Below are 144,179 nucleotides of genomic sequence, written 5' to 3'. Positions count from 1 at the left end.
TTGATGTTTTTCATAAATAATTGTCGGCTTTTTTTCATTATTTATAAAATAAAAAATAAAATTTAATGATAGTTTGAAGATTTAATAAGTAATTTAATGTAAAAATATTCTCTTTCGAGCAAAAAGTACGTTCTGATTGCTTTCAAAAGTAATTTATTATCGTTTGTTTTATAATTGAAAAGCCAAACTACTGTAGTATTTCACAATTATCCTGGAAAAGTTATCTAGCAATTATTTTTGCATCATTTATCCTATTTTTAACGACAAAATCAACCGAATAAGAAAAATGACTGTAAAAAATCGTTCCAAATCTACGCGCTCCGAATTCTTCTGCCCCCAATCTCCCCTCTCCAAACTCGCCGGGGTCCAAGGCCCCTGGTGGGGTCGAGGGGGCCAAGCCCCCCATAAGAAAAAAAAATAATAATAAAATAAAACTAAAATAATCCTCACGCAAAAAAAATTTTTTAGACAATATTGGCTGTAAAAAATTCACGATTTTTGAACTTTTTTCACTCATAGTGCATCACGAGAAGGTTAGGTTAGGTTAGGTTAGATCAGATTAAATAAGGTTGATATATACAAATATTAAATGAAAATAAATTTTTCCAACTTCAAGTGTCGATATCTCGAAAGCGAAGCGAGATATCAAAAAATTTTATTCTTCATTTTCGATTTATTTTGAGTCAATTTACAAAATGGTATAGTCAAATCTAGGCGCCACGGAAATCGTACTCGTGCCAGTATTTTAAATAAATAATTACAATTTATGATGATTTTCTTCAGAATGTCTCTTTATGGCGACAGGTTTCCTTGACATGTACAACGATCTAAAAAAATTTCACAGCTTTATTTTCACTTAATCTACTCACTTTTAGTTATTTTGACCAAAGGACGCCGCTGAAGACGGCAGGATTCTTGGTTAATTTTTACTTTGACCTTATTATTCACTTCTTCAAGTAACTTCTTTAATATATTTTTATCGCCAAAATTACGTTATTTAATTAAGATTCTCCAAACTTCAAAGCTCAGTCAATTATTTTGTAGCTCATTGCTAATAACCTTCAAATATGAATAAACAATTTTGTAGATAAAAAGTTATTTATCATTATTTATAAATCAAACATCTCCACTAATAAATCAAATTTTGTTTTTCTACAAATACCTAAACAAACACTTATTTATCTCTTTTGATCAATTTATCTTAAAACTAATGAGTATCACAACGTTTAAGCGTGTTAAATATTTTTGAAAAAGAAAAATTGTTGTTTGAAGTAAGCTGCACCTTCCATTATTATACATTTGAATACCCTCTATCATCTTTACAGTTACAGCCGCCCATCGTCGACCCCTATTGCTATAAGCAATAATGTCCAATAATGAATTCACTCATAGCATGGATGCCCCCTTCCGTTATAAATATAATCAACCTAACACAAAAATAGGTAAGAGAACGCGTGTGGAAGTGTGCGTGTGACAATCCAAATCGGAAATTCCCATACACTCCATAATCCACCATGGTGCAACAGGTGCACCACAACAAACCCCATGTTTATACAAAACAGAACCGGATTTAGGCAGATATTGTTTGGAAATGATGTGAACGAAATTTGAAAATTATTTTTACACTTTATGCGTTGTTGGATAGTTTAGAACTTAATACGAGGGTCGGTCAATAAATAGTCTTTAATAAAACACAGATTTTATTGTAAAAAATTTCATTTAAAATATTCCCAACGCAGCTGTACTTTCAAAATTAAATATTGTGTAATGACAAATGAAGTATCGGAAAGATGAACCACTCGAAATTGATGAAATTTTTGCCAAAGTTTTTCCTTTATTAAAGAAGATAATTCCTAAGATTTTTACCAACAAATCTTTGTTTAAAACCCAGCCATCTTTGAATTTATAACAATTTTACTAAATATTTTTGTAAATATTGGTAAAAAAGTATCAAACAAAATATGGAGCTCATAAGAAGCTTTACAAAAAAGATTATTGAATATTTTTTTCGTCGGCTACACAGGGGTAGATAATGCTCGCCTACAGAAGATTAGTTTAGAATAGTTAGGTTAGGATTATTAGGTTACATTAGTATATTTAGATCAGTCAATTTGACTAACAGCAGAATCGGAGGGTTCATCTTTTCGGATGATTTAATGTTGTTAACACAATATTACATTGAATCTAAATATATACAACATAAACACGAAATTTGAATAATTCACTTGAAATAAGAATGAAATTACAGAAAGTGTTCTAAACCACCCTCCTGGAGTATGACATACCTCAGCAAATTTCAAATATGCCGAGTTATACATAAAGCGATCGCAATGGAAAAACGTCGTGGAGATGTTTCCATCGAGTGTTTCACAGAAATAAAAAAAAACAAAAGAACAATTAAACAATGGATTGAAAAGGAAGAACCGGCTCCAAAGAAGGCAAAGACTGTTCCATCTGCAGACAAGGTCATGGTATCGATTTTTTGGGATGAACGTGGGATAATTTGCATTGACTATCTTAAAAAAGGAGAAACTATCGACAGCGAGTATTATACGAACTTATTGCAAACTTTGAGCGTAGAAAACAAGCAAATCGGCCGCATTTTGATTAAAAGAAAGTGTTGTTTCATCAAGACAATGCAGCAGCTCACACATCCGTTATTGATATTGCCAAAATTAATGAACCAAAACAGAAATTGCTACCTCGTACATCCTACTCGCCAGATGTAGCCTCCTTGGATTATTTTTTGTTCCCAGACTTGAAAAAATGACACGGTGGTCAAAGATCTTGATTTACTAGAAATAATAATAAAATTACACAAAATGTTCTAAGCATGACTTCAACCCTCCTGGAGTATGACATACTTCAGCAAATTTCAAATATGCCGCGCTTTTTCATAACATTCACCACCGCTTGTGGTGTCTCTAAAATTATGAAGCCCGCTGTTCTTTGGTCACCTGCAGATGTCATCGAGCACAATGTAAAATTCCAAAATAACTTGGGATATCTTATTCCCCACCACAGGGATAAGCTATAAAATTTTTTGATTCGCTTTTTCTGAATTTCGTTGAAAGTTTTATCATTGTTTGTTCAGTTTTTTTCAGAAGTTGTCTTAAGGCATTGTGCGAGAAGAAACAAAGGAAAAGTTGTGAGGTAGACGAAGTGCAATTTATTCGGAAAAAGCGAGAATGAATTATAATCATTTATGTGAAAGTGTTGATACAATAAAAAAAAGTTAGTACGCTTGGTGTTGGCAATTCTAGGATTTACGAAGGTAGTAAAAAATAGAAATGTGGCGTAAAGCCCTAGGAAAACTAAATTCTAAAGTAGAAACTTATTTGAAAGAATAACTTATTTCTAAGGATCAAAGATCTGCTATAGAAAACAATTTCTGGCAGTAGACAAAATTCTTGCCCACGGCTCGAGATCATAATAAGAAATATATTTTATCTAGATCAGAAATGACAAACTCAATTTTGCGGAGGGCCATATATTAAATTTTGAATTCGTAGGTGGGCCAGAGAGAAAATAAAAAAAATAAAATGAATTATTTTAACATTTTATTCATTAAATTATATAAATATACAGGGTCTTTGGGGGAACGATGTTTTCGAAAACAAATTAGTTTTCGATTCGGCTAACTTCGGCCAATGATTTTCGTCTTTTTGTGAAGATAAAAGTACAAGGAGGTTTTTAAAGTATTTTGGATAAAAATAGCATTGGTATTTTTCTTGTTTAAAAGCTACGAAAACTAATTTTTTTCAAAAAAAATACATTTCTGATATTTTTAAAGTCATAACTTAATAATAAATATGTTTTTAAATGTATTGTAGCTTTTATTTAATTGACTAGAGACTCCTTATACGCATTAATGGACAATAAACTCCTTAAAACTTGTTGTTTTAGTTTTATTTTATACAAACAGCAGTAAAATACTCATAAAATACAAAAACACAAAATTGACCATATCTCAAAATCCAACAAACGTTGCATAAAGACATGTATTGTTAAAAACACTTTAAATGAGTTCCTTCATCACCTCCTTAAATGCCTACATCGTTCCCCCAAAGACCCTGTATAATATACGGTTGTTAAAAATCATATCAAAGTTATAAAATATTGTAGGCAATTATGTTGAGCTTGAGGATTCAGATACCTGACTTCTTTTGTTTTCGACATGTCAGGTATCATATTCGTTGTTGTTATTTTACGAATTGATTGGAGTTGTTAATTCGTAAGTCTTGTGCGATGTTTGTTCTTATTTATTTTAATGACGGAAAACATCTGCTCACATAAAAAGGTGCTACCAAACATGCAGAGAATGCGTGGCGCAAGAGCGTTAATCTCAATAAATTTTCTTTCAAAAGATTGAAGATCTTTTAACTCCATTTGCAAATGAGCTGGTGTCTCTGAAGCTTCAATTTCATTTATTTTGTGAAAGTTGAATTCCGTAATCAAATTTTGCATAAGTTAAGAATATTCAACATTTTTTTTGGGTTCACTGTGCCAAATGAGTTTAAATAAGAGAAATGGTCTAAAGTTTGATGTTTTAGCTGATTTTCCGACAGCCTCAACTTTGTTGTAATTAACTGAAACTAACTAACTATTCAGATCAGTCAAGTGTTTTTATCTACCAAAGAGGCACAATCAATCCACCAGCCATTGTCATAATCAATTGTTTTGCCTTTTTCTAACATGAAAGCTTGAATAGGGTCACGTAATGCAAAAAATCTGAAAACTTTTCGTCCAAATCTTGAAAAAATTGCCTAAACTGTTGGTGATTTAATCCCCCACTCCTTATAAATTTACAATTTTAATTATAGGTTGCATGACATGGTCCATTTTTAAATGTTTGGATGCCAATGATTCCTGATTAGTTATACAGTGAAATCCCACAAAATTGCCTGATGTTTTCTGTTTTATCATTGAATAAGAACCAACTTCATAGTTAAATGATTCCAAGTTCCATGAACGTATCAAACTACTTACTTTTATTTTATATTGATGTGACTCTAAACGACCATAAATATCCAATCTTCTAATTATAGCCTTTGTATACGATAAGATTTAGTATTTAAGACTGCTTGTACACGTATACTGGGTTCTTAATAATTTGACATTCGTCGAGTACTCTAGTTGGATAATTGAAACTATATTAAATTAATTATTTTTATTTTCTTAATAAATAGTTTTTTCAAAGTAGTGAATTGCATTGAACTAACTCGTAAAATAATGTATATATACATAAATGTGCTTTCGGTGCTTTTACAAAGGATGCCTCAGAAGTAATGTCAGTTTTCAAATGTGAAAATTTCTATGCCTTTACTAAACATCGTCGTGAATTATTAAGACTGGTTTTTAATTCTAGGAAGAGTACTTACATACAATTGCTTAACTTTCTTACAATCGTTTTCTCTTGACGACGAAGTACATTTTATAGAGTATAGAGTATTTTATAAAATATAGAGTGCGATGGTAAAAAAATTATCGAATACTACCACTTGAATTAACCGCGAATCAAGCGAAACCTCGAGTAGTGGATTTTCGATGCCAGTGCCCTCGATGGTATGTGGCAGGACTAATCAATTTTCGCGGTTCATTTAAATTTACAGCATTTCCAACTCGGACACGTTCATTTACAAAATAATATTCACATGCATTTTCAACTAAACCAAGTATATCTATATATAGCTATAGAATTTTAAATTGAAAACTAACAAATTACAGATTTTTCTAATAAAGTTATAAATACCAAGCAGAAATAAAATAAATTCAGATTTATAGATAAATTCATTTGAACAGATTTCACATCATTACAATGTTATAGATATTTTGGGATTTAACAAAAAAATATTGGTATGAATACAAGTGAGCCAAAGAACATAGAAATTTGTAAAATGAGCAATAATGATACCAGATATACCTAAAATATCACAGCATTTTAGTAGTAAAATGACTAAACTACAACAATTTATCACTGTTGAAATAAATTGTTGTGGAGACATGTTTTGTATATAGAAAGAACAATATCCTTTATAATCCATCGTTTTGCTGTACCTTGTCTATGAACTTTCTTAACTGTGAATTGATGAATTCTTTCGTTAAATAATCTAAATTTTCTTTCACATTCATACGTTCCAATTTCATCAATGTCTTTAACTGATCTTTATTATTCTTCAAACTGTTTTTCAATTTTGATATTTTGACTGTTGTATTCCGATGAACTTGATTCATTACCATTTTCCTAGATGTTCTTAATAGTTCCAGCTACAGTCAAAAAATCCCATTTTTGTTTATGAAAACTACTAATTTCCAATAGAACCAGGAAATTCGCTTGAAAACTGCAATGGCGTTTCTATATCAGTATTTACTATACCTGTTTTTACAGCATATGAAAGTTCTTGGTTTACTATATAGTCATGAAGGCAGATGAGAGGTAGGAATAGATGTGACAACTTTATAGTTCAAACGTTTTCTATAGAAATCACTTTCTCAAAAAATGATTTTCACCCAAGCGATAATTTGATGTTTATATGATGATGTTTATATATCTTGACAACTGACATTGACAGTAATGACACATTTTTATTACGCTTGCGCAACAATTGTGGCAAAACTAAATTTATGTTGCCGAAATTTACATGCAAATTGACCTTCTTATTGGGCATGTTTTGTGATATCTGGTGAAGTTATGATGATTTATTTTACTTCCACATCATTCAAGATGGTTGAGCTATCAATGCCGAGGTATATAGTGGACAGCTGATGTATGTATGAAGTTTTATCGGAGACATAACCAGGTTTAATTATGAAAATAACATCGAAGAACTTAGTGGTATTGTACTCTTATCAACATCATTTAGTTCGGATCTTTTTTTGTCATAGTACTATATATTTAAATTTAAAGAAGATGTTGAAACTACAATATGACAATATTTTGCATACGAGCCCAAAAAAAATATCATTATACATTTGTTACATTTTTACTTCAATATCTTCTTCAAAATTCTTCTCATTATTATTATCTTGAGTTTCACTTGCTGTGAAATTTCGAAAAAATGTTTTTATAACTAATTTTCTTTGAAGGTTACAAAGTTCTCGATATTTTTTAATATCTACACATTTAGCGGCATTCATAATGACTATCGGAAAGGGCAAGTTCATATATACCTTCGTTAGCTTTCCACCCCTTCACCGGCATGAGAACAAATATACTAACAAGTTCTCACAAAATAAAAAGTGGCCAGTGAGAAAAGGTGAAACGGTACCACCCCACGTATCGGAACCACAGTCGGAACTAACAGAGGAGCGTGTGTTACAGTGTTGCCAAATATGTTGAAAAATATTCATACGAATTCCATGTGATCCATGACTGTAAAAATTTACAGCTTCCACTTCTTAATTCTGCGCAGTGTTTCGGAAAATTGTAGGAAATTACAAAATGTAGAATTTTTTAAAAATTTCGTCTACCGAAAACAAAGAAAAATAGTGTCCCCTGCACATTATTGTATGAAGAAGAAAACACATCAAATATGAAATGAATAAACATGATTAATCAAATATAAACCACCCTTTTGTATAATAGTATATTCCTCACAAGGGTATAATGAAGGTTATAAGCGCTTGCGAGTAGAATACTATATTTTATCCACTACTACTAAATATTTTTGTTCAAGTTTTTTTATTGGAACATTTTGTAACATTATTAGAACACTATTATTTTATTTCAACGAATATTTGATACAATATATCATTTTTCGATTAAAAATAGTACATAGATATAGAAAATTATAACAATTGTATGATATCTCAATAACAATCAATGCAAAAATCTATACAGGATGGTCCAACGAAAAGTTTGCATCTAGCTTTTCTCTTTTTTTTTGTTATTAAATCCAAAAATGCTCGGACACGACGATTTTGCTTTTGATGGGGACACATTTTAAACATATTATTCGATCTGCGTCTTTAACCCACTAGCGGAGGTAAATAACAACTCTAAAATTTTAAATGATGTTATATCATTTGAAAGGGCACAAAATTGTCTTTCTACTGATGCCCTATTTGTTGAATTATACAAAAAGAGTTAATGCAAAAACGGCATTAAAGACATTAAGCCGAAAATTTTGGTATTAATGAAAAATACAAATAAGTTTTAAGTATTACGAGTGAAAACAATCGTTAGTACATTCCAATGTTTGTTATTTTTAACATGTTTTGTAAAAAAAAGTAAACTAGCCGTTAAATTGATTTATTAAAACCTTTCATTAACAAATGTTGAAAATGTGACCCATTTGATTCCATAAAATAATCCAGATTTTGTTCAAATCTATTTCTAACTGTAATCCGTTGGCGAAGATCTTCTACAGACTCGAGCTTCGTGGCAAATCATTTATTTTTTAAGTGTCCCCAAAGAAAAAAGTCCAAAGGTGATCAGCAGTATGATTTTGGTTAGCTTCAATTATTTGTGTTATTAAAGGATCAATTGTATCTTCAAGCATGTTTAGTTAGACTTCACCAGTTAAATTTTCATGAATAAAAAGTGGTCCTATGGTATGATTTCCTAATATGCCACACCAGATGTTTATTTTTTGAGGATATTGGATATAAACCTCACGGAATAAATGTGGGTTACTATCATCCCAGTAACGGCAATTGTGCCTATTTACAGCTCCATTCAAATAAAATGTGCATTCGTCGGAAAAACAAATGTTAAATAATAATTGCGGATCTTCAATTGAACGCTGGCTCATTGTTTCACAAAATTGCAGCCTTCTATCAGGATCATCCTCGTTTAGTTCCTGTACAAGTTTGATTTTGTATGGATGAAATTTGTACGCTTTTAAAATTCGTATTATGGACAAACGGGACACACCTGAAATGGAATAAATCATTTTGTACCGTGAAATTAAAATTACTTGAAAAGCAACCAAACTGAATCAATGAAAAGACTAAAATAAACTGTGTAAATTATTTTCCTACACATATCTGCAGTTTTTATGGAATGTTTTGGAATTTAATTACAAAAAAAAGAGAGATAGGTATAAACTTTTCGTTGGACCACCCTGTATATTAGTTTCTCAAGTATTAGGTATCAAATGTTAAAAGAGGATGGCATTTATACATAGTTATCAATAATCGCTGTTGACAGTTCGAAATTTAAATGCTTATTATATACTTGTCCTGACTTTTATGGAAATAAATTTAATGAGGCAACTTCATCAGCTTCTCTTATTTCTGGTGGTGTTAAAGGAAAGTAACTTTCATTTTCTATATCCATTTTCAATTGGTTTTTCACTACAGAATTCAACATAAAATATCAAAACTCTGAGAAATCGACTTCAATTGATATTATTTCAAAAGGTACTTCAATTTATAAATTTTTCCAAAAACAATGGTACGTTAAAAAACAGAAATTCAATGTCGCTGATGCTCAGTGTTAATGCTCCGTGACTTTAAACTGCAGGTGCCAGATTCGAATCTAGTCTAAGAAAATTTACTTTTTCAATTTTCTTTATGTGAACAGAATTAAATTAAAAATATTTAGTACTGTTATACATAATAAAATTATAAGAAACGATTTTTTTCATAAAACAATATAATATAGCTAAATCAAAAAAGCATTTGACAACAGTGATTAATGATTCATTGAGCAATCATATAATGAGTACATTATACAACAGTCGTGGATAAACAAAATTTATTTTATATAAAAAGAACCGCATTTCAATAAATTATTTCTCCTTGTTGTATTATACATTCTTACCAACGTTGTATGTCCTATACCAAAATTCAAAAAATGACAGTACGAATCTTTTTTTTTTATTATGAGTTTAATTTAATTTAACCTAATCTACTATGTTTCCACTGTCCTTATAAGGAAGCTAATAATGCTTTCTCGTGCTAAATTCACATGGAGTCTTATCTCTGAATCCTGGAGAGTCAGCTTCATCCTATCTTTCTATTAGTCTATCTTTGTGAAAAGTATGGATTTCTGCATCAGAGCGTAACTGCTTACAAAGGTCTCTCTACATGGAAATCACTTTTCACAACAAAATGGTAAGTCGACTGTCTCTGCCCTATATAATCTAACCAAGAAATTAGTAAAAGCTTTATAGTATAAAGAGATAGCACTATGTGCCTTTATATATATTGAAGGTGCCTTCTCCAGCACGACATTCCATCCATCAGGCACGAGGAGTCGAACAAAGCATGGTGTCTTGAATTAAGGCAACCTTGGATCTAAATATAGAAAATAATCAATAACTGCCAAACCACGAGACGGATGTCCTCAAAGCGACTACCTATTGCTACTACTATGATCATCTGCACATAAATCATACCAACGTAGGATGTGGACACTCCGATGGTCTAGCAGTAATTGTACGGGGTAGGCATTATGGTATCGTATGGAAACAAATGCAATCTGCCTTAACAATCACTCAGAGATGGTGTGTCAATGAAGGTCTGAGTATAAACCACTCAAAGACCACCCTAGTTCCATTCACTAGAAGAAACAAATACTTCCCAAAAACTAACTAGCATTGAGACAACATCATCAAGAAATAAACCATAAGGCACGTAGTACTTTATACTACTGCTGCAGAATGGTCGGAAGAACATGAGGCCCAATATGATGAACTGGAGGTACAAATCCATTGTGCAACCTATTAGAGGCCATACAGCTTTCGTATGGTACCCAAGAACAAAGACCAAAATTGGGAAAATAACCCTAGATAAGGTGCGATGAGCGATAACAAGCGCGACACCGTCATGTTCCACGGCAGCATTACAAGTCATTTTAGACTGGCTCCCTTTGAAGACCTTCATAGAAAGTGCAGCAATGAAGTGGAGAATTAAAGCATTCAAGGAGCAGAACTTGAAGCCGGGCGTCCTGACTGGGCATATTAGCATTCTAAGGGAATTTGAGGTACCCATAGATATGGTCACAACCACCAAGTTTTCCAAACTATGCTTTAGCAGGAGCTATGAAATTATAATAACAAATCGACAATAATGGATAAATGCAGAGCTTGTGTTCCCTCGAAGCTCATAATAGCTTATAGAATTGAGTCAAAGCTAGTATAGAACTGCATCGAATCTTTAAAGTTACTGGTAGCAAATAATACACCGAAGTACAATGAACAAGGCGATTATCTAGCGAAATAAGGACCACAAACTTGCAGAGGTTTCCCAAAAAACCATCAAGTTATGGTAATGAAGAAGTGGAAAAACGAGAAGAAATCAGAAATATGGAATAAGACCCCATATACAATAGATCAATAGGTTAAAGTATGCGCGAGGAAAATTCACGACGTAATAAGTCATCTAATCTAAATATTTCTCAGGGAACGGGCTAGAGCGCCATGATCCTTTAAAACACATTTTCTAAACCTGTCCTCAAATGGATTACAATTGATTACCTAATCATAAATTGCCATATCTTGAAGTAATCGAGGTTTTTATTTTCAGAAACAAATTATACCGTGCCATCCCATAACGTTGTCTCTCAAGGAAATAGAAAGCAAGTTTTCCAAATTATGGAAAAATACATTCAATTGAAATTTTCTGAACGAGAAAAAAATTATTTAATGCTTAGATGTGAAAACTGAAGATATTCAGTTATTCTAACTTCTTACCAAAAAAAATGGTTGGGCTACGAAATCACAGTTCGTGCAAAAAATAAGTCCTTACCAAGCTTTTGAAATCTCAAGTTAAAATCTACGAAAAACAAAAAAAGTTGTAATTGATGAACATTCATTGGTTGAAATTGTTTTTGCTACTCAGAGTAAGTTTAAGGAATTTCTAGTTTGCGCAGTTTTTTTCGTCATTTCCAATTACATTTTGTGTATAATAAGGAAAACAAAAATTCGTCGATTTTCTTTAAGCAGTCTTATATTTATCTATATTCGCGGCTTCCGGTGCCTATCCAGTACTCTGTAGAAATACATCCAGCATAACTAATTTTTCGCATTTTTCGGAATTTTCGAGCAAATAAGCTTCGCCAACAACGCCCCTTCAAGCCTTGCTCCTACCCTAATGCAGCTACTGGTGATAATTGAAGTCGGGCGACAAGAAGAAACAACTGACAGCAACAAAAGTAACATTTAGTAGATACTCTTCGAAACAAACAGCAAGAAATAGAAACACAAAATTTTTTCTATTAAAAATGTTTTTTTTAGATCTTTGTACTCCCTGTAGAAAATCAAACAATTATCAACTACTGACTAATCAACTAAATTGAATAAACTGATTTTTTCTTAGTGAAACAATCTACGTTTTGTGTTGTTTTGTTAGAATCTGAATAAATGTAAAAATTAATGAAGTAGATGGAAATTTCGACATACTTGACAACACTGTACATAATATACTTATTGCAGACATATGTCACACGACCAGACGGCTTCAACATCCGGTCGGTCTTCCTTTCCATCCTCACTTTCCGTTTTCTTTGGTAGTTGGAATACTTGTTGCTCCTTTTACCTGTTATCTGATTTATTTTATCAGGTAGAAATTAATGTTTAAAAAAAAACAAGTTATTATTCAGGAACTTACTAACATGACAGGATGTTGGTAAACCCTTGAAGAACAGTAATCGTATTCGAGCTCTGCTACAGAGACGTACTTAAAACTTTTCATTGAAAAGTAATTAGCTATTTCATGTTTTGAAACATGAACATTGTTTCAAATGCTGGTTATTCTTATTATTTTATGCTTTATGCATTGTGTTTTGTGAAATAAAGATGTTTTTTACAGTAGTTTGGCCCCCTTGGAGGAAATTTCTATATACGCCCTTGCTTTTCAAATTAAAAGAGATCATTCTTTTCAAATATACAGGGTGAAATGTATAACCTCAAATATTTCTCAAATTATACTCATTTTTAACAGAGGTCACAAACAAGAACTATAGTTCTTCCAATATCAATTGTAGATTATAAAAACCCTTGCCGACAATTTTGTTTTATCTACCATACTCATTTTATAAATACTTTTAAAAATATGTTTATCTTATGCAAAGGCGTAGCTACCGCCGTATCAGCCGTACAGAGGCCCCTAACTTGTGTAAACAAAAATTACTGGAATGTTATCCCCAATGTCACGTAATCTCGTGTTTTCCGGGAAAAAAACTGTCTATAGAGTTTTTTACTTCAGAAATGATAGAATTCAAAAAAGCAATTTCTTTTTTTCCCAGGTTAAACACTGCGAATCCAAGTGTGTTATTCTTGTAATACTTTTAACAAGCAAAGCTTCTTCAATGTCAAATGTCGTACACAAATTATAGATTTTTCACACACTATGAAACGTATACAAAGTGTCTACAAATCATTTATAGTTTGTTTATGGGTATTTTACATTAAACGTATTTTACCTACTACCAATATGTAATATCAAAAATTATGATACTAATATGAGTTTCGTAATGAGATACTTTACCGCACTAGTGGAATGAACTCATGAATAAAAAATTAAACCTCATTTATTATAATAATTAACCACCTGTACAATTAGTGATGTTTATTCTAGATGATGTAGAGGCAATTGAAGAATTGTAGTTTTCAATTTTAAATGAATTTTTTGTAGAAACAATTTCTTCTCCCATTATTTTGGTAGCTATATTTTTTTTTGTTTTCTAAGGATGTTTCTACATATCCTTTAGCCACATTACTGGATTTCCATTCACCATGTCTCTTCAAAATGTGCATATCAACACCAGCAACAGCAAGTAGGGATGCTGATGATCTTATAAAACCGTGAGCTATATATTGAGATGGATTTGGTATTTCCATAAACGTTACTACTTTTTTTGGAATGCGCCCAAAAGTATTGATACCAATTGGTTGAGAAAAACATTTTCCATTTTTATATAAAATAAAAAACCGGTCATGGACTATATTTTGAAGTCGAAACCGAACATATTTCCGGACGTTATTCAAGCAGCCAATACCTGCGATGTTTCCTCTACTAATAGCAAATTCTCTTTAAATTTTAGTTTTAGTATTCGGTATTTTGATCGTTATGAACGTTACTTCGTCAACTACATCACCAATTTTTAACTTCATCAATTCTTCTCTTCGGCAGGCGCCAAACACACCCACGATTAAGGAAACCTATAAAAATAATATGCTACATGGAAATGTCACCATATTTATGTATAATCTTACCTTCATCATCAAGAATTGATCATCATTGACTTCTTTCAAAAATCTGTGTATATTTTCCTTTCAAAATATACTGGATTTTTTCGACTTGTGACCTTCACTTTTCCGCTCCAAAAAAGCCAATAGCTGTGAATATTTACTTATGTCCACATTTTTCTTCACAGATATCCATAATGACGATGCCTTTTCTTTTTCAATTTTCCCAGCAAAATAAGCTAATAAAATTTTCTCCGATATATCACGACTTTTTTTGAACTGTACCAGTCTTCGAATCGCTTATATTCTTTTTCGTATCTATTACGAAATTTAGCGGGTACTAGGGTTTGTGTTGCATTATTTGCAACAAGTTCTATATATCAGAATCCACACTTTCATAGTCGGAACTCATGTCGATACAATTAGCTAGTTCACAAAATTTCACCCCAAATATATATTATTTTAAGAAAAATAGGTTTTTTACGTTAGTATTTTGAGTTTTTGGAAATGGTCTTGAAATTGACCGCGAAAAAAGCCAAAACTGTCATGGCGTCTTGAATAACGTCACACCTCGCGAAACAGCTGTGTTTGTTTATGACAGTCAATTGTGTTTTTCAATAAATAATGCATATCTCGTATTATAAATACTGTATAGTGCCCCAATGTGAAAGTACAACGATAAAAACTCCAGACAAATTATTCATATACGTTCCAAACAAAAGAGAAATACGAAGAAAATGGTTAAAAATGGCAAGGAGACACTTTTACTTTATCAACTAATTCCACAAATTATTTCTGTGAAGATCATTTTGATGTAAGTACCAAAAAAAACTTGATGTATCTATTTATAAATGTACAAAATCTACCATAATATACCACACATAACATATAAACTTTGTATCCCCTAACCTCAAAATCAGTTAAGAATTTTCATTCCACAGTGGGTAAATGCGACTCTCTGACTGGTAACTGCTAATTAAATTGTTTGTTTTTCACATAATACTTACATACACAGTTTTAACATTGCGGACTTTCGATGAACAAAAGTATGTGTTCAATGCAAAAAAATTGTCAAGCATAACTGCGTCAATTTTGGGCAAATTACTGCAGTTTGTTTTGTTAAATCCTGATTCCGTGGCAAATTATACCTGTCTTTCAGGATTAAACTAAAAACTAACTTTATTAATTTAACAATAATTGCTGAAAACTCGAAATAACCTGGTTAGTTTATACGAAAATGACAGCTACAACATAGCGTTTCGCGAGATGTGACGTCACGCTTTTCTAATTGGTGTTTAATGTCACGTGATTAAACGCCTCATTTTGTCGACTTTATTTTCCAAATATATTATCGATCTTTTATTATTTTTGTAGACAAGTTATTTTTTTATTTACTAATTATCATGGTTAATCATCAGAAACTCAAAGCCATCCGATTTATTCTTAGGGGCCATCCATAAAGTACGTCACACGTTAATGGGGAGGGAGGGTATCACCGAAATGTGACATCGTGTGACAAGGGGCATGAGGTGGGTCAATAGTTTTGTGACGTCACATGTTAAAATTTAAAATACTAAAATTAAAAATTGAAAATTTTAAAAATTTTATGAAATGTTGGACTTTATGTTGATTTTATTAGATTATTATTTAATAAAAATAAGTAAAAAATGAAAATAGCTGTTTTCTCTCGATTATTTTTAAATACATACATAAATTTAAAAAATGTGTGACGTTACATCAGAAGGGGGGGTTATAAAAATGTGACAACCTTTGACAAGGACGGGGGGAGGGGATCAAAAGCCCTAAAATTCGTGTGACGTACTTTATGGATGGCCCCCATTATACCAAACTATTCGCAAAATAAATCAACAATGAGCGCAACGCTTGCTTGTTACATGATTCTAATATCATTAATTTAAGGAATATATTGACTAATTTTGAGTAAATAATTAACAGTATTGGTAGTAGGTAAAATAATGTAGGTACTATATTCGTATCGTAAATTCATATTACGATATTCAATGGGTTATCAAATCTCCCATCTTATTTCGTATTATGAATCTTTACGACACTAATATCGTATGTATCTATTATGCGTGTTATTTTTATACTTTTGTGAAATCTTGGAATTTGCAGTGAGCGTGCGCCCAAAAGTTGGCAACATCTTACATCGGTTATTGCGGGATTTCCCCGTTTAAGTCAAACCACGGGGAGCAATATTTACGCTTTTTATTTCATTTTGGTATAACTGTTATTACATTTTAATACAATACAATCTCGTTCTTCTGATTATTTATTGGTTAATTAGTTTGATTTGTGAAAAGAATGAGTGAAAGGAAAAGAGAATATTCCAGTGAAGCTATGAAAAGAAAAAGTAAACAGAAAAAGATGCCCAACGGCTATCAAACTTGTCACTATTGTCTGTAGAGGCAGAAATGTTAGAAAAAATGAAATCGTCTTCAGCTATAGATGATTTAATAAATCAATTTGCCGAAAAAAAGGTAAGAAAAGTGTACATTTAATTTGAATTGTTTGGCTAGCTCAATTTCTAGGAGGAAGCGATAACTTATAATCAATAAATATTTATTTTAATTTAATGCAAACATTTTTGTTTCTTTTGGGAGAAAATTTTACCCTTCATTTGGGCCCCCCAACTAATTTTGATACTGGACCCCTCCAAAGCACGCTACACCACTGATCTTATGCGAGAAAGTATTCGTTACAAGTCAATGGAATCATTATAAATAAACTTCGAAAAAAAATCATTATCATACCTCGTTATCTTGCTACAACTAAATATTAAATTATAAAACGTAAATAGGCTAGTAAAATGAACCTGCCTGTAAGGGAGTTTGGTTTAAACAGGATACCAGACGTGATATGAGCACTTTTTGTACCGTATGTCTAGAAAACAAAATTTCAAAGCAAAAACCATAAATGGGAATGAATTCTTTGCAAAAGAAAAAAAAGAATCTATAAATAATAATGATAGTCAGAATCGCCTGAACTAGAGTTTCATTTGATTGAATTATGAAGGGTTGTAAATCATCGTCTTTTTTGATAACATGTTCAACTCAGTTTTTCCAAAGCTCTTGGCGGTCGGCTACTGGAACTTTCTCTACGAGTTCTACAACCTTTTGTGGGTTGTAGTAGGGGGTAGTCTGAGAAGACTATGACCCCGTTCTTTGCAAAGCTTATCAATACAATAGATTTTTTCTAATTTTAGACCTTTAATAATAGAAATAGGATAATTTATTTCAGACATAAATGATAAAATTTGAGCTTTCGCTACTATTTGTTATCTTAAGGAATTGCCGCGATTGGTTACTGATTGTGGTGAAATGTCAAATAAAAGCTGTTCACTAAATCATTTTTCAAATAATTCTGCTGTCATATCTCCATGATAATCAGCTGCACAGTTTTTAATTTTTTTAACAGATATTAATAAAGCATTAGACACGAAACCGTCTTTGCTTCCTGCGTGTACTATTAAAATGAGTTTCCCTTTAGAACCCTGGTCGTCAAAGTGCAGTTTCAGAGCCCTTTGTGGCTCTTTGGCTCCTTAAGTGCGGCCCTGTCTCAAATATTTATGGAAGGCGCTATCATAATGTCACAAACCAAAAGTACGACCAACGAAAAAGAAAGGGTTTGTTGTAATTTTAAAAAAAATCGTTTTCTAATTTTCATTTTCTTTATTTTTTGTCGTTTGTTTTGGCTGATTTTGTTGTTATTTTCCATTTCGTTCGGTTCCGGTATTTCGACCTCCAGTGCTTTTATGTCCTCCTCTATTTCGTTTCTCCAAGTCTTTCTCCACATGCCTCTTCTCCTTGGCCACATTGAGGTACATTGCGTTATTCTTTTGATAATATCAGTTGGTTTTCTTCTCATAATATGCCCAACTCAGTTAAGTATTTTAGGCTTTTATGTATCTCAATTCCTTCTCCAGCTCTTTTTCTATTTCTTTACTCTCCTTTTTTCCCCCTTTCTATCGGTTCTTTCAAGTTCTTCTTCTTCCCTTTTTTTGATTATTGTTGTTTCTATTGTATACGTGATTTGTAAATTTTAATTTTGTTTTGTTTGGTTAAGTTTTTAATAAGTTTTTATTTCTTCCATACCTTTTTTGTATCCTCGTACAGGAAATTGAATCTGAAGTAAATTAATTTTTACTACGTCGATTATTTTTTATTATTAATTGTTTATAAAAAAAATCGAATCGAGATAACGGTTTATGTTTATGCAAATAAAATTTATACAGGAAACGAACACAAACGTATTAGTTATCGGTAAATTAAAAGCAAAATATACTGAATATCAACTATTTTATTACGTAAGAAATACACAGAAAATAAAAACTAAAATTATTACCTAACCCTAAAAGATGATAGTGTATTATTCAAGAATAAAATGAAACCTAACCTAAAACAATACAAACTCGTGTTTTTTTTTCAAATTTTTTAATCATTTTCAAATTTTTTTTAAATTTTTTCGTAATATATAGGGGCGTAATAAACTTTCCACACTAAATGATTATTTTTCGTCTAGTTTTGTTCACATTCCAGTTAAAACTACGTAAGCATATAGATATAGCATTTAAAAATTTCAATCAAATCTTAACCTAAATGTAAATTGATGTAGAAACACAGCACCTGAAAGTTAACATAACATACGAACATAGAAAATAAAAATTCAATTGAAAATTTTTGATTAAAAACTGTAAATTGATTACGATAAAGAGAAATTTCATTCTAGGAGCTGTGCTTACCGTAAACCTGCTAATTTACCTCACAACTAATTTAAGAAAAAATTTATCCGATGATGAAGTGCAAAGAAAATTTTATATATTTATTGAAAAAATTATGATAAATATTTTCCCCTTGAATGAGGAATTAGTTAAAATTGCAAAACATCATCGAATCTAATTACAATATCTAATTTAAATAATGAAAACGTGAACAAAACTCGGTGACGTCCGAGGCTTATTTATAGCAACTGTTTCATTCGATATTGTAGAGCATGCACACGTTGCCGTTAGCCATAGATGGCGGTACTAACGGAGACGTTGGAGCCAACACCGCGAAGCCCAAGAACATAAAAGTCCGGACTAATACGGCCCTGTCTGGTCTGTCGGCGGCAAAAACCTGTCGATAATGAAAAAAAACATTAATTTTATTAAAAGATACACATGCGCGCTGTTGAGAAAACACGTCCCGTTATCCTCAAAGGTAAGCTCCGGTGGCTAAACACAAATATCCCGTATTTTTATGTAAATACCGCCTGTTTCGAAACCGGAGATACACTTCCCATTAAAAGTTTTTGTCCATTCTATAATTTAGGTGATAGATACATAATAATTAAAAAATATACGATCCATTTTGATATTTTTATTTTCAAAACATACATTACATATTCAAAACCTGATTTTCAGCATAAAAAACTGTATAACAGACTAGAATTTCAAAGAAATCGGGCGTATGCAACCTAAATTACTCTAATTACCGTCTGTTTATTTATTTGTTTTGTTTGTTAACTTCCTAGAATTCTAGAAATTCCATTCTGATATATATTCGAGCTTATTTAGCAGCGAGATTCAGTTTATGATTAAAAGTCATAATGAATAATTGATAATAATTATTATATAAGTTAGTTAAGTCTAGTATAAGTGTTTGAAAACAGTTTAAATAATTTAGGAATAAGAAAAACATTACGGTATAGTTGTTTTATCTTCTAAAGTCATTTTATGTTAATATCTAAAACACACCAAGCGTGTGGTTATTATTAAATATTAAAACCGTCGAGTTGGAATGGAGTGGGAAAATAGAAAGGTTTATTTACATAAATGAGAATCGCTTAAATCACAGACAATAAAAATATTATGAAACTTTCTCGTACCACGAATGTAGGATTCTGGCCAAACACCAACTTTTTTTAAATGCTTAATCATTTACTGATATGTAACAACAACTGATATTTTATTGCGCAGTTTATAATACCTGCAATAATAATTCAGAATGTAGTAATGGATTCGTAAAAATATATTATAATTTGTTATCTCGCGATTAACATAAAAATGTGTATTGCATCATCAGCACTCTAGGCGTAGTCCAATAAAATTCAAATAGACAACCAAAAGACAACGTCAAATTCAAGTTGATTATAGTGAAAGATGATCCAACTTTAATGATTATTGGGTTGGCGACCAAGTAATTTCGGTTTTGTAATATAAAATAAAACAAAAAATAGTTTTTCATCAATTATATATTTTCCATTTTGCTCAATAACCTTTTGCCATCTTTCTTTCAGCTTCATGATTCCGCGCTCAAAAAATTTCTGGTCCTTATCAGCACCAGGTCATAGTCATTTGTGAAAGTTTCAAAATTCTATAATCTTCGAAATAAATTGTAATCAGATGGTGCCAGATCAGGGTTGTATGGAGGATATGGCATCACTTCCCAACCACTCTCCAATAGTTGCCAAATATGTGTGTAGCCTTGCATTATCACCTTCCGATTTGACAATTCTGGCCGTTTATTTATGGATTCATCCAGTTTTAAAAATTGTTGACAGTAAACATCAGAATCGATCTTTTGGTTACGTTTTTGTTCAGAATAATCGACCAAATGCGCCCAAAATCGGAAGAACTATACGCGAATTTCGGCAAACTCGGTCTGCAGGAGATTTGGAAATACCTACGCATGTTCGCCCACTTCTTTTTGCCAAACAATGTTGCTGCAGATCGCGATAGTGTGGCCAGAAACCTGTCAACATCGACTTGCCATCGTGATCATTAGTTCAACATCAAAACAACGACAAAAGACTCGAATTTACAAGGTTGCAAAGTTTAATGGAATGAAAAGTTGAAGTCTACTAACCATTTCAAGCGTCGTCAAGACGCTGAATAGTTGGATAACATACATAAGTGAAGAAAAAGAGCTATTTGTGGGCTAAAGGTATCATCGGATACTTCTTCGAAAATGAGTTCTACCGAGTAGTTACCACGAAAAATTCGATGGCCGTGTGTATTGTATTATGTCGTGCTACTGTCTATTGACCACCATGATCACGTGATTTGATACCTTTGACTTATTTTTTTGGGAATATTTGAAATAAAACGTTTACTTCTATTGGATAAGAACATCATTATTGAAAATATGCAGATACACAATTAACATCGTGGTCTATGGTTGAACCACTCTTTACTTTTTTGAAAATATGAGCTCGGAAAAAAAATGTGATTAAATTATTTTAATTAAATTTTGAGGTACTCGTATAGAGAAACAGAGAAACGATAAGTATGGTCTTTAAGTAGCGATCTATAGTATAAAGCAGAAGAAGTATTAATTCTAATACAAATGTAGTGCCTTTCACTAATGAAAATAAATCAGTACAGCCGTAGCCACAAAGTAGTACAGCCGTAGCTACGAATCAGTACAGCCGTAGCCTTCGTATTATAGAAAATTTCTAGCTTAACAGCAGATCAACGAATTATTGTGATATTTCACGTAAAACCATAATTTATTGAAATAGGTGAATTTTTATCGCATTATAACATGTTCTTGTGTTACATAAGGGTTTATAAGGTATCTGAAAGGTCCTTTTGGATGATTTCCGACCAGGCCCTATAATTTTATCAAAAATAGCTTTTCCAGATTTTATTTGAACATAAAATGTATATTCTAGATTTTTTTGTCAGAAAATATGTTGTCCAAAATTGATTTGAACTAAAAATAACATACAAATTTCATTTCAACACAAAATTAATTTTCCAAAGTCAATTTTGTCAAAAAGTAGCTTTCCCGAATTTGGACTAAAAATGGCTTTTCTCGTCCAAATTCTGTCGAAAAATTTATTTTGCAAAGATAATTTGTACAAAAATGGCTTATTATTTTTATTTGGGCGGAAAATGGCTTCTTCGGACTTAAAATCGCATTTTTCATTCAAATTCTGTCGAAAATTGATTTTTAGAAAGATAATTTGTACAAAAATGGCTGCTTCTTATTTAATTTGGCAGAAAATGGTTTCTACGGACTTAAAATCGCGTTTTAATTCTAATTTTATAGAAAAATGATTTTTCAAACATAGTTTGTATAAATATGGCTCTCCTTTTACAATTTGGGCGGAAAATGGGTTCTTGGGACTAAAAATCGCGCTTCTCATCCAAATTTTGTCGAAAATTTTTTTTCAAATATAATTTGTATAAAAATGGCTCTTTCTTATCCAATTTGGTCGAAAAATGGGTTCTTGGGTCTAAAAATCGCGTTTTTCATCCAAATTTTGTCGAAAAAGTATTTTTTCAAAGATAATTTGTACAAACATGGCTCTCCTTTTTAATTTGGACGAAAAATAACTTCTTAGGACTAATAATCGCGCTTCTCATCCAAATTTTGTCGAAAAATTCATCTTTAAAAGATAATTTGCACAAAAATGGCTCTCCTTCTTCAATTCGAACAAAAAAAGGCTTCTTCGGACTGAAAATCGCGTTTCTCATCCAATTTTTGTCGAAAACTTACGTATATTTTATACCATAGCATATTTTCCATGAAGAATTTTCATTTAAAAAAAAAATTAATGTATAGGAGAAAAAGAATCAATATTTGAAATTGTTACTACATACCACGACTACATGCTCGCATTTGAGTTGCTCTTCGGCAGCCTCGAGAAGCCCGACGAACGCCTCGCGGGAACCCTCGGGTAGTACTTGCGGAGGTAGCGCTATGTAGAGCGTGCGTCCTTTAAGTACTGCCTCCCAGGGTTGGCGGGCGGTGCGGAAAGTTAGCCGCAAAGGAGGCGGCGACGAACCCCTGGCTTCCCCAGGGGCATCAGGACCACCACAGAGGCCCGGCGCCCAGAGACATGTTATAGCAATCGGCCTCGGACACGCTACTGGCGGAACGTTTACTACTTAATAATGAATTCCTGAAAAAATAAAATCAATCGCCTTTACATAAATTATAAATATGATACGAAGGTCGCTACATAAGTTTTGAGATAGACAAAAACAAATATTTATAATTGGATATAAGTTTATTCTTTACATTTCAATTGAGATGATTTGAACGCATCAACCGCTTCTTCAGGTGTAGAAAAACCTTGACCTTGCAATTTATTTTTGATCTGCGGAAATAAGAAGAAACAATTGGGGGCCAAACAAGGATTGTACGTCGAATGACCCATCAATTCGTTTTGACTGTTCAAAAACAGACGTATTGTCGTGGTGGAGAATAATTCGTCTTCTGCGATTGATTTCCCTGGTTTTTTTGAACACTTCTGACAAACAAATGCTGATGTACCATTCAGAATAGAATTGACCCTTCGACGTTGCTCTAATGGAACTGTGGCGGTATGCCCGTTTATGCCATAAAAAAAAACCATCCGCTTCGAAGTGCTTCGTGTGCGGACAACTTTGGTTTGATTTGGCTCTTATTGAAGGATCCATACAGTCGATTGGTATTTACATTCGATTTCATATGCATCGATCCATGATTTGTGACCTAGTATAGGCAAATTATGGGATTCTCACCTAAAGCCTTAAATTAAATTGGGCGGTTTTGATTTTCTAGATTCTGAATAAGTCTAGCATCTCTTAACAAAATTACGTCCACGGATTTTCGCGAATAACTCGAAAACTACGTAGAATTCGAAAAAAAGTACCGGGGTCAAAACTGTACCACATTTTTGTGAATGAGAAAGAAGTCTTTGAATATTAAAATAATAATCAACCGAGAACGAATATATGATCGCGTTTTTTAAAAATTAGTTCATTTGAAACCAAGAAATATTTTGATAAAGACTGAAAGACAAATCGAAACGTAAATTTTTATCTATCTTTTAAAAATTATTTTAAAAACTGGTCATTTTATACTTTTAGCTGTAGAATATCGAAAAATCATCCAAGTTCCATGAATTTTTTTTAAAATATTAGTTTATATGGCGGATCTACGAAAAAAAATATGGGGATAAACTATGAAAACTTAGATTCGGGGGGCTTTAAATGTTCATGAAAATGCACTAATTCACGTAAAATTGTTGATAAATTTCTTCCAAATAATCAAATGAAGTTGTTATATTTTTTTTCAAAATCTACACAAAAAAAAGAACAAATTTTAAAAAAAAGTCTATACAAAAATGTTGATTTATCATGTTTTTACAATTAAAAATAATAACAATTTCTCTTAAAATTGACCTTTTCTCACATATAATAGTTTGTACCTATTTTATTAACACGTTGACTGCCAAGGCAATTTCCACAATTCCATTTAATCATTAAAAATAATAAGTTGAATAAAAAGTTATCACTGAAAGGTATCGAAAATGTAGGATTTTAAAAAAAACTTAGTTGAATTATGTAAAAAAAATTCTTCGGGGGAGGTGCATTATGAGTTATTTTGTAGTTGACAGTCAATGCGTTGAGTAATCAGTAAAATTTTATGATCAAAAACATTTTTAAAATCACTTATAGTAATCAAGTGTACAATATTAAAAGTTAACTTTGAAAAATTGAAAATTTTCACCATTAAAAAAATGGTATCTTACTAACGTTAACTGTTAGAGATAAAAAATGGATAAACAGACATTTTCCAATTTTTTTCCCAAAATATTCGTTTTTTAGGTTAACAAAAAATATATATGAATTGCGTTTGATGCCTTGTAAAAAAGTTATGAACGATTATATGCAAAGAAGTGCGTTTATGATCACATTTAAAGTCATAAAACAATATTTTTTTTCATAAATCCGCCGTAAAAACAAAATTTTTTTAAAAATTCCTCGAAATCGGATGATTTTTCGATTTTCTAGAGTCAAGAAACGAGGGGACCGCGAAAGTATAAAATTACCAAAAAACTAATTTTGAAACAAAAGAGACTTAAAATCAAGAACATTTAGAAACATAAATACATGAAAATATTGATATTTTGAAAACGAGGTAGTTTTCAAAAAGCAGTTTCCATATGCGGGTACTCCGGCTTTCGGCGTTGAGAGAGATTTACGTAAAAAAAATGACTGAAGTCCTTTTTTGTAGAAAACTATATGCTGCACATTTTTTGTTTGGGTAATTTTTTCGAATCGCTTTTAGTTTTCGAGTTATTTGCGTTTCAAATTTTTTTTTTCAGCTATAAGTTCCAAAATTTCAAAATTTTGTTAAGAGTTGCCAGGCTTAATTCAGTAACCGAAAACCTCTAAGAATCTAGAAAAACAGAAGCGCCCAATTTAATTTCGGGTTTAATCCTATTTTACCTGTTCTAACCTGTTACGATCTTATAGTCAGACGTCTTTGCAGCAATCAACACGAGCTTTTATTGATAGATTGTCAAATTAAAGGACAGCGTTTAGCGTTTTCGTTGTAGAATCCATTTATCTAGAGAATTCTCACCTACAGTTTTGCTAATAAATGGATTAGTTGACTTATATATATAATTGTTGTTCAACTTTTACTTGCATTCGAATTGAGAACTGACTCTTGATGTTGTAAAATAGACTAAGGAACATTTCCATTTTCCGGTTAGGTTAGGTTTACTTTAATCAAGGTTAAGTTATATTAATTGAACTTTAGCTCGAAAAAAAGATATAAGGGTCGTAGGTGAATTGCGCCCCGAAGACTTGCACCAAATACTTCTGTAAACTAATTATACTACATTGGATGAGGATAAAAATGAAGTAAATGGTTGAATTTTACGACCTAACCTAACCTTAGCCTGAGGTTACACCGGGCTAAGTATAGACCTTTACAGGTCCGGTTGACCGCGGGACGCAGTGCAGTGGGTAAGGTAAGTCATAACATGTAATTAATACCTTTCTCCTTCGGCCATTAAAACGATTATTTTCACACCACAATACACAAAAAAAAATTATTTGAAATTTTAGTGAGAAATCAAATTAGAACCGGACGCGAACGTCTTTGAAATCAAACTAGGAACTGGTTGAAGGACGCTTGTTGATAAAAGGAAAATTAACAGCGCCACATTCCGTATAATTGATTATTTAGTATAAAAAAAAACAACTCGAAACTAACAGTACTTGGAGAGAATCTAGTCGTGATAGTGTGTAGAATACGAGTTTAAATATCAACGGTATATTATGGTGACAACGTAAACTATACCTTTGCTTAAGCGACATAATTAGTAACGTATTAAATACAAGGTGTGATCAAAAAATACGGTGAATTATTTTATTATAAGAAAGTAAAATAAACAATTCGAAATTTTTTATGTTAAAATACTGTGCTTGGATATGAAGGATCGCGGGGAAGAACGGTCACAGTCCTGAAAACAAAAATTTTCAACATTACGTTTTTCAAGTTTGAAGTCGAATAAAAAGCTTAAAAATGGAGGTAATTAAATTTTTAAAAGTCTTGATGCTGTAATACATCATTTAGTACATTGTAACAAAATAAGAAATGCATTTAGTACATTGAACCTAAACAAATTATTTAAAAACTAAAAATGAATATGAACCCTGATCGTTTTTGCCACATAGCCACTGAGGAGGTTCATCAATTGGTAGGTCATCTACAAACTCGATGTCATCTTCTTCTTCAACTCTTCAACAAGGGCAGTGACCAGTGAGTCGTCGAATCTTTGTGCACCTGAATTGGTTAAGAACTACTTTAAATGAAGGGGATCCTTTAATTTACCCGTTTTAATGACCAGTTTTCCATTGTACAGATTTTCAAGTTGGCCTAAGTCTCGTACAAAACTTTCTTAACTTTTTCCTTGTACCCTGATTTTCTACCGAATTCGCTTCAACGTTGTTCCCAACGTAATTTGATTTGTGTGACAAAAAATTTGGTTCTTTCTGGTTGACTTTCAGCACTCGAATTGTGGACAAATGCTTATATAGACGGACCCCGCTCGTCTCTCACCAAACAACTGCTCCAGCTAAATAGACGACCTCATACTAATGATCGGACTTCTAACCGAACACTGCTATCTAAGACATACACCATGGGCATCACGGATTATCCGGAGTGCCGCTGGTGCATGGAGGAGGTCGAAACTGCAGATCACGTTATCTGTAAGTGCCCTGCAGTCACACGGGCGCGTTTTAAACCCCATAACCTGCCTAACGACATCAGAGGGTTCAAGCCAAAGCGCCTGATCAGCTTCTCAAAGGACATCGGATTTTGGTATCGTCAAGTGGAGCATTACAGGTCTATCTGAAGGTCTAAGTGCTCAACGGCTTCACGGTTGCCCACACCTACGAACTATAAATGTAGACACAAGACACAAAATCAATCCAAGTTTCAAATTTTACCACATTGCCGCAGTTAATTACTGTGAACGATGAAGGTTTGATTCTGTTGGTTTCTGGGTACATCCCTCCAGTCATCGGGTGTCTCAGTGTACGATTTCTGGTTCACAAGGTTCATGTCCTTATCTTCCTCCATATAAGAGTGATCTCTTATGGAAAAGACCACTTCAACAGTTTGAAATCGTTTCATTGTACTGTGTAGTGAAGAAAACGTATAAACGTAAAGTTCTTGTTTTGTCTGTCCCAGAACACAGTAACGAGAGAAGACTCAGTTGATATATTAGTGGAGGGGAGAGAAATGGACTTTAATCGCCTTTGATCGTCAGAACATGGACTATGATCGTTCTTTCCCGGTGGTACCAATCTTTTGACTGTTATAACTCAGTGAATATGATCCCGTGGTAACCTGAATTTGGCAAAAAATTGGACTTTGATCGTTTTCCCCGTGGCCTTATACTATCAATGATATTCGACATCTATAAAATTAGTTCGCCCGAGTAAAAAAAATGAACTAAAAAGTTATCGCGTGTGGGGGCCTTTTTAGGTGCGTAAATCAAATATTAGGTGCATTTATAGATTTTGAAGAATTAAAAAAAAAGATCTGCCAGACATTTAAAACTTGACGATCCCTAATTATTAAAAAATAATTTTGTGCCTTTTGTTTCACATAGAAATTGACTGCTTTTTAAGATTCTTTTCAAAAAGTATACCATATTCACCATTTAACCATCAAAAATTCTTTGATTAACTTATGTTGCAAGTATTTTTTATAACGTCAAAAAAAGTGTATAAAGTTTACGTTTTAGCGCTGACGTTCGTTTTAATATCGAACCCCCAAAATTTTTTCAAATTTCATTCAACTAATTCAAAGGATATTCAATAAGGAAGATATTAATAATAATTTGTAATGTTAGTATTTTTTATAACGTCAAAAAAGGTTCATAAAGTTTACGTTAGAGCGCCGACGCGCATCGTTCGTTTTAATATCGAACGCTTAAAGTTTTTTCAAATTTTATTTAAATATTGCAAATGACAGTCAATAAGGAACATATTAACAAAAATTTGTGATATTAGTATTTTTTATAATATCAAAAATAGTTCATAAAGTTTACTTGGAGCGCTGGTGCGCATCGTTCGTTTTAATATTAAAAGGAACGATGCGCGTCAACGCTCAAACGTAAACTTTATACACTTTTTTTGTCGTTATAAAAAAATATTAACATCACAATTTTTTGTTAATACGTTCCTAATTGAGTGTCCTTTGAATTAGTTGAATGAAATTTGAAACAATTTTGGGGGTTCGATATTAAAACGAACGATGCGGCGACAGCGCTCAAACGTAAACTTTATGAACTTTTTTTGACAAACAGAACATACAGACATAATATGCTTTACTACTCTGCGAAACTAGAGCTGCAGAAATGAAAATTCTTCTGCTTTCCATGAAGGGTTGATACGCCATCTATCTATAATAATATCCCTTTAAAAAAAAATTTATTCTGGTATCCTCCTATTAATTCCATAACTCGTGGTTAATTTCTATTTTATTATTTAATATAAAATTTAATTAAATGATTAAGTAAATTTATTATCAGTGTATATCCTTAAGAAATAAACACTGGTATATGTTTATATATACATATTTCTGCAAATCACTGTTTTCCCATTTTTATTGAGATATCATTCGAAATATAAATATTTTCAATTAGATAATAATTGCCTTATAAACTTTTATATGTAATATTAGCAAATGATGATAAAATAATCCTAAAATATTCTTACTAAGCAATTAACTATCCAAACATTTAGTTTATCACAAATATAAAAAAAATCCTGAAAAAGCTGTTGAATAAAACCAATGGTGACAGTTTTTAAATGAGTTTATTATACCAGTTCTTTTGTGTGAAAGAATACTGGTATTCCTGTTATGATCGTAAATAATATCATGTATTGGTCATAAATAATCTCAATTCTCTAGTAAACATCATAATTATTGTCTTTAACATGTAAACACTCAACATTTTATTCTTTTCAATGATGAGTTCAGATCGCAATGACCTTTGATTTAAATGGAAATATAACCAACGATACACACATTAACATTCTATAAGTATTAGTGATAAATTCGAAACCATAGTTTAGATTATAAATATAAAAAATTACAATGCATCAATAACAATGTTTAAAAAATATTCATCGTGCCTTTAAAACAGTCATTAAGATATAAATAACACTATCATTTAAACAAAGATAAATATAACATAAATTAAACTTGGGAGATAATGCATTCAACATATAAGCAGTGGAAAGTTCCCAAATAATAATGGTTACATCCGTCAAAACCAATCGACCAATAACTATCAATTTAAAAACAATGTATAATAATAAAAATGATAAGTTCTTTCACGTATAGTAAATACCTATCCCTTTAGTTAATTGTATTTTTAAAATTTCGTACGATGTGTTAGAACGCTTTAAAAAGAAAAGTATGTAGTGGTTAAAAACGTGACCAATATTACGTTTATAAAAACCTAAAACTAATTTTAGAAATTTATCGAGCAATAAGTATGTTGACTTACGTTGTATTGCTCATTATAGCTGGCATATCTTCTTCACTATATATTTCAGTACTTTGATCAAAACTAAAAGCCTGAAGGGCACTAATTAACATAATTAAAAACACAAAACTTCTTAGGCAAAGACTTGCTTATAAATGTCGAAATATCTTGATGTTCGTGTATTCTTTCATTACCACCACCAAATACAACAGATAATTTTTGACAGTTGTAATTTTTACGTAAAGCACGGAACAGAAAGATTCAAATTTTTAGTTCTGTGGTGACTTGTTTAGAATTTTATATATTTTAATGATTTATAAACTTGAAAAGTAACTACCAGGGATGTGTAAATTATTTATTTTGAATTCAATTTTCTATTTTGGTATGATATGCAACAAGTATTACATAGTACTACACCTAGAATAACCATATTCTGCCAATAGGATGTGGAACAACCAAATGGAATGTTATTTGGAGCAACGTGACAACAGATCATTTTTGACAGTTACAATTTTTACGTAAAGCACGGAACAGACAGATTAAAATTTTTAGTTCTGTGGTAACTTCAGGCATATATTCATAATTTTCACATTATTGAGAAAAGAAACTAGAATTTTATATAATTTAGAATTTTAAAATGTAACTACAAGGGATGTGTTGATGATTAATTTTAAATTCACTTTTCTATTTTGGTATATGCAACAAGCATTACATAGTACGACACCTAGCATAACTATATTCTGTCTATACGGTGTGAAACAGCCAAATGGATTGTTATAACTTTTTCATCATTTTTGTATAGAAAAATGATTGTGTCGTTCACTTTTCTCATTGAAACGAATATCTTTGGGGGAAACATAATAATAAAACACGCCTATTAATAATAATTTTAATGTAAATAAGTAATGTTTCTCCTCCAAACCAATATGGCAGCTGTGACGTGTGAAGAAATAAGAAAATAACGTGCTTTAGGAAAATATATATATTCTTCTGGCAGACAAATTGGAGATTTTGATTAAATCAAGAAGTAAATAGCTTATTTCTGCGCATGTGCAGCAGAAAATTAAATCAATTTGAAAACTTCGCAGGAGATACGACCATTACAGCAGTTGATTCGCCCTTAAAAAATATCCTCGATTTAATCTAAAGCTTGCGGCTTTTCATTATGAAATGTTGGCGATCCTGTTAATGACATTTTTAAGTGCTGTCATGTTTACTTTTATTTAACTCATAGACATATTACCAAAAGAGTAGGCATGCCTACAAGTGAGAGCGTCTTGCGATTGAAAAGAGAGTCATTTATGTATTCCTATCTCTTTCTTTTGTTGCGTACTACACATGCGTGTCTCTGATTCAACGAGCAACGGTAAAGTGTCACACGAAATCTAATCAACGCGCATGCGCCATTAGACAGAGACAACAATACCTGAATTATTCTCTCTCTCTTTCTATCGGCCAGACGCTCCCACTTGTATGGGCGCCTATAGCATGCCTACTCTAACTGTAATATCTCTATGATTTAACTTCATGTATTTAAGTTCACTTGTAATTTGACTTTATTTTGTCAGGTAATTAAAACTTTATGAAACCATAAATCGCGTCGATTTGAGTTTTTTCAGAAATTGTATTGTATTGGCCAGAAAAGAGAGTTCTAGTGAGTAAAAACGGTTCTTCTCGGTTTTTGAACCTGTTTACCAGGTTACAGGGAAACCTCAGAAAACCTGCAGCTCCAACGAGCGACGAAGTGATGAGAAGAAAGGATTTCATCTTATGAATATGGGAGAGCTATCCAGGAAGTTGAGGTAGATTCCAGCAGCCAGAGGGACGGATATGGGACTTTCCTCTTAAGCTTTTGTTCCGAGGGGCTGTTGTTGAGCCAGAGGGTAAGAAGGGAATTGTTTGATTCAGTGGTATGAATTACATAGCAGGCATAGATAACCAGGGATGGGGATTGCTATGGCTGAATCTACACTTGTATTGGCAGTACCTGAGAATGGACTGGTCACAGTGACAGAAAGAACATGAATATATCAATCTTTATTTCTATCTAATTATTCTGATTGGATCGAAATGACGTTGAAGTTTCAAGTGATAAGAATGGCAAATAATAAGTTTTGAATTCATTGGCGAGAAGAGGGAGATAGAGAGTGGTACACAGATGGTCGTGGTCTTTTGTCGGATAATAAAATTAATTTTGATTCCAAAGAAAAAGAAAAAGTTTTTGCTGTTTAGTAAATATATTATGGTAACAAATGTTATTTTTTTGTACCCAGATCTATTAAATCCTCTAGAAAATTAGAAAATAGGGAAAAAAGATCGCGGCCAAACGCAAAATTGCATTTTATAATGTTATCTACAATACCTTTACTTCTAAATTAAACGTAATTATTTTTTTTATATTAAGATCTATTATTATGATTTTCTGCAACAGATTTTAGAATGGCCCCTATAATAACATCCACAAAACTACAAGAACACTATAATCGAAGTAGAAGAATGGCTGAAAAGGTGGAAACTAAACTTTAAAATTAAGAAATATATAACTTTTACACTAAGAAAAGAAAGTTTCACAATCAACTTGCATTATATACCTAGGAATGCACTAGGAAAAAATCAAAATGGAATCTTTTTGTACAAAACTGTCATTCCAATCTAAAGAGATAGACTAGAACTGTGCAGTTGTACCAGCAAATCGAGTATAACCATCTGAGATTCTTGTTAAAACTTGTTTCTATTTTGATTTTAATATTCATACATTTGTAAAGCTAGAAAAGTCAAGTCGACAGAATCACTCATCCTATAGATCAAAATTTAGTGCTGTGATAGGTACACCAAAAACACTGTCAACTTTCAGTGACCGCGCTATGATACAGTTGCAGCAAAAGACACATCAGTTAATAATTTAGTACTATCTCAATCTAAGATTCTGTAAGCTATTATCGATGTTTCAAACCAGATGATACACGAAGACTTTCTAATTGCAACGGTAAAAGAAACAATACAACAGAGAAGCCAAATGCATCACCATATGCTGGAATCACATATTGATATCCTACTCAAATAATTGATGCAAGACGAACGAAGACTAAAGATGGTCAATAGAATCAAAATGAAATGTGGGGGAGTCTCATCTAGGACATATGCGAGGTTTTTCTTTCACCAAGTTAACAAAATAACCTACAGAACCTAAATTCTGATTGTTATTAAATAAACATTGAAAAAATCCGCTTCACTAACCAGATTTAGCACTTCTAGTTTTTTTTCAGAAATAGAAAATGTGCTAAAAGGAAAATATTTCTTAACAGAGCCTCTGAAAGGGGCATCTGGATTCAATAAACTATTATTTAATCACACCACCTATAATATGTTAAATGAAAAAGAAAATATTTATTTTTTATTATACTTGGGTTAATGAACAAAAGAAATTTCAACTAATTACATTATATATTAGTTACTGTGATATTAATTGACAATTAAATTAATTGGTAGTAAATGCAAATGAAAAAAAGTCAAACCGTACAGTACAAAAACTTTTTCTGCAAAAATGTCGCTAACCAAATAATTTGTGATATAAAAGGTGTAGGTCATGAATATTGAACCCAAGTTAATACCAAACAAACATTCAATACATTCAATCAGTTTCCTGATTATAAACATCCATAATTTTTTCCATTATTTCCCAATGTTTCTCCTTGGGAAGGTCCTTAATAAAAACATTGTACCAAGCTTCATCGTCGGAGTCTTCTATAAGAGGAAGTTGAACTCCATAACATTGGAGAGCGAGTGATATACATGCGATGGCTACGTGGCGAGGGTTGTAATCAAGAATACTTGGATCGTGATGGTAATCTTGTAGGAAAGCCGCAGATGCTCTAGCTACCGGAATAGTTTCCCATTGGTCCTTTCCCAACCATCTAGACACAACAAAAAGAATATTTTTAATAATTAAAAATTAGATTAAGAATGTTTGTTTTCTTTACTTACCCTTCCATAGATCTGAGATAGTGCAACATGAATTTATGGGGATGTGTAGTGTTAACTTCAAATTTTAATATCCTCATAATTAACAATTCTGCTTGAATGATTGCATCCCTCATATTCCAGTATTCATCTCCGATTTCAAGGGGGCTGCTACCTCTATGAAGAGTATTGTGTGCTACGTTTATTATGTCTCTAATTTTCAACGGATCATCTTTAACTTTACCGGCCAAGTATAAAGAAGAAGAAGCTATCAACTGAAAGTAGAAAATAAGTTTCAGCTAAATACATTAAAGAACCTGCTATAACAAAAAAAATGTTTTTAATGTCGATTATATCAAATTTTGAAGCTGCCAAAGAGACATGTGAAGTATCAGAAATAACTAATAAAAACATAAAGAGTACAAAGTGAGATAAGAAAGTTAACGAAAGATAAAAAAGGCAAAATATGAAAAATATAAAGCAATTAGAAAATAAGTATCAATTGAAGTAATAAAAGACAAAGAACTTGAGAATGAATAAACTTAGAATACAAAATGACAGAAAGCTATAGGGAAAATAAAAAATTATTCTATGTAACACTAAAGCAGTTAAAAAATAAAAAGTGTGAGAATATTGAATGCAAAAATCCCTAGATTTGTTCTTGGTAGCTGCACTGAGACTACTGAACTGGACCTATGCAGGCCAGTTCATGAGTGTATTAACAATAATGGAAAACGATTTGGTACTTTTTGATATTTTACATTCGTCCGATGTCCAAGATGTAGTGCCACCGTTTCCAGAAATTTTATTTGAGGATAATAATGGTAAGAAAAAATATATAAATGTAGAATAGTTGATAAAATACGACATATATATTAAAACCTTACTTTTTTGCACTATATTGATTACACTTATTGCACTGTCTTGCACTACACTGGCTGAACTGACTCTAGACCCAGTGCAAGCAGTACTCTGAACTGGATGAACTAGTTCACTTGCACTGCTATTAAGAACACCGACAGTAGCGCTGGTTCTGCTACAAAGAACGCTTTAGTGTATACTTCCTGAACTAGTTCTGCCAGTGCAGCTACCAAGAACAAACCTCTTCTCTTTTAAAACATTGTACTTTTATAATATTAATTTTAATATAATTTTGGAGGTGGAGTTTTCTATTTTAAAACTTTTAAATCTGTTAAACACATTTTTATACCTTGTTAAATAATATATTTTGGTATTTCTAAATATAAAAAAAAGGTTTTGAGCTTCAGGTCATAAAACCAGGTATAAATATAAAATCCAATACAAGCCCAAAAAACATCAAGTTCAGGTAGTTAATTCTCTTAATTTAACATTTTAAGGACATACCTTGGAAACTCTAATAGAAATACAATAATCTTCAAATTATTAATGTATTTAGTTTTTTTCATAAATTTACCGTTACCTAATCCATAAACCCACCAAAAAGGAATATAATAAATAGGATTGATATAAAAGACAAATAAGGAAATAAAAGAAAGATCAATTGATAGTTATATTGTGGGCTGCAGATAGGCCTGTCGTGCCCTACTTGACGTTACCCAAAGGACGATATCCTTTGAGAAACTGATTAGTGGCTTTGGTTTGAACCTTTTGGGCTTGCCTAAGTGCAGGGCACTCACAGATGACATGGTCTGAAGTTTTGTCTTCCTCCATACACCAATGGTACTCCGGCTCATCTGTAATAGTGTGGAGATAGCATCTTAGATGGCAGTATCCAGTTAGAAGTCTGGTCACTAGTCGGATTTCACGACTGTTTAGTTGGAGCAGTTGTTTAAGAGTGAGATGCATGAGGTTCAGCTATATGTGCCTTCGTTTGTCTCATGTCAGATGTCTCTATCCATCTCTGACGAATCCGTCTTGTGATTAGATCGTTGATAGACGCGATAGCAATACTTTTAACTACACTAACGATGGGTTTTGGGTTCATCGGTGAGTTTACCGATCCCAGTCTGGCGACTGAATCTGCCTCGTCGTTACCTTTGTTGCCCGAGTGAAAGATCAACTAATGGAGAGATATTTCATTGGATGAACTTAAGAATGCTAGAGATCATACACCAACCTGTAAGCTTTTATTCTTTTTATTTTTAATATTTTGATATTTTTTCTTCATAAAAAAAATAACTCAATAACAACATAGAACACTCATGGTGAAGCTAAGACTAATAGCTTTGAGTTGCTAAAATCAGAAAAAGAATGAAAGCTACAGATTTTTTACTAGAGAGATTTAACCACGAGCCTGCGACTTATGTAAATTTTTTTCACAAGTGTTAACAGAATTGATATTCTCAGATGGTTCAGTATCGGATCAGAAGAAAATCTACGATGTAATGTCAAAATATTAAATATGAAAATGAATATGAACAAAACAAAGAGCAAGTTAATAGCAATAGAAGATAAAGTACATAAAGTATTTGCATACTAGATCAGGAAATAAAAGAAAAGATGTGAAAAGTGGATAAATTATTTAATACAATGAAAGCATCATTGTTTGGAAAAAAAATACAAAAAAAACATTAGAATAGAAAATGTGAAAAAACGTGCTTTACAGCTGTGAAACATGGACACTAAATCAAAATCAAGTAGACCTTATAAATGCAATGGAAATGAGATACCTTTGGAGAATACCAAAAAAAACGTTCGAATCTAGAATAGCAGGTAAAAATTATAGAAGACAACTAAGAAAAATATGGATTGAAAATGTAGAAGAAGCTGCCAAGATAATGGGAATAAAATGAGAAGAAATAGAAAAATAAACAAAAGATAGAAGATCATGACCCCAATCAAACAGCCACACAACACTTGGTATGATGGCTTAGGATTAAAAAAAATATAATTACGACGATTTAACTGATTTTGATTGTTCAATAACAATAATTTCTAATGCTCAGAAGATTTTGTTGCAAAAAGGTAAAACAAACATTTTATTATCATATTTTGAGATAAACAAATATTGAATTTAGCATTTATTCAATCACAATTTTTATTTTATTGAAAACAGATATCAAAATATTGTCTAGAACAAAAATTAATTCACAGTGAGTCAACAAACTATTGATAAAATGCGACAAACACATCTATTTTCATCAACAAGTTTATTTGTCCTACTTTCACAGATAAACAAGTAATTAATTCACATAGAAGCAAATTTGAATAAATCAGCACGATATATAAATAGAATATTATTCAAGGAAAAACCCTTCAGGCAAAATAATTGTATAAATGATGTATTCTAATAATTTTTGGGAAATATGTACTTACAAAGTAATCATAGTTAGTAGCCTCCACTTCTCTGAAAAATCTGTGCATAATTACAGCAGCAGTCGCAATAGTGAGGGGTTGTGCATTTAATTTAATACCACATTCAAAGATAAATCTAGCAGGGGTGTAACCTCTGTTAAATTCCATAGATTTGTAATCAACTGCCACATTTTTACGGGTCTTCTCCCTCTGGAGTTCCATTACATCAATAACGTCTTTCATCTGAAGAGAAAATAATACTTATAATAATTTAACATAAAAATGATAAATTAGTTCCCTATTTATATTTCAAGATTCAGGATATATTTCAACAAACAATAGAATAAATGGAAATTACAAAAAGATTAGAAATACTTTAAATATAACATATCAAATTAAATATTTATTTACAGTATAAATGACAGATGCAAAATAAAGTTCTAACTTCTCAATTAACCCTTAATTTTAATACAATAATTATTACATATGATCATCTCAATTACATTTAATATAAGTAAATTATTTTTGTAAATTCTATAGATACACGTTGAAATTAAATTTTAAATTCTAAATGCATGTACTTAGTTTCTATTTACAAGTCATACATGTCATTTCTACATAAATACCTACACAAATTACCCATTTACCATTTAAAAATATCAGAAAATACTAAAATAATATCATGAAATTGAAATTATAACCTTAAAAACTTAGCCGGTCCCGCAACACATTCACTTATTGAAGGAGGTGGGACAAGAAACTCATGTAATATACAGTTATTTTTTTTTAAAGTGGGGCTATTAAATTAATCCCACGATAGAAATTAGTATGCAAACAAAAGTTATTTGACCTAAAACCAATAGCACTGTTTTGTACCTATAGACCAACCACAACAGATATAAAATACTAGACAAGAATAGCACTATATATAGTTAGTATTTAATAAAAAGAGATAACATATAAATGAGAAATCGAAAGATCGATTAGTAGTAATTATCGATTTGTGACAAATAAGTAAGAAAACCTTATTTTATAATACCTATGAAATCCATACATCAACTTTGCATATCTTTTCGCCAAATAAAATTTTTTATTTTTCACTTAAGTAATAATCGATTACAACGGCTTTTCGGCACCTATGATCCTCAATCTGATACGTTACCCATCAGCTGATTGTGGATTCTAGCATGACTAATAACCTGTCAAATACTTGGGTAATAAACCCAGCATCTAACCACATAAGAGGAATTATAAATTTTAGGGTTCCAAAAAATCAAAAACATCGAAACAATCTCTCAGGTGATCGCATTTACCTAAGACATATTAGAGTAGAAAGGATCCTATTACTTGTCTATGATCCGATTATTTCGATCAGTTTCCGAACAATAGTGAACGATAACTATCATGATTAGATTTAATCCGAAAGTATGGAGTATCCGAAAGCCTCTCACATGGAATTAGTGTAGAGAAGTTACTTTATTTAATATTAGTTATATGATTTTTAATTTGCAACATTGTTAAGAACGAACCAATGTCAATACGATATAATTTCTAATAGTTAGATACTCTGCACATAAAAATATTTTAAGTGTTCGATTAATTATATTCCAAAACAATACTGTTTAGGTGCTAAGCGTTTGTAAACATTTTTTTGTATCAAATTTTAAAAATGGAATCTAGTTCTGATGTTAATTGTAAATTTATATTCAAAAAACGTACAATTAAAAATAGAGGTACAAGAAAACGACAAGCATCGAGTTCTGAAGAAGGTTTGCATAGTAATATTGTCTGATGTGAATAATATTTTATCATACTTTGCAGACCAAAGCGAAAACGAAGATCAACAACAATGTATAGTTAAACAAAATAAACGTAAATTAAAGTCAAATCCAAACATCCATACCACTAATAATTTACAAAAGCGACAAACAAACATAGATACTGAAAAATCAAATAGCAGCGATGAAGATTTCAGAGTAAATTACAAATCTAACAGATCAGCGATGTCCGCGGGACCATCAGATCAAGGAGCTACTGCTACTGTGGTTAGAATTGAATTTATACATCAAACTCAATTTAATCAACTTTCAACATTTTTGTCACATAAAAATTACAACTATTTATTAATTATTTGAAGTGATATATTTATCAGTTGAAACTAATTACTTACATTACTAGGAAATTGACACAGAACGAGATAGGGATGCTCAAGCTATATTTGAAAAGCGATTGGAAATTAACAAAGATCTAGAAGGAAAAGAAGATGATAAAATATACAGAGGATTAAATAATTATACTCAATATTATAAACCCAAAGATACTGCAGCAGGAAATGCTAGTTCAGGTGAATATATATAAGGTTATACACCCCTTGTGGGGTTGAATTACTTAGAGGTTTCTAAATCCTTTTTGGCAGGTTGTGTATTTATTTCACTCTATCAGTAAGTAATATCTATGTGCTTTAGTCTTTGGTCCATTACTTGACTGCCATTTAGGTGTGATAAACATGCAGCTTAGTATAGGCTGAAGTCTGATTTTCAGTGAAATAATTATACCAATAACTTCCTAAAGTTGTAATAGAAATATTGGTCCAGATCATTTTCTATTTATTTCAACTACTTTGATTGGGACCTTTTCATTACCTTCACTAGCTCTCTACAGATGCAGTAGCCATCTATTCCTTGCTTTTTTTATTCTTTAAACAACATGTTTCTCTCTTATTTCATAATTCATCATTGTCTGTATTCAGTTTCATCAATTTTTATTGGTTCTAACATTGTTCTCATTATCTCATTTCGCTATTCTCAGTTTATCTATTCTTCTTTTTGTTATTGTTTTTGCACCTTACATTAGTATTGATCTTATGTTTGTTTTGTAAATATACATTTTGGTATTTCCTTTTTTTAGTTTTTTTCTTTATTGTCCTTTCGTATTTTTTTTATCTTCTCTGTTATTTGTTTTAAACCATATCCATTTTGCCATCTTTCCGCATTCTTCTTTATATTATTCTTGCACTATTTCTTCATATTATCTCATTTTTTCTTGTTTCCTCTGTGAATTCTGTTCTATTTTCTTCGTCTATACAATCTAAATTTCCCATTGAAAGTTGTTGAAAATGCTCCTTCCAGATATCTTTTAACTGGTTTTCCTTTAAAAATTTCTCTGTTTTTATTTTTAATTCCTCTCATTTTACCTTTATATATCTTGTTTTCCTCATCCTATAAAATGCTTTTGTGTTATTATTTTCTTTCTCAGTGTATCTTATTTTGTCATCAATCTCTTTTTGATTTCTTAATAAAATTGCTTTTTTTCTGGCCTCTTCTTTTTTGTTTCTTTTCAACCATTCCTTTATTTTTACATATTTTTGGCATTTCTTACTGGACCATTTTAGGTATTTATTTATTTTTTTATATATTTTTCAGTAAAAATCTTACATAACTATTTTGGAATGATCTTCATTGTATATTTTGAGGATATTGTTTTTTATTAGGTATGGTTAGAAAAGGTCCTATTAGAGCACCAGCTAACTTGCGAGCTACGGTACGATGGGATTATCAACCAGATATATGCAAAGATTATAAAGAAACAGGATTTTGTGGTTTTGGGGATAGCTGTAAATTTCTTCACGATAGAAGCGATTATAAACATGGTTGGCAATTGGAAAGAGAATGGAATGAAGGAAATTACTCGAAAGATAGTGATGATGACACCAGATATGAAATTCATTCCGATGAAGAAGATTTACCATTTAAATGTCTTATATGTAGAGGGAGTTTTGTGGATCCTGTTGTATCTAAGTAAGTAGATAGATATTGATTTATAGGTCTCTATGTCTTTATTTTTGCACTTGAATAAGTTATTTATCTGTTCTTATCAGGAGAAGCTCTATAAGTCAAACACCAAATGGCCTTAAGGGACTCACTAATTATTTTGACTAATAGAGGATTGAGTTTTGAGTGATAGAGATTTTGATGTTTAAAGGGCATGTAACTGATAATTGTTCCGAGATTCTACTATGTTACGACTAATGATTTTTTAAACATTAATTCATATAAATTTTTTATTTATAGGTGTAAACATTACTTTTGTGAAAAATGCGCATTGGAAAGATTTAAGAAAAACAAAAAATGTATTGTTTGTAACAAGTTAATCACCAGTTTCAATCCAGCGAATAACTTGATAGCCAAATTGAAGAATATTAAATCAGAGGAAGATAATCGACAATCAGATAGTTCAGATTAATAAATAATGTATCTATGAATAAATTGTTTATTTTTATCTTACAATCTTATTCCAAAGAAGCTATTAAAAGGTAAGGAAAAATTAATTATAGTTAACAGGAAACTTTGGATGTACTGAAGTTGACCTAAATCTTATTTTACTTTAATACAATTGATTAAAACTTTGAAACTTATTGATGTTGGTGTCTTCATCTCTCATTGATAGTAAAGTTCTATCTGAGGGCAATTTATTATTTCTAACATTCAGAGGCGTAACATTGATGCTTTCAGTAGGTATATGATTTGATTTTGGTATTACTTACCAATTGGCACTAGAGCCTGGTGTTTACTTTGGCCTCCTTGGACAATTCGGCTCCAAACTGTTCTGTTCTTTATTAACATTTCCCATCCTCTCACATTATTTGTTTGATAGTCTTCGTAGACTTGATCAGTCCATTTGATTCGGGGTCTGCCTCTTTTTCTACTGCTGTATATTTTCGCATTAATGATTCCCTCAGGTCTTTCATTCTTTGAATGTGGCTAAACCTCTTGGCTTTAATGAATTGAACTTGTTTTTGGTATCTTATACTTAAACATTTTACATTGTAGGGCTGTTCACATAAAAATAAAGTAAAAAGGTCGCAGAATATGTCAATAAACAAAAATAAAGGCACTAGAAGAAGTGATATTCAGGATATGAGTAGCAAATATAAACTATTAGAAAAGAGGATCAGAAAGAAATAAAAAAAATACTAAATACATGGAAAGTGCAAGAAAAAAATTGGAAAATACCGTTTTGTAAAAGTGAATAGCCTCAAGTAGTTGGTAAGAAATGACAAATAAGAAGAGATTTATAAGATACAAAAACCAGCACTTAAGTTGAAAATGTACAAAGCAGTTGTTGGATCTGTTGCCACCTATGCGATAGAAACTATGTGTCTCATGAAGAAAGCAGAAAATTTGAGAATATTGGAAACTCCTAATAATATTATTTGAAATAAACAATTAGATGAGAAATAATATAAAAGGGTAGAGAGTTGATGGAAAAACAAAACATAGTTAAATTCCTAGAGGTTGAAATGATATGGACTAGTAGTGGGATGGCAGTTGAGATGGATACAAGATCAACAATTGGAAAGAATGGACTAGAATAACAATAGAAGCTAAAAGCTATGGAAGTTTACGGAAAGGTAAAAAGACCATAAAAAGCCACGAGGAATTATTCACTGCAATTAAACAATGGAAGAGCTCCAAGGAAAGCAAAAAATACTAAGAAAACTAGTTTTTAAGGGAGTATAAGTATTAGAATAAAAAACTGGAGACCAATGGAAGGAAGATCAAAATGGCTACAAAGAATAACATGAGAAGAGCAAGTGAGTGAAGATATAAAAAAATTGAGTTGGATACAAGATGAACAATTGGAAAGAATGGACTAGAATAACAATAGAAGCTAAAAGTTATGGAAGTTTCTAGAGAGGTTAAGTAAAAAGACCATAAGAAGCCAAGAGCAAATGATTTACTGCAATCAAACAATCCAAGATCTCCAAGGAAGGCACAAAATACTAAGAGAAATCAAGTTTTTAGGGAAGTATAAGTATTAGAATAAAAAATTGGAGACCAATGGAAGTTAGATCAAGATGACTACCAAGAATAAGAAACAAAAAGAACAATTTATTTTATTTGGTTTTTATTCCTGTACAAATATGCACGAGATAAGCTATATTTAACTTTCAATGATTTATTTTACTGTAAAGAACATGTGACCAAAGAACAAGTGAAAGTTAAAGTCCTTTCATACATATAGTGCACCATTCTAAATTAATATTAATGCAATAAGTTGGTATTCTTGCATCGTTAGTGATATTTATACTGAATACACTGTTTATGCTCCAACAACACTCACAAGAGCGTTTCGTTAACCAAGCTATCGTCTTCGGAGACAAATAAGCGCGTCGTATAATGTAAATGCTGTGTAGTGGTACCAATAGACAGTATGTTCAATATTACTGACCTGATTTGCTAGATTTGTACTTGGAATTCAACTATTTAGGTTTTTATAATAAATTAAAAATTTAATTACGTCACTTTAATCATAAATAATTCCATTTCACATTTTATTATGGGATTCCATTTCGGTCCTGCTTTTTCTTTCCTAAATGGTTTGAAATGCCCCATTATCAAAAATGAAAGTGATAATGTCAAAATGGAAAAAAACAATTTGATAATATGAAAAATATGAAATCAAATGATTAATTTAAAATAATAAAAGTTTTGTATGCATGGGAATTATCTAAATATTTCTCAAAATTTTCTTTAATATAGATGAGCTAATACAATTTACTGGTCTTTTATTGGTTTCTATAGAATAATAGATAAAAGTTTGGACAGGCCAAAACCTTACATAGCCATATCATAAGATTGTTTTCAATAAGTTCCTATTTATCAATAAATGTTAGAACTTTTATTTTATTCCATATTCCAAGAATCTCTTCCCAACAAATTTCACCGAAATTAAGATTTTAGACTTATCCATTAGTAAGCATTTCCAAGTTGTATAATAGTAATGGATAATGCAAGTTATCTTTACAAAAATTGTCCTCAACCAACTGATTAAAACAAGATTTACAGAATTGGCTAAGTTCAAAGAATAATAAAGCTACATCCTGGTACTGTGAGAAATGAACTGTATTCATTTGAGCACAAGGCTTAGGTACTTCGAAGGAGTAGTGCTAATACATTGAGAAATGAAAGTAGGACAAAAATTGTATCCTTTGAGAGGAATATATAATTTTGGAAGTAGAACAATGAGATGAGATCTGGAAAGTCAAAACGAACTCGGCTGCTGTCTCTTTACGTGTCTTTACTATTTCAACCTTTAGGATATTACCTATTTAACTATGTCTTGTCCTTCCATCATTTATTTTAATTCCTTATATCCTTATTCACAAATGAACTACTGGTATTATGACGTCAGTCTTAATATAGCGTCGTCAATTTAGACGCAATAGCTGTTGACAGGAATAGCCTCTTTTGGTAAAAGTTTATATATTTTGGAAGTATAACAATGAGGTAAATTTTCCATTCAAGTATTCCAAGGTTTTCTTCTTTCTTTATAAAACACATAGTTTCGGTTATGAAGGTGATAATAACCTTTTGGGAGGAATCTACATATTTTGGGAGTAGAAGAATAAGATATACTTTTATTTGGAGTATTTCAAGGTTTACTTGTTCTTTCTTTGTGGTATACGTAGTTTTTGCCATGTAGGATAGGGATAACCTTCTTTAGGAGTATTCTACGTATTTCGGAGGAAGATCAATGAGTTGCAGTTTTGTCAAGGTGTCTATACCATTTCAATTTTTGGTATTTCACTCATTTAATTTGACCTTTCATCATTCATTTTAATACCTTATTCACTAGCCTTCATTCATTTTCATCTACTTTAGCTCTAATTCTGTTCTTAGCATTTTATTTTGGAATATTCTGATGGTTCTCTTCTTCTTTGTTCGTGAGACTCATAGTTTTTCATGCGTAGGTGCCAACAGTGGTTTAATAGTTGTTTTCTAGATTCTGGTACAAATGAACTACTGGTATTATGACGTCAGTCGTAATATAACGTCTTCAATTTAGACACAATAGTTTGTTGTGGATAGGGATAGCCTCCTTTCGGAGAAGTCTCCCATATCTTTTTGAAGGGGTTGTACGTATTTTGGAAGCATTTAAAGAGAAATTAAAAAAAGATGATATTGCAAAAACCCGTGGGGTGGTTAGATTTCCACAATATTATTGCGAACTAAACCCGATTGAACTGGTACGGGTAAAGATACAGGGAGACATTTCAAAAAAAAAATTATGTTTTATTATTTAAATATTGTCTCATAACAACAATGAGACTGTATTGTTGTCTTAGTAAAATGAGAATGAACTCTAGAAAAAATACATTTAATTAACCAAAAAATTAATTTATAAAAATATTTTCTACACGATTTAAAGAGTCATTGTATCATTCATTATTTAAAATAGTGACCTTCAACAACCGCACTGTGGAGTCCAATGACGGCACTCAGGTAAGTAAGAAACATTACAGTCAAATCGAGTTTATCAGAAGAGAAAGGCGCAGAACGGTTTTACCGTTTATAGTGACAACAAACTCTCATCCATTTAAAAAAAAAATGTTTTTAGCGTGCGTTTCTGTGATACTGTTTTTGTTTAATACTTGGATAGATGCATCTCTTGGTAATAAATATTTTTTTTTTTAATTTTCAAATATGTTGGTGTGTATATTTTCATATTAAAATAAAATATGAAACTCTATATAACATTTGAGGGAACTGACCTATAACATTTATTATATAAAATTTATTTATAACTCGATTTGAATGTTGAATGCAACTTTTGGTACAATATTTACCATTACTAAGTAACAAAGGGAGTGGTGAATTAATTTTTGATACTTTCAAAATAATTTAAAGTCTGATAACGTTTTTGATGAATTTAAACATTTATTTTTTCTGTTTATCCCATTCATTATCTTTATATTAATACATATTTGATAAATTATACTGTCCTACACGATTTTTGTCACACAATACAATTATTTCCATAAAACTACTCAGTATGTTCTTTAAGCCTTAAATGTAAAGCTAATATTACTAACAATGACAACAATTTATTAAATAATCCATGTAACAAAACTAACAATCAATAACTTAGGTAACTAAGTAATTAGTGGCGCCTTATGTCCTCCATCATTTTCTATATATCGAATCAGTCGCTGAAGGGTTGATAGGACAGCTGCAATTTCTTCCATTGAAATACTTCGTATTGCCTGTCGTATTATTTCAATCAAACCATCTCTTGTCGTGGATCTATTAGTGTAAACAAGATCTTTTAATCGGCTCTACAAATAAAAATCTAAGCAAGTTAGATCTGGAGATATGGTTGGCCAACGAACCCTCGTTGAATACTGGAGATCCAGACGTTTGAATAAAAATTCTTGCCGCAATTTATGGGATTGAGATGTTCAAAATGTCATCCATCATTTTCTATAAATCAGTCGCTGAAGGGTGGATAGGACAGCTGCAATTTCTTCCAATGAAATATTATTTTAATCATGTCATCTCTTGACGTGAATCTAAACGAGATCTTTTAATCGGCGCTACAAATAAAGATCTAAGCAAGTTAGGTCTGGAGATATAGTTGGTCAACGAACTTTCGTTGAAACTAGGAGATAAAGACGTTTGAAGAATAATTCTTGCCGTTTACACATTTCTTAAGATATCTCGGATCAGAAATAAGATATCGGCATAATTTATTTCTGTTTATCAGTATTACACTTAAATTATTATTGGAGTACGATCTTTGGGTTATTATACAGGCGTACAAGATTTTTGTAACACAATACAAACAACTAGTTTCATAATACTATACTTTCAGTATGTTCTTTAGATCCATTAGATTACTAACAATGAGAACAAATTATTAAACCATTAAACAAATCTAACAATTAAATATTTAGTCAACTAACTACGTAATTAGTGACGCTGACGGGTGCTTAGGACAGCTGAAGTTTCAATTCCAGCCATTGAAATACTTCGTATTGCTTGTCGTATTTGTTAATCTAATCTTAAGAAATGTGTAAACAGCGAGAATTTTTCTTTGAACGTTTGGATCTCCTGTATTCAACGGGGGTTCGTCGGCCAACCATATCTCCAGACCTAACTCGCTTAGATTTTTATTTGTGGCGCCGATTCAAAGATCTCGTTCACACTAATAGATCCACGACAAGAGACGGTATGATTGAAATAATACGACAGGCAAAATGAGGGATTTCAATGGAAGAAATTGGAACTGCTGACCTATCCTTACGTCAGCGATTGCTTAGATTTATAGAAAATAAAAAATTACGACAAGAATTTTTATTCAAACGTCTGGATCTACTGTATTCAACGGGGGTTCGTTGGTCAACCATATCTCCAAACCTAACTTGCTTAGATTTTTATTTGTGGAGCTGAATAAAAGATCTCGTTTACACTAATACATTCACGACAAGAAATAATATGTTTGAAAGGTTACGACATAACTAACTACTTGAAATACTTCGTATTTCCTGTTGTATTCTTCTAATCATTGAAAGGTCAGTTACAAACATACAAATGAAGCAAAGAAAAGCGTGTTGGAGAACGAAAACCAAAAAAAGCGACTATTATGAATAAATATATAGACCTTATGGGCTAATCTTTCGAAAAGCAATGTTTCGAACTTGTTCGTTTCGCTTTTTTAAAAAACTTTTGCTAGCTTCGTATTCTTATGAACCCCGATGTATGAAAGTGTCCCCAATGAACAGGTGCATTGAATTTGAAGGGAATTCTCCCATATGGATGTTGTAATACTCCAAGCTTTGGTTTTTAATTGTCTCGTCTGAGAGAACAATGAGTGATCAAGTATGATGGCAGTGAATATTTAATAAATTTCCGTCACACTTTCTTGTTTAATTATTTTATTTAGTCATTCTTCTAGATAATAAGATTACGGTAATTATATGAGATCCAAAACCGTATTTTTATTGAACCATAAAATATGACAATTACTTTCTGTTAAATTCTGCATAATGAACAATCATTATTCAATATAATAATAATAAAGTTCACTGAATTAACCACTTTTATAAAATCAATAAAAGAAGACCACATTTACAAATCAATCCAGGATAATATTTTCACGAACTCGTCCACTGACATAGTCCATGAAGTCGGCCCTGTTCGATTAATTAATAGAATTCCTGTTTAAACGATGGTTTTTTATATATGGCGTGGCGGTAATTTGTTTATATACTGTTTTTATAACCTATTTCCGGTGTGTTGTGGCCGTTTTTATTAAAACAATTTCTTAGTGATTTCAAACATTCTGAATATGATTAAAGTGTATATAAACGAGTCTCTAACGATCGTAAGCAATCATTAAATAATCTGAAGTCATCCCCAACATATTGGGATAGACAAGTAAAGCAAACGGTGAATTTAAATTAAAGAAGTGTTTGGTAGTAGGTTAGTGCATAGTTAAATGAATAATTAAGTCTTAAGTTGATAATTTAGCGTGATTAAGTGAGTGTGTGTAAATTGAGCCCATCGTTTGACAACTGTTTAAATAAATAAGAAAAACATTACATTGGTGTAGCTAAAATAAATAAATTAGTGCATCAAACCGTAGAGTTAGAGACTAGTCTTAACAAGTTACGACATGTTTAAATTGAGGCGGAAGAATTTTCACAGAGGACAACCGACATCGCTTATAAGACAACCTCTGAATTTTGAATCGTTTAGATCGAACCTAAAAGGAAAAGATCAAGGACTTCAGAAACGAATTCTTGATAATAATCCTAAAGCATTATACTTTAAATCTCGTAAAGCACCCCACGTCAACAAGACACAACAATCGACTTCAAAAGACATGAATATCAATTGACAATAGAAATCAACTGACGTCAATCGGCAAAGACTTCAATCAACATCAATTGACAATCGACATTAACTCTAATATCAATCGACGTCGAAAAGCATCAATTGATAATCGACTTCAATGAATACCAATTGATGTCAAAAGACTTCAGTCGATATCAATAAATATCAATTGACAATCGTCAACAATAGACATCAATTGACGTCCAACGACTCCAGTCATCAATTGTCAAGAATAGATATCAATAAACAAAATATTTCAATCAATATCAATTGACAATCGATTGTAACGAATATCAATTGATGTGTAATCACTACAATCGACGTCAATAAACATCACTTGACAATCGGCATCGATCAACCTTCAGTCAAAATCGATTGATTATCGATGTTAAACGACTCGAATATCAATCGACGTCGAAAGGTCTCAATCAACATCAATTGATAATCGATTTCAATGAGAATTAATTGACAATCGACATAAGTAGACGACCCAGAAAGTCAGAAAAGTTAGTTAATACTTAATTTTTAGATATAGGTAGTCTTTGTAGGACTACTTTTATATTTTTCGGTACACGAGATTTATGTTTAAATTGTTATTAGACTGTGTTATCTCTGAATGAATATAAAAATTATATTTTTTTTAATCATAGTATTTTTTCAATATTATAACCTGGCTGACTAAAAAATAACCTATTAGTTGATGTTGTCTAAATGGTTAGATAAGTTACTTCAAATAAATATGATATGATCATTTTAACAAAGAAGACTCAATGATCGTAACCAAAGATCGAATTGGATGAAAACAACAACAAAATATAACCAACAATTAAAGTCAATTACCTGAAGCAATAAAAACTGAAAGGGATTTGATAGAGGAAACACGATTAAATGATAAAAGGCTAGGATCAGGACTGAAATGAAATTAAAGTGGTTAACCTCAGAGATAGAACCAGAAGTCAGAATATTAGAAAGGAACTAGGAATTCATGATGTGGTGATATGAGTTGGAGAGGTCATGAAGATAGAAAACACCTATACAAATATAGTATGAGATCTACAGCTTAGCGTCTCAAGAAGAGCTCGGGAGAAGATTAAATATTCGGAATCAAACAGGGCAGATTCCTATCAAGAAAATTCTTATGATGATTTGTCTCATGTATTTTTTTTTAGCCGAGACGTTTTTGGTTGCTATTTTCTCTTTTGGCATGCAACGATCTTTTATTCTAAACAGCTTTGATTCTTGCTACCTTAAATTGACTTTAGAAATACTACAAAGCAATGAACTAATGAAATAAAGAAATAAATTATACCGGTGTGAATGAGGCATCTATCGTCTCTTTTTTGGAGTAATTAGTTCTGCAACAAATACATGAAACAAAGTGCTAAATCGTTTTTAGGTTATATAATCCGATTATTCTCATTTGATGGTCCAAAAGTTATTTATGTCTCATGTTTATAATTTTTTGATAGATTTTTTATAGAAATTTCGTTTATAGTAATTGACTTGTTCTAAATGATTAGCAAAAGGTTATCAGATCCAATTTCACGCATCGAGAGTAAAAAAATAATGACTTCATCACTTATATCATTGAACCAATTACGACATTTGTTTTATTGCGGGAGTTATTTCTTGATATTTTTTGTATATAAACCACAAATGATGACACTGAATATTTCTTGGTGAAAAACATCATGAACATTCAAAATATTTCTAAGTTTAAGAAGAAATACATTTAAAAATCATCGACAGGATTCTTCAAATATTTAAAATGGCGCTACGTTATGTTACAAAGTGAATAATTCGTTAGCTTGGTTAGGCGATACTTGGTCTTATCGTAAACCGGATATTATCATCATCTCCGATAATCTAGCAGACATTAAAGCTCTAAGCTTCAATACCGTAAGATTCAAGCTGATTTGGGAATGCTTTGTCAAGTTAAATGAGCTAGGAATACGATGTAGTGGAGGAAAAAGAAATAACTGACTAACTTGCTAAAGTATAAACCCTGAAATAGCACTTGAAGCCTTTTGTGCAATCAGCTACGCAACAATAAACGATATACTGAAAGTGATAGTTGAAGACATTCCTGTTGAAAGTATCAATCATCAGTCTTCTTTCTGTTCTCTCAAAAAAAATATGCTTAAAACTACAAGGACTTCATCAGGAGGAGAATAAAAAACCGAAAAGACAACATACTCATAGCAAAATAGAGGGAGAACTCTTCAAAAGATGTAATAGCAATAAAGAGACCAGACGTTAGGTTTAGCAGAAAGTGAAATGTCCAAATTCTGTTACGTAGATTTTCTCGAAGAATGAGGGACTACGGATCTTCAAGGCATTACACCTGGGAACGTATGAAATAGAAGACGGAGATTTCTGGTATTTAGAGCCATCGCACAGCTTGAACTTTCTATAATAAGTGGTATTAATAGATCAGTTTTTAGTACAAAGCACACAGCTTCAAGGAATGCTTGGGATTGTCATGCTGGGAGATAAATTTTCTGCCCATCAGGCGTTGGCCAGAACGTACGACATTTTTCTTCAATATTTTGTCACAGCATTTCTTCAAAATCCCTCCAATTTTCACATACTCTTCTTCCAAAACATCCACAAACCATCATCGAACCAATTTAGGTTTTTTAGCCCACTGCAACCCTTCCAAAAAGACCAGCTTCTATCAATCCCTTTTTCACTTATAGGCAGATTCCTAGATTCATTGATCTGAGCTGTTATCCGTGAGTCGTCAATAATGTTTGTCTTTAGCGGTTGTGATTTTTCGAAACCCTGAACGTTTTTCTACCACCAAAGCTTCTGGTGGCTGCATCTTTTTTTACGTTGTAGTCCACGGTACGTCGAGTTAGTTTTAATTCGACGGCAATGGTACGGTAGACTATATAGACTTGCGTTTAATGCACGAGTTTCAACCGATAGTTTCGTTATGGTTTCGCTTATTTTAAAACTTATAATTCGTATGCGAACTTCACAAAAAGATGTCTTGGTCTAATGAATATAAATCACAGTACCTTCTTGGGTCTAACTGAGACTAAACTACAATAATAAACACTGAAGAAATAATTTACACTGAAATAATGAACAAATCAGCCAGTAATTGCAAGTTTTAACTTGTCGCATTTACCGACAAAATATAAACATGCCCTCGTATAAAGTAGCCAAATAACGGACATTATTATTTTTGGTCTGTAAGACACCATTTAGATCTTGACAATATGAAAGGAAAATTTGTTTAAGTGTATTATTTTTAAATTTAATTAATGAATTATGGGGTGGGCTAAAAGTTTTGACGGATAGTGTACATAAGTGATTCTTCTTTCCAATAAAACGAATATATACTAATCTGATAAGTTTAATAGGATACAATAAAATCCCCTACTACATCACAGTAACGTCTACCTCTAATTATTTTTTTTTTGTTTTCGAGGAAAATTTAGAATGCTATAAACTAAATTTAAAAAAACAGCAAATAAGACAGATATAAAAGGCTATGAAGTTTGAATTTAATGGCTTTTAATATATTTTTAATTAACATCTCGTTATACGAGGTGATCTAAGTATTATAGAAATATTCCAATAAGATAAAAAGACATTAGCAAATACAATGTTTTTATTTTTTTTTTTCTTAAAACATAAGTTATTTGGATTCAATTTAAACTGTGTAAAATATGAGAATCTAACCTCAAAAATGTTATATTCAATACTACTTGTTACGAATTTTATAGGCATTTGCCTGTCGCTTGAAAACAAATATGGCTGATGGACGACACACCTTACATCTCTCAATATGTCGTATGACTTAGACACAGATGGCGCTGCAATTGTCCATATGACGTTTATAAAGTACCAACTTTCAAAAGACTATGTGTAAAGTTTCATGACATTTCGATTAGTCACAAAAGTGACAGCCATTTAAGTGAAGTTACTTTTAGTATTTTCAAAACAATTTTGTGTGTTAATTTATCATTGCTTCTTGATGAAAAAAATATCGAGCTCTCACACATCAGTTTTCATCATCAAAAACGTTTTTGAACAGTCAAAATAATGAATTGATGGGTCATTCAACGTACAGTCCTTGTTAGGCACCCAGTTATTTCTTCTTATTCCCGCGGATCAAAAATAAATTATAAGGTCAACATTTCTACACCTAAAGAAGCGGTTGATGCGTTCAAATCGCCTCAATTGGAATGGAAAGAGTAAATTCATATCCAATTATAAACATTTATTTTTATTTTTCTATATCAAAACTTGAGTAGCAACCCTAGTATTAGGAAGTTATTTGAAGAAAGACAAAATTTAATAATTTTTAGATATTTAGTGTTACGCCTCCATAATTTTAGAGAATATATAAATCTAAATCAAAGTAAAAGTGATGATAATTTACTAATACATTTCGAATTATCTTCCATACTTTCATGTTCATGATTTAATACTCTCAGATTGGAATTTACGATCGTTTAAAATCGATTAACCGTCTATTTTTAAAACTTTTTAATATTATAGTAACGAAATACATTATATAATCTATAACAAATTAAATAGAATTTTTGATAAAGCCGTGTTTTATTTGAAATTATCGCTTCTCTGAAATAATTCCGTAGAATTTTGGAAAAATTTTAATGTTAATAAACAAGAACAAACTGATTGATGATAATTTTTTTTTGGACAATAGAGTTATTACAAACTATTCTCATTGTAAAGTGGAATTTATTGTTGAGAATAGACGCTAGTTTAGAGCGTAACGTGGTACAGCTTCGACTGGACAGCCATCTCAAATTAATGCAGCGTCAAATGTAGGAGCGCCAAGCTCAAAATGATGACAAAAAACACTAAAATTTACCACCTCTATCAATAGATAATTAATTGACTCAGTTTTTAGCTTAATTATTTAAAATATTCACCTCGACCATTGCACTTCAGAAGACTAGAAAGCAGCTGATAATATAGGTTAACGTTGTTTGCTACGAGGGCCGTTTTTTTTTTCAACCTAAGATTGCTCCGTGCAGACGTAACACGGGCAGAAAAAAGCGGACATGGGCTATAGGCGACTACTAAGCTCTCGCACTACACACTTCGCCATTTTTGACATTCAGGCGTCAGTCGGCGTTGTGCTACAACCACGTAAACATCTCCGCTCTCGTTTTCTACAGGCTGAAGGCCATAATGCAGAAATTCATCAGAGAATAAGTCGTGTGTATGGGGAAAACTTCATGAGTGATGGTGTTGGGGGACCAAGGACACAAATATGTCGTTTCAGATGACCTGGTACAACGAGTTCACAGAATGGTTAAAGAAAACCGCAGATTCATAATTACTGCTTTGTCTACAGAATTTTCAGAAGTTTAAAGGTTTCAAGTCGCAGTGGACACCTCAACCGAATTCATCAAATTACCCACAGATTTCTGACACATCACAGACTCAAAAGAGAAGCTTATTTGGCGTGTTTTACTAGATATAGCTCAACAGTTCAATAATCAATCAAATGGTTGGACAAACGAGCAGCGGCAAAAAATAAAGATGTTGAGGATCTCAATGCGACCATTCAGAATGTTCTTCCGGACAGTTGGTTTCCTTCAAATCATTCGACATCGTTATGAACCAGGATGACGTAGTCAACTATCCCACGGAGTTTTTAAATTCACTGGAATTGCCCGGATTACCACCTTACAATTTGCAGTTAAAAGTAGGATCAGTTGTCATCATGCATTAATCAACCTCGAATGTGCAATAGAACAAGACTGGCTATGAAAAAGGTGATGATTAATGTCTTGATCCCGCGTATACCGATGATTCCAACGAATTTACCATTCGATTTTGAGCGTTTACGATTTCCGTGGCCGTTACGATAACTATAAATAAATAGCAAGCCAATTCATTTGAAGTTTGCGGAATCAACTTGGAATTTCCCTGTTCCGGGCATGGACAATTATACGTCGCGTGTTCGCGCGTCATCTTGGTTTTAATAAAAAATGGATTCTTTTTGTTTGTTTTAAGTTTATTTTATACAAAAGTTCAAGTCTTTTATTTATCGATTTATGCGGTACGAGGTCTGCAGGGTCAGCTAGTATGTAATATAGTTTATAAGGAATCAATAAAAGCATTATAGTTTCTTCTAACGAAAAATCAAAGTTACTTTAGATACTAGTACGTAAAAAAACATACTTATTACCATTAAACTTATGTATTTTGCTAAATTTTTCGCTAGTAGAAAAAATATTTTATGTAATTCGTATGTAAAGGACTTTTTTCAATTCAAAAGAGGCTACTTTACACCATTGTTACATAAATAACTATTTTGATATTCATGTTTTATAAACATCCCTCAATCGTACTTTAAAGAGGTCAAGAAAACCTAATATAATATTATCTCGATCTGTCAATTTCTTTTCTCGTGGTTCTTGTCGGTTTTTTTTGTATTTACTAGAAAACTATTCAAAAACCAAATAGAAGCAAATAAAAACTTGCAATTACTTTTCTTATTGTTTCAGCTCCTTCTCACGGTAAAGTAGTAGTATGTTATTTAGGCAGCTGGGCAGTTTACAGACCAAACCGAGGATCTTTTGCTATAGAGAATCTAGATCCGCGTTTATGCACTCACCTGATTTACACATTTGCAGGTTTAAATGTTACCCAAGATAGTCTAAGGTCATTAGGTAAATATTATAACCTAAAAATCTAATACTGAGCTGGATTGGAATTTGAACCATTTTAAGTATAATTTTGTACACAATTTTTTAATATCGTGTTCTATTTTTTTAAAGATCCTTGGCAAGATTTGACAGAAGATTATGGAAAAGGAGGATATAAAAGAATAACTGCCCTTAAAAATAATTATCCGCATTTGAAAGTAAGTTTGGCTGTAGGAGGATGGAATGAAGGATCTACAAACTATTCTAGACTTGTAGCAGACCCTGCGAGGCGAAATAGATTTGTGGCGAGCTCCTTGGATTTCATAAGGTAGGAAAATAATTTTTGATTCAGGCTTTTCCATAAAATAAGCATTTTCACAATGAAATTGTGAAAATTGAAAATGAATTGGCATTGAAAAATACATATTTGAGAAGCTTAGAGTTCCCTCTATTTTTTGACAAAGTCACCGTTCAGACTAACGCATTTTTGCATGCGGTATAGCATATTCTTTATGTCTGAGTCATAAAAGTCTGTCATCGTGCCAAGAAGATAGCTTATAACCTCTTCTTTCAGCTCTTCATCGGTTGTGGAATGCGTCCTTCCACATCTTGCACAAACCTTGACATATAATAAGGGGTCTCTCAGAATGTTGTGAATGCAGGACTTGCTGACATCAGAAATCATCTCGAACCATTAACCTTTGATCTTTCAGCATTGCTTTATACACTTTCGCAATCACATCGGTAAACGATGGCTGACCAGAACGTTGCTTGTCATGATTGTCTTTGAATTCTATGCACCATTGGTCCAAATTTTGCACACTCATACACCTCACACAGCTGGGAATGTCTGCCGGACGAACGTCTTTCGCGCACAAAAAGGAATCGTGAGAATAAAATGGCAACTTCATCTTTCACGACTACCAAGACAAGAATGAACGTTGAAGTCAGCTTGCTGGGGAGGGAACTGGGAGAAAGGGATCCAGGAATTTCGTCAATCTCGTCAAATCCCGCCTAACAGCGCTCTCATGGTTATGGTTTTTAGTTTACATAATGATTAAGATGTAAATAACTTGATAACATTTATTTTTTTTTAATTCTAATATAACAAAGATGGGGTACAAGAGGTTTTAACACTTTCATTTTACTATATTTATGATAAATTCTTCATTTCAAAATAATTATTTTTTGCAATATTTACATTTTGGAAAAAATGCTAGAACTCGTCACATAAAAAAACGAAGAATTTATAGATTAATTATTTATGATAACATATTTCTTAAGTCGTGTGACTAATTAAGAAAAAAAAAACATTTTTTTGTCAAAAATCGATCATCTCCTTCAAGAGCAATACAATCATTCCAACGCTTCTCTAACTTCTCGTGCTTGTAGAAGGATTTGTCTTTTGTCTGAAAATAGGACCCTATTTTCACACAAAAGACAATAGCTTCTTCATTTGAGCTAAATCTCTTACCGGCGAGCATCTTTTTGAGATCAGCAAATAGCCAGTAGTCACTCGGTGACCAGATCTGGACTATACGGTGGATGAGGAAGCAATTCGAAGTGTAATTCGTTCAATTTAACCATCGTTACCATCGACATGAATCGATGCATTGTCTTGTGAAACAATGGGTTTTTCTTGAGCATATGAGGCCGTTTTTCCTTGATTTGTGCATTCAAACGCTTCAGCAACTCTTTTGGAAATAGTTGATGAACATTATTTGATGCGCATCCCAAAAAACTGAAGCATAACTTTCCCAGCTGACTGTTGGGCCTTAGACGCTCCGGACTTGGTTCACCGGCTGCAGTCCACTCAGAAAATGATCGTTTTGATTCCAGAGTGAAGTGATGGATCCATGCTTCATCCATTGTCACATATCGACGCGAAAAATCTGATTATTAAGTGTAAACATGACCAAACATGCCTTTTGAAATCTTTACGACCTCAGCTCTCTCACACAATTTCAATTTACCATTAGATCAATTTGTGGGCTGTTTTGATGTTTTCTGGAGTAACCACTTCAATTGAACGATCATCAATGTCTGTACGAACACGTTTAAATTCAACAAACCAAGCCATTGCCGAGCTTGTACAGTATTTTTGTATCAAGAAACAATGATAAATTAACACACAAAATTGTTTTGAAAATACTAAAAGTAACTTCACTTAAATGACTGTCACTTTTTGTGACTAATCACATAGTCTTTTGAAAAATGGTACTTCATAAACGTCATATGGATTTGACAATAGCAGCGCCATCTGTGTGTTAGTCATACGACTTATATTCTTACTATTAGTGTCATACTAATTTTATTATCATGGCCCCTTCAACCTAAAAAGAAAGGATAGAACTTCTTATGTTGGTAGGTTATAGCGATAGACTTCAAAGTCATGAAGAAGCACGTGCTTTATTTAATAAAATACATTTTGAAAGACCTCCAATTGCCAGAAGCACAGTAAGCAGAAAAGTCTAATAATTTAATAAAATGGGTACTTTGAGTAATGTTCCAAAATCTGGAATAAGCGACGGTGCAAAGTTAGATATTTTGTTGTCATTAAAAGACAACCCTCAAGCAACTACAGCAGACGTTGCCTTATAACAAAATTTTAGTTGTTTGTTGTAAAGTTTTTAAAGTAAGAAAAGCCGCAACTTTCATTATTTGTTGATTATAGCACGAATATTTAAATCGTTCTGCACTTCTTGAAGCCATTTTTTCCTTGATTATCGTTTTCTTTCCTTACCATTTGGATTTGGCTTTTGTGACCATTTGTTTTTTTGCATTGGATTTTTCTTATTAATTTCACGTTTTCTCCATTCGTTTTTTTTTCTCATCTAATAACTATTTTTCTGTACGATATATCGTCCTGTTGTTTTATAATCCTACCCACTCCTGCATCGCAAAAGTTTTCTTATATTAGTGCCATTTCTGGAATTAACCGTATCTAGTGAATCTCTCGCTATAATCCTTGTTTTACATACATACAGTGTGAATAAGATGAAGAACTTAAGAAGAAAAGATGATTTACAAAAAAGTTTACGAAACCCTGGTATTGAATTAGTTACATTCTCAAAGTAAGCAAGATTTTTCTTGTATTTCAGAAAGTACAACTTTGATGGACTCGATCTAGATTGGGAATTTCCTGGTAAAAGAGGAGGAACTAAAGATGACAAAACTAACTTTTTATTATTAGTAAAGGTTTGTACCGTACGAGGTCTAACATTTCAATGATATATTTCAAATTATTAATTTTTTTTTTTAAGGAATTAAGGGCAGCTTTTCGAAAACACAATCTTTTATTAACGGCAGCTTTCAGTGCTGGAAAAGACACAATCGATGTAGCTTACGATGTAGAAGGATTATCTGTGTATTTAGATTTTATACATATGATGTGTTACGACTACCATGGTCCATGGGATAGAAAAACTGGGGCGAATGCACCTTTGAAAGGACCTGATACACTCAATGTGGTAAGTGTACATACCAGAGAAAAGTTCTTTTGGAACAAATACGAACAAATCTTGGTTACATTTGTTGTACTAGAGGTTAATTTGATTCTTGTAGTTACTGTTTTCTTCGGAGAGCAATAAAAATATGAAATTAGTTATCTACCATGTCAAAAGAGGTCTCAACTGATGACATATATTGTTGGTAATATTTTTTTAGTCTAATTACTCACTATATTCAATTATTTTCATAGACAGTGACTAAATTGCGCTTGTAACCATTAATATTAAGGGCTTAGACTGTCGACTGATGCCTCTAGGTCCGGTATACTAAATAATGGTACAAAGATGACTCAAAGATGAATGGCTTGGTCGCAGCAGAATTTTGAACGCCCCAAAATAAACGAATTCTCTGTGATGTAGTGCGGACGTGTGATACTCAATCGAACAAACACAGTAATTTCAATCTGCTCAGAAAGCAGAGCTGCCGTACAAGTCATCAAGGGCGAAACAGTGTGCTCCATGTTTATTCTGATGTGTGAGAAAGTCCTACAAGAACTTGTGAGAGATCCAGATATCCACGCTTTCTTGTTGTAGCTATTGCATCTTTCCACAGTCTGCTTGCAAAACAGACTGTACGGAAATAAAGACACCTGATATGAGACAAACTAAGCCATACAGATGAGCCTTCTGCGTTTATTATTAATCAATTGCCCCAATTAAGTAGGAGGATATTCGACTGGTGACTGTCACGGTCATCTAAGACGCCATCTCCACCCTTTGGGCATCACGGACGACCCGAAATGTTGATGAAACATTGAAGAAGAAAAAGCTGCAGACCACATAATCTGTGAGTATCCAACACTCTCACAGGCGCGGTTTTAAATACTTGAACAAGCCTTAAAGGTTGCCTAATGGCTTCAAAAGGCCTTTGGTAATTTCAAGTAGGCCTATAGGATTAAGATTAACGGTCCTTAGCCACGCAGTATTTTATTATTGAACTATTGAAGTCTCTGACTTTTTTGAGTTTTGAAACAGTCATTAGTTGTCCTATGTATAACATTTACATGGGGCTCAATTCTTTACCATTAAAAAAAATACAAAATATATATTTCAAATTCTTCAAACTGGTTTGGTTCTTGTTCTTCTTCTCTTTTTACTATAACCTTTCCATCCGTTTCTATTCTCTGTTCTTTCTCAAATCTAATATTACATCTCTTATCCATTTTTTTATCGGCCTGCTTCTTCTGATTCGTACTCTCTTGGAAATTCTGTTTGCATTCATTTTGCACACATGCCCCAACCACCTGACTCTTTGGGCACGAACTACTTGCGCAATGTTATACCCAGGACTCACACCCATACAGTACAATCGGACTAATCATCGTTTGGTACAATCTTATCTTTGCTGCTTTAGAGATTCCTTTTGCTTTCAGAATATCATTCAAGGACCCTATTGGTCTACATCCCATTGCTATCCGATTTTCTAGCTCTTTCATTTCATCATCCGTATTCGTAATGAAAACCTCTAGATAGTGGATAGTAGAGCTCTACTTTTTCAAAATGATAGTCCTTGATTTCCGTCCTGATTTTTCCTTTGCCGTTGCCTTTTCATATATTTAGTCTTTTCGCCACCCTAAGACTGAATCTTTTTGATACCTTTATAATCTATGAACAGTAGACGTGGTACTAGATTTTGGTGTTGATTGTTGCTCTGTATTATTTTGAGGTAAAAATCTGGCTCCTCCATAAAACCTCCTCACAGACCTTTTGGTTATGAATTAGTCCCAGTTTGTTTCTTATTATTCTGGCCAAAACTTTATAAGTCACATCCAATAATGAAATGATCCTGTAGTTCTCGCAACAGATCCTGTCAGCTTTCATATATTACAGCGTTGTTCCAATCATCTGGTAACCGCTCTTCATCCAAAATTTTTTTTATTGCACATCCTTTTATATACTTTTCGGCCACCTATTTTTAATATCTCCACTGTCGTATCATTTTCTCCTTCACTTTTCTCATTTTTCATATTTTACGAGTTTAAGGTTCTTCTACATCCCTTCCATTATCTGGTCTGCTGTCTGGTGTTGAGGAGTTTCTTTTTGTCATTCAGTAGATTATCAAAATTTTAGGCTCAACTTTTTAACCTCTAGTATTGGTCTTCTATAATTGCTCTCTCTTTACCTCTACAGTGTCCTAGTGCTCTTTGGTTTTTACCTTGTGCTCTTCTTACCTTCTGGTAAAGGTTCCTTATTTCTTTATTCCATAATTTTCTTCTATTGCTTCCAGATTTTACTCCATGCGTTTTCTTCTTGGCATTCTTCTGCTTTTGCCTGTTTTCTTGCTTCATCATATCTTATTTTGCTTTTATCTATAGTTTGATTCATTAGTCTGAAGGCTTATTAAAAGTAAATCGAAATATAAATATTTTGAGATTATTTTGAAGGTTTTTCAGGTTATAAACTAAATTATTTGTTTAGTTACCTTAAACTTCATGAATTAAATAAAATATTGACTTTAGCTTACTTTTTACTAAATTTGATGTTTGGAACCTGGACACTGGACGTGCACCAACTTTCCACATCACACTGATTGCAGTAGTAACTTGATAAAAGTTTGTTGTCAATTTCATTTTTTTTAGTTTTCTTTATTTGTTTTTATTATCCGATTCGTTGGTTTTTGGTTTTCAAGCTTATTTCAACTTTTCAGGAATATTCCATAAACTACATGTTGAGTTTAGGAGCCCCTCCAAGAAAACTAGTCATGGGAATACCATTTTATGGTAGAACTTTCTTCTTAGAAGAAGCTTTTAATTCATCCTCAAAGAGGAAACCGAGATTGGGATCTCCAGCGACGAATCTTGGATTCGCAGGTCCTTTCACTGCTGAAGGCGGTTTTATGGGCTACAACGAAGTGAGTAATATAATACCATGATAATTTAATTATTGTAGGTGGAAAAATTTAATTTAGAATAATATTAATATTATATCCAATTTGGTTATTTCGTTTGATTGGTAAGGTCGTTCTTCTTTTTCCTGTCAATTACTACCAACAAATCCGCTATGCAAACTTTTTTCTCTATCATATAAAAGAAGCATCTTCCCGGCAGATTTGAAAATAGCTCGGGTTCATCCGTTACCAAAAAGAGGAAAGAAGATGGTTTCCAATAACTACCGCCCGATTGCTTTAGTCCCAGCCATTGCCAATGTCATGGAGAAAGTCGTTAACCAACAATAATGAGATATCTTGAGTCCGCTAACATCATCAGCAACCATCAACAGGGCTTCAGTAAACATAGGTTAACCGGGGATCTCCTGGTCTATGTCACCAACGTATGGACTGAAGCTATAGAAAAATATCCAGAGCAATCTCACTGAACATATTTGGCATGATAATCTTCGTTTTTACTTATTGAATGGCTTAGTAGCTTTCTCAAAGAACGATCCATCCAGATTGCTATCGATGAACACATCTCGGAAAGGTTTGAGGTCAACGCTGGTGTTCCCCAGGGATGCATATTGTCATCTCCTGTACATCAGCGATTTACTCGACAAAACTCCAAACCCCAAATCAGCCGCCCCGATAAACTCGGCTAGCACCCAAATCTGTAGGCAACTACAGATCACCATAGTCAATACCGATCTTGAAAACATTCTGGAGCGGAGTGGAAGCAATCTTATTGAATTCAATGCAGCAAAGACACAGGCTGCTGTATTTACAAAGACTGGAACTGCAGCTTAGGATTTGATCCAATCTAGACACAAAATATCACCATCACCGCAAATTCGCTTGTTGAGTGTATTCTTTATCTTCTACAAGTCCCAGATTCGCCCATCTTAATATGTGGGCTCCCAGCATACCCTGAAGATGCTCGATTCAGTACAAAAGAAAACAGTTCGACTTATAAGCGATCCAGAGTTTACCAGGAACTTCGACAGCTTAGAGCATAGAAAAAAGGTACCAAGACACGTCTTCCCGAAGGAAATATCCACACGGCAGACACCACTCGAATTACTCCAGTGTAAAAGGGTTTACCCTCTTGTGTTTGCTTTTTACATAAAAAAAATTGTCCCGTAGGCAATTATTGAATAATCTGGAAATTTTCTGTGTTGGAAGAACATACCAGAATATTCGATAAATCGTCTGGGAAAGAAGGAAGCAATTTTCAATTTTATTAATACATAATTGAAACAGGGTTTATTAATTTTTGTAGATATGTTTGGAACTTCGAAACCTAGCTGCACATTGGAAAATTTATTGGGACGATGAATCTCGTACCCCATTCGCTATATCTGAAGATAAAGTGATCGTATACGACAACGAACAATCGATAGCAGAAAAGATTCATTTTGCGATGGAGAAGGGTTTAGCCGGAGCTATGGTTTGGTCTATTGATACGGACGATTTCCATGGAGATTGTTCGGAAGGAGAAAATGAACGTTTTGTTAATTTTCCTCTCATGCGTTGCATCAACAAATCTATCGTACAAAGTCTAAAAGATTTGGAAAATACTGTTAAAGATACTAAAACAAAGAGCGGTGAAGATAGAATAAGGTCCGGATTACTAGGAATATTTATTTTTTTATTTAAATATTTCATTTGATCTAGTCATATATAAATAAAAAAAAAGAGTATAAAGTAGAATCTTTCTTTTAACTACTATCAAAATTATAATTCCTAGGAAACAAGTAAATTTAACAGCTTGGAGGTGGTTTTCTCCCTATGCTCTGTTGTGATCTTCTCACTGTCAAGAATGGTATTCTATTTTTTATTTTTAAAAAGAACTGAATCCGATTAGATCGTTGAGAAGAAAATCATTTTTAGGATCTGTCGAATAGTCCATTTCCTGACTGTACAAATGTGTTCACATTAATCACATCCCCATCTGTTTCTAAAATCGAAGAACGTCTTGACTATTGCTCTTTCTTAACAATTTTCCAGTTCCTAAACTCTTTGACTATTATAAGTCTTAGAAGAATCATATGTTGTGATTCAATGCAGTTTTATTAATTAAAAATAAATAATTAAATTCAATTTAACCTTCTTGATTAAGTACTTTTAACTTAACTTAAGATAATTAGCAGTTTGGCTTTTGTAAAACACTGTCTCTCAAGACAATTGAAGGTTTGTTATTGTAAAAGACAATCTCTAACGACAGTGACAGTTTATTTGTGTAAAAGACAGGCTGTTAAGACAATTGAAGGTTTATTTTGTAAAAAACTATCTCTAAAGACAATTGCAGGTTTATTTTTGTAAAAAACAGTCGCTAAAAACAATTGACAGTTTGGTTAGGTTAGGTAAGACTGTCTCTGAAGACATTTGAAGGTTTATATGTGTAAAAAAACAGTCGCCAAAGACATTTGTTTTTTGTAAAATACCTTACCCAAAAACAATTGACCGTTTGTTTTTGTAATGATAATTGAGGGTTTATTTTTGTAAAAGACAGTCTTCAAAGACAATTGATGCTTTTTGAGATTATAAAAACGTCCCTATCACATCAGTTGATGTGGCAAGATAGTTTTTCAATTTATAAGTTTTTATATCCAGATAGGAGACAAAATTTTCTAATTGAATACTCGAAAAACATTTTGTGCTTTACTGTTTTTATAACTAACAACAATTTGCTTTGTCTAATAAATGCATATGTAGGTTTAGTTTAGAATTTTTGTACATATTTCGATTATATAATTTGCATACTTGGGTTTCCTTATTTATGAATGACATTTGTGAAATAAAAAAACTTATAATTATGAAATAAAATTTATTTGGATGGTAGGATTAAATATCAGCATCGGATAGTTTATTTAAAGCTTGCGACTGATTTTTAAAATGTATTTTATAATAAATACAAATTGAAAAAAAAAATTTATCATTGAAATTTGTTTAATAAAAATTGATCAACAACATTTTACAGCATTCACTAAATAGGAATAAAATAAATTTTTTTTATATACTTATTTTCTAAACTAATAACTTTAAAAATAAATAACATTTATATACATATTTTATAAACATTATACCGATAAATGATATAATCATCTAAATATTTAATTAGTATCATATAATTCTTTTACACAATTAATTTTAAAATCGAAAACAAGATCGTAGCAATATTCGTACAAATACACGAGTTTTGTACTTTATATAAATATATATCATTTCAACACTGACTATACTACTTTTCACTTTTAATTGAAAATTTATTGTGAATATTTTCGTTGTTATTTAGTGCCTAGGTTAATACAATTAAAACAGTCTTTTTACTAACATATTCTCACTATTTACTACCTTTGCAAAAACAATCAGATATGAATTAGAGAAGGCTCGAAGGACCATCTGTCCATGATCAGGAAACCATTCAAAAATGTATGGAAACGTAAAAACAAATATTTAAATGACTATAGTACCTGAAATTTTTCATTTAAATTGTCCCCTTAACGTCTTGTGAGTAATTTTATTTTTTTATAATTACAATACCGAACTGAACGCCTTCATACAGCAGCTCTTCGAATAAGTCCTCCACAGTATTCTACTGTCGTAGCAAATGATTCCTTTTAGGCTTATAGAGACTCTACTCTCATTTTTTATCTCCAACGATGAAATCAAAGAAAATTTCGAAAGCTGAAGCCCATCTTGGAAATTGGAAACAGCAACTAGCATCGGTAGGTGTGTATCGCTCCAAATAAAGTCTATTTTGAAAATGATTCAATAAATTTTGATAAGATTAGAAATTTTGTGTTTTATTTCAAATCTTCAGGTCACAGCAGTCGATTCAACTTTATATGTAAAACTACTACGGAGTCTTATTTCATATTGAGGTAAAATAGAGAAATAGTTTTAAAAAGAAGTTTTTTTTCGAGAACATTATCAAAACAGACATATGACAATGGTTAATTATTGAAAATATATCTTTGTTAAGCCCTGCATAACAATAAATAATAAAATTTTACTCGATATATTAATATAACGTGAAGAGGCACTATTCATAACAAAAAAAAATAAATTTTCAATCAAAATATTTTTCATTTGCTGTTGCCAACAATTTTTAGATTAATACTTTACATATAATGTTTATACAGAATATTTTATTATTATTATTATAATACAAAGAGAAACATGACATTAGATAGAAGGATAAGTGACTAGAATTAAACAAATTTGACAATAGATTTTTAACGTTATTATTATTTTCAAACATGCGTTTTAAAAATTGAAACTATCATCTAAAATTTTCACAGGAAACGGTTTTTTTGTGTGTGAAAAGCTAAAGTAAACCTCGAAAGGTGACTAGTAAATACTAATTTCACATTCAAAATTTGTTAAAATTACAATTTAAACATGATGACTTTGTTGAAATTTTCATTAAAAAAGTAATAGTTGGTAAGTTCTCTGAAAGTAGCTGGAGGTACAACCAATTTCTACTGAAATATATCAAAAGAAAATAGAAGAAGTGTAATGAGACTCCAAATGATTTGGTTGTAAACGGTGAAAGTCATTTTAGTTTGTCCAAATATATTATTATGAAACCTAATACTATAGTCTTAGTCTCTCAATGATAGAAAAGACCTTTTAGATAATAGTTTGTCCTCTAGAAAAGGAATAGGAGTAGTAGCAGTTGGTACAGGAGCTGGAGGTACAACCAATTCCTAGTGAAATATATTGAATAAAGAAAATAGAAGAAGTTTAAAGAGAAAGTCATTGTAGTTTGTCCAAAATACAACAAAATATGTGACAAGAATTTGAAACTTTTGCGATATTCACCATATTTTATATAAAAATATCCAACAAAGTCATATTTTGTAGAGAAAATTTTTTACACTTACCACAATGAATATTTTAACTAAAAATGAAAAGTACATTAACATGCTTTCACTAGATACATTATATACCATATAGATTCATTAGAATTTCATCAATGTACAGGTTTTTTTTATAATTTATGAAAGATATAATATTCATGCGAAAATAATTGTTATCGTATACACTATTTCACAACTTTTTGAAAAAAATTGTAAACGAGAAACCAACAATTTTTGAAAATGCCTACTAGATGTACAATATCTTTGCTTTTTTACAAAAACTACAATAAAATTATTATAATCAACTGGAAAAGTGAATTAAGAATAGTTAATGCAGTATTTCTAGAGTCACATGAAGTTCTATACATAAATTCTCAAGAATTATTTACTTAGAACCAGAAATAAAACGTTCAAAAGCGCCTTTTGTATCGACTCCGTGAGATCTTAAGCAAAAACATAAAATCCAATAAAACTTTTTCATATATTAATGTATTATTGTAAAATTGGAATAAATTAAAATTAAAAAAATATATACAAAATAATATGTACTTTGTAGGCACATTAGTCTGAAGCATTGTATGATAAATATTTCCCTATTCAGCTCAATTTTTTAAAGTAATTATAATATATCTCTATCTTTTTTTTTTTAATAACGATCGTCATTTTCAAATTATTGTCGCTCGTCGTTTTTCATTTTTTATTTCCATCGAGTATCTAATTCCACCGATTAAATGTTATTGCCTAATCAATTTCACTTAAATATCTTAAACTAAGTAGGAAAAACGATTTGCGTTTATAATCTGTAAATAAACAACAAACAACAAGATGATAAGGACCTTGAAGACATAAAAGGAAAGTGTACAAAGTACATTTGTGAGAAAATCTACAAGACTAACTAGCATTGAAACACTATCACCACCTTATAAGAGTTTTGGGGTTAAGGCAAGCCACAGACATTTTATAATAAAAGGCGTATGGGTTATAACATAAAGGCCGATTTGAGACAATGATATCTCATATCGTATCCCAATTTGTTTTTATGGCGAAAATATGAGTACCTCCAATAAGCGTCTCAAGATTAAATACCAATAAAGTTTAGCTTTGAGAAAAAAATCACCTCAATACTAAGGAAGCAAGTGGGATCAAAACACCATATGAGAAATGAACAGAAATACCATCAAATAGTACACGGATGGCTTTAAAACAACAGAAATTGATTAAGAGTGTACAGGCATAGAACCAAACACTCCAAAAGCCTGGGGTACACACCCAGCAGATATTTATGCAATTTAAAAATGTGTCCAGTTCAATCTAGATAGGAAATCAGGAAATCATCATCCTGTCCTACAGCCAAACAACCTTTAATGCTCTAAGATCTAATATCATGAAATCTAAGTAGTTTGGGAATGCTTGGACAAGTTGAACGGATTAAGCAAGAAAAATTTAAAAAAGTTACCCTGCAATGGATTTAGGAACACACAAGAATGGAGAGAAACGCAATAGCTGATAAGATTCGCTAAAGTATCAGTATCAGCGACATTATAATAGAAAAAGCATTGGAAAAGAAGGTAGATAGGGATAAAATCAATTATTGGGACAACCTACAGAGGTTGAGATAGGCAAATACATTCCTGAGAAACTATAATCAAAGAAGATCTCCTGAATGTATCGGCCTAAGTAGGAATACCAACAGGAGTTCCGCAAGGACACTGTTGCCTTAATAGACACCTGAAAACGCTATAGCAGATCATCATTGCGCAGATTCTGTTGAGTAGTGGATGAAACCTCTGCCCACATTCTCTTGAAGTGTGAGAGTATACAGAAGTTTTGATCACTACACCTGGGAATGTATGAAGTAGAAGACAAAGATCTCTGGCAATTGAAGCCAACCCACTAAACTTTTTGAAAAGAGTGGGATTGATTGATCAGCTGTAAACACCGAGTTTCCCCAGAATTTTAATAGTTAAGCAGTAATTTAAGTACTGAGCTCCCAATTCATTAATTACCTCGAAGTTGGCATGTGAGTACTGAAAAAAACTTGTTTAAATAATTTGGACTCTAGTTATACAAGAATCAATGCACTCACTAAGTGAAAGAAATTGGTGTCCAAAAGATTTACTTCAACCAGCTCAAGGAAATAGGTATGTGGTAGTTTGGTACCAAAATAGACACAGCCAACTCACCTTTAAAACAACTCAACCTAACGCCACTGGATCCAAGTACTTCGTCTATGAGTGGACATATTAAAATGTACACCGTGGAGAAAGAATCTCATTTAACACGAAAAAACTTATATAAGAAGGTCAAAACTGTTGACATAGCTTCTGACAGGGACGCTGTAGCTGCTTGCTTGTAAAAAATACCACAAAAACTTTTTGATTTCTGTGGTGTAGAAAAATGCTCCTCACTAGCTTATCCTATGGGTTAGATCTAGCTGAAACTGACAAGTGTATATTCTGTGGAGATGACGAAAAAAGTCAAGTTCCCCTAGATACAAAATGCCTCACCATTACAAGCATACACGAAAATATACTTTTAGATACTAAAACTGAAAGAACAAATATCCAACTCTACTGCAACCAGCACAGGTACTGGAGTTCAGAATTAGATGTCAAAAAAAGCTCTGATAAGGGACATATCCATAGGGATTCATGATTGGAAGAAACTAAGAAGAGATAAAGTGTACATTTTTATAATACTAATGTATACAGTGATGATCTATATGAAATGACAACATTACAACACTAAATTGAGCTTATTGCTAGATAATACAACTTTTTTGGTTTCTTCTCGCTTTTTTTCATCTTCATATCATTAGTAACACTATTAATGTAAAGTTATAAACGGTTCAAACGTTTTGATCACAAAATTTAATTGCAATAAAATCCAAAAATGCTACAAATTTTTATTGCAACCTGGCAACGTTTTATTATCTTCTTACTATGTTCATTTATTGTTCTGTACTACAATCAACTAACTGACTCCTGTCAAATGTAAACTAATACTGTGTATATAAAAATATAATAAATACAGATTGTCAGTAGAAGTAGACTCTCGATCAAAATACCACTACACAGATAAAAAAAATCGTATAATAATGGTAAAACTAACACCGTAGACATGCGCAATTGGGAACATTATACGGCGATTCGAAAGGTAACTGTACGATATAATAAAAAGACTTGAAGGCCACATTACCTAAGTTTTCTTTCAGTTACACGTTGAACCTTGTTTCAGATCCATCTGCCAGCATCAGGGATACAGTTCTGTTGTTCATCCAGATTAATCTAGCGAGACGCATCGGGTTTAATCGAGCCACATCAGCTATAGGCGCTGTGCTGTAAGATTTGACATTTTTCGTTTGCGATTGGCCCAAACCGAACATACCTAAAGTAGAATACAGATCGGTATATGAACTTCTACCTATATACTATATGATATACACACTTACCAGTGCTGGTTTGCCAGAAACTCAATCTATTGTCGCCAGATGCATAACTAACTAAAAATTTTCCATCTGGACTAAATGCCAACGCAGTAACTGCAGAAGAATGCGCTCGTATATTCACACATTTTCCTTGTCGAAGTTCATAGAGAGTAAGTGAACCAGTATGAGATCCAACTACAAATAATAAAATTGATAATGAATTTCACAATTCAAATGAACTTTATTTGTAACAAATGTCGTTTTAATGTATAAATAAATAATTTTCTTTACTAAAAATTTTAGCATATCATATATACTTAATAGAGTGACAATTCATTGAGGCCTAAAAAATCTATTGAGCCCTTCTAGGTACAGTTTCTGAAGGCTTGCTACTAGTATTCCTTCTATTCCTGATCCTTCAACGAATCTTCTAAGAAAGTCTTCCTGCTCTATCCAATATTCTTCCAAGTTGTTGTGTCCCGATATTGCGTGTTACATTGCATTCAAAAGTATCAGGATGGTAGTTTTCTGACTCACACAATCTGGTCTCTTTCTAGTACTGCGACCTAAAGAATCTATTGAATCTTCTTTTCTTGCTGTGTTATTGGGCAAGCACGTTTACATCTAATCTATTAACCCCTATCCTGTTAACATCAGGAATTATTTTTGATGCATTCAATAGATCTTCTTTGGTTATAGTTTCTCAGAAGTATCTTAGCCTATCTGAACCCCTGCAAATTGTTCAAGTAACTAATTTTGTTCCTATCTTTCTCCTTTTACAGTGTTTTCTGTATTGTCATGTAGCCAATTCCTCAGAAGAGTTCAGATCCTACTAAGGGTTAATCATATTATTATAGTTACCCCGTAGCATCTTCTGTCTAATTTATTTCTACTTCAGTATGGCCTAGTAGCCACAACAGTGTAACTGTTATTCCGACCTTACCTTACTAATTGTTAGTACAGCTTGGTGTAAGTCTTTGCCTGCTCGACAATTCGCCTCCAAACATCCTCTCACATTAATTGTTTTTAGGTCTTTGCGAACTTTAGGGTCTATCTGACATAAGGTTTACTTTTTTTACTGCTGCTACTGCTATTCTTTGAATGTGGTCAAACCATCTTTACTTTTGGGTTTTAATACATCTGACGATGTTTTCATTACCTAGTATTTCATCAATTTCTCTATTATTTCGTATTCTCCAATTTCATTTTAATTCGTCCATATATTCTTCTGAAAATTTTTCTCTCGAATATTCTTAATAATTTTGTTTCAGCACCCAACATTCACTGTAATAAGTTACGATTGGTCTCATTAGAATCCTGTAGATTTTTAACTTTGTTTTTGTTATTAGTTTATATTTCGGGAGATTCAGGTTCGCAAAATAAGTTCTATTACCAGTTTGTATTCTTTCTTGTATGGCAGTGATAAAGAATGTTCTTGAAAGACTATCTCCTTGTCTAACACCAAAAGGATCACATAGTTTGCCACCTATTTTAACACTAACACATTGTCTTTTCATGCATTGCTTCTTTCAGTTTGCTACGATTTCCTTAAATATTTGATTGATTACAGAAGTCAGGATTTTGTAAGTGGTGTCTAATATTCCTAAACAATTTACTGATTACAGAAGAGCTCATTGCTTTAATGGCTACTTGGCTAGCAGACATAATAATTATTCCTTGCTTCCTATACTTCATATTGATTCTGCATGGAATGTATTTGGAGAACTGAAAACCAGAACCATTCAAGATATATGATTAAAATTCATTGTATAATCCAGTGATTCCCAAAGTGGTCTTGGTGCACCTCCAGAGGTCCACGCGAAGCTCTACAACAGGAGTGTATTTGAATTTCCATAGTTAGATCTGATTTTTAAGAGTTGGTAATATGGTGTAAATGTATCAATTAAAATTAGTAACAAGTGGTTTACAAGGAAAAAATTTTGGAAACTTTTGGTATATTCAAAGAATGCATAATCAAAAAACAAACTTGGGATCCAATCTCTAATCCTCCTAATCAAACTTTCATAAAAATATAACCAATGAACATATCAATTCACATTGTGTTAGATTATGTAAAATATTTCTCACCCGCTATCCTCCTTGTGGCTGGACAATGTGATACTTGACTGAATCTACAAACAGCTGGAAACACGTCCTGCAATCCTTTATTTTTCAATTGACTTGGATCCAAACAATGCAGTATTATATCCATTAACTGAAATTAAAAGCCGATTTATAAATCATGTGTATAAGAACATTTATTTCAACTTACTTCGACAAGAAGGTCTGACATTTCGTTTTGCATTTTTTCTATCAACAATTCGACTCCCCTAAGAATTTCAGGTTTAGCTTTATGCAACACGTTGTTATTCATGTTAATGTTCAGAGTTTGCGCATTTTGTTGTATGGCGTTATATCTAGCAACTTCTTTGGCCATTGTGGTTATAAATGCAGCTGGCCTAAAATACGGATGCAAAATTTAGGATATTTTTTTTCTTTACATTCCAAGAAATTCCCCGAAAATACTTACAATCATTTAAATCACATAATCCAACCACATTGATGCAACAATCACACGATATAGCTTCAAAAATAAATTCAAAATATCTATACCAGGTAGGGAAGATTGTACCCATCCAGGAAAAACCAAGCTGATATATGGATGGTTTAAAGAAGTCATAAGATATCTTATTCATAAACCAAACTGAAGGTACCACAATTTTTTAGATAGAAAAGACAGCATACCACATCATACAGTGTTAAAAGCACTCAATTCTGTAGATGTCACCTCTAGGCTAGAGTGAGAGTGTGTATGTGTTCATAACACCCTGGGTACTGCAGTATGAGGACATCAAAATGTCAAAACAAGCTGCAAAAATGCAATTTCTTGCACCACAACTCTTTTGTTATAGAATTGGTGGAGTATAACTTTAGGTCATGGTGGAGGAAGACAAGTACAGAAGTTTATAACAATCGCCAAAATTAATTGCAGACCAAGTAACAAACTAAAACATTCAAGACTGTTGCGACGGTGCCAACAGGGTACTATAATATCAAACAGCTTCTAAAATTGATATGGTTAATGGGGTGTCCTTATGTAGATTTTGTCGATCGGAAGAAGCAAGCTCTATGTCACTGTGACAGGTTAATAAAAGTATAATTCTTGGTTATAAACCATGGCAAATGAATACTTTGAAGAATCAATCTCCAAGTTAATATAAGAAGAATAAAGCTATGGAACATAATCAAGATTGAGAGACAATAGTTCAGAAATGATCGAACAGAAATAGGCCGGCCACAGGCCAAATCACTGTGAGATTTATCATACTGCCAGTTACTCTTCTGGAAAAAATAATTCAACGTTAACTCAATCAGATTGTAAAAAGCTTGTTCTGTTATTTTTACAACTCCCATTTTGTCAGTTCATCGGACACAGGTTTAGTAATTTTTATAGTGGATACAAAGAACCTGAGCACTATTATAAAACACCATTCTGCAAACTTAAAGCTAAGTAAGGGCTAGAAAAAGTTTTTCTTTTGTGTATAAAACCTTATTTATTTATTTTGAAAAAAATTACCTAGCAGTAGCTATAAGTGTTAGTGCATGCCTAGCTGTCCTGCACGAATCAGCTTGAGGTGTAAGAGGTAGTCCGTAGGTCATACTAGGTACTAGTCTGTCTGCCTCCGAACATAGTTCTAACAGACCTAAAAACGTTTATTTCAAAATATTGTTCATTATTGATTAGAATTATAATTGTTTATTACATATTGAACATCTCACCTATCAATACTTTACTAATATCTAAGAATGGGGCCCATACAGTGAAGCCTCTGCCTATGAGGTCGATGGCGGCTCTTCTTAACGGAATGTGTGCTGGCAATTTGGGGGAAGGAGGGGCTAGCAGCAAATGAGATAGCGCCATTGAAGTCAGTCTTGCTAGATTATTGTTACCTGGGCCTGAAATATTCGACAAGTTTAGTTAAATTGCGTTTAAACTAATTCCAGCAAGATCATCCAGATATGTAGCTGGAGATAAATTTCTGATGTTATAAATAGAAAAGGAAAAATTGATGATGCCAACTTCAATAATAATCGTACTTTTTATCTGTTTAGCAATAGTCCTAGGCTCGTTCTTGATTGACTATATGGAAATGAAGCTTTTCAAAATAAATAAAAAACATTCTTACCGAATCCTTCAACCACAGAACTTTTTCTTCTATCTTCGCTCATACGTCTTTTATTATTATCACTACACGTGATGTCCTGTCCGAATTCGGCTCCTATTACACCTAAAATTATTACAGCAGTCGATTGCTTCTTCTTTAGCTCCGATAGACTGGACGGTTTTCGAATTTGTTCTTCTTCTTCCTCCTCGAATTCCTCGTCCTACAACCAATTATTGACACATCTTTTTAAAGAGAAACGAAATGGAAAACTTACCACTGGATCAGGAGTGTGCGGTTGTTGATTGGCATTTCCATTAGTTTGTTGTACCGGAGAATTTACTTGTTGGTTGATAGTTTCAATGTGGGTAAATTGTGGAAGGTATTGCGCCCATGATTCCACTAGTTGCTTTCTACCTTTTGGACCCATTCTGCAAATATAATGAATACATTGATTTAATGATATCAAAATGGAGATACTATTTTATAAAACCAACATATAATTAATACCAAATTTACCTGGACAACTCCGCCAATAATAAAGTTTGCGCAGCCTCTCGAACTTCTACACAATGATGTTGCCATCTCTTTACCATCATTTCGACTTGGGGTCTCTTGAAATTCTTTGCACCATGTTCGACAACCTGGAAGATAATTATAAACATAGTAACTAGCAATGCCTGCAGCAGTACTTCATTTTAGTTACACTATTGCTTCCACTGAATTGGTTATCAATCAAAAATTGGAAATTACCAACAGTAAAAGAGATTAAAAATTCATTTTCTATTATCTACAGTATGTTAATATGCCAAGGACAAATAACTTTACTATTACTATCTTTTTTTTTTCAAAAATAATGCTACAGATTTTCAGTATCCTACATTTTACTTTCCAGACACTCTGCACCTATATGTAAAAAGTTTTTTATGCTCTGCACCTATACGTAAAAAGTTTTTTATGCTCTGCACCTCATTGTTCTGCCTCTAAAATATGTAAAATCCTCCCAAAAGAGACTATTTATATACACTAGCACTATTCCTTCCTACTTAAACCATCGACTAAAATGCGACTTCGACTTGCTTAGGCTCAAGTTCCCATGTCTTGTCTACGAACTTTCCACAATTCCATACAGACTCAGTGGCTTTGGGGATTATCTCGCCTAGACGATAGTTTCAAGCAAGTGTTTATTCCAGTATAGTTCTTAGATACCTAACTTCCTTGGAATGTATCAGTTGTGTTGCATCAAGGAGATGCAGTGGGACTGTATTGTTTTACCTGGTTTGGTTGAGAGTTACTCTCCATAATAGCAATTTTTAGTGTGTTTATGGCCGTTTATATCTTTGCACAGATTATTTCTTCATGATTTCACCTGAGAACCACTAAAAGTTTATCGGCGTAGCAGAGTGTTATAATTGTCTAAGTATTTTAGAGCGATATAAGTACTAATTTGAAATTACCAACAACCTTCTCTGAAGTTAGTACAGGTGACTAATCAATAGTTACTTAAGTGGAGACGAAATATCTTGGAATGACATAGTAAATGCCATAAAAATTATTAATAAAAGAAATTTTACCTCAAGTTTATGATGATTTAAGAAAATAAAACATTTTATTTGTACCTTATCAGGTAAAAGGACACAGTGTAAAGTTGCCAATAGAGACCATCCTTGTTTGATTTGAGCTTGTTGTTGTGTAAACATTTCTTCGTGTTCTTCATCAGTCTTAGACCAATTTACGCGAGTGGATTGCCTAAAAATTGAATTATTAGATAAACTGAGGCTACAAGAGTGATTAAGTTATACGAAGGTAGTTTGAATATAGACCGGAATTAGAAGTGGCTGCATTGTATGTTACCAATTATAAAGAACATCCGGAACCGAGTAAACTTGCTTTTGAGTGTACTTATAGCTATGAGCGAGAAGGATGTATCAGTGTCTGTTGTGCGACGCATCACCATTTGGTTTTTTGATCAAAGGTAATTTAAAATCCGCAGCAATGTTAAGATGCACAAATATGTTACAAATGTATTGTACCATGTGACATTGCTTTGTGTCGTTTTTCGACGCTCTTAGACAAACAGTGAACATCATTCAGTAACCCTTAGTACCTTTAGAGAATATCGCAACATGCTTTACTTGTTGGGTGTCGGTATCTTCGAACTTGGCGGTAAAAAGTCGAGCGTTTGTGGTAATTATTCTCCAAAGCACCAATTGCAATAATAGTGTAATGAACCAGTAGATGAGACATGCTTACCTATGTAGTTTTCTATTTCGTTCTTGTTCGGGAACAAAAGTAGCATTGCTCATCGACATTAAAGTATGACTAAGAGCGATTATTGCCAAAAGATGGTTAGTAGTTAATGTTGTACTAAGTTCCCAATGAGTTCGAGATGTAAATATTCTAGTGACTTGTTCTTGTCTTATCAACTCGGGTGGTATGCTGTTCGTGAGAGATAAATCGTTTGGAAGAGGCTCTTCGTCTACTGGTATTGTATTGTGCCATGTAGGTAGGAAGAGTGACATGTGATTCGCCTTGGAAAGAACCCCATAGGATATTGGTACCTACAAATAATACAAGAATGTGGAAGTAGTTAAAATGTTTAAATATCTTTTTATTACCCAAATGTTTCTAAAAAAGACACAATTGTCATTCATTACTCACTATTACCATTTAAGTTTTTTTTGAAACAACAAGAATTGAAGATACACAAGAAATAGGAATAATTCTTAAAGATAGAGAATTTTTGATCCATTGTAATGAACAAAATATTGAAAAAAATAAATAATTACCATGGGCCGTAGCAAACCAAGTTTGACTTGGCACACTCGATCTAAATCACTATCCAAACCCCATGAATGTAATAAAGATAGAAGCAGTTGTGCTATTTCCATACCATGACTAGCTTCGAGGGGTCCTAATGTATTTGGTTTGCTATTTTTGGAAGTCGATTCATGTCCTTCTGGAAATTTTGATATATTAAGTTTTTTGGTAGATATTTATGTTAAAACAATCCAACAATGAAATTAAGCCTTTGTTACTACTATAATTCAAACATAATTGCACCAACATTCAAATCTTAAAACCAAGGAAACTATTTTAAAAAACCTAAAAAATGCGAAAAACCATAAAAGCAAAACAAATAGAAAATAAAATTCCGACAAACAAAAAAAACACCATTAGCAATTCATAGACTACCTTTGAAGTGTTCTCCGGAATGTTTTAAAACACTTTCGGCTTTTGCTATAGCGGATTCTGCACCTTCTTTCATTTTTGCTAAAATTCCTACAAAAATATGTGTGAAAAACGCCATTTCAACTATAACCCATGGGAAAATTGGTAGAAAGACAATAAAAAAGGGAAAATTTTCGAATTTCACTACTTTGAATAAAGATAAAGATAAATAACAAAAAAGTGAAAACAATGAAATATCATTCAATTTCATAATTTATGATTATGCGATGTCATTTTGGCTTTCTACGGTCTACACCTATACCTGAAAAGATATTTTATGCATCTCATTGTTTTGTCACCAAAATATGTAGACTTTTCCCAAAAGAACTTATAATTCTGGGTTTTCTTGCCTCTGTTTCCAAAGTTTTAGCACTACTCCTTCGTGGTACCCAAGCCTTTTAATGAACTGAGGACATTGTTGATGTGACATCTCATGAGACCACAGTTGGACTCTAATCCAAAATAATCCCTCTTTTTTGGCAAAGCTGTCAGCTTCCTTATTGGATGGTATACCTCGGTTGTCTGGTAGACTTTGTTTCTGTTACCTAGTGCTTTTAGAGTTTATTTTCACTCCCTTGCTAGCTTGAACGGCAATTAATAGCCTTCAAGGATTTCAAGGCCCCCTTTTCTCTTTAAACACTCCTGAGCATATATGTTTAGTAACTCAAAATGCGCAATCCAGCTCCTTGCACTAGATTTGAACCATTTGTATAACTTGGTATTCCAGCACATAGAAATTGCCGAATGTGAATTTTTTTGTTGAAATTTATTTTAGTACGTTAGCGGTCAATAATACCATAGCCCTTAAATGTGATCAATAGGAATGGTTTTCAACTTCCTATAGTGAGCATTGGTAATTTTCACATTTCAATTTTTGTTTCATTTTCCTTACTTTCACTGTTATCAGTAATTCTATCCATATTCTTATCCGTATTAATTGCTGATGTTCTATTTTTAATATTAGTTTTTCTGTCTCGTATTACATTATTTTAGGCACCATCCTTCATAAGTACATTAAGGACACTATTTACTACCCTTGATTCAAATCTATAGTTCGTAGATGTCTTTCCACATTCATATGAAATTGTTTTTGACATTTACTAATACATATAATAATTATGAGAAAAATAATAAAGTGAAATCTGATTAAGTGCTCTAAGCTCTAGATATGTGAGAAGTTTCTGCTATTTTTAAATATAATAAGGTCTTTTAAGATCTATGTTTTCAGTTCCATAATATTTGATTTCTTTGTTATTTTAATATCTATTTCTTTACAAGGTGATCATAAGTAAGATAAATTAAGGTTTGGTTTCATTTATTTATATCATAAATAAATAAAAAACATGATATTATGTGAATTTTAAACACTAATGAGGTATGTCCAACATAATGTTTTACAAACAATTAGTGAAATATAACAACTAATCTTTGATTTAAAAACAAAAACTAGCTTCGGAAATATGAAATAAAGAAAAGTGTGAATGCTAAAGGAAATTTGTTCCAAGTGAATATAAAATTCAACGTATTTTGTTTTATATATTTAACAAAAATGGACAGGATTTGAACAAAAAGAATGTAGAACATATGATAGAAATTAATTGAAAAAATGGGGGTTCTACAATAAATATACAAACTATTTACCATGTTTGTCTTTTTCCTTAATAATCATTTCCATATTTTCAGCTTTATTTTTCATCTTCCCAAAAAAATCTTGCACAGAAAACAATGAATGTTAGTTTATTTTATTTATATATACATATATATACATATATATATATATATATATATATATATATATATATATATATATATATATATATATTATTGTGAATGGAAAAGTGTGCGGGACAACTTAGTCAAAAGATTTTTGAACAAAATATTACTTACATTTCAAGTAATATGCTTTCACTAATAACACAGCCATATTGCGAGATAAATTTTCCAACTCCTAGATTAATTCTAACAAACAAAAATTTACAACGTACTAAAAGATGTTACGACATCAAAATATAAAGATGGATGTGAAATATATGAAATAGTAACAATACAATTTCTAACATAACAGCAGATAATTGAACAATAAGGAAGAAAGAAGATTTAAAAAATGAACATAATAGGAATTAAATATCTAAGAATAGCTGGAAAAAGGAATAAAGAAACAAAAAACATGAGAACAACAATAAAAAAAGGAACTAATTAGCAAGAAACAGCTGAATTACTATGGATTTGAGTTGGATTGACAACAAAAAGACTGGAAGTAAGAAACAATAATAAAAAACCAAAAGAAATAAGGGAACTTTGAGTATAAAAAGGAAAAAACAACAAATAGTTGTAACAAAACATCGAATTGATAATATAAAAATAATAGCAAGAAACAACTGACTCGATATATAAAAAACAGAAATCGAGACAAAGAAAGTAATAAAGGAAAAGTCAATGACACAAAAACACCTAAACCCTAATCTACTCCCCCTGATATTTTTATGGAAATGAGAAGGAAATGAGATAAAAAACACGAAGAAATGAAATGCTTATGAATATCTGCATAACTGAGTGGGACAAGAAAAAGAGCTAAGGCCATAGAGAAGTAACAAAATAAAAATTAATAATAGAAACAATAGCAAAAACCATCTGAATTGCTATGGAAAAATTATAACTTGATAAGTAGTAGAGTAAAGGAACAATAAAACAAAGAAATAGAAGATTAAGAAATAAAAACAGGAGAAAAGAAAATGGTACAAAAGCTATTAGAAGCATCATACAATACCTAAAAAGGTAGTAGAAAATGACAAGAAAATAAGAGACAAGTAAATATAATAGACTCAGAATACCTAACAAGAATGACTGGAAAACTAAGTAGGACAGGATAAAGAATGAAGACCCTAGAAATATAACAAACAAAAATCGATAATAGGAAAAACAATAGCAGGAAACATTTGAATTGGATGAATAAAAAGTAAAGGAGATCAAAAAATTAATAAACTATATAAAGGAAATTGGAACAAAAAAAAGGAAAAACATCAAATAGCTAGAAATCTTAATAGGACTGGATAAAGAAAGGAAACATGAAAAATGTAACAAAACAACAATCGATAAAGGAAAAAATGTCAACAAAAACTGAATCGTTATGAAAGAATGGTATAAAATAATAGGCGTAGGAAGCACTAATAATAAACAAAAATCGACACCAAGTAAGGAATAAAGGGGTAAAAGAGAAAGATGGTTGAAAGAAAGTCAATAGTACAAGAACGACTTAAACCCTAATCTATATCACCCAGAATTTTTGAGACAAAACATAGAAATGAACCACTCATAAATAGCTTAAAAATATATATTAGCAAGATGCAGCTAAATTGCTATTGAAGAATTAAGTAAACCAAAATTACGTGAAAATAAGGGAGCAAAGGAACATTAATAAAAAACAAAGAAATAAAAGAATTTGAGGGACAACAGATAGCAGAAATAAGACGGCAATGGTACAAAAGCTATCAGAAGCACCTGAAAAGGTAAAAGGAAATAATAAAAACATGAGACATAAGTAAATGTTATAGACTCATATTATCTGAAAATATCTGAAAACTAAGCTGGCCAGGATAAACAGGAAATATGACAAAACAAAAATGGAAAATAGGACAAATTAATTGTTATGAATATATCAAGTCAGATTAAAAAGAGGTATAATGGAGGTTAGATGTACCAATTAAAAACGAAGGAGGAAGAAATAGATTAATCAAATTAGGGAAATGGGCATAAAAGAAGAGAATGATGCAGGAGGGTCCAGAGATATAAACTGAATACCTAAAAAGCTGAAACGAAACAAGAAGACGAAGAAGATTCTAGCCTAATACTATTAGAATTTGGTATATATTAAAATGTAAGTTATAAAGTGGTTCTAGAAATATTTTTGTTGATAATTAAAAACTGTGATAATACAGTGTGTGAATATAAACAAGATATTAGTAGTACCCACTTACCGGCAATCTTTTTATGTGCATCAGGACTCGCACTTTGAGTCAAAGCTGCTACTTTCAAATATTCTGATGCGTTTATTAATCCAGCTGCTTCAAGACTACCCGGAGACATTGTTTCGTATTCTTCACTTAATAATTCGATTATTAAAGCTTCTATATCGAAAAAAAGGATATGACTTTCAGGATCTAAAATATTAATTCAAATTTAGTAATTAAACTATAAATTTAATTCTTCTTGAATTTATAACTTCTTAGATATCATCAAAATTATACATTAAAACAATTCACCTTTGGGATTTGTTCTTAGGCCTTGTATTGACAGTGGAGAATTGTGATTCCTTTGCATATGGGGATCATCATTGTTCGTATGGGCTCCGAGCATTTGTAGCTGATGCAAACCTCGTTGTGTGGCATGCCTTATAGCTGACAAATTTCTGTGTCTCAATCCTCTATATGAATAATAAAAAAATTAACGTAGATTAAAAAAATTCGATTCACATAGTTTATAATCACCTAAAAAAGTGTACAGCTGGATTCGCCAATCCAACTTCTGATGATGTGTTATTCGCTTCATTCTCTTCACAAGCATATAACACCTCCTCGGCCGCTATACCTTGTAACACCCTATCCAAATGACCCGTTTCCATTTGCCAAACGTAAACGGTACCATCGGAACATCCTATTATCATGAAATCATCGTTAGGTCTCCATTTAATTGTCGTTACTGGAAAAAGATGTCTCGAAGCTAGGCATACGCATTTCCTTTCCGCTAAACTAAGTAAAGTGACAGAATGATCGGACGCTACAGAACAAATGCACTTTTGAATCCGAGCCTACAAAAAAAAATTCAAACCGTATTTGAAGTTCTAGAAATATCGTTACTAAACTCGGATCCAAATATTGAAATGGATTTTTAACAATAACAAATTCATATACAGGGTCGAATAACAATTATACATTAGGGTGGGTCAAAAAAATCAACTATGTTTTTTTGCTAACAAGTAACATGGACAAATGAGTTGTTAGACACACCAAAAAAATTTTCTCGATATATAAGCTCTTTATTTTAATAGGATCCCTTTTTATTTTTTTCTCAGTCCATTAGAAAAAAATTCATACCCAATCATTAATTGATTGTACAGGGTGACAAACAAAGGTGAAGACCCATATATTTTTCTCCAAACCTGTAAGATTTATCAAAAAACTTTAATCACAAAAGTTCTTTGCATTTAAAGGAATTTTTAGATTATTGACTTTTGGATTATACAGGATGTCCCAATTCTTCAGTATCGATATCAATTAAAAATATGGGGTATACATAAATTGAAATAATTATACAGTGGCAGAACAGAAAGAAAAAATTCGAGAGGAAATTAATTATCTCCATTAAAATGGTACAATGCGAAGCATGGAGGCAAGGTATACTACCTGCATAGCAGAAAATGGGGGATAACTAGAAAACAAACTGTTTTTAAATATGTTTCGGGTATTTTAATTGAGTATATTTTACTAATTTTCTACATATTCATACTTCAAATCTCTCGAGATGCTAGTAAATGTTTTTTTTAAATTATTCTTAATAAAAATATTCGTTTGACAGTACGATATTTTTATAGCTTTTTGTATTTGATTAACATTTTCTATTTAGTTTTTTTTTCAAAAATACAATACTCGGAGTGTAAGAAATGCAAGAAAAAAAATGAGAAAAAATCAAATAATTCCACAATCATTATATATAGGTATAAGACGTGTATGTATTCTTATTTTTATGCTCATGCCTATTAAATGTATAATATACAGGGTGTGCTATTTCAAAAAAAGAGATTTTGTTATCTACAACATTTGAAATTCATACAGTAAAAAAAAGATTCTAGGCCCGAAAATCATAAAAATTCATTAAACCAAAGTTTTGTATTTGTAAATTCATTTTGCAAATGATGCCAGTTAACCTACTTTTCATTTTGCGGAATTTTCCAAATATAATGATTTTTCAATAAACATTCAAATAACCTTAAATATTTCCTAAGCCCTGCAGAAATCAAATAGGTCGATCTTATGTAAGTTGCCTTTGTTTTTACCACAAAATCAAAAAACGAAATGAAATATAGGGCATTCCATTTAAAATTCCAAAGTTGATGTCGACACTGAAGATTTGGGACACCCTGTATAATCCAAAAGTCAATATTCTATAAATAACTTTTAATACAGAAAACTTTTGTTAATAAAGTTTTTTTGACAACTCTTACAGGTTTGGAAAAAATTAGTTATGTACTTGAGACAAATAAAAAACAAAATTATATAGTGGCTTTCTTTATTTTTTATATTTCTTCGATGAGCAAATCAGTTTTAACATATTTTTATTAGTTTTAACATATTTATAAAAATCAATACAGTTATTTAAAAACGGTCGTCTGGTAACCCTAGTCATCACCTTACGTTTGACAATCAATTAATGATAAGGTATGAATTTTTTTCTAATGGACTGAGTAAAAAACAAAAAAACTTCGATGCGGAGGATCTTTCTCTCATATATCATGAGAATTTTTTATAAGGTGTCCATTTTTCCATGTTATTGGAAAAAAAATTATTGAATTTTTTTGACCTACCCTATTATACACACATTTAAGTTTATTAGTTTTTACTCACGCTGCAGTTATTCGGAGGTACTAATAATTGTGTAATCTCCCCAGCATGGACACAAAATCTATGTAGCAATGTACCACCATATAAATCCCACAAACAAACAGCGAAATCTACTCCACCAGATACTAAATGATTTTTATCATATCTAGAATGTTCTCTGTGAGGATATAATAAACAGTTCACCCTGCCCCCATGCCCGGATAAAATTTGATGTTGAGGCCAACCTGAAAAAGACATAATTTGAATTAACAGTAAATTTTTTTTACTAAACAAACAATTTTTTGTTATAAATATTACCGTTAAATTGTTGATGATTTCCATGGAGTAATTGCAGCATAACTGTTTGATTTGCTGGTACAATAATTATCGATCCATCTTCCCGTCCAACAACTAATCTACTTTGCAAGGGTAGGTAAATACTTGCAGTCAATTTGATAGCTGAAATATGAAAAACTTTTAATAAAGTTTCGAGGAGTAGATGTTTGATACTAACACTGACATTCCTGTTTTTCAAGTTGATCCAATATACCAACTGGACTCGGATTCATTCCCGCCCACGCTTCTGTCAAACTTGTGGTAAGGGTGGCTTTCATTGTTACTGGTTGAGGTAGTTTCTGTCTTTGGATTTCCTCTAATTGCGCTGCAGATATTTCAGGTATGCTCCATACCATCACAATGCCTTCAGAATCACCTCTTATCAAATATCTAGATTTGTTGGTTTTATTTGCTCTTGTTGTTGTTATAAAATGCATAGATGGTGGACAAGACAAAGGCTGAAATGATAATTTAATAAGATCCAAATAGATTTTTAACTATTTTTCTTATACACTTAAAATCACACCATATGGAAACTTTCCTATTGTTAATATTACGGAAAAAAATATTTTTTGTAAAAAGTTCAGTCAACAGATTTTAAATGTTTACGGTCATATACGAATGTGCAGAGACATGTATATCGTTTCTAAGCATGTATCATTTTTAACAACAATATATCCGGAAATTTGACAAATTCCCATTGCATTTGAAACTAATTAAAAAAAAATTTTTAAATTGTGCAAGAATTTTTTACTGAGACCAATCGTCAAAAAACTCGTGCAATGTTCATTCCAATCAAATGACCATTATGATGATAATCTTCCATAAATTAATTAATATAATGCCTAAATTAATTAGAAGATCATGAATTTTTTTTAAATCTGCTTCCTTTAAACAAGTTTCAAACTTTTGTTATACACTGTGTCCACTTAAGTTAGCACCAAATGGGGAACTTTCTTATTATTTGTTAAAAATAATACTTTTCTGGTTTGTATTTAATAATATAGGTATTAGTTTTTTTACTTTCTGGCCTACTGTTAAGATATATGAAAATAAAAAAAGAAGAAGTCAGTTAGTGAGAATCATAGAGAATTATCGAGAATGATTCATCATTAAGGTTAAGATGATATATTAATATGATTTGTATTGTACATGGAGTTGACAAATAAAGGTGTATAAGAAGGAAGACTATAAGTTAATTATTTAAAAAACAACAGGTTATGGGCCCAGGTGATTCTGTGGATAATTAAAATATAAAGAAAATGGCTAATTCACAAATAAAAAATATTTATAACATAGAACTATTGAATGGTGAAAATTATTACTCATGGAAATTTAGAGTGAAAATATTACTAGAAGAAAAAGATGTGGCAGAATGGATAGAAAAAGAATTTGTGGAATCAGATTATACAGTGGAAAAAGACAAAAAGGAAGCTATGAAAAAAGATAAGTTATGTAAGTCATTGATAATACAATGTTTGGATGATAAGCAATTAGAATTTGTAACGGAGAAAAATACAGCCTATGGTATGTGGCAAGCTTTAGGAGATATTTATGAAAAAAAAAGGATTACCCGGGCAAATGATGCTAAGAAGAATGTTAATGTCATTAAAATTAAAAGAGAATGAAGATTTGGAAGGTTATTTGACAGAATTTGATGACCTTGTTAGGAAGATAAGAGCTACAGGGGCTGTTATGAGTGATGAGGACATTGTATGTATGTTAATGATGGGGATGCCTCCAAGTTTTGAAACAGTTATAACAATATTAGAGAATATGGATCCTAAAGTGTTAACAATAGATTTCGTCAAAAGAAAATTTAGAAGTGAAGTAGAAAGAAGAAAAGCATTAAAATCTGAACAATCAACTTATGAACAAAAATCAGCAGTATTTAATACTACAAATACTAGAAAAATAGTGTGTTTCCGGTGTCACAAGGAAGGACATATGCAAAAAGACTGTAAAGAAAGTGTACCAGGGCAATCAAATTCAAGAGTTGTGCAAGGTGGTTTTACAAGAGGTAGTTTCAGAGGAAATTATAGAGGTGGTTATAGTAGAGGAGGTTTTCGAGGATATGCAACTCCAAGTAGAGGTTTCACTCGAGGTAGAAGTTATCATACAAACTACAGAAATCAGGGAAATCATGTAGAGGTGAACAAGAAACAAAGTTCAGAAGATCAGGAAGAGCAAGATGGAATATGTTTTTTGATGAATGGTAATGAAAGTAAGATTGTAAGTAACGATAATATCTCATTCTATATAGATTCAGGCTGTACAGATCATTTAGTAAATAATAACAAATATTTTTATGAATATTTAGAATTAAAAACACCAATTAACATAGCAGTAGCAAAGAATAATGAATATTTGAGGGCAATAGGTATTGGAAATATTAAAGTTTTGAGTAAAATAAATGGAAAGATCATTGAATGCATAATAAAAAATGTTTTTTACGTTCCAAATTTAAGGAAGAATTTATTATCAGTAAAAAGATTAGAAATGTCTAATGTATCTGTAGTTTTTGAGGGTGGTCAGGTTAGTTTATATAATGAAAATAAATTGATAGGAGTAGGATTTAGAAACAGGCTTTATGAGATTATTTTTGAGTATAAGATAGAAAATCGATGTTTTATGATTGAAAATGATGACAATGAATCAATGATGTGGCATAAAAGATTAGGGCATATATGTAATGCAAATTTAAAGTTATTAGTTGATAAAAGAATGGTAAAAGGTTTGGAAAATGTAAATGTAAATAAAATTGATTTTTGTGAAGCCTGTGTAAAAGGTAAAATGACAAAACTTAGATTTGAAACAAGATCACATGCAAAAAGATTATTAGAGATTGTTCATACTGATGTTGTTGGACCAATAACGCCACTAAGTCACGATGGGGGTAAATATTTTGTTACATTTGTGGATGATTTTTCTAATTTTTGTACAGTGTATATCATAAAAGGTAAAGATGAGGTGTTTAAGTGTTTTGAAGAATATGTAAATATGGTACAATCAAAATTTAACATAAAATTGGCAGTGCTAAGATGTGACAATGGAGGGGAATATATTTCCAAAGATATAAAAGATTTATGTAAATCAAATGGAACTGTTTTAGATTATACAATACCATATACGCCACAGCAGAATGGTAAGGCTGAGAGGTTTAATAGAAGTTTGTTGGAAAAGGCAAGAACAATGATAGAAGAAGCCAACCTGCCAAAAACATTTTGGAATGAGAGCATTAGAGTAGCTGCTTATATTTTAAATCGTAGCCCTAGCAAACATTTAGAAAATGTTACACCAGCAGAATTGTGGTATGGTAAAAAACCTGATATAAAAAATATTAAGATATTTGGATGTACAGCATATGCTCATATACAAAAACAATTTAGAGAAAAGTTTGATCCAGTTTCTGAAAAAATGATTTTTATAGGATATACAAATACAGGTTATAGATTGTGGAGTATAAAAGGAAAAAGGGTGATAGTAGCACGAGATGTTATATTTAATGAAACTGATTTTATTTATAAAATAAAAAAGGCAAGTATTGAAATAAATAATAGAGAACAAAACAGTTTAGAAGAAAACGCTGAAATAGAATCCGAAGAAGATGAGAGTAATGATGAAGCTCATAAAAGAAAAAATTTTGAAAGAATAAAAAGGAAAGTCAAAATTCCAGAAAAATATAATGATTATGAATTATATATGGCATTTGATGCAGTATCATTTGTAGAAAAAGTACCAGAGACAGTGGAGGAAATAGATAATAGAAGTGACAAAAATATGTGGATACAGGCTATGAAAAGGGAAATTGATTCAATTGAGAAAAATGAGACATGGAATGAAGTAGAGAAACCGGAAAAAGCAGAAATTTTGACAGCTAAATGGGTATTTGCTAAGAAACCATTAGAAACAATAATGGAAGACAGATACAAAGCGAGATTAGTTGTACGAGGATGTGGACAGAGAAATACTTATGATTATGATGATATATATTCACCTGTGGCAAAAATGACAACAATAAGGACTCTTCTAACAGTGAGCAATCAATATGGATATTATATAAAACAACTTGATGTGAAAACGGCATTTCTAAATGGAGATTTAAAAGAAGAAATATATGTTTATGCGCCAGAGAGGGTAAATTGTAAACCAGGATGTGTTTTAAAATTGAATAAAGCTCTTTATGGCTTAAAACAAGCTGCAAAATGCTGGAATATAAAAATAAATACATATTAATTAAATTTAGGTTTTACAAGATCAGAAACTGATTATTGTCTATATACAAAAGTTGATGAAGATAAACAAATTATGTATTTATTACTCTACGTGGATGATATCATATTAGCAGGGCAAAAATTAAATAAAATTGAAATTTGTAAAAATGATTTAATGAGATGTTTTGATATAAAAGATAAAGGAGATTTAAAGAGTTTTCTAGGACTTGAAGTAAATTATATTAAAGAAGAAGGAATCTTGGAATTAAGTCAAAGAAGATATTTACTTGGAATATTAGAAAGATTTAATTTTGATAATTGCAATCCCACAGCAACACCTATAGATCCAAAGTTTAATATTTTTGAAAATAAAGATGATGAATGCACACTACCAGTAAGACAACTAATTGGATGTTTAATGTATCTGATGCTTGGAACAAGACCAGATATCAGTTACTCAGTAAATTATTTAAGTAGATTTCAAGATAAAAATAATAGTTTGGTGTGGACAGGATTAAAAAGAATTTTAAGATATTTAAAAGGAACAGTTAATATGCATTTAAAATTTGAAAGAAAAAATAATGAGAGTTTGTTTGAGTGTTATGTGGATTCTGATTGGGGAAGTGAAGTGGTAGATAGAAAATCAGTGTCAGGATATTTAATTAAATTATTTGGTAATATAGTGATATGGGTAACAAGAAAACAAAATTGTGTGACTCTTTCAAGCTCAGAAGCTGAGTTAGTGGCATTATGTTCCGCAGTACAAGATTGCTTATGGTTTAAGAAATTATTGTTTGATATGAAAGTCAATATTCAAAATTTTAAAATATATGAGGACAATCAAGGATGTATAGCTTTGATAAAAAATCCCGAAAATAACAAACGTGTAAAACATATAGATATAAAATACAACTTTGTGTGTGACATTTTAAATACAAAGAAAATGGAATTAACTTTTATTGGAACTAAAAATCAAGTAGCAGACATTTTAACAAAGGGGCTCCACAAAAGACAGTTTTATAAGAATAGAGATTATTTAAATTTATGTTAAGATATTTTGTTTATTATTAATGTTAATAAAAGAAAAAAATCAAAATATAATATTTGAAATTTCATAGAAAAGTATTAAGAGAGGGTGTTAAAAATAATACTTTTCTGGTTTGTATTTAATAATATAGGTATTAGTTTTTTTACTTTCTGGCCTACTGTTAAGATATATGAAAATAAAAAAAGAAGAAGTCAGTTAGTGAGAATCATAGAGAATTATCGAGAATGATTCATCATTAAGGTTAAGATGATATATTAATATGATTTGTATTGTACATGGAGTTGACAAATAAAGGTGTATAAGAAGGAAGACTATAAGTTAATTATTTAAAAAACAATATTATTAATATTGTTAATTCTTTGTATAAAGTTCTGCACGGTTTAAAAACTGAAATCCTGCCAACAGATTTTAAAAGTTTCCAGTCAAATACGAGTCTGCGGAAACATTTATCTTTTCTAAACATGATTGCTCCCAATCATTTTCAACAACAATATATCAGGAAATTTTACAAATTTGACCACTTTAGAATCCTAAAATCCTATTGTACAAAATATACAAATAATTATATGTATGGTCGTGAGAGTCACATAGATACAAAATAAAGTAATTTGATACGTTAACGGAACTTCAAGTGTCTAAGGAACATTTGGAGTGGGTCCACATTAGGATAGTGTACCATAAATCTTAATAAATACAATAGTCCTCAAATTAGATAGCCAATGCTGTATAACCAACCAGATAATTAACAGATCCTAATGGTTCCCACCAGGAGGTGAATCAATTTACACACAAAACAGACATTGCTTAAAATAGAATATCCTTCAGCTAAATTAGTAAAAACGTTTCGTCAAAATCAAGGTCTTTGTTAAAATCTTATTATTGTATGATAATAATCTTTATGCTTTTGTACAAACAATTCTAAAAAGTTATAAAAATTAATTTTATTGTTGACTATCACCACTAAAAACACGTCAATCAATCATCAATCTATACTCTAGTAAACAAAAAACAAAATGTTCTAATTTCTTAAGCAAGGCGCGCATTAAAGTCATCAGCAAGTGACGTGGCAGTGGCGTGGTGACCAAGTGGCAGGTGGAATCGGTAAAGCCTATGTAGACAAATGAAGACGCGCGCATCAAAACGGAGTAACGGTGACGTGGTACTTTGCAGGTGGAGTGATGCATTACAACTACGTATTTTTGTTTACCCGGATGTAAAGTGAATAAAGTGAAATTATATGAAAAACTAGAAACATGCGAGACGACCAAGAATTTAACATATTCCAAATTTTTTCTGCCAGAGAGGATGAACCCAAAAGTGTTTTTTCTTCTTCTCCCGATTTTTAGCATTTAGGTTGGCAAGCTGTACAAATAAAATATCATCTTCATCCTCTGAGGACATTCCGGACAGAACTGATGATAAATCGGTGACACCATACATTGTTTGCCAATGCAGTGGGCATTAAATCAATTTCATACCACTTCGCCGCTATTCCATCGCCACGCCAAATGTTCACCATCGCTATGCCATGTACCATTCCAATACCTCACCACTACCACACCATTTCAGTGCGCGCCTTGGTTTAGACTTTTTATGTTTTAAAATCCTCTTGATTTTAGGTCTCTTCTGTTATAAAATTAGTTTTGTTTGTATAATTTTTAACTATCTTTCATTTAAAAACATGAAACAAATTTTTTCAGCCAAATTTAGTTTTATTCAACAAAGTAGTTTCATTTAATAGTGGTACAATAAGGCCATAGGCTTTTCAAACAATTTTTTTTAGTTTTTTATAAAAAATAAATATGATAAACACCTGATAAAAATTTAGTTTCACCGATCTAAACACATAAGTAAATTTTGAAAAAAAAATATGATACGAAATTTTGAAATTTGTTATTGTATATTTTGTAATTTATTAGGCGTTTAAATGTCACATAAAGGACATAATGTAATGTTATATAGATATTCTATTCATCAAAATTTAAAATTATATTAAGCTCTACATACAATATTTAGTATTTAAAAAATACTAATTAGAGCAGTTTAGAGGGTTAATGATACTGAATCACCCTATATAAAAAATATTTTTGCCTGTACGACACTTAGAAAGCATAAAAACATCAAGATTGAATGTATAAAAAATTATGGTAAAAACCAAAACATTTCATACATCAACTAGGTTTTAAAAACAAATTGAGAAAACTGATATCTTTTAAAAACTAAAAAAGAATGTTTTTCAGATATTAAATGAAACATATCAATACCAATAACTGAGAAAACAAACTTATTTGCTCGTTTAAATACTACACACAGTTTGGAAACAGCTAGTAGTCACTCGGGACTACATAAGGAAACTATGGTGGTTGAGACAGCAACAAATCAAATATATTAGACTACATAATGTTATTTATTTCTTCTTATGAGATCGTTTCTTTGTTATTTCCTTCTTCAATCAGTCTAATTATGTACAGTATTAAACAAGCTAGTTAAGAAAAATAAAATTACCCTATAATAGATTCCGGGACACAAAGGAATGAAGGAAAATGAAATAGCTGAAAACTGGTCATGAGAGATACCCCATCCACCAGTCTGTACTTGTGATGATATTTCTCGTGCTGATCTAAATCACATTTTTTTCCGGTGCAGCAATCACATTCATGAAACAAACAATTTGTTACAGCCACTTGATAAACAAAACTACTCTCTCCCTCTAAACTTCACACACCGTTTAAGACAAAGACTCTTTTGGAAAACTATAACCAGAGAAGATCTGCTGAATGTATCAACCTACGTACGAACAATCTAGGTATACTAACAGGAGTCCTGTTGGGGCACTGTCGCTTTAATAGACACCTAAAGACCCTAGACTTAGCAGATAATGCGGCGTGCAGATTTTGTTGTACAGAGGAGGAAACCTCTATCCACATTCTCTCGAAGTGTGAGACTCTATGGAACTCCAGAGCACTACACTTGGGAATGTATGAAATAAAAGACGAAGATCTCTAGCAGTTACAGCCATCCTATATTTTGGACTTTCTAAAAGGAGTTGGATTAGGTCAACTCATACTGGGTTCCCCAGTATCTCGGTAAGAAAGGGGGACACAATAGATCCTTTGGGCCGCAGTGTTTACGACACCCCAATATCTATCTACACCTATGTACAGTAATAATCGTTAATTTTTTCTAAATAATCGATGAACAGTATACCGTGTGTATCACAAAATATAGAGGCCATAATCTTTCCAAATAATTATTGCGTTTTTAATGGGTCCAAACTACTAAGATCACTGCCGTTTTGATTTAGGTTTGTAATAATAAACATTTGGAATTATTTTTTCCATTGTTTCAAAAAACTTGGAAGGTTGTTCACTTCAAAAAATTCAAATGAACTATTGAAAAGAATGAGCTGAAATATGACATCTTTAGTTTTAAAGGTGGTAATACTTCAAGGGACATACATAAAAATGTAATTTATGGTGACCTACGTCTATCAAACCAAGGAATTATTGATCAAAGGCATAGTCAGCATTATTTTGGCGTTTAACTCCCCAAGTTTTCAACGGGGCTTGATTTTAACGAAATAAAGCAACGAAATATAGAATGAGCAATCATTCATTCAAACATATGTCCACTAATGTTTTATTTAGTAAATATTTATGTGACAAGGTAAAAAAAAATAATAATATGGAAACCAAAAAAATTAAAAAGAGAGATAAGTGGGATATTCTTCTTTTCCATGGTACCTGGCCTTTGCCTATATAACTCTACGCAGCCATCAAATATTCTGTAATTATTTTTAAAAACTAATAAGAATGTTCTGAAACTTTGTGGATTGGATATAAAAGCAGCAACAGAAAGTAGTTTCAGTATTAAATTACCAAAAGTGTGTCGACATATTCAAAAATTACCTTGCTGTCTGGTTGATTCAGAAGACAATATAGAAATGGACTATCGCTTTCCGTACTTGGTGTATGGAAATCTGCATGGTCTGGTATACTGCTATAAAAACAAAAAAAAAATTTAAAACTTATTTAAAAAATGAAATTCAAATGAACTGCATAGCACTTTTGAAAATGCAGTAATTATCACTAAAATCTGTATAATTATCGGAATTTGCGTTTTGAATTAAAGCTTTGCTGGAAAAAGATAACACTACTTACTTTTCTCATGTATATAAAATAATTTCAAATCGCAGTTAGAGTCAAATAAATCTATTGTCATTGAGATGTTATTAGTATTAGAATTTATAATGAATCATAGAACTTTTAGTATATTGAACACATTTTATGCTGCCATTACACCAAATGTAACAAATATCTGACACAGAGATAGAACGTGAACTAGACCAAATATTTTTGTGTTCAAGTCCTTGAGTGTTAAAGTTTACAGCAATATATCCTGACACAATCACGTGGCCGAATTAGCTAAAACAGTTTCACAAAAAATTGGAGCACTCTTTAAGAAAAAGAAGCTATACAATCCGCAACATCTTCTAATCCTCTACGAGATACAGATTCGTTCATTTTTGGAATACTGTTCGCACATTTGGAGGTCGGCTCCCAAGCATACCCTGAGGATGCTAGACACGGCAGATGCACTTACGAGGTGTCCACCGTGATCCCACCTAGACTAGTATCTGCAAGACATACCCAACAGGCAGACATGGCTCATGAACAACTGCTTGGATGAATTTTAACACTTCATAATATTTCTAACATTAAAGATGGAGTCTTAAGTTCACTTGTGTTTCTCAAAAAAACATGAGTATATCAGTTTGGAAAGCTTTCTAATTATTTGAAGTTATTATAGGCTTTTATACCCTACAAACAATAGTTTACATGCCAATTTTGTTGGAGAAATATTGCTCCAAGACGATGGAGATGGTGTAGATCTTATCATCTTCAGAGATGAGTTGTCCTTAATGGACATTCGCAGCTCCAAGGTTCCAGTTTATTGAGAAGACTTGTTTTCCATGGCCTACGCTATAACCCAATTGTGACTGTGTGATTTCTACCTCTAACAGATCATAAATGATCGATAACATCATCTTGAGTGATGAAATGACACTAATAGATATACGTAAGTTCACATTATGTGAATCTAAGGCTTGTTTTCCATGAACTCCACTGTCACCCAATTTGATACCATGTGATTTCTACACACATCTATTCGTTTTGACGAATAATGATCGTATTGAGCACTTGAAACTATTTCAATAAATATTATGAAGTTTTGAAACCAAATCAATATTATGTAAGAGTGGTTTGAACAATAAATTTCTTTGTTGTATCTATAATATTTCTTTTTTCATTTCAAAATGGAACTTACTTTATAAACATCCCTCGTATATTATAGAATCATTAAATCTAATTGTTATTGTATAGTAAAAGAGTGTTGGTGTGTGTTTATATTGAAACGAAGTCTTTGCCAAATAGATTATGAACGTTTTCGTAGTGAGATTATGACATAAATTGAACACCAAAGTGTACTAACTCTAATATATTTCCGAGTTTTCGAATTCTTATGTATTCATCGTCTGGGAATCAATTATTTAAGAATTCCGGTGTGATAAATTTTGTAATACATTTTGAAAAACATTAGATTAATCATTTACAAAATTGACGTGTAAAAAATTGCTACAAAACAAGAATATTTACATTGCGAACTTCACTTTTCACAGAAAATGAAAAAAATATCACATGCAGAAAGCATTTTAAAATTAAAAAGTAACTGGTGCATCAGAAAGAAAAAAAACCTGACATCCACTATCTAATTAAATTGAATTATGCTGAAAATTAAAAAAGGGGGGGAAACGATAGAAATATTAGTCTTTAATTCAATTTGAGGCTCCTCAAACTTTATCTTTAGTTTGATCCTCCACAAGACTCTACAAAAGGGGAGTGTGATTGTAACGGAGAAGTAGATCAAGCATCTGCTCTGTCGTCAATTGATGGGGGACGACGACACATTAGGAAATAGCAGAATTAGAAATAGAAAAAAGCTACGTTCTGTGTTGGAAATGTTGAAAAATAAACTACAAAGTGGAATAAGATGGGAGAGTAGTTACATAGTTAATTGTTTCCAAATAATGATCAACACAATGGACATTAGGCCTACGAGGGCACCATGACCAATTTAGATCGATGTTGCCTGTACTAACGTAACCTTGAGCCTACTTGTTCAAGTCAAAATGTTTCTTAGAAACCTTCATTTACTATATGCAAACAAATACATCCGAACTCAAACGTGGTAAAGTAATTTAATCAATGTTTTAATATATGTGTTACATGGAGCAAACCAACCCATACAGTGAATGGTTTTTGATACACTTTAGGCACCTACTTCAAATACTACCCTTCTGGTAAAATGGTGAATAAACTAATTAGATAGAAGAAAATCTAAGAAGTTTATACAAGATTGTGACCTAAAAGATTTGTGTCTGTGTCCCCCCTTAGTTAACTAAGCTGGAAATGCATAGTACAGTTCTTTTTACAGTCCCAAAACAATATTGAAGGAGTTTAATTCTCCACACCTGAGCACAGGTTCCTGCAGGCTTGGTGCATACGAACACTTCACTCAATAAGTCGTTTGACTAACTAAGAGAAACAAAATTTTTTGCCAAAAATCGATTTTATTCATCTCCTTATACAATCGTTCCAATGCTTCTCTAACTTCTCGATGCCGTGCTTGTAGAAGGATTTGTCTTTTGCCTCAAAATAGGTTTCAGTTTCAGCAATTGCTACTTCATTGGAACTGAATATTTAACCGGTGAGAATTTTTTTTAAATCTATGAATAGCTAGTAGTCTCTGGAGACCAAATCTAGACTATAAGGTGGATGAGGAAGCAATTCAAAGCGTAATTCGTTCAATTTAACTATCATTACTATTGATTTGAGAATCGGTGCATTCTCTTGGTGAAAAAGTGGTTTTTTCTTCGATATATGAGGACGTTTTTGCATTCAAAAGATCCAACAACTCTATGCAGTATTCGCTAGAGATAGTCGATGAACAATATTCCATGCGCATTCCAAAATACTAAAGCCTTAACCTTCCCAGCAGAATGTTGTGCTTTTAGATGCTTCCGACGTGGTTGCAGTTCACTTAGATGATGATCGTTTTGATTCCGGAGTGAAGTGATGGATCCATTGTCACATATCGACGCAGAAAATCTGATTTATTATGTGTAAACATGGCCAAACACTTGCTCTGAATCATCAACACTTTGATCAACTGTGTGTAAACGCGACACCCACTTAGAAAAAATCTTTTTCAAGATGTAATGATAAATTAACACACAAAATTGTTTTGAATCCATTGTTTGGAAAATAACAAAAGTAGCTTCACTTAAATGGCTGTCACTTTTTTCTGACTACTCGAATCGACATAAAATTTTACACATAGTCTTTTGAAAGTTGGTACTTCATAAACGTCATATGGATTTGAGAATGGCACCGCCATCTGTGTGTCAGTCACACGACTTATTAAGTCATGTAATTTGTGTTCTTTTCTCCACAGAAGCTGCAGATCCCGGTGTTTTTCATTTTTGTTCTCACAATGTATTCATTTCAGTGACTATCCCTTGGGAAAACGTAGATCTGCTTAAGTCTTGTCATACCTTTTGTTGTGAGAAACAGTCTCCAATGTCTAAGACCGGATATAGGTTATTCGGTAGATAATAGATTTACCAATATAAATGGACCACACTGTATAACTAAAACTTAATCTATTCATAGATTATTATTTTTATAGTTAATAATTAAAATAGTAGATGTAAGGCATTGAAAATAAGCGATTTCTTTCATTAACTATACAAGTAGTTATACTTTCATTAAGCAATGAACCAGTTCACAATAGGGCGTTTTATATATATTTATTAGATTAAACCCTCTTATATTTTCATTTGGTAATATCCTCGCGCAAAAGAAAAAAAATTATTAATATTCTCTTTTTTAAAAACAGAAAAAAAAGTTGGACAATTGAATTAAATTGATGGGTTGTTTCCAAGAAAAACTGATGATATTGGTCAAACAAATAAAACCTAGTTTTAGTTTATATTCATGGGGAATATTGAAAATAAAAACCATATTTCCATCACATCAAATATCCTTCGATTAGTTACAGCTGAAATAACACCATCAAGTTTGTTCCGTCTGATGTCTAGCAGTTACAAATATTCAGCTTATATTTGTTATCGTTTTCCAATAATATCTTTATTTATGTTCAATAGCTTCTGCTAAATTTGCAGATAGATATTATAAACTTTGGCCACCACGTCAAATCATGGACATCTGTCTAATCTTATCTGTATAGTTTGCAAATGAGGACGAAAATGAGCAGAAATTATTTACTGTAGCATGGAGAGAACATCTAATCAATTGGTAGCAATTGTTTTGAACAAAACTGCATTTTTAGTACATGATACTCAAATTCCACGGTTTTCAAAGATGGTTTGGCATCTGACAAGAAATGTAGCTCAATATCTGTTAACATGTAGTCACAAATGGTAATCAGATGGTGCCAGATCAGGGCTGTATGGGGGATGTGGCATCATTTCCCAGCCAAGCTCCAATAGTTTCCCACAAGTTGCCAAGATGTGTGAGGCCTTGCATTATCAAGGTGGAATACTTTTCACCTTTCCGATTTGATAATTCTGGCCGTTTTTCTTTGAATGCGTCATTCAGTTTCATTAATTATTGACAGTAAACATCAGAATTGATTGTTTAGTTCCTTGAAAGCAGCTCAAAGAACACAACACCTTTGTAATCCCACCAAACTGACAGCATGAGCTTTTTTTGGATATGGATTATGTTGGTTCATCGTACTCATGTTTCATGTTACTGTACAGGACCCATTTTTCATCACCAGTGATAATTCTTTTCAAGAAAGGGTCGATTTCATTTCGTTTAAGGTGCATATCGCAAACGTTGATTCTTTGTGTTAAATAAATTTCTTTCAAATCGAGAGGTATTTCTTAATTTGTAATTTGGGAGTCTAATAAAAAATAATGGATTACTATGAAAATTTTCCAGGATTGATTCACCGAACATTTCTGCTCGTCTATTAAACGTTACTGCGAAATTAAAAAAAAATGACAAAAGAGCCCTACTATTAATTGATAATGTTCTAGGCACCCAATAAATTTATCAGACTAAACAACATGCATCCCAGTCAAAAAGGTTTTCTTGCAGCCTAACACAACTGCCAACCAATGGACCAAGGCATTATATCCAATTTTTAGGCTTATTACTTGCGGCGAACATTTAAGCAGGTGTTTGAAGAATGAGTTGGAGAAGAGAAGCAATCAATAAGAGAATTTCGGAAAAACTAGAATATCATGAATACTGAAGAAGACATAAACCTTTCTTGGAATGAGATAACAGAAAGATCTTTGAAAGAAGTATGGAAGAACATTTGGCCAGATTAAAGTAAGAGCAAAGACATTGGACACTCTGTCGAAAGAACAAACTGGTTTTGATGAGGTAAATGTGGAAGACGTCTGGAATGTATCTTCGAGTTAATCAATGATGGTTGACCATATTCGTTGTGTTAAAACATCAAAGCTATTTTGAAATAAACTAGTTATTAAATAATAAAATAATTAGTTAAACGTGGTTTCAATAATCCAAAGACCATGTTCGAACTAACACCTATCTGTTTACAGACCGCTCTTAAATACTGAAAAATCCTATTGTATCAAAAGGTTATAATTATTTATAAGTATGATCGTTAAAGTCACATCGATACAAAATAAAGTACATAATTTGTTATCTTTATTGGAACTCAAGTATCCAAGGGACACCGTCAATCATCTGTGATGTGTATCCCCATTATAATAGTGTAGATATAAATCTTAATGACTACAATAAACGTTGAATTTAAGTAGCTAAATTTATGATTCTACTCAGTCACATTAATATAAAACAAAAATTTGGTAATCCGAGAGGATACGTTAATGTAGGATAAAAATGAAGAAAGTTTTTATATGCTTCGTCTAAATGACTAATAGGTTTACACACACAGAGATTATATCTGTGTCTGGATTACATTTGTGCATTTTTTTTAAATTTATATTAAATTTAAATAATTTTAAATGAAATAGTTAAAAAAACAGCAGCTAGTCTTTCTAATGATGAGCTCAAGGCATTAACTGAGTAAGAAGAAAACAAAAACATTGATAGTAATGATTTCAAAGAAGAGCAAAAAGAACTTTAGATTGTGTTTGTGAAAAAAAAGTTTGACCACCATAACTGAAATTATGGACCAATTTATTGAAAATGATCCAAATTTTGACAGGATTTCAAAAGCACGGGGTGTTATAGATGCTTTATCCACTTATTAACAACTTCTAAAAGAATGCAAAAGAAAACCACAAACTACATTAGAGGCCTTTTTGACAAAAAGGCAGAAAATTGGAAATATAGAATAAACTAAATGATCTGACTGACTTTGTTTTCATAAGTATATATTCGTTTATATTGTTTTTATTTTTGTGAGAAATAAATGTTCGATTTTATTTTTATATAAAAAATTATTAAATTTAATAATTTCGCATTATGCTTTACTTTGATGGAACGTATTCCCAGCGTTAAGGAGGGTCTTACTGAACTTCAAAATAAACATATAAAAATATGATTTTTGACTATCTCAATCCTTCAAACTAAAAACTGACTGATATAATAGAATAAACTTCCATTTCCATTTTTATTTGGGAATTAATTTCGTATTTGTACGCAATAATGTGAATTGGAAAAATACCTGGATTGAAATTAGACTAAAGACATAACTAAACCTTTAATGGTCACTCAGGAGTGGAGGAAAAAACAAATAGAAGACAGATTTGCTAAAGTAGCGGAGGATCAATCTTTTCTAGGATCTTCTGGGAAATTGGATAGATGATGATAGACAAAATACTAGAGAAGGAGGTAGATAGAAAAACCTTTGAAATTTTTGGTTTGTTTTCATCTTGTTTAGTTGAAAATAACTCCTTTTAGCAGGTAGCTAAGTACATCCCTGCCTCACAAAATGGAGAAGTGAGTGATGGACGATTTTTTGAGGACTTCAACATAACTCAAAGCTCAACACTGAAAACCTTGAGATTGATCTATACGGAAGCATTATATTATGAATCCAATGGGATTTCTGGAACAAACACATCTATTTCACATTTGATTCGCTTGTGTTGCATATTATCAAACCAATTTTGTATATATTTCTTAATAAGATAACTAAGCAATAACCGACACCAAGTGTAACACTAACAACTCAATACGTGTACTTTATATTTAAAATTTGAATCTTGAACTGGCCCATTAGCTCACAATGAAAAAAGCACTTATTTTACAGCAATAAAAAGGCTGGCTTAAATGAAGCGAAAGAAAGAGAAAAACACATAAAATGTAGTGAGAATCTAACCTATTATTAATTTTCTTGCCACGTAGCTTGCTGTTCGTAGTCCATGTGAAAAATAAAAAAAAATAAATCATTAATATCACTGGCTAATGGAGGTGCGCTTTAAGAAAAAAAAACTAAATCGTAACTGAAATTGCCATATTGCTAACTATAAAAAACAAAAAGATGACCTGTTTATATCGTGTTTAGTTATATAGTAAACGAACTACCGAGATCAGGATGTATATTCATTGCAGCAACTAAATTTTAGAATAGATAATTTGATAGACTAATAAGTATAAAATTAAGTTATTTTTTTAAATTTCCATTCGATTTTTTCAACATATTTCTCTGATTGCTTAAGTAAATAAAAAAGGTAAGTCAATAAGATCTTACAATTAAAATATCAATATCCAAAGGAAACTGAATATTTAGGTCTCTGAAGATGATAACTTGGATATCGAAAGTGCGTCAGACAGTGTAGAGGTAGGAAGTAATGTATTTAATATGCTCTAATCATTTTGTGGATCCTAAAGAAGTTTTGTGATGTACAAATGGAGGAACGTGACAATTTTTTACAAAATGTGATAAACAATTTGTCAGGAGTAGGAATAATAATATCAGAATTTATTTTGATTCAAGTATAAACTATGTATATAACCAAATACATCCATCGGAAATAGAAATTTTGAAAATAACTAAACTTATACTTGTTTACGATAAAAAACTTCATTTTTACATTACAATATCTGTGAAGAAGTTTCTATTTGTATTGCAGTTACCCACATATTAAAACAAATTTGATTATAAAGAAAGTAGAAATTCAATTGGTTAATTTTTAAATAGTTGATAGAGACTAGAGATAATTTATAAGTACATAATTTCTACTAACAATTTCTATTTTTTCACTAACATTTATTGATAACAAAATCATTATGAAGCTTTATAAGTAAGTTTCCTGTTGATAAGGTTCGTTTACCGATTTTTCTACTCATTATATGTTAAACTGAAAAAACAATAACAAAGAAAAAATAACACAGCTAAGTATTTCCTGATGATGAAGTTTTTTAACGATTTTTCTGGTTATTATATGTCAAAGGGAAGAAAAATAGCAAAAAAAAACATTTTACATAATTTTACAAAAAAATTTTACTTGGAGATAAGATTTAATTAGGATTTTTCTACTGGAAACTTTGTAAGACTTTCCTGAACATTTCAATGACTCGTCCAATATTTCCCACCAAATCACAGGAATATATAACCTGTTAATGTACAGATTTTATACATAGTGTGTTCATATCTTATTATATAACTGAACTGCATTTGTGTCTAAAAACTAAATTGGAATTTGACAACAGCAGCAGCGAAACTATTTATGCAACTAAAAATTTGAAAAACCCCCAAAAAAATGAAAACTTCGTCTGGAAAACTTGCCTGCACACTACAATGACACGTCCAACATTTTTCAAATATTTCTAACCAAATCACAAAAATAGGTAACCCGTGGATGTACATATTTGATATATAGTGTGTTCATATCTTATTATATAAATGAATTGCATTTCTATCAAGAAACTGAATTGGAATTTGATAACAGCAGCATCGAAAATTTTCTTAGAACTAAAATTTGAACATATTCGAAAAAAAATTGAAAACTTCCCTGAATACTGCAATGACACGCTCATCATTTTTTCCAATATTTCTAACCAAATCACAGGAATAGATAACCTGTTAATGTACAGATTTTATATATATAGTTTGTTCATATCTTATTATATAACTGAACTGCATTGTCAAGAAATATATAGTGTGTTCATAAAAAATAATTTTTTTAGGATAAGCATTGATTGAACTTTACAAAACATTCAAAGTCTACTGTGTAATTTGTGTTTTTCTTAGGAAATGGATTATAAAAGATCTTCATTTTCTCATTAGTATCGAACCGTTTTAATAAAATGTCCAGTCAATTTCTACTATGATAAAAACAATAAATACACACCCTGATTCATTAACCTTTTTAATTATATTTAGTTAATGTCAATATGTTAATCAAACGAAACTGATTTGTTATTGATAATTCTTACACCACATCTATATTTATACCATTTAAAAAGGTCTTACTTAGCTGGTAATTTGTAAAGATAACCTTTTCCTGCATCTGACCACATTATTATTCTATCGATTGCAAGAAAATCTCCAGACATCCAACGCTCTCCTCTTGAAGCCAAGTAGGAACACAAAACACTAAAATCACCTAAAATAATAATGTGATTGAATATTTTGAAATAAAAAACGAGAATAAAAAAAATTTTTTGGGACCCTTTGTGATGAACAGATATACTGTTTACTACCTCTACACCAACACTTACAATTAAAAAAAGCATCAGACACTGCAATTGTAAATATTGGTTTAGAAATAGTAAAAAGTATCTATTAGATTGAGGTCGGGATAATTAGTTGGCCATATCATTGGATTTTAATCTGTTCAAAGTAATTTTGGACAATTATTGAGAAATGTGGTCAAGAATTGTCATGTCTGGTCTTTGATACTTTTCCTTCCCTGGAAGCCTTCTCAATTATCTAAAAATCGACATTTGTGCTACAGGGAGGCTTTTTACATCTGTACTTGTGAGAAGCCTTTTCCAACCAAATCAATAATTGCTTCATCACAGTGTGAAGACAGCAATTCTAGATGTAAAAAAGGATTTCAAATAATCTTTTGGTTAGCAATGTACTGATCCCTTTTTTTATTTTTATTTTAGAAAGGCTTTCATCTGCTCTGTTGTGGCCTTCTCAAGGTCAAGAGTTGTATCCAAAAGTTTTCCTTTTAATACATTTTTCTATTTTCAGCTAGACACAGAAGTTGCTTGGTGCTCAACTAGGTGACTAAGGCATATGAGGATAGACAGGAAAACTTTTAGTGCTCAAAAGCGTTTTGTAGCATGTCATCCAAATACGTATGTTCCAGTATCCTGTAGTAAAATAGTTCATAGTTATTCCTCTTGAAACAAACTTTGATTGGCAGATCTATTAGGGTGAGGTAAGTTAATGGTTCTCCATTAGGAGCCTTGTCTCAGAGTCATAACCTTTGATGAAACTTTCATCTACAGTAACAATTTGGATAAATTTGGATCTACATGAAGACAATCTTTCAATTCCATGCATACACTATGTTCTTATCATTCATCAGTCAAAAGTCTCTGTGCAAATTTGGCACTCACCCATTTCATTTACAAATGATGTTTTTTAGTGACCCATACAAAATTTTAAGTTTATCAATCACTTTTTGACCATAGGATACACAGGATAAATTAGACAATAAGAAATTTATACCATTGTGCAATACAATCTGACAAGTCAGCCAGCTAGAAATCAAACAGGAATGATTTACCTCAAAAAAAATATTAAGGTAAAGGTTGCACAATGGAAAAATTAATATTACAATCTTCAATTATTTCCTATACTAATTTAAATGAATAAAAAATATTTTGATAAAGACCTAAAGTAGTCAAAACGTAAAATTTTTATCTGTCTGTCAAACATTAAAAAACTAATATTTAAACATAAAAAATATTTATATTGATTTTTTGTTACACTCTGTAGAGAAGCAACAATTTGTTAAGCAGTGACCTTACCTGCATCATAAATTTGCCAATATTTGGTACAAACTACCAGTACAGTTCTTTGGTTATAACAGCAGCACTGCAAACATACAGCGTTCAAAGTTCTAATCTGTTTACTCTCGTTTTCATAAATTGGTTCTTGATGTCTATTTTCAGCACCTGTCAAAGTCCAAACTTTGACCATACCAGTCGTTGTTAACGCCAGTACTACATCATCTTTACGTTTCGCTGGTCTCAGTACCTATAATGTAATTATTCATTATTGAATCACAGAAATAAGTTCATATCATCATTTTTCCACATGTGTACGAAGATAAGTGAAATAAAGGGATAACACATACATGTAAGGCGCTAATCCAATCCGGGTTCTGCTTGGATGAAAGCATAAATAGTATTTCCAAACTGAAAGGATCCATTACTATGATTTCGGGATAATATCCATTGCAGAAAAGACGTAGATCTTCACAATTACACATGTGATATGCCTGTAAAAAATTAAAGGAAATTATTTCCAGATTAATTCCATATGAGTTATACATGTTGTTTGATTTATTAGTGAAATTTAGTCCCAACTTTAATCCACTAATAAGCCCCTCATTTTCCCCATTAGAAACAATTAATTGTTATAAGACGATACAAACTGAAAGTTATACAAATATGTTTAACACCAATACACCAATACTTCCAGTAGCAGAAATACATTTTGAAATATCAACATAATTATATTCTAGATAAATTTTTGAAAAAAAAAGAGGAATACAACCTTGTGTAACCCAAAGAATCAGGTAGTTGGGATAAGTGTGCAGAATTAATGCAAACAGAATTGTCAAGAGAGCACAAATGAAGGAAGAGGAAATTAGAAAAAGAGGGATTCTGAAAAAAATGGATAGGAAACGTAATATCTTATACAAAGAGTATAAGAAGAAAAAAACAGATCTTAGAGAATTTGAAATATATTATTTTTTTCAATAGTGAAAAAATTAATCATGAGCCTTTAAGCATGAAATGCTGTAATATATATAATTTATAAGATATAAAAGGATTGCGACAATGCATAGAGTATCAAACAGTTTTTTTTAATACAATACAGGAGAATATACAGGAATTAAGACCTCCTTTTAAAGTTTTTGTAGAGATTCTTAGCCTCTTAACAGGTCTTACCTGAGCCTCTGGGGGGGAACTCCTGGGTGAAGAAGGGTTGGAGGTCGAGGCAACCTTAGGACCTCAGGCCATCAAGTCCTGAGCCATTTCGGCACCCTTTTTTTCTCCTGTTCACTAATGTTGCAGCAGTTGAGCAGGGCATTACCAAAAGCTGTCAGGGCTTTGACATTGGTAGAAATCAATTCATTTGGGGTAGAGAGTTTCATTGTCTCTGTTTTCTCAGAGCCCTTGGGGGGAGAAGAGAATTTATCATAATTCCTGCTCTTGCCCTCATTCAACGGCTGCTTAAATGGGAAGAAAGACCTTAAAATTGCAGATAAATAGAAAGAGCACTAGGCAGGGATAAATTGAGAGAAATATGTTAGAAATAGAGCACCTAGTGATTTGACAGGGCTAAAAAGGGTAAAGAAAAGCTTCAAGTTTTACAGAATCACAAAGGGATGTTTAATTATGCAAATTTATCTGTAGAGAACAACTATGATTCCTCAATAGCTGAATAAAATACATAATAAAATACTGATTTAAATTAAGATGAGAAAATATGAAACTAGACATAAATATATCATAACACATTTTTCCACAATTTTCACATTCAATAAAGCCTTACCTGCATGTTAGTGTGTACTTGTTGTATTTTAACAGTTTCTCTGCATTTACCATCTATCAAATCCCAAGTGCACATTTCACCCGCTTCAGAACTAGAGACAATGTAATTATTATCTTGAATCATCGATGCTCTTGTGATACATAAAATTGGAGCTGTGTGGCCTACTAAAAGACATCTGGGAATCATCTGCAGTGTATCTGGATCCACTTGCCTTAAATAATTTAAATCCATTTGAAAATATTCAACTTAAACATTTTTTACTACAGGAGTGGTCCCAGAATTGCACCCTGTGCTTTATCAATATCAAATCAAATATAGCATATTATCTTATATAAATACAAAAAAATATGAAGCAGTTTATATTGCATTATATTGAGTTATAAACAATATAAACATTGTTATTTAAAATATATATAATATAACGTATGACAGTTAATTTCTTCAATTAAGAAAAAAAATCATTATCTTACCAGAGACATATCTGTCCATCATAACAACCAGTGGCCAATGTCTTCAAATCCTTTGACAGGTAAATGCATGATATACAATGTGTTGGGGCATGTTTGCCCCACAATACAACGGGTACCACTAAACTTGTTCCAGGCATTTTAAAAAAAAACTAAAACAACATAAATGTAATTAATAACAAATTATATTTAAACGTAGAGATTAGTGTTAATTTTCAAACAATTCAATACATCAAGTTCAATCAAAGTACACAAATTTTGGTCACATGACTTAATTTTCTTAGTTTTATAATAATCTGCGTCTGATTTAACATGGAGAGTAATAAATACTGAAGTAATAAAGTATTTTAGATTGGTGCATTATCATCGATAATAAGACATGCGCCTACAATCATTAAACTAACTTGTTATTATCCTAAACGTTTCTTTCACTGATTACCTGATCAAAATACTTTTAAAAGGACGGATTACGCTCAAAATATTAACTTATCCAATTTAATGAATAAAATATAATTCGCCATTTTACTAGTAATCAGCTGTTTATTATTTGACATAGACAGGTTTGTCAAATAATCAATTAGGACCATAGATAATCGCAATTTTTTATCTATTACCATTAATCTTTAAATTTTCTCCTAGAGTGCCATTTTACGATAAGACGTTTGACATATATCACAGATCAACAATATAAATTTTGAACAATATTATTCTTTATTACTAATTATTTTTTTAATCAAAAATAAACGGGTAATGTATCTTAATAAAGGAATCGGCCCGGTCCTTTGAAGAGAGAAAGATCTTTCAGTAAAATTTATTTCAAACTTTTTGATTCAACCAGACCCAACTATTTTAATTTCTTCAACATTTTACTCGGATACTTTTCTTTTGACTTAGAATTAGTTTAAAAAAATACCTAAAAATTTACGTTTTGCCCTATTTCGATTTTTATCAAAATATTTTATTAAAAGTAGAAATTTTTACCTATTTTTAGAATTTGAATTTTCTATCAAAATAATATTTTAATTTCGTATATCTTAATATGTCTTACATGTAAAATTTTATTTATATCAAGCTCTAAAATGTTTTTTCAAACTTCTTTAGTTTTTCGATATAAAAATGGTATGCAAATTTGGTATAAAATTCATATAATTAACACATTCTGATAATTGCTCAATAATAATTATTAAAAAGCCAAACTCTGAATCGAAATAGGGCCCATAGATACAGAAAAACTATAAAGTTATAAATTACTGTTCGAAACGAAAGTAATAATAATAAAAGGTTTTTGTAGGTCAAGTTTTAAATTTGAAAGTTTCCGCCAAAAACGAGAATCAACGTTCTGATGATAATAATCTCGTTCTAGGCTATGATTCACAATCAGCTGATAGGTGAACTATCTGATTTAATGTCATACTTTTTGAAAAGTCTTTATGACAGCTATGTTATCTACGTAAACAATTTTAAATTATAAATATATTTATTTATATTTTACAATCCAATATCTTGTATTATTAATTTAAGATGGTATTAAAACGGACAAAAGGTTACCAAGACATAGATGAAAATAATGAATCTCCATCAACTGCAAACGTTGATAATTTACCACAAGGAATTGAGATGGGGTCTGTTTCTGTTGTACCTGATGGTAAATATTCAAATTTTACATTTTACTGTATTGCATATATTACCATATTCTTAGTTAACTTCAGTTTGATAATATTATATTATTTATAACATGAATAAAATATTTCTTCCTTTAGAAAATGTTCTACTTAGAGTAAGTATTGTTAATGGTAAATGATTTTCAGATACTTTTACTGTGACACAAGCTGTGAATGCTTTAGGGTTTGGTTGGTTTCAAGTAAAATTGTCTTTATGGACAGGACTCTGCTGGATGGCAGATAGTATGGAAATGACTATTTTGTCCATTTTGTCACCTGCTTTACATTGTGATTGGCAAATATCGAGGTACTTACTAATTTACGAACAGATTTTAAATTAATTAGTCCCTTATAAATAAATAGCCATAAAGAGTGGTTTATCATAAGCTGATTTTAATTATTACAGATACCAACAAGCTTTAACAACAACAGTGGTATTTTTAGGGATGATGCTTTCATCAACTTTTTGGGGTAACTTAAGTGATCGATATGGTAGAAAACATGTTAGTATTTCAGAATAAATAAATAAAAAATTGATGATTTCAATTCGATTAAATTCTTTTGTACAATTTTTTGTAGGCATTGACATTATGTGCAATATTACTTTTTTACTATGGACTTTTAAGCTCTATAGCTCCGAGTTTCATGTGGATACTTTTACTTAGAGGTCTTGTTGGATTTGCTATAGGATGTACACCACAATCGTAAGTAGTAATTTGGGGTTTTCATTTTTTTTAATGAGCTACTTCATAAATGGCTTTCATTTCATACCTAATTATAAATATAATTATAAATATTCAAGAGAGTGTTATGAACGTTATTATTTACGAATTGAATTTTGTTGATAATACTCTCAATTCTTATTTTTTGAACAGTTAACTTTCAACTAAGTACAGCAATTCTATGTTTATGTAGAACTTTTGACAAGTCGTATTTGTTTGCAGTATTATTTTGTTTTTCACCCCTATAAAAACTGGTCATTTTAATGGAATAACAGCTAATTTTACTGCCACCAGAAGTATACTTCATTTTAACCATGACTACTAAATATTTTTGTTGAAATGAATTGGAATTAGAGTGAATACTATTTTATTCTAGGATCATTCCATATCAAATCAACACAGGATATAAACCTGATCCCCCTAGAACTTAACAAAATTTGATATGAAGTTTGTCCTCATAGAGATTAAGAAAGATATCTATTTTTTCAAATATCTTTAAACGTTTTAAAAATTACAGCTGTTGGAGTTTTTTCTCTTTATTGAGGGAAACAAACACCTCTCGTGAATATTTGACTAACATTTATTTGTAAAAAAAAGAAAAAGCTGTTCGAAAGCAAGTTTCAAACCTTCTCTGTGCTTTCAATTTTTAATGACCAAGATGACAAAAAATTATTCTAAATCTTGTTGAAACATAAAAATACAATATAATAATTGATAATAGTTAGTATTTTAAAATTTTGTTGGAGAAAATTATACTTTACATCTAAATTTTTGGAAAACGCCTATAAATATATTTTATCAAGTATCATAAAATGAATGTAACTGTTTAAAAAAAATTGTGTCTGGAATGTTCATTTTCAATCACTTATGCAGCAAAACAAAGAAACCTGAGTACTTTTAATTTAATTTTTCGCTAATTGTTTATATCAATATATTTTATTTCAATTTTAATAATTTAGTAAATATTACAAATTTGATATAATCTGGAGAGAAGTACCCCAGAAGTCCCTGGCCTGGGATAAGTGTATGGAGATTATGTTGAAAAATATATATATTTTTGTGTTTTATTTGTTTGTCCAGGTACTTCTGGGACTATCTGCGTTTAAGTTTTGCTTTTTATTTTTGCATAGTTTTTTTAAGAAGTTACAATAAAATTTTATAGAATTGTTTTTCACTGAATGTTTTTGTAGTGTCACTTTATATGCTGAATTTTTGCCTACAAAGCAGAGAGCAAAGTGTGTTGTGTTACTTGATGTAAGTTACATTATAGATTTGTTATGTCTCGTTATTTTATTTCATTTTATTCACATGCTTTTTAGTGTTTTTGGGCATTGGGTGCGTGTTTTGAGGTAGCTCTAGCATTAGTTGTTATGCCAACTTTAGGATGGCATTGGCTGCTAGCTCTCTCTACTGGACCTCTACTAGTGTTTGCATTAATATGTCCAGTGAGTATATTTGCTATTTTAGCCGATAATTTTCTGTGTTTCTATTACTATCAATCTTATAACTTATTTTTTAATCCAAGTATTTTTCATGTTTTAGTGGTTACCTGAATCTGCAAGGTACCACGTTGCAAGTGGTCAAACAGAAAAAGCTTTACAGACACTGGAAAAAATTGCCAAAGATAATGGTAAACCTATGTTACTGGGTAGGTTAGTTGTTGATGATTCTTTCACGTCATCTTTACATAGGGGAAGATTTAGGGATCTGCTCATACCGTCATTAAGGAAAACATCACTCCTCTTATGGTTTATATGGTAAGTAAAACTTGATTATTTTGAAACAACCTGGTATTTCTCCATCCTAGTTTTGTTTGATTGATAACTTTGAAGTTTTTATTTATTTTTATTATTTTATACAGTTTTCACGATATTTTATAAATCATTTTGTATGGAGCTTTTGACAACACTGCAATCCATGTTCCTTTATTCTTAAAATTCGCACATTTTCAAAATATCCTCATAGTTAACTCTTCTTTCCATGTTGGAAAAATGGTTTAAAAAATCTTCGTATATATTTATAGTATAAATTTAGCAAAAAACAATGTGATGGAAATTTACATCATCAGATGGAAATTCCACCATACAAAAGCTGGATAGTACATTAGATTTGTACATCCAGTTCATCATTTTGGGCTTCAAACCCCATGTTCTTCCTTCAACCTTCTTGCAGCAGTTGTATAAAGCAAATCGTTTCTTATGGCTTACTGCTTGAAGGTGTTTTCTCCATGTCAGTCTCTGTTTGAAAGAAGCCTGGAGGTAATCTGAAGTTTTAATTTAAATCATTAACCATCATTATACATAGAGTTTCAGAGTTCCAAATTTCCTTGATAGATGGAATTGTTAAAAGCTCTATTTTTTCTTTCCAAATTGGTTTGAGCAAAACATGAAGAAGTAATAATTTAAAAAAATCCGCTAGTAGGCTTAAGTTATTTTTTTTTATTTTACCATTTTTTTAAAAAATATTCTTTTAGGATGGCTTGTTCGTTTTGTTATTATGGTCTAGTTTTGATGACGACTGAATTATTTGAAACATCCGCTATATTGTGTACAGCTCAAACAGAACCAATACAAATGATTGATACATGTGCAGCAGAATGCAAAGAATTACAATCAACAGATTACATGGATTTATTGTGGACCACTCTAGCAGAATTTCCAGGTATATAGAATGCTTTTATTATGATAATTTAAACTTTCAATAGCAATATTATGAAATGCTACATACATGGTTTAAAAACCACCTCACTAGCTGGGGCTGGTACCAAATCCTCAATATCACTATTATCCTGTTCGAAGTGTTGCAGAGAGAAATATTTTTAATTAAAAAAATGGGTGAAAATGAATCTGGAAAGATCTGGAAAAGTGAGTTATACCAACCCAGAGCTTTTTGGGGGAAAACTGAATAAGAAAAACTCTGATGATGCCTTCATGGGCTAAATCCTTCAGAACTTTGATACAGCTAGATTGAAAAAGTAATTGAATCTAAGCAAAAACAAGCTACACCTTCTCACTGGCTTCTTTGCAATGCATTAGAAGCACGTAATGAGATTTGGACAAGCAGAAATGGATGGCTAAAGATTCTGTGGTGAGGAACATGAAATTACACTTCACCTAGCTCTGGAATGCCTCATCATTGCATAAATACCTGTAGAGCCTAGCACAGATGTAGGATTTCATTCAAACTATGTAACTATGGATATACAATAAACTATAAAGGTTACAGGGTGAGGTAATCTCTAATTACATCTACGTACTTTTAACCTTATTCCTAGTAGGAAAAATGTATGTGTAATTTCAGTATATCTATAACTGTATTCATATGTAATGTTATGTTTAGTAGAAACCGTAAAGGCTGAACTTCAACGAGTTATCAAAGAATGTCCCTTTTTAATTATACTAGATAACCAATCCATTGTCTTGAGATATAGATTGGAACTTGATATTTTTTTCTCAAATCAATTTATTTTTCACCCTATACAGTTATTAAGTGGGTGATATACAAATTCTGAATTAAAATAATTAGAGGCATTCCTTTGTGGCTGGTGGGACATTTGATCTACTATATAATATCACAGTGAAATAAGATGGATTCATAATTAAATACTTCTTTATGTACCATTTGTCTTGAATTTTTTTATTATATAATCCTTTAGGGTTTTATAACAAATGGTTTCTGCAACCTAGGTTACAACAGGTCTATTGCCTGCTATGTAAATGTTTATCAAGGTTTTGGCACTTAAATTCTTGTCTCTTGTATGCTTTATTTCCAGATTGTATGCTCTATTCACAGATTGTATGCTGCATTTACAGATTGTATGCTTTATTTTCAGATTGTATTCCCTATTTTCAGATTGTATGCTCTATTTCCAGATTGTATGCTCTATTTCCAGATATATGCTTTCCTATTTCTATGATGGTTCTATTTATTCCTCTTTTTCTGGTTATATATTTGGATTTTCTTTATTTCTAATCCTCTTTTTCATGTTACGATCATTATAAAGTGTTTGTAGGTTTGGGACTTCTACCAAGACTTCAAACTGTTTCTCCCAATATTTTCGTTTAATTTAGTTTTGTCTTTTTTATTATCCTGTATTATTTTATTTATCCATTATTTCATCTTTTCTCTACATATTCTGGTTAAAAACATTAGACTTGGAAAATTAAATTTAATTAACGACATTTTGATATTTTAAACAATTTTATTTTTTACATAAATATTTTCATGATTTAAAAAAAAAAGTATTTTGAAATTTCAGGGATATTTATAACGATAGCAATAATAGAAAAATTTGGTAGAAAGAAAACTATGGCTGTACAATTTGTAGCGTACGCTGTATGCTGTTGTTTCCTCATATTATGTACTGAAACGTAAGTAGCTTCAAAATTCTCAATGCAATGTAATATACAGTGCTTTTCAGTTAAAAGTATCCACCTTTAATAACTTTTGTAATACTGGTATTTAGAAAAAATCCAAAAACACGTCAATTTATGTTGGAAGGGGCAAGCATTATGGCATATTTAAACTTACTGGAAAAGCCACCCCCTCACCCCTAGCAGCATCCCCTTTATTTTTTTAAATTACTTGTCATATTTTTTATGTAAAATTTGGATACTCCTCTTTGAGCTGATTTCAAAAATGTATAATACTTGTAGGTTAAAGTGGTTAGTTTATGAGATAAACAATTTTTCTTTTAAGAGCACAAATTTTACTTATTATTTACTTTCACCTTATTTGCCTGTACTAAAATGGGTTGTACAACAGTTTAAACTCTTTAATCTTTTTAACTGTGCTATTTATTATGAAGTTACAATAAGTGTTCAAAATGAGTACCATTGACTTCCATACAATGGTATAATCTATTTTGAAATGCCTCTCTGACATTGCTTAATACGGCTGGATTTAATTGTCGATATTCATTTTCTATCCTCTCTCGTAAATCATCCAGAGATTCTGGTTGGGTAGCATAAACTTTTGTTTTTAAATACCCCCATAAAAAGAAGTCTAGGGGTGTTAAATCCGGTGACCTAGGTGGCCACTCCATCATCTGCCCCCTTCTACCTATCCAAAGAGCGGGGAATGTTTCGTTTAAAAATTGTCGGACAGGCATAGCATAGTGTGGAGGAGCTCCGTCTTGTTGAAATACCAGTAAATCTTCGGAAAGGAATTGCATGTCTTCCGTCATGTAATTCGTTAAATATTCTAGCAGCAGCTCTTGCACAATTATTATTTTGGTAGTATAAACCTACAATTTCAATTCTTTCTTGCAAAGAGTAAACCATTTCAGAGAAACAAAATAAATAATGTATCAAATTACACTATCAATAGTGACTACAAATTCTAGTTGACAATGTCAAACTTTAATAAAAAGTAGAGTTTTTTGTTGTTTGGATTTTTTAAGTAGAATAAATAGCACAGTTAAAAAGATTAAAGAGTTTGAACTGTTGTACAACCCATTTTATTACAGGCAAATAAGGTGAAAGTAAATAATAAGTAAAATTTGTGCTCTTAAAAGAAAAATTGTTTATCTCATAAACTAACCACTTTAACCTACAAGTATTATACATTTTTGAAATCAGCTCAAAGAGGAGTATCCAAATTTTACATAAAAAATATGACAAGTAATTTAAAAAAATAAAGGGGATGCTGCTAGGGGTGAGGGGGTGGCTTTTCCAGTAAGTTTAAATAAGCCATAATGCTTGCCCCTTCCAACATAAATTAACGTGTTTTTGGATTTTTTCTAAATACCAGTATTACAAAAGTTATTAAAGGTGGATACTTTTATCTGAAAAGCACTGTAGAAATTTTCGTTATTCTTTCTAGACGAGGTGTCCTTACGACTATGCTGTTTTTTGCACGTGGAATAATTGCTGGTGTATTTCAAGCGGCCTACGTTTACACACCTGAAGTATATCCGACATCTCTAAGGGCAGTAGGAGTTGGTTCGTGTAGCGCGATGGCTAGATTAGGAGCAATGGTGACTCCATATGTAGCTCAAGTGAATATTTTTTATCACTTCGTGATAATTTTAGGTCTCTTTTGATAGAAAATCAGTTTAAAATAACCGGAAAAAACATATAAATAAGTCTAAGAAGTAAAAAGTTGGAGAAAATTATTTTTATTTTGTGGATATTTAAACAGTTTTATAATAATTTTTGACAAAAATTATATTTGGTAGTTGTACCATTTACTCAGAAAAATTTGGAAGAGAAAAAATCAAGCGGTTAAATAATAATTATTAGTTCTATTTTTTTATTGGTACTTCTCATTTTCTTCCAGTATATTAGATTATAATTTGAAAAAAAAATAAATTAAAATGAAAAATTAACTTTTGTCGACAATTTTTAATATTATTGAATGAATTTATGCTTGGACGTGCTGTAGATTAAAATTTTATTGTCATCTCTCACTAGCATTGACTCGTGGACGTTTGTTGTATACTTGAGGTAAATTGAAAGCAAGTTGAGGTTATTTCCAAGATTATTTCGAAATAAAAAAATCAAATAATAGTTTTGTGTGTCTTATTCTTCAGTTAATCTCTTGATTTTCAGTTGGATGCCCTTTTTAATCTTGTAATAAGTCGATCTAATGCCAAATGATCAGTTATAAATTTGTATAGTTCACCATAATCAATTCTGGCACAATTTCTTGGAGAAATTGATATCTAATAATAATATTTCTAGTACTCATCTGCATCTTTTTAGTTGCCAGTTGTGTATTGGTTAAAGTAGAATTTTCACAAACGAATTTTTATGGGTTTATATTTCCTTGGTAACATAAAGGAATGTTCAAAATGAATTTGATTATATTATGGTACTGAGAATTCTTTGGATAGTAACTGTATGGTAGTGAAAAATATTGTAGCGAACAAATTAACTTTAATTCCAATCACACAGTGTATACTTTAATAAATCGTCACAATAATGTATAAAATACAACTATTTCAATAGATTCCTATTCCGTTCATCAAGTATCCTATTTATTAGTATAAAAATCGGTCTGTATCAAAACAATAGTGAAGAGGTATAAGTAGTTGATAGAAATGTGAATTTTTTAATAACTGTTAGTACTTTTTGCTATAATTGTTTGAAAACGAGCACAAATGAAAGAATTTATTATTTGAGACCCTTAAAGAACTATTTCTATGAAGCTAAATTGTATATTTTTGAAAATTACAAAATCTGAACTCAAAATACAAAAGCAAACATTACTCGTACATTCCCATTTTGAATTGAAATTTGCATGTCCCTATGCAATATTTGTAGATAATTATGTTTTTCAAATTTTTAGTTTCGATTCTTTTATCCAGAAAAGACAAACTATTTTTCGCTTAAAGCTGAGACTTAGTTGTATGGATAAACAATTTTTTTGTTATGTTTATAAGTCCATTGTTCTCCCTTTTGTTTTTAACTTTTCATCTAACCTACCGACTGTTTCATTCTAAATAATACCCTAGACAACATGAACCAAATTAGAACCCTACAGCATATTCCAAAAAATTCTAATAATTTTTCTACAGCCTTTTCATTTCAATTTAATTTTTTGATTAAAATGGGTTTTTTATGTTAATTTTTTAGTGCAACTCTATACATTTCACATTATCCATTTCTAAAAATGAAAGATACATATATAAGCATATTTTTATGTTTGAAATTAAACACTTGATTGACTCTTATTCTCTTTTGTTTAGGTTCTACTCAAAACATCAATTTCATTTTCAACAACGATATACGCAACAGCAGCTATAATGGCAGCGGTAGCATGTCTTCTGTTACCAATCGAAACCAGAGGCAAAGAACTTACAGAAAATGTGCAGCAACAAGCGAACTCTGTTTCAAATACTCAATAACTAGTCAGATGACAGAACTGATGATATCAATCGTTTTCCAGGAAATTAATTTCGAAAAATGATACAGTGCATTAATTCAGTTGAATATAATCAATGAATTAATGCGCAGTAACTTTAATCAAAATATTTATTAGTATTATTAAAAAAATTTGAATTTCCGTCCATTAATATAACAAAAAAGCGGGGTTTTCCAAATAAATGGAATGGATTTTAATAAATGTACATAATTGACTTATTTCTTCTTCTCTGGAAATATTCGTGATTATTAACTTTCATTTACTGTGATTAGTTGTCTCTAAAAGAACCTTTTCAAGTAGTATCAAGACGAACATGATTAAACGGAATACTTTTCTGGAAATATTGCAGTTTCTACCACATTCAGTTTGCAATATAAAGTAATTTTATAATATATATTCCTCATCTTCTAGTTTTTACTGCGATACAAAAATTTTCTAGTCAAATTCACGCTTTTTTTATTGTTGCCCTCTTTTAATGATTGGCTACTTAATCATTGTGTTTCTTTCAAAGTTATCTCCTTTTTGTCTACATATTTGTCTTCACCAATAGTTTTGATGACCCCTCATAATTTTTTCGAATTTCCAAAGGATTTGTAGATACTTTCATGTTTTTTTTACTAATTTTTCTGCAGAATATTTACGTTTCAATATATCCAAAGATATTTTCAATACATTTTCCTTGTTTTATAGTTTCGTTTTTTCTGCTTGTAGTAATCTTGAGGTCTGATTTCGTGGTTGGTATAGGATTTCAAGCCCGAAATTAAGTTCATCCTAAAAATACTCGATATGATTTAAATCCGGGCTTCGCGTCAGCCAATTCATAGCGGCAATATCGATATACCCTACGAACCCGCAGTATGTGAACGAGCCATTGTCCTGTATTAGGATGAAGTTTTCGCCGATGAAACTGAAACTTTCTCTTTGTATTGGTTCGATAATCCCCTCGCTACACCACCAATTTCAATAAAATCCAACTCGGTTTTTGTTTCTATTGAAATGACCATTAAAACCATCTAGGAACGTCATCCAAAAGACACGTTTTGTTTTATGCAAAACTTTCTCCGGGTCTTCTATAAGCTAGTCCTCTTCTATCGCTACCATGCAGGCACACTCTGCTTTCATCTGAAAGGAGAACGAAGCCCCATTATTGGTCAGTTCACTTGACTTGTTCTCTGGAAAATCGTAAGCGAGCTGCTCGGTGGGCTGAGGTTAATTTGGGACCAGTAGCAGGCATTTTTGGCTCATTTTTAACTGCCTTAAGTCTTTTGACTGTCCAGCCACTCCTCGCATTTCTATGACCTCTTGTTGGACTTGAACAGTCATCTTTCTCAGATGTGCACCTTTTTCTTCTGGAACTGTGTCTTCGATGATAGTTACCAGTCTCTTGGTAACGACGGTAAAGTCTAGCAACAACAGATTATGTCCATTTTCGGGTAAAATTTTTGTTTGTTGGTAAGGGTATTGGTTGACGTTTGGTGGCTGGAGAGAGAGAAAAATTCGTTGGATATATTTTAGGTGGGATGAGGAAATTTTTTATGACGAGGAAGGTTCATTGGGATTGTTTCATGTTTTCCTTGATTTTTAAAAAGATATCGTCATTTTGGTTCTTTTATTTATTTATTTTCAATTAATAAGATGTCTTTTGGACTATAGAATCATTTTATCATATTTTATATTTTTTTATCAAAATTTTTCAATACTTCCTCTTTCATTATAGCTTTTATTTCATATTGTTTTTGTGTTTCTTTCATATTTTCTTTATTTGACATCAACTCTGATGTAAACATTTATTTTCATAACTTTAATTCCCAGTGCTCCCTCGTATTGTTCAATACTTTTTTAATAATAAAAATTGAGAAAAGCAAACCTTGTCTATTTTGAGAATACTTCTGAATTTTATCTATTCTTTTTCTAGATTGTTATTGCCTATTTTTTGTATCCTCGCTTACTTTATTAATTATGCTTCCAACTTCAAAAAAAGTAGCATTTTCTCTACAATGTTTCTGTAAAAATAATGCTATGTATTTAAAATGTACGTTATCAATTAGTTATTTTATTAAAATTCAGTGCAAATAACACAGGTCTGCAACAAAATTCTGTCTAGATGTTTTTAACTGATTTCAATGTATTTGGGTGTTTTGAAAATTAAAAAAATACTCAAAAAGTTTCAGAACGTCAGGTTAATTTGCAAAACGCAAAATTTTATTTAAAAAAAAAGGATTTTTGGGCTAACTTGAAAGGGCATAATTCTAAACTGAAGCAGTCAATTTAATACCCCAATCTACAATCAGCTATTCGTCCCATCCCTCATGGGACCGAAATTCCTGCGCCTAAGGCACTTGCTACCTAGGAAGGGATCCCTGAACCCGATGACAAGTCAAGTTTTGAATTTGCAGATGACAGCAGTACGAAATTGTTTTCCCAGGGCGAGCTAAATGATTTTATAAGAAACTTACATCTTCTCAAATAAACGCTGCTGAGCTGCTTGGATGAAGGCTCAAAAGCAAGAACTTATTTTCGCGTAGAGTGTCTTCCTCATGGTTTAGATATTGTGAGAAGCAGTTCACTTCCTACTTTGTCCAAGAGGATGAGTTGATTTATTATACCAATATTAAAGGTTTGATGAATACATTCAATATCTTATACGACCCAGCACAAAAAGAAGCCTTTAAATAGTTCTGCTTCACACAAGGTTTCTATGCTTCCCGTATACCTTAAGGAAACCTAAAAGAACTTGGAATTGGTTCTTTGCAAATTAAAATATAAAAATCACGGTTGACAAGCTTACAGAATTCCCTTGCTTTTTGTGTCTATGGGATAGTAGAGACCGAGCAAATCACTGGACCAAAAATTGTTGGCCTACGAGGAAGCTTAACGCTGGCGAAAAGAACATCCTACATGAAACTTTGATGCCTCCTCATAAAGTTCTTCTACCACCACAGCTAGAATTGATGAAGCAATTTGTAAAGTCACTTTCAAGAGATGAAAATTGTTTCAAATACTTAATAAAAAAGTCACCAGGCCTTTCGGCGGAAAAGTTGAAAGAAGATGTTTCCATTGGACCAGATATTAAACAGGGTTATGGCTGATCTACAATTCATCATAACCATGACGGATCCTCAAAAAAAAGGGTGGGTTGCCTTCAAAGAGGCATTGAGAAACTTTTCAGCAATAACAACTACCAAACAAATCGTCAAAAGAATGTTAAAAGCATTTCAAGCTTTAGGTTGCCTGATAAGTTTAAAAGTTTATTTTCTTCATTCCCACCTCGAATACTTTCCAAAAAATTTAGAAGATGTGAGTGAAGAGCAAGGTGAACGATTTCATCAAAATATTAAGAGGATAGAAAAATGATACCAGGGAAGATGGAGCATCTCAATGATGACAGACTACCGTTGGACTCTTCAGATGCTTCCTAATAGCGAAAATGTACCAAAAGGAGTCTTACTAGGAGAAAAAAATGTGTTTAGTGCTTATTAATGAATGTATTTCATCTTTTATATTAAAATGATAACTTGTTCAACACAAATACCTATATTGTCAGAAAACGTGACGTTCTACGAGTAAACGAAAGTTATTTTTGGATTCAGCTCACCCAAAAACATAAGTATGACGCAAAAAAACCAAAACAGCTCACAACTTTTTTTGCAGACTTGTATAATTTTCAAGAAATCGGTCGACTGATTCTATTATTTAAATGAGTCGAGCTGCTTTCTTGATCAATAATAATGCTTAAACCAAAGGTACTTATTATATTTATGTTCTTATTTATTTTATAATTGAAATAATTATTTAATGTGATTTTAATTTTCGCGCAAACGACATGAAATTGGAACTGAAAAGACTTAAATTATGTTTAAACATTTCCGTTTATGGCGAAAAAAATTTAAATAGTTGTATTGGTACCGATCGCACCATTTACTACCACTACATTAATACTGTTTGGTCCTTCCAGTCGGGTATAAACGAACAATCTTGCAAGCTTGAAAAAACAGACAATGTAATTTTTAATATTGGTATAGTGTTCATATCCGGCTCGAAGTACCAGACAATGTAATTTGTAGTATAGGTGTAGTGACAGAAAATAGTGTAATCAGTAGGAATGTCTCCAATAGTTTCAGTAACTTCAATTTGAATGCTTAAAATAATGATATAATACAACAAAATTGAGTCAAAATAGTCCAACTCTAATTAACATTTATAAATGGTTTTTATAGTATTTAGCTATAGCACATTGCAATTAGCATTTCCTGTCCAGTAGCGAGTAATAGTTCTTTCAATTTTAAGCCAGTTTGTTTATGTACGATTCGGCGTTATGGACCTTTAAGTAAAGTAACTCCCATGAGGAGAGTTATGCTTAAGAAGAGGCTTTGACAACAACAACTTGTGATATGCAAACTTTGTGATTCAATACACATTGTGGCTCAATAAAAATCTTCTAGCAGTATAGCTCTTGAGAAGAGATTTTGACAAGAACGATTTGTGATACACAAATTTTGTGATTCAATACACAACAATGTGTCCCAACAAAAATCTGGTAACTGTCTAATCCTTTGAATAGAACAACTTGTGACACTCAAAGTTTGTGAGGTGGACAACTTTTGATGTAAAAAGTATAAATTTAAGGGCCAAACAATAAATTTTAAGCTTTTTTTGACAATTTTCAATAACAACCGATTATACTAAATGGATATTTAATAAATACAAATCTCGATTAAAAATGATTAATTTAAAGCAGTAGGGGTTTCAAAAATAATCGTTTGAGGTAGTAAAATTTCTACAATGATCTAATTCTAAAAAGTTTTTTATTATATGATGTCTTTATCCCAAAAGACAGTCGCCTTAATCTTTGGTGACAATGTTTGCAAACATTTTCTTGAATTTTTTGATCAACCGGTTCGTGATAAATAAGGGTGTGATTTAATCGAAAAATCTTGGCGATTTCTATTTTCAAAACAATTATCTACAGTATTTTGAAAAAAAAAACTTGTATTTTTTGGTCTATAAACGTTAGAAATGTTTAGCATAATCAGTGTACTTAATAAGACTAAGTAATAAAGATATTAACAAATATATTTACATGTTATTGTTTACACTACGTATATTCACTTAATATACAGGGTGTAACAGAAGTTGTGAATTGTACCATTTCCGTCTCAAAAATAAACTCGGGAGTACTTAATTTACATTTAGCTTACTTGAAATGGATCAAGACAACGTGTAATGGAAAACGCACTACATTTTGATGAAAACATTTTCTTCAACTTTCTTGCTGTTTAATTATTCTTTTTAGAGGTTTTCATTAACATAACTTGTAATTTTGGAAAGTTGACAGTAACGTCGAAGAAAAAACAGACGGTTTTGGTCAGTAGTAGCCGTTATGCAATAGCAGGAGCCTCACATAATGTCAAATAACAAGCGATCTTCATCGTAAGCAATATTTTGAAGCAAGAAATTGCATGTTTTCTTGATCTGTATCAAGCGGTCTTTACAATACAAAAAAAGTTGTTGTAATGTTTGAAAAAGTTGATTTTTCGACTCCTTTGTGAACTCCATCTGTTTCTTTTTTGCAATACTCACAACCGTTTTGCTTCTCTTTGATCTGATAAGTACCTCCACTATAACCAACAGTTGAATATCTTTTTAACTGCCAACTTCTTGAAGCCGTCTTTATATCAGGTAGCTTCCGCCAGTACAGATGCATTTCTTCAGTATTTTCCACCTGAATTAATTTTTAAAGTTACATATTGTGTCTGAAGCATCAAATTCTTCTCCTGTGTGCATTAATTTGTGCCTTAAAGATTTGATCTTGCCTTTTACAAAAATATATAGAGGCGGTAGATTGACCAGTAGTTCTTTTGCATCTGTGGGAGTAGTTCTTATGAGTTCTATGCTTTACAGGTCGGCTAATCTTTGTGTACCTGATAGACCTCAATAGCCGCGTCTTTGTCCACAACACTACAGATCCATAGATTATTAACTACACTTGTGTATAATTAAAGGGTCAAATAGTATTGAATCCCAAGTTTTTACCACTTTCTTCTGCATCTGCCCAATATTTCAGGACATTCCATACCTCCGTCAAATCTAGAACTAGTAGTTTTAGACTTGGCAGTATTAGTTACCTAGTGAAATTGACTGAGCATTGGCCGTAAGTCCTTTTTGTTCACATCAATTATAATATTTAAGGTCCTCTCGTATACTTTCAGACACCTCCTCAAAAAACTTTTGGCAAGAATGTCAATCACAGTACAAGAAACGCTAAAAAAGTTAACTTTGTTTGCAATGTGGCTCAACAAAAACCTATTGACAGTGTAACCCTTTGACAAGAGCAAGTTGTGATTACAAACTTTGTAAGTCAATACACAATGTAGCCCAACAAAAAACTACTAACTGTGTAACCCTTTGACAAGAACAACTTGTAATCACAAATTTTGTGATTCAATACACAGTGTGGCCCAACAAAAATCTACTAAGTATGTAACCCTTTGACAAGATCACAAACAACAATACACAATGTGGCACACAAAAATTTACTAATTGTGGGCCCTTAAGAAGAGGTGTTGATAACAACTTGCGATACTCAACTTTGTGAGGTGGACAACTTTTGATGTAGAACTAAATGGATATTTAATAAATAGAAGTCTCGGTTGAACTTGATTGAATTAAAGCAATAGGGGGTAAAAAAGTTTCAAAAATAATCGTTTGAGGCGGTAGAATTTTTACAAGATACAATGATCTAATTCTAAAAAGTTTTTTTTATTATATTATATCAAACAACTTTTGAAATAATTATAAAATTACCTTTTGTTACACCCTATATATTTCGTTCACTTGTGATTTAGTAATAAACTGTGGTGCTGGTATTTTTCATGAATTGATTGTATTAACAAATCTAATATTTTATATTTTTACAAACTTATACATACTTTCTTATATTATGCTTTCAATTAAAACGAAATTGTTGTTAGCTCCACCTTTTTTCTTTGGATTAGCCCCACCTCGTGATTAATTTCCCATGTTAATCCCCTGAATCTTCCTCGCGTCGACATTTTCCTGGTGGACACTACATCTCTGAAGACGACAACTTAGTTAGCGAAACTAACGTTAAATGTAATTGTGAGTATTGGTGTGGTGTAGTTAGTGCAGTAAATAGTGTATTCAGTATGAATATACCAACAGTTACAGAAATCTCAATATTTCCCTATTGCTTGGGTTATTATTGTAAATCTATATTTTCCGTCAAAAGATAAGAAAATGGGAATCCGTGGATGGTGGAGAAGTCACTCAGACAGGAGAAAATAGAGAAAAATAGCGGAAAAAGCCAAAACTATATATTTTTGTAAATTGTATTTTGACCATAATTTCAGTCCCTGATATAAATACATAGGTTAAAGATTAGTAGAAGTGATAAACAAGAAACAGCTACATTGGTATGGGCACATCATGAGAAAGGAGATAGATTGAAGAGAAAATGACCTGAGGATCAAACTTGAAAAAATGAGTACAAGAGGAACCAGAACATTCTAAAAATGAAATAAAACGTAATGGAGATTAAACACAAGACTAATAGTGAGAAAAACTGAAAGGGTCAAGATAAAGTAACAAAAAAGATCAATAATACAAAAAAATAAACAAGAAACAGCTACATTGGTATGGACACATCATAAGAATAAAGAGTGATAAATTGGAGAGGAAAACATTTGAAGAAGACCAAGATAGAAATGGATAATCAAAATGAATGACCTGGAAATAGAACTTCGAAAGAATTGGGGAATACCAAAAGACATTGGAAGAAATGGTTACAAGAGGAACCGGAACACTCTAAAAAAGAAAGAAAAACATAATGGAGCTGAAACGCCGAAGACTGATAGTGAAAAAACCAAGTGGGACAAGTTGTAGTAACAAAAGAAAAGTCAATAATACAAAAGAAATAAACAAGAAACAGCTACATTGGAATGGAAACATCATTCGAATGAAAAGTGATAAATTGAAGAGAAAAGCAGTTGAAGAAGACCAAGAAAGAAATGGATAAAGCAAATGATTGACCTGGAAAAAGAACTTTGGAAGAATTGGGGAAAATAGCAAAAGACATTGGAAGAAATGGTTACAAGAGGAACTGGTACAATCATCTGACACCTAAAAAGGTAAAAGGAAAGGAAAGGAGAAGAAAAAGTAGAACATTTGTTTATTCAATCAGACATTTTTGAAAATATAGAATTATTTTTTAATGATTATGGGGAACATTGTTTAAAGTTGAAGTTGAATAAAAAATTACCTACCAAAATAAATATGATATTGCTAGACTATTATTCATCATTGTAAATTCCTTTTCAATGGAAAGTAACCATTTTCTAATACTCAAAAAAGTGCTAATAGTCGTACTGTAATTTTGAATATACAAATTATGCGAATAGTCGTTAGATTGCAAATTTTTGATTTCCATTATTACCGGACAGAGCTGGCTTCACGGCCCATGTCGGGGACGAGTTCTTAATAGTAATGATGGAAGATAAATCTAGTACTTGAATGAAACATGGTTTGACATACTGTTCGTGAAGCTTGAACAAATGATAATTGGAAATGTAAGACAAACGTACCCCATTGGAGACGTAAACGCATATAAGTACATATTACATTAGGATGGGGAACAAAGTTGAATAAATTATGCATTATTATCTAATTCGAAGGACGTTAACGATACCTCTTTAAGTATGCACTATTGAAGAGACCCTTTTCGAGTTTTAGTTCAATGAAAAACTGGTACCAGCACAAATTCGTAAAATTCCAACTAAATATTTCTCCAAAGCAGATATACAAGAGTGTTATCTTCAACTTCGAAGAGCATTATACAAAGAAGCAACTCATAGAGGTTTTAAAAGCAAAATTATTTGCCAAAGAGTGTAGACGAAATGGCTAAGAAGAATGGTCAGGCTGTTTTAAGATTACCTTTGTACTACTATGTCTCAAATCCAATCGAATTAATATGGTCCCAACTAAAAAGATAGTCAATAACACTTTACCCAAAAATTCCTTCTCCGTTGTGGAACTGATAAAGAAAGAATGTTCAAACATTAGCACCAATAATTGGAGAAATACCATAAATCACGTAAAAGGAATCGAAAACCAAAATATGTAACATTCACCAGTTTTAGATAGGCTTGTAATTAATTTAACGGCAGTGATTCTAAAGAGGGTAAGTGATTTCCTAGTTTTGTATGTGAATTATGGCAATAAAGAATAGAAAAGATAAGAAATGAACATAACAACTTTTTCTGTCAGATTGTGTGTTATGTAACTTTTTAAGTTACAAATGAAACTTTGAAGCAAAAAAATGATCTTTGGATTTAATTTCCTGACATTATCTTCGTTTGTTATATTAAGTACAACTCTGTGCAATACTTAATGATGGGTTCTTTATCTACGGTTCCTCATGAAAGTGTTTACCAGGTTACAGATACACTATGGAAAGTTTTTAACACCTACGAGGCAACATGCGCATGTGAGATGTAAGAAGATAATAAATTATATGAGGATCGAGGTATGTTTGTCACATAAAAGAATGTGGAGAATATATTTAATTGGTCGCTAGATGACGTGTAACGCAAATGTGGTTGGTTGCATAACTAATAGGTTCGGTTTTTAGGTAGTATTGTAATATAAGGTATATTAAAATATTTTTTTCGTACTTTCTCTCATAAACTGGACAAATTTACCCTTTTAACACAAAGGGTAATTATCGATTAAGTGATGTAACTCTCTATATCTTAAAAACTATCGATCCGATATCAGGGGAAAAATATGACAACAAATTCTTATAGGAGAAACTGTTTAATTCATAGGTCACTAATCAATTGCTAGAGGGCATCATAATAACAAAAATATCATTTAACAGTATAATTCTTACAGTATCAATTGCAGATTATAAAAACCGTTGCAGACAATTTTGTTTGATCTACCATAGGCGTAGATACCTCATTTCATAAATTTATTATTTTTATCAAATTATGAAACGTAAACAGACGAGTAAAATGTACCTGCCTGTGCGGGAGTTTGGTTTAAACAGTGTACCAGACGTGAACTGAGCCCTTTATGTACCCCACTTGTTTTTTTTGTGGAAAACGAAATATCAAAGCAAAAACCATAAAGGAAAATAAATTCTTTGCAAATTAAACAAAAGGAAAAAAAACATTTTAATTCCAAAGTATCATGTTGAACACAGATTTTCCAAAGCTCTTGGCGGTCTGCTGCTAGAACTTTAGAACATGGCCCATTCAAACAGCAATTTTTCTATTGTCAACTCAACCGAAATTTACTATATCGTGACTGTATTATATTTAAAATAACTGCGTTTATATATCTAAATCTTTATTATTGAATTCATCCGCCTTGGTCTAAAGAACATAATTCTATTTATTTAAAGAAATTTATGAACTAAAGGAATCTCACCAAAGAGCCCCATTGCTTATAGCAGCCTGCCTGGCAGGAATATTTCGAAGAACTTGTATACATACGCCTTCCGACAGCTTCGGCCAATAGAAATGTATTTATGTTTACGATTCGATGTTTTCATTGGTAAACATTGGAGATGATGAGTCCATGTGGACTGACTGTTTGTTAGATGTTTATCGAATTTTATACGGGTAGTAAATATTATTTTTCATGTCTCAATTTGGTATGAGTGTCGTGCGTATTTATGAAATATTGATCGTTCTTCGCATAACTGTCTTCTACAAATGATATTGGAAAAACTATACCACAAAGTTGGAAAATTTCACTCAAGTTTACTCCAGAATTTTGTTCTATAGTAGGAGTGAGTGGGAAAACTATACAGGGTGTTTTCCATAAGAACCGACACAGAGCAAACGATTACGATTAGTGGTGGCAAACGGCAAGTTCAATTTGGAAATATCAAATATGGTGCATTATGTGTGACTATTGATGGTTTTAAATATTGATTAGTAGAAGGCGATCAAACTGTTATCGGGGGTTAAATAGGGGTGTCCCATCCTCTTAAAATTCCGCAAAAGTTTTTTATCTCTCAGTTTAATAAAAAAAAAATTGATTCTTATCTATGAATAATTCAATTCTAAAACTTTTTCTACTCCTATAATTTTTCATAAAACTTCCATTATTTTTAAGAGAAAGTTGGATAACTAGAAACATGTTTTCAGCAATATTATTTAAAAAGTAAGAGAAAAGTCAAGATTTATACATCAAATTTGACGATTTGCAATTGATTTCTTAGTACTAATTGAATTATCATGATTTTTTTCCCTTGGACAAAAAATTATTCTCGCTGAAAATTAAAGTTTACTTTGGCCATATCATTTTTTATCACATTGTATTTTTCTGTAATACTATTTCACATTTTTTTCAATAATCAACTGGAGAAGAATAAACACCTCCTTTTAACGCCCCCCAAAGAAATTAATCACATTTAATGAGGTCCGGTGAGCTAGGTGGCCAATGTTGAAGACAATTATTTCCTAGTCCAATTAACTTATTTGGATATTGGCGGTGGGAAAAGCCTCTAATATATACATTAAAATGAAGGTGCCCCATTATGTATGCTCCAATCTCAATAAACGTCAAATACATCCGTGAAACACTAAATAAGTTACGCCAGTTAGAGGGTTTGGTGAAATATCTGGTCCAATCAAACAATGAATCGCAGCTTGAAAATTTTAATGTGAAAATTCATAGCCAACTTTTGACTTTTTATGAAATATTACAAGAGTATAAAATTTTAGAATATGATGATTATCCATGGTATGAAAATATTTTTTTTATATCAACCGATAAGTAAAAGTGGAATTTTAAGGTTAGATCGTCATTAATAAAACCCCCATAATAGTTCGATCCCCTTCTACTTACCATTACTTTAAACCCTTAACAGTCCTATACAGTGTACCTAATTTGGTATTTTTAAGTGAATAGGTTGCAAGGAAATTAATTTTTCGAAATTATTCGCTCATCTTTGAAGCACCATAACTCATCAAGAATACAACTTGGTGTAGAGGTAAATTGAATCGTCATATTTTGGGCTCCCCTATTCTCTTCAGCTCTTTGTCGGATCTTATACGAAACACCCTGTATAAATTATGCCGATTTTTGAATTCTATCATTGTTAACGCAATATCATTAGAAAAGGGATTCAATGCACGATCAAATATTGTATAATTATTCTATTATAGCTTTTTGTAAGGATTATTTTGGAGAACAGGGCTATTTCAATTTGTATTCTTTTAACTTTTGTAAAGAATGCCCAAATAACAGAAATTTAGCTCCCGAGAAACCAATATTTTCAATAGAAAAGGGAAAGTACATATGTATTCTTCTCTAGAAACAAATTTTCGACAGTAGACTTGTCACGTATAGATATGATGAGGATTACCCAGAAGTGAGTCCAAGGACACTTTTAAAATAAGTCCGCTAAGAAAAAGCAATCCAGAAAGTCTATATATAGTATTACCCAAAGAACGTACACTAAGAAGAAATGCAAACTTAGTTGTTATTCAGTGGAAACAACATTGCGGATTTTCGATGCCAGTGCCCTCGATGGTACGTGGCAGAACTAATATATTTTCATTCAAATTTTTAACACAGAATCTCTACTGTATTCTGTTATTCATTTTCATCCAGTTCTAATTTTGCAGTTTTCTGAATTCACGATAAAAAACATCTCAGAATTTGGATACATGTACTTACAAAATAATATTTACATACCTTTACATATACTGAATACACTGTTTACATCACCACTACACCAACACTCACAACTACACTGTCTGACGCGCGTTTCGATAACCAAGTTATCGTCTTCAGAGACTAAAGGTAAACTAAAAGTTTTACTTTTTAACTTGCCTTTACCCATATCAATTTATCACAGTTGAAATAGTAGATTCTAGAGACTTTTGCACATAGAAAGAGCAAAAGTTTTATCCTGTATAGTTCATCGTTTTGGTGTACCTTGTCTATACACTCAAACGTTCCAATTTCATACATTTTGTTCAATGTCTTCAACTGCTGTTTGTTATTCTTCAAAATGTTTTACAATTTTGATATTTTGGCTAATGTATTCCGATGAAGTTCATGTTGACCATTGAATTCTTCCCATTTAGAACACACATCGGGAAAGCGTTTAGGAAAGTAAAAAAATGTTTATTTGTCTTGACAATTGACATTGACGGTAATGACACATGTTCATTACACTAGCGCCGCGATTGGTAAGTGGAAGAACTAAATTTGTGTTACCGAAATTTTATTGCAAGTTGACCTTCTTATTGGATATATTTTTGGGTATTACCTAAGGACCACACACCAAATAAATTTCGGCAAGATGAAACTGTTACGAGTGGAAGACAAATGATAGATCTGCTTCCTCAGAATCGTATAATGGTAATGGATAATGCAAATTATTACTAGAGACTTTTATATTACCCATAAGCAATTGGTTGAAAAATAATTCACAGAATTGGCTACATTCAAAAAATATTATTTTCCTTTCTTTCATAAAGAGAAGTTAAAAGAATATGAAATTGGTGAAATTGCAAAAAACCGTGAAATGAAGGTGGTAAGTTACCATATCATTGAGAACTAAACCCGATTGAAATGGTATGGGCACAGATAAATGAAACAGTTTTAAAAAAATCATTTTTTTGAAATGAGTGATGTTAAGCAGTTGTTTTTAGAGGCTATAGATAACGTGAAGCCTAAAAACAGGGAAAAGGCAGTTAAGCATACAATGAACCGGCCCAAAGTATAGCGTTACGACAATGACAACTTTTTCAAGTTTTTTTTAATATTAAACTGACTTAATATTAATATAAGCTGTCCAATTGTAAGCTAATGCTCCTCGATCCCGTATAGGTGGAATTATTTTTTTTTTCGTGAAAGAGGTGCTAAAATGTCTCACTGACCTTGAAAAACTTTTTCTTAAAAAAAATTTCTAGCGCTGTTCAATTAATAAGATCAACTGACCTTTTATGACCAATTTCTAACCTTTCAGATGGTATAATTAGTCAATCGAAATTCCACATATGGTGTGCTAAGGTCGCGGAGATGTTGGTAAAGGCTTCAAAAGATGAGAAGCCTACAGGCTGTCAATCTATAAATCCTCCACTGAAACCTATTCATGATTTTTATACCTTCAAGTCTAAATTCATGTTATAAAGTGTCCATTACATTTTCTTTTTGTATTGGTTTCTTCAGTTCAAACAGCATGTTTGAAAATAATAGATATTCACAATTCACTGTCGTAAAGAAGACTAATGCGTTTCTCATAAAGAAACGTATATATAAGATCAAATGTGTTTAATTAATTATTTTCCAAAATTATGATTTCGTTATTATTATTGCAACAATCTCGTCGACATAAATGATTACGTAAACAAAGTAACGTTCAAATTTAACAAAATCTCTCTCAAGTATTGTATTCAAAAGAAGTAACAGAACAGAGAACGGCGTTTCTCCTCTCCCACGCTACCTCGTCGACCTTTTTCGACTGTTATTCAGCCTACGAAACCTTATTTCCATCTCTCTTCTGATCACATAACTCTCCCATTTTCCCTCTCTATCCTTTTTGTGTGCTTTCACGCAAAGTTTTATCTTTCTGTCCCCTATACTAAACCAGTGGAGTAGGTGATTATATTTAAATTATTGAAAATAGCTAAAACAAATGTTGGAGAAAGTATAATTGTTTAATGTGGTTTGATCTTTATTCTTGTTTCATAAATCAATATATTCCCTTAGACTGCTTGACAGATGTTTTGCCAATGGAGCATGTAGATCCCACACAGCATGTTGAGATGAGTACTAAAATAAATCCAGCTGAATGGAAAAGCTATTGAGGGTAGATAGAAGGAGAATAATTTGTATGTATATAAAATTGTCCTTTGAAATGAGTTAAATAAGGGTGGCGACACATTAGCATCGGAGTAAATTTTAAAGAAAGCGCCAAATATTTAAGCCCTAGACAACTCTTTACAATGCAAAATTGTTGAAATGCTTAATAATAAATAATTATATTCAATTTTTCAACTTTGTATACTTAAATTCATTTACAATTGCTATATTCATACAATACCCTTTGCCAACAGCAGCGCTATTCTGGAAAGTTATTAAACTGATACATTTTTTAATTTTATGAGATATGAGATACTCCTTACTCCTATCCTCCATAGGAGAAACAGCGTACTATTAATTTTTATAGATTAAATTGATAATTATATATTAGTATTAAACATTAAGTGGGTAAAATTTTATTTCAATAAAATGTCTTTCACGAGAAGACACGTTTTTCAAAGCTTATTAATATTCTGATGTATATTCTGAATATAAAATTTTGTATGGTAATTAATTTCATTGAGTACGCCAATGTCTTCCCACCAGATCACAGTCCACTGCCTCGACCTAAACTCTACATCATACACGATTTTCAACCAGTATTCTATGTTAACCCGCAAACGAGATTCGTTATCTCTCTCTGTGATATCATAGAACGTATAACGTTGTCTCTTAATATACGAACGCGCTGCTGTTCTTGTCTCGCAAATGTTCCATTGGCGTGTTGGAAATCCTATCCATCTACGTGACAGAGAATAAGAAACGCCACAAACGAAAATCGTCCTTAATTCCGATGCTTTAGTTGCTAAATTTGAATCAGTATTGTTTTACTGACAGTGTTTTTTCGGAGGTATATCGAATTCTAAAAGAAACTTAAACAAAAAAGTAGTTGGCGGATAACTGCACTCGAGATTGACGTTTTGGTGATAAATGTACGCACTGAAAATAATATCTACTACATTGAAATATTTTTTCGAATATAGTGTTATAGCGAAAGAGATTTTCATAACTTGTCAAACTTACAAAGCATATTTCTTCATAAAAGAAGTCCATTCTCGTATTAAAAAATAATAAAACATTATGAATTAAAAGCTATTTTATTTTAAGGTCTTATAATTGATATAAATAGTAAATATAGAATTATATAGTGAATAGGGTGCGTTTACAAAAATCTTTATGCAAGCGTCATAGGCAGTGACAATTCTCATAAAAAAACGAATGTGGTACAAAAAGGGCTCAGTTGAAACAATCACGGAAATGGGGAACACATTTTGGGTGACCACCATAATCCAATCACGTTTTAGGAACCATACAGCCACGTACCCCCCACGTGGCTGAGACTTTGCAGACGGTGAAAGTGTATAAATATACGTGGTCTCAGACTCGTTGCTTCAGAGTCACACATGATAATCCACTGGAAAGTGGGAAATGTCAGTGGCCTAATATGATGCGACCACTATGGTTTGCCACTTTCAAGTGCATACATTATAACCTCAAAATAGAGACTCAAATATATTTTGACGTTTGGTGATACTACGCAAAAACTGTTCATGTAAAGTATTTACTAAAAAGTGATAATCACTTCGAAGTATATTTAGTATATTTAAAGAGTGATGATAAAGCGCAAGGGTCACCAGAATTTGCAACCAACAATCGACGTGAATTATAAGTTATTAGAAAAAGGACTAAAACCTTGGCGCAACTTTCATTACCAACTTCATCCTTAAAATCAATTTACAGTTATAATCTGGTGGCAGGATCGCCACAATCGTTTTCCACTTGAAAGTTGAATGCATTTGCAAGTAATGGCCGATTCGTAAACTTGACTTTCGTTTTGCCGTTTGTTGTTACAAAATTAAAACCATTGATTTTATCTTTTTCCGTCAACAGTTCGTAGCATCTTTCGTAGCAATAGAAAAGAGTCAAAAACTCTTCGTTATTCTACAAACAAAAATACCAAAATATCAAAACAAAAAGGAGTATACACGTCACAAAGAAAAACAAAATTTTTAGGTTAACGGCAGTAACGTGAAATTTATGAATGGGGTGAAAAATTTGATACGAACATCAAAATAACGTTTTATCACTCTAATTTTCACTTGAATGTTTTGAAACCGTTAAGTTATTTTTCTAAGTTTATAATATTTACAAGAAAGTTGTGAAGTTGGTGGTTAGCACGTCCCAGCCTCCTCGTCTAAGTTACGAAATGATTTAAATATACTAAACCTTCATATTTTCACTAGACATACAACAAGACTTTTTGGTTTTGGTCATAGGAATTTTTACATATGAAAACCGACATTACTCATAAAACACCCTCTCTAAAAGAAAGATCTAAGTAGAAAGAAGTTACAAGAAAATATCTAGAAAACAAAACAAGCTAAGTCGTGTTCAGGAATAATAGATAATAATGTCCGTTGAACCATGAACGATTCTAAAAATTTGGAAGCTCCTGCATCAAAAACTTCTTCCCTCTAAGTTGAGCAATAAAACGAAAAAAAAAAAAACAAAAAAACTTCTTCTCTTTGAGTTACCTGAAACCTGCTCTAAGAACTCAGTTTCTCTCAAAATGTATTTGTAAAACTCTAATGTTTTAAATTAAATTCTACAACTAACATTTTGGCAACAGTCTCAACATGTAATCTGTTCTTTCGTCCATTGCTGTCCTATCAAGGAAAAAGCTCAAAGTAATACTGACATACGAGGTCTGGTTATTAAATAACGAGATTGGTTACGAAAAAGGGTTTTATTATAAAAATTATTCTTCATTCGAATGCTCCCCTTCAATATACTCCCCTCCCCTCGCCGCATACCTTTCCATAAGTTTTTTCCATTGATCGAAGCAGTGCTGGAAGTCTTCTTTGGTTAAAGCCTTTAGAAGCTCTGCCGTTTTTTGTTTTACCGCTTCCATCGACTGAAATCGGGTCCCTTTCAAAGCAAATCTTTTTCTAACCTTTCAAGGAAATCTGAGCAGCACCAACTTCGCACAGACTTTTTTTCTAACCGTTTCTTTATCGGCGTTTACAGCCTCGGCAATCATCCGGATGTTCAATCAACGATCTGCACGTACAATGTGGTTGATTTTGGTCACTGTTTCCGGAGTTAGAACGGTTACAGAGTGAGCTGGGCGCTAGTCATCTTCAGTGCTCTCTCGGCCCTCGCTAAAGCGCTTACTCCACTCAAAAACACGCGCACGAGATAGAGAATTGTCCCCATAAGCCTCAGTCGGAGTTTTTTTTTCAATTTAACGAGAAATTTGAGATTGCTCCTGTTTTTAAATAAACCAATTTCTTATGTGCTAACAACTTCTTGAAATAAACGTTTTCTTTTTTAGTGTTCAGAAAACTTTTGAGATTTTGCAGTTGGTCAAAATATTTTCCATCGTCAATTTTGACGTTGTATTGTTGTTTTCACTCCAAGATCGTGAATATTCTACTGAAATAATGCATATGATTTTAATATCGTCTTTAATCGCAGTCAACGGTTCAGAATTTTTGTCTTTCTTTTTGACTTTACGTAAAATGGAAGTCATTTTCAACGGGCAAAAGTCTTGTTCAATTCTTGCATTCATGCTATTATTCATTATCTCAAACAGATTTCCAAAACCTCATTTACAGAAACATCGGTCCTCTTAGCATCTTTGATGTAGTTTGATCAAGAAAGAATGAACGGCCCACAAATAGCCTTTCTCTCGAAGTTCTGGATGTATTACTTTTTCCTTTTAGGAAATATGATTTAAGAGGTTCAAACTTTTGTAAAATTCTTTCTATCGCTGGAAAAAGACTCAGCCAGTGAGCTAATAATTTTGAATTGTGTGAAAATTCTAACAAAAACCGGACAAGCCGGACACCAATATTATTTTGGCCGGACACGCAGTCAAAATGACTATCTATATCCGGTTATATCCGGACGCCTGGAAACGCTACCTGCAGATATATGGTTGTCATATTTGAGAATGTACATTTGACAATTGGTTTCCATGGATTTCAAAGTGTCCATGGAGTGAATTGTACTTGCGTTCAAGCGGTGTAGTTCACATGTCCAGTACGACTCTGAACCGTCTCGGATCTTGTTTCCGATCATGCTCGGATTGTGCATTTTTATGATCGATGCGGCATCCTAATATTATTGGAAAAATGTTACCTTGTCGTCCAACAAATGCATCACATTATGTAGATCTTGTTTTCAAAGCAGAAAATACTTGAAATCCGCTTTCAGAAGGCACCGAATTGGATCGGAAGTGTATATTATACAGCTTTAAATCGAAACGTCAATTATTTACCTTTAAAACCTAATTATCAATTAGAAAAGACCTAAAATCAAGACAATTTAGAAACAAAAACATAAAAGGATATAAGAAATTGATGTTGTTTTATTCTCAGTTCTAGGTTTCATTTCTTGTTTTATTATTTGTTTCCGTCTCGTTTTAAACTGAGTTCGTCAACAAAATGAGTGATTTCCATTTCGTTGTAAAAACACCCTATTTAAAAAATTTACAATTCAAATCCCATCCGAAGGTTTTTGAATCCTTAAGCTGAAATCTATTACAATGTGTTTTTGTATGTAGGAATATCAAAGATTAAATAATATTTAGCACGGTGCAGTTATCGCACACCCTTTCAAAAACGGCGTCGCTGATATAGAAAATAAAACGAAAATCCACGATAATAACCGACGTATATTTCGCGCACGGCGCCAAATTGTTATGGAAAATAAAAGGGACTGAAGAGGGAGGAGATCGAGCGCGGGGAAATTTTGAGAAAATGAAGAATTGGAGCTACGAGAAACAAAGAACGAAGCGCGGGCGGTTCCTTAATTCCTCCTCGTAATCAACTTTCCGAATTAAAAAAATTACTACGGTGAAGGGGAGAAACAGAAATTTTATTCGCGCGTACTTGGGAAATTCCATGACAGAATGGGATTACCTATAGTAAAGTTTAAGTATAAAGAATCCTTATCGCATATTTAAATGAAATTTAAATCCAGTGAACGAGTGTAATTTATAACGGGGGATAAACTTATCAGACAGAACCGATCAAACTATTAATAATAATAACAAATTACGAGGGTGATGCTATATATTTTGAGATACAATAAAACTACACATAATATACGTACCTACACACCAAAATGATGGGAGAGTTTCAGTAATGCCTTAAGGCGAATTTCCATCAATCGAAATCACTTGCAACTAGTTTCGTTTTGAAAAACAGGAACAAAAACCTATTTTTGTTTCGAAAACAAACTCGATACCAACCAAATGGACTGAGACTAGCCCGAGTTGCGTGTTTTGTTTTGATATATATTTTCTATGGTTTCCACGATTTTTTATAATTAAATCATTTGAGGAAGAACAAAAACGAAAGCAAAGGAAACCAAGATACTGGACGACGGACGACGAACAGATTATGGAACACATAAACAGTTTTTAAACGTTGGGATGAAATCATACATCATACACTTACTCAACTTATTTATGTACTAAGTATACTTAACTATTCACTATTCACTAAATTATCCACCGAGACTCAACTATGCACTAACTTACTTATTTAGTGACTACTAGAGACTCGTTTATATACTCTATAATCATGTCCAGAATGTTCGAAATCACTAATTTACCGTAATCAAATAAAAAAGCTTTTTTATAAATTGATTCTATAAAAAACGGCCACAACAACTGTAAATAAGTTATATAGACACTAAAAAGAAATTACCGTCGTAAATAAAAAAATAATGTAAATGGGAATTGTACCCTGCGCATACTTAAAATTTTAGATTTTATCCGTATAATACAACAGAACCGGCTTTACGCTCTATGTCACTAGACGAGTTGGTAACATTATTATTATCATCTCAATTCTTTGGTTTTTCTATCTTATTACCTTTTACTTTTTAGAGAGAATTCCATGCGTCATCCAACTTTGCTTTTTTCGTCTGTTACTCACTTCAAGTTTTACATTTTCAAAGAGGTACGATGCTTTTATCTACGAGTTTGGTAGTATCCTGCCTTATTTCTTCAGTTCAGTTTTTCTTTATTAAGTTTTGTAACCTTGACTTGATTTCTCTTGACTCGTTTCATTTTAACTAATCTTGAGTTGTGATCTGTAGGTACGCGTCTGCATCAGGTTGCTTAAGGATGGTGGTTAAGTTGATGTTATTTATAATTGTAAAAATATCAAAAGTTATTTTATAGATAATTTCAACAGCTACATTATTTGCTTCAAACTTTTCTTCTACCTTCCCAAAAAATCAATAATCAAAACAAGCTTGTTTTTCCAATGGTAATATGAATGGACTATAACCTTCAGTCTTATATACAGGTCTGAAAACGAGGGCACCTGGGTGGTTACAATGCATCTTGACGGTGATAAGTTTTGTTAACCTAATATGTAAAAGTAGTTTATCATGTAAGTATCTATCCCTAGATAGCAGCGCTATGCCATGGCTATTCCAAATATTTAAAATGTGGACACCATGAGATCCACGCCGGTCTCTAGCCATTGGTCTCTATTTCAAGACCATTTACCATTTGATCAAATCGTTGGCGCAATTTTTTGATAGTTCTAAGAAACGATTTATCTCGAATTACAGTAAAACTAACAAGTTTTCGGTATTAGAAAGATCTACAACTTTTGTGTTCACAATTTTTTCACATAACCTCAAAATTTATTACAATTAAATACAATTACAAGGTTTTTTGTTTTTTTTATATTTTTATCTTTTAAAAACAATTATTTTCTTGTACAAAATCTGTTTAAACTCAAACACCGTAATTTATTTATTTTTTCATTTTTTTTTCAGTTAATATTGTTAAGAATGCGTCTCCGACATTAAGCCGGTCCTGTCCGGCTATTATAGAATTCTAAAATTCGGAGAAGACGGCAACTATTAATCTGCGATTGAAATACTAGGAATTCTAAAATTCGGCGGATGCGCTTTTTAATATAACTTTATATTATTTCTATTGTTTCTTTTGAACAATTTCTCGTAAAATCTATTTATTTATTTGTTTCGTTTCTTTAGAAGTAGCTTAGTTTATAATAAAAAGTCGTAGTGAACAGACCGAAATATAAGTAATCGATGAATTTAAGTGATAGTGATAAGTGAATTAATCTAAGTTAAGTGTAGTGTATAGTGTTTAAATGAATTAAGAACGTAAAAGACAGTGTCTATTAATTCACCCTACGAATAGAAATCGTATAAATAAATCATTACAATATCGAAAAACTTTAAATCGAAAATTTTCACGTCGAAGTATCGGTTTTTAAAAAAAGGTCGGTGAACTTTTTGTACAGTGAAATCTCTACTTTCTGATGATGTAAATAATATACATTCCTATGGTAAGTTTTCTCAGAAAATGTAAATAGAAAATCGAAAAAAAAACATACTGGCAAAAGGTATTAATAGTTTCAATTTTCAAAAAAAGGCTGCAATAACTACCAATGAATAACATTAATTAGTACAGCGATTAAAACAATAGAAAAAATATAAAAGAAGAAGAAAAAGAATTAAAAACAGCAGACACACTTGAATAATCTCAGTGTGAATTTCGATTGGAAATAAGTATCAAAAATAATACAAAATATTACATCACTCAATAAGTGGTATGACTCAGTAATGGCTTCAAAAGTGGCAGCAGGACTTGGAAAGAACCATTTGTTATTGGATCGCTGATTTTAAACGTGGTCATACAGACACCGATAATGGTAAACGTTCTGGTCGTCGTCTAAATGAGGTAGTTACTCTAAACAACATCATAAATGTCCACGAATTGGTTATATCTAATTGTAAGTTGATATTGCGTGACAACGATGGTTAAATTGAACGAATCACACTTCGAATTGCTTCCTCATCCACCGTATAATCCAGATCTGGTTCCCAGTGACTACTGGTTATTCACTGATATCAAAAACTAGAAGAGAAGTTAGAGAAGCGCTGGAATGATGTATGGAATATATTGCTCTCAAAAGAGATTACATTGATGAATAAAATCAAAAATGTGTTTTTCCATCGAATATTACTAATAAAGAAATTCATTTACTATAGTTTTTGTTTTGATTGATTGTCTACTTAACCGTACTAATATTAATTTGTATGAATTTAGAAAAGTGAGAAACAACTAGTGTTTGATTCTTAAGAAGAAATTAAACACCGTGTAAAATAAGAATTTAAGAGAAAATTATGATTATTAGAATTTCTTTTACAAAATAATTCAATAAATAATAAATAGTTCAAGGACGTATTCTATAAAAGTTAATGCATCGAATCTATAAATAGAATCATAAAGTGACGCCATTTTTGAACGTGGCGCCATCTCTGTCTAAATAGAAGTGTTTTATTGATGTTTTAAGTGATATAAAAACAGAAATTCAGAATTAGCTCCGATCAATATACCTACGTTGTTGAAAGGTTTGAAGTTGATATAATTGTAACTTTATAATTAATTAAAAACATAAATATATTTGGTTATATGATATATTGATAAAATAGTTTTTAATTATCATTATTATTTTAAAATAAAATGTTTGATATACGGGGTATATACAAAGAATTATAGGGGAAGGAGAAACTATCAACACGTATTTACACGATTTTACAAATAGGATTAGATTTTGGCAAATTTCTATAAGGTCAGTGTTTGCTTTCCGTCATTTTAACGTGATTATAGGAAACATTAGTTAATCAATTTTTAATAATCATTTTGTTTTAATTAAAAATTTTGTTATGTTAATATACAGGGTATATAAAAACTATAAGACGAATAGGATTAGATTTTTTTAAATTTCTATGATGTCAGATATTATCTTGGACGTATAAAAAGCGTGGTGGTAATTTTATTTGATTTTGATCTCAACAAATACTGATTAAATTGATATCGTCATGAAAATAACGTGTTTTTTTTTTACTTAAAAATTAGCGAAGCAATTGTATTAATTTTAGTTTACGATACTAGCTTTGGTAGCCCTTCGTTCCTGTTATCAGAATAAGTTTTTTGATGAGTGTGTCAAGACTACCTTCCTCACGGTATCTTAAGAACATTGTCCCGAATTTTCTTGTTATGTCGTTCCATCAGTGGCTTGCAGATAGTTTTTATCTTGTGCTATCAAAAATGTAGATGTAAGAGTAGGCACTTGCACATACCAATTTTGAATGATTCTTCGTAAACCTAAAATATATGTTTTTTTGGCGTTTTGAGCATCCTCTACCATCATCCACTTTAACTTAACCGAATAAGATAGTGTAGAGACTCTTCGTGCTATTTTGCCTCGCTTCAGTCAATTTCCAATCATTGTCAGTTTTTGGCCTGAATTGAGGATCCGAAGTAAGACAAAGTTTAAACACAATTAAAAGAAGCTTTTTTTAAATATGTTTTTTACGACACCAAATAAATTAATGTAGTTTTATAAATGGAAGAGTAATAAAATTATTATGCAATCGTAATCCATATGTTTATGCTGAACTTCCGAAAAACGCCACTGAAATTTCACAGATGACGATATTTTTGAAATTCCCGCGACCACGCAATGTCGAAAATCGCGGTCATTTCGTGCGCAGGTAAGTAGGAGCAAAAATATCCGCCATTTTGCTCGTTCATTTAATCAGTGGTAAATAAAACATTGCAAGTTTAAAACATTTTTTGTGGTTTGGTTTTTTGAGTTAAAACTAAAAGGAATACTTTCAAAAATGTAAGTAGTTATTAAATAATCCAATGTTCCGTCAATGGATGATTAATTTTTTATTTTTAGGCTCTCATATTATTCACAAATAACATCATCCTAATCACAGACTCTTCTAAAAAGATGGAACCTTTTTGAATCAGCAACAATTATGTAAACAGAGGCTCAAGCACAAATTTCGGCCATTAATAATAATCTTGTGCGAGTCAATAGATGGTGCAGCAAAAACAACCAGTTTGCTAAATGGTATGATGATGGTACCGTTTTTGGCCACTTCAGATGTTTCGGAAAAATCAAGGGCAGATCGTTCGACCATGAAGGTTCAGCGGCAGAAGACACATGCTTCGAACGATTGCACATTAACGTCCGTGAAAGAATAATCATCACCTATTGTTTGATTAGAAGGATTTTCATTTGAACAGACGTTAAAAGAGGCCTCAATCTTGGAAACAACAGTTTCGTCAGAATCAGTGAGCGACGTCTTCAACTATGCCCGTGAAGTTTGTATGGCCAGCTTAGTCCGAGCATATGAAGATGAAGGATAAATTGGTGGAGATGGTTGCGTCGTTGAAATAGTCGAATGTAAAATCGGACGAAGAAAATACAATAAAGGGCGCATGGTCGAGGGTCATTGGATATTAGGAATGATCGAGTGTGGCGGCGACGGCTACAGATTGAAAATATGTCCTGATAACTCTAGAAGTACCGAAACATTGATGGAGCTGATAAAGAAGCATGTCAAAGTCGTAACTATCATTTATACTGAACGCTGGAAAGGATATTTTGCGCTAGAAATTGAAGGCTACCAGCACTTTACAGTCAGTCAACCAACAAGAGCACTTTGTTGACCCTGAAACAAGGGCCTACACCCAACATATTGAATCCAGTTGGAGGCACATGAGAAGAAGAATTTCGAGGGGGGGATAAGAAGTAACTTTGATCTACATCTGTGACTAAATTTTTGTGGAATACAATTGCTTTTCATTTATTTTCATTTTTTTTGCTCTTTCGGTACCGGGAAATACGCCGATGCTATCGATTCGGTCAGGTCAGGTTAGGTTAGGTTAGGTTCGGTGCGTTTATTATCGTAATTCTATTTTTCTTCCTTTTTTTTCTTAGCCCTTATTCGATTGTGATCATTACCTATCATTTTTACCTTCTAATTCCTCTTGGCGTTTTTCGGAACATTATCCATTACTTCTTTCAGTAGACAGTTGAAATATTTTCTGAAGTTGTACCTCGAGTATTTTCGTGTGAAATAATATTTGTATAAATATAATGAATATATAAGGTGTACACTCATAATTTCACCTAAGTAACCTGCTTATAACTTCCAAATAGCTGAACATGAACATAAACATACATTTTTTTTCGAAAATGTTTTATTTTTCCATGAGGTATCCCATACAGGAAATCCCAGAGTTGACAAAGGAGCCAAGCCTGGACCAGTCCTGGGAAGCCTAGCTTCTGCGTACCTTTATTGGCCCATGGGTGGGCCAGGCTACTACTACTACTCAGCTTCGACCATACCAATGATTACCTAAGCTCGGCACAAGGCTGTGATCCCAGACTTGGCCATTCATTGGCCACCCAGGCTTGGGCTAGGGTTGTTTGACCCAGCCTTGGCCATACCAATGATTACCCAAGCTTGGGCCAGGCCTGGATAACCCAGCCTTGGCCATTCATTAGGGACCCAAGCTTCGGCTGTTCGGTGACATACGGCGTGGTTCGAGTATTTTCTCCCAAACACCGTTGGCAGCCAAACTTTTTTTATTATGGGTCTGATCAATCAAATATCTAGTTCATTCAGTGTGTGTATTTCTTATCACATTTTTTATTAATTATTACTACTAAAAGTAACCATGTTTGATACGTATCTTCGAGTTCAAAGATGGCGTGCATTGAATAGAGAAAAAAACTAACTCAATTGTGAACGGGCAAAGCTTAAATAATTTTAGTGTGAACATCAGCCCTGATATGATGATAATAATATTATTATGTTGTTAATTACAGTAAGAGTAAGATTAAAAATTCATGTTTGTTTATTTTTAAAATAAAAAAATGTTAAGGTTGGCCCAGCCCTGGCTTTTAAGCATGGGCCAGTCTTGGCGACCAAGCTTGGCCAATCGTTATCACTCGAGAGTTTTACCAAGACTGGGCCAAGCCTGGCTTACAAGCTTGGACCAGAGCACTACATAGTTGGGCCAAACCTGGACCAAGCTTGGGCCCTTGGAACTTTCCTCTATAGGATGTCAAGAATATTGCTTCATACTGGTTATAAGAGATTTCTGAACAACCTTACGTTCCTAAAGTATAATTTTACCATCAAAACTGACCAGTATAAGTAGAGCAGAAGATGGAGGTTAAAACTGTTTTCGAATCTGCCGTAATGCACTTTACTACTTTAA

General features: G+C 31.8%; 6 protein-coding genes across 14 annotated transcripts; 3 read left to right on the top strand and 3 right to left on the bottom strand.

Moving 5' to 3' along the window:
• Positions 1-18,437: 18,437 nt before the first annotated feature.
• On the bottom strand, positions 18,438-30,149 carry LOC130446503 (ornithine decarboxylase antizyme 1). The gene is given in 4 exon segments (XM_056782804.1): positions 18,438-19,273; positions 22,747-22,953; positions 22,955-23,048; positions 29,958-30,149. Coding segments are annotated over 4 exon segments (537 nt in total). The 5' UTR covers positions 30,050-30,149; the 3' UTR covers positions 18,438-19,129.
• A 3,168-nt stretch (positions 30,150-33,317) lies between these two features.
• LOC130446764 (cyclin-Q) lies at positions 33,318-38,084 on the bottom strand. 3 transcript variants are annotated; one of them, XM_056783199.1, is made up of 4 exons: positions 37,874-38,084; positions 37,194-37,415; positions 33,921-34,171; positions 33,318-33,850 (listed from the first exon to the last, which is right to left on the bottom strand). In XM_056783199.1, exons 2-4 carry the CDS (start codon positions 37,413-37,415, stop codon positions 33,568-33,570), a joined length of 756 nt encoding a protein of 251 aa, XP_056639177.1. In that variant the 5' UTR covers positions 37,874-38,084; the 3' UTR covers positions 33,318-33,567. The 3 variants fall into 3 exon arrangements, with proteins under 3 accessions (XP_056639177.1, XP_056639178.1, XP_056639176.1); XM_056783200.1 differs by having other exon boundaries at positions 37,803-38,054; XM_056783198.1 differs by lacking the exon at positions 37,874-38,084 and adding an exon at positions 37,820-37,842.
• A 498-nt stretch (positions 38,085-38,582) lies between these two features.
• Positions 38,583-42,602, top strand: LOC130446384 (E3 ubiquitin-protein ligase RNF113A). 2 transcript variants are annotated; one of them, XR_008910141.1, is made up of 6 exons: positions 38,583-38,941; positions 38,994-39,217; positions 39,351-39,516; positions 40,663-40,969; positions 41,243-41,484; positions 42,002-42,602. XR_008910141.1 is itself a non-coding variant. In XM_056782611.1 (5 exons), exons 1-5 carry the CDS (start codon positions 38,842-38,844, stop codon positions 41,412-41,414), a joined length of 969 nt encoding a protein of 322 aa, XP_056638589.1. In that variant the 5' UTR covers positions 38,583-38,841; the 3' UTR covers positions 41,415-42,343. The 2 variants fall into 2 exon arrangements, 1 of the variants encoding a protein (XP_056638589.1); XM_056782611.1 differs by having other exon boundaries at positions 41,243-42,343.
• Positions 42,603-43,356: 754 nt separating this feature from the next.
• LOC130446383 (probable chitinase 2) lies at positions 43,357-64,698 on the top strand. The gene is made up of 7 exons (XM_056782609.1): positions 43,357-45,626; positions 55,351-55,515; positions 55,624-55,819; positions 58,593-58,689; positions 58,755-58,961; positions 61,648-61,851; positions 63,152-64,698. Exons 1-7 carry the CDS (start codon positions 45,563-45,565, stop codon positions 63,539-63,541), a joined length of 1,323 nt encoding a protein of 440 aa, XP_056638587.1. The 5' UTR covers positions 43,357-45,562; the 3' UTR covers positions 63,542-64,698.
• Positions 64,683-107,544, bottom strand: LOC130446381 (WD repeat-containing protein 7). 6 transcript variants are annotated; one of them, XM_056782603.1, is made up of 27 exons: positions 107,435-107,544; positions 106,999-107,147; positions 106,529-106,739; positions 105,102-105,245; positions 104,773-105,001; positions 103,259-103,391; positions 93,658-93,748; positions 84,666-84,945; positions 84,470-84,610; positions 84,176-84,396; positions 82,043-82,362; positions 81,818-81,978; positions 81,533-81,715; positions 79,200-79,268; positions 77,523-77,609; positions 77,117-77,286; positions 76,581-76,888; positions 75,947-76,076; positions 74,847-74,971; positions 74,605-74,758; positions 74,352-74,550; positions 73,945-74,121; positions 73,742-73,868; positions 72,437-72,623; positions 72,253-72,379; positions 70,189-70,359; positions 64,683-70,124 (listed from the first exon to the last, which is right to left on the bottom strand). In XM_056782603.1, exons 2-27 carry the CDS (start codon positions 107,133-107,135, stop codon positions 69,952-69,954), a joined length of 4,455 nt encoding a protein of 1,484 aa, XP_056638581.1. In that variant the 5' UTR covers positions 107,136-107,147; positions 107,435-107,544; the 3' UTR covers positions 64,683-69,951. The 6 variants fall into 6 exon arrangements, with proteins under 6 accessions (XP_056638581.1, XP_056638582.1, XP_056638583.1 ...); XM_056782604.1 differs by having other exon boundaries at positions 77,117-77,283; XM_056782605.1 differs by having other exon boundaries at positions 84,672-84,945.
• An 881-nt stretch (positions 107,545-108,425) lies between these two features.
• Positions 108,426-124,214, top strand: LOC130446783 (synaptic vesicle 2-related protein). Its single transcript, XM_056783241.1, has 11 exons — positions 108,426-108,640; positions 108,804-108,963; positions 109,063-109,159; positions 109,236-109,360; positions 110,569-110,632; positions 110,698-110,823; positions 110,921-111,135; positions 111,852-112,039; positions 113,637-113,748; positions 115,202-115,376; positions 117,069-124,214. The coding sequence occupies exons 1-11, from the start codon at positions 108,517-108,519 to the stop codon at positions 117,225-117,227; spliced, it is 1,545 nt and encodes a 514-aa protein (XP_056639219.1). The 5' UTR covers positions 108,426-108,516; the 3' UTR covers positions 117,228-124,214.
• The last annotated feature ends 19,965 nt before the right edge of the window (positions 124,215-144,179 follow it).

The sequence above is a fragment of the Diorhabda sublineata genome, chromosome 7 (genome assembly GCF_026230105.1).
Source record: "Diorhabda sublineata isolate icDioSubl1.1 chromosome 7, icDioSubl1.1, whole genome shotgun sequence".
Lineage (NCBI taxonomy): Eukaryota > Metazoa > Arthropoda > Insecta > Coleoptera > Chrysomelidae > Diorhabda > Diorhabda sublineata.
Note: the sequence above shows the minus strand (reverse complement) of the source record. Positions and strands in the feature narration are given on the sequence as shown.

Coding starts and splice junctions, on each gene's coding strand:
- LOC130446764 (XM_056783198.1), bottom strand. Junction 34,172..37,193: donor CTACTAACTATGATTACTTT/GTAAGTACATAT, acceptor TTCTACTTTCAG/TTGATAGCTTCTTCTTCTTT. Junction 33,851..33,920: donor TATCTCAGATCTATGGAAGG/GTAAGTAAAGAA, acceptor TGTTGTGTCTAG/ATGGTTGGGAAAGGACCAAT.
- LOC130446384 (XM_056782611.1), top strand. CDS start 38,842: ATGGAATCTAGTTCTGATGTTAATTGTAAATTTATATTCAAAAAACGT. Junction 39,218..39,350: donor AAGGAGCTACTGCTACTGTG/GTTAGAATTGAA, acceptor TTACATTACTAG/GAAATTGACACAGAACGAGA. Junction 40,970..41,242: donor GTGGATCCTGTTGTATCTAA/GTAAGTAGATAG, acceptor TTTTATTTATAG/GTGTAAACATTACTTTTGTG.
- LOC130446783 (XM_056783241.1), top strand. CDS start 108,517: ATGGTATTAAAACGGACAAAAGGTTACCAAGACATAGATGAAAATAAT. Junction 108,964..109,062: donor TGTGATTGGCAAATATCGAG/GTACTTACTAAT, acceptor TAATTATTACAG/ATACCAACAAGCTTTAACAA. Junction 112,040..113,636: donor CACTCTAGCAGAATTTCCAG/GTATATAGAATG, acceptor TTGAAATTTCAG/GGATATTTATAACGATAGCA.
- LOC130446381 (XM_056782603.1), bottom strand. CDS start 107,135: ATGCCTGGAACAAGTTTAGTGGTACCCGTTGTATTGTGGGGCAAACAT. Junction 106,740..106,998: donor GATGGACAGATATGTCTCTG/GTAAGATAATGA, acceptor AAATTATTTAAG/GCAAGTGGATCCAGATACAC. Junction 84,397..84,469: donor AAATCATCAACAATTTAACG/GTAATATTTATA, acceptor TGTCTTTTTCAG/GTTGGCCTCAACATCAAATT.
- LOC130446383 (XM_056782609.1), top strand. CDS start 45,563: ATGTTTTTAGCGTGCGTTTCTGTGATACTGTTTTTGTTTAATACTTGG. Junction 55,820..58,592: donor AGCTCCTTGGATTTCATAAG/GTAGGAAAATAA, acceptor CTTGTATTTCAG/AAAGTACAACTTTGATGGAC. Junction 58,962..61,647: donor GACCTGATACACTCAATGTG/GTAAGTGTACAT, acceptor TCAACTTTTCAG/GAATATTCCATAAACTACAT.